The 144,179-nt window shown below is 37.2% G+C and overlaps 1 protein-coding gene across 1 annotated transcript; it reads right to left on the reverse strand.

The window, feature by feature from the left end:
- Nucleotides 1-24,659: 24,659 nt before the first annotated feature.
- NEBL (nebulette) lies at nucleotides 24,660-121,360 on the reverse strand. Its single transcript, XM_026842404.1, has 28 exons — nucleotides 121,315-121,360; nucleotides 120,539-120,611; nucleotides 120,371-120,442; nucleotides 113,236-113,340; nucleotides 111,479-111,589; nucleotides 105,016-105,126; nucleotides 97,235-97,336; nucleotides 95,575-95,676; nucleotides 88,649-88,756; nucleotides 86,995-87,099; nucleotides 84,154-84,258; nucleotides 83,011-83,118; nucleotides 81,933-82,043; nucleotides 78,998-79,108; nucleotides 76,633-76,743; nucleotides 75,872-75,982; nucleotides 75,515-75,625; nucleotides 74,921-75,025; nucleotides 71,700-71,792; nucleotides 66,770-66,862; nucleotides 66,298-66,390; nucleotides 64,284-64,376; nucleotides 62,464-62,568; nucleotides 61,184-61,355; nucleotides 56,922-57,014; nucleotides 55,790-55,918; nucleotides 35,098-35,213; nucleotides 24,660-29,597 (listed from the first exon to the last, which is right to left on the reverse strand). Exons 2-28 carry the CDS (start codon nucleotides 120,602-120,604, stop codon nucleotides 29,421-29,423), a joined length of 2,919 nt encoding a protein of 972 aa, XP_026698205.1. The 5' UTR covers nucleotides 120,605-120,611; nucleotides 121,315-121,360; the 3' UTR covers nucleotides 24,660-29,420.
- Nucleotides 121,361-144,179: the final 22,819 nt, after the last annotated feature.

The raw sequence follows: 144,179 nt of genomic DNA on the forward strand, positions 1-144,179 counted from the left end.
TCAATTCAGCTCTAGCACCAGAAAAGTTTTTCTCTGCCTTTTGATACCTTTCTTGGCTTCAAAGGGAAAAATTAGAAACAGCCATTTAGAAAAGTCTCTTAGCCATATACTCATTAGAGAAGAAAATTTAGCAACTTTTCATTGCCAGCAATCCTACCCTAACATTACCAAAGTACTCATGCAGTTCACACTGGGGTCATTCACAACTGTCTTGCCATTACCAGCACCAGCAGCAGACTACTAAGAATGTAGAGACAGACTCACTGGTGGATGCCAGCTGCTTTGTACCACTCCAGTGATGTGAAGCAGCTGCAAACCAGGTTGAACAGGCCAGTTAAACTAGCTTTATTATTGCCTTCTGTTGCTGACACAGTGCAAAGCTGCCAGAGCAATCCAAGGAATCTGATCTTCTGCGTTCTTTTTGCAACAAAGTGGAAGAGTTAATCCCAACTTTGAATCCTGACAAATTATTTAATAAAGTCCACTGGGAAGATCTTATAACCTTCCAGGCTGTCTGCATCATCATACACGGTCTATTTAAGCAAGAATATGATACATAAAATTATCAATGTGACAACACGGTTTAATTGTTTTTATTACAGAGCAAGAGTTCAGACCTCCTTTCAGACTCATGACGGAGCAACTCCTGCTTTATGAAGCTATGTATAATACAAAGTTAAGAGACCTGAGGCATCAAAGGCAGCTGGATGTGGTGATAGACATACTGGTTTCTGTGTGCTGTCAGCCACAGAAAACTAGCCTTTCTGTAGCTCAGTGGGACACCTTGGCTCAATCAGATGTTCAACTTTCTGAACTCTAAACAAAGGTTTGAAAAGAGTCCTCTCTCCAAAAGATCCTGTTAGAATGGATGAGCTCCAGATTTAAATACTGGTGTGGCATCATTATCATTTATCTACACAATCTTCTAATCCTCTGCTACATAAAATCTTGCCAGACCCCACTAGAGAGCAAAAACTCCTTCTTTCATTGCAAAGTTGCATTTGCATAATTATGATCATTCTCTTTTACCCCTTTCAAGATTCACCCATTCATTTTCAGCTTGATGTAAAAACTACTAAAGCTATAAAGCATTTTTTGTGGAAGAATTAATAGTCCACAATACACCTGTTAAATACATTATTATCAAAAGAAAAAGACACTGTCCTTCTGAATTCAAAATTATATAATTATGCAATGTCACTGAACAAAAATGGCAAAACTGCTCTATAAAGCCCCAATCTAGCAATCCATTAAAAATATATCTTTATAAATTACATATAACATCTACATACAGAACATTAGAATTTCCTATTTCAAGATTAAACTCAGCCACCTCATAAATCCCTAGAAACCTGACATTAAGATTTAAATAATGACAGGCCTAATTTTTTGTATACGGCCTTTCCCACCGTGCCTGGAATAATACAATTTGCACTAGCCACTTAGAACGACATTTTTTGTGTGCAGAGACTAAAATGCCCCAAAGCAAATTTCAAAATAACCTGGAAAACAGCTAAGGAAACAAATTAATGTTAAAAAAAAATCTTATTATTCTTTCTCTTCTTCCATTCTCCTCAACTTGGTCCTGTGAGAAGAAGAAGATCGACATTCATGAAGATACTTGGGTATCTGATTTCTGTCTGGGTGTCCAATTTGCACTGAAACCAGTTGGAAATCAATGGGAATAAGGTATCTAGTATCATTTCTGGATGTGGACTGATGTTTAAGAAAGAACAGAACATTCACATCCTGTGCAAATTTCACTGGGGAGACAGAAAACAAGACATTTTTTTTCCCCTTGCCTGCTGGCAGAAGAGCTACACTGGCAGATTTTGATGGCTCTGATATATATATATGTGTGTATACACAGTAGTTACAATAAAGTTAGGGAAAGAATACGCACCTAACCAGTTGATTAGCGTACCCTTGTGGGGTGGAGGATGCAGCTTGACCTCGAGGTCAGTAATACTGGGATAGGAAGGTATATGAAAGAAGAGAACAATTGTGTTCTATGAGTTGTTCCTTTCTGCCACTGCGGACAAACCATGAGCTGGCTATGTGCAGTGCTACACAAGCAGCTAACAGTGAGCCCAGGCCGGAGAAGCTGTTGAGGAGCAACATTAGGTGGCACAATTAAGGGTGAACCCAGTCGGCACTGAGCACACCAAACCGCATGGATGTCCAGCACAGCTAGGGAAAAGGGCAACAACTCTGGTAATCCTACCTGTCATCAGCCATTCACATAATTATAGTTGATTTTTTTCCTCTTCTCCCTTCTCCAATAAAGTTCTGTCTGTTAGAGACAGTTATTCAATACCTTGCTCGCTGTGCTTCAGAAGCACTCTGGATAGGACATGAGTTAGTATTTTTTAAGTTTTATATAACTGAGTTTGGTCTTTGCTGCTGGCAGAGGAAGGGCTGTACTGTGGGAGGCAGGGGAAATGCTCAGCCAAGATACTCTGGTAGCACCCAGAAAGCACATGAAGTAAAACAACAATTTAGGAGAAGCATTTTGTGCTCACAGTGTGGAAAACAGGATGCATACAATTGCAGGAAGCACGGACTGAGTTCAGGACTGGTAGGGCTTGACTTAGAGGGTCAAGTACACACATTTAGTGCCACATGACATGCTCTAGAATATACGAGATATCCCTGGCAGATATGACAATGCCTGTGGCATACCTGCGTCCTTTCAGTCTGACTGCTGGAGGTATCACCCTCCTAGAAACTCTTGATGAGACTCTTATTAAAAATCAGTCTTCTTAGCCTAAAGTAGCCATACAAAACAAGCTACAATTTGCATATTTTTCTCCACTGGTTGTAAAGAAACTCCAGGGTGAACAGCTTAGGTGTAGCTGTTCACACTGTAGATGCTTAAAGTTAGGTTATATGAATTTCACCTCTGATATCTAACACAGTGTGAGCCACAAATGGCATGTTTTCAAAAAACAAGATAGCCACTACTTTCTCTGTTGCAGGGGGATTACCTTGTGTCTTCAGGTACCAGAGACCTGCAGCCTTTCGCTCAGTAAGGATATAGCAGGGACTATCTTTTCAGCCTGGGTATTTTCTTAAACCATACAGGAAATTATGATTCTTCAGAGCACTCCCCCTTTTTGTTACACTGGATTGTTACCAGTCAACAGACTTACCCAAAAGATTGGAAAGCTATCCAAAGACATACAGTATGTTACTACAACACTTCTTACTCTAGGGACCCACACTAAAGATATTTTAATTAAAAAGTCTGAAAAAATAAGAAATCCATTACAAAACCAGTAAAATAGCAGTTATCATTCTATGGCAGTCTCAAAAAAAAAAATGCTTCCTCTTCAATAAACTGTCTTCTGTTTCATTTTTTTAAGGGAAATCAAGAATTGAGCAGTGAACTGAAGCAGAGCCCATCCTTCTCTGCACTCTAGCAGAAGAGTCAACACCACCAATAATTCACATTTTATGTGCCATACAACACTGACATCCACAAGGAGCTCATCATTTTTTAATGTTGTTTACTTTTGTAATGCTTCTCTCTTTCCTCAGCCTAACCACCCCCCCATGTCAAACAAAAACCTGACAGCACAGAGTACCCTAAAGCATGTTAGCCTGAAACTGAGGACAAGCTGGAAGATTCAAAGGCTGGAGAACCTGAATTTTTTCTCCTCAGTTGGCAGCTGCTCTTTGTAACTTTAGGCTCATCTTTGTTAAACATTACCAAGACAAAATCACTAGCGGCAATCTTTTGCTGACCAGTACATGCATATGAGTTTCTTCAGTAACTCAGAAGTAGTATCTGGTTTCCATACAGCAGACCCAGTGGAAATATCTGCCAGGCAAAACTAATTATCAAGCAGGATATTAAAATCCTGATATCAATGTTGCCAACATTTCAATAACAAGTATGGTTCTGAGAATCATTGTTTCTTGGAATATATCTTTAATCACTTCCAATGTAATAATATTCAGCAAGACCTGTTAATATTGGTTAAGTGAGCAGCCATATTAATCAGTGGTACGGATGGATAAATTCTGACTGAAAACAGCAGCTGAACTGATTATAAGTTCTTGCCAATCTATGCAGGAGAACTACCTCAATTCTGAATTCTGTGCTTAAAAATTGCTCTGGTTCTACAACCAGCAAAAAGGAAACAAAATTTCCTACAGAGCAGCTGAATATACTGTGCCTGGGAAATCTTGTGTCGAGTCTCCTCCTTGTGTATGGGCTTGAGCACAGAAGGGATTTCTGCGGTTTAATTCAGACATAATGCAAAGTGGTGTCCCAAGAAACCAATAACGCAGTGATAGATCAGCTGCCCCAAACTGCTCCAGGCTGCTCAGTGCTCAGTCACACTCAACGAGATTCATATGATTAACAACACATGTCTCCAGTGTAAACATACCAGAGCTAGCCTTCCCAGCCTGCTTCGGACAATGGAGAACGAGTTAACGCTCAACAGACTCCAGGGTGCAATTCTTCTCATCCTAAGGTAGACATTTAAAATAGGTCAGATGAATCTCACCCCATAACTCTGCTCCTTGCATTGACTACAAACAGCCTTATGGTGATCAACTCAGCTGGAGCTGACATCTGCATGGCTGATTCCTAGGGCAGAGTTTATTTATTTAGGGCTACAGATAAGACAGAGGATCTAAATGACACTCATGCCCCACTGCACTGGCAGCTGGAGGCCAGGTGGGAAACTCCAGGGCACGTGAGCTGTGTGTAAGCACCCAAATCAAGTCCTAAACTGAAGCAGAATGAACCTTATTCCCTTCTCTCCTTCTGAGAAAGGATAGAGACCAGAGCTCCATGTCCAACTTCCCACCACAGACAGTTTTGCATCAATTCATGGAATAGAATCATCACATTGCTGAGGCAAGCAGCTTCAGTGCTGGCATGATCCACAGTGCAGCACTCCAGCTCCGTGCGCAGGGGGGTTTCCTGAACCAGAAAACCTCAGGGGGAGCCAAGAGAGCCACTGCCAGCCCACGGCAACAGCAGCTGATGGGACCTGGCCAGGCCAAGCCTTTCCCCCACATATAAAATAAGCCCTTAGGGAGCACCAGTGACCCGGAGCATGGCCAACACTGCGGCCAAAGGGGCCTGGCACATCTGCAAGCGGGTGGCACGGCAGCTCGCACGCAGGGTGTGCGTCAGGGCTGCAGGAAGGGTGCTGAAGCCCTGCCAGCCAGCTCGACCAGGCAGCGACAGTACCCACTTGGCAGGAACCCACGGCCTCCCCAAGCTCCGCACCCGCCCCGACTGAGGCAGCTGCCCCGGCAGGGCTCCGGGGACAACACGCTGGCACCCCGGTGCCAGGCCACAGGCTGTGCCCTGCCCTTACGCCAGGGCGGGCCGGCGGCAGTGAGCATGGCTGTGGGAGGCGCGCCCAGGGAGAGGAGCCCCTCTGCACAGGGACGGAGCTGAGGGTGTGAGGCTCTGCAAGTGGAACTAAACAATAACAATAACAACGGTACATCTAGCTTGGAGGCGTCACCGAGGTTAAACCAGCCTATGCCTTGCGTCAAAACTGCTTCCATAAAGACTGCTGGGCCTGTTGTTTGTGAACACAGAAGGACTTGTGGGTGATGTGATGGTTGGAGGACACCTTGGGCATAGCGATCACAAAGTGATAGTTTTTGATTCTCAAAGAAGTAAGGAGGGGGGTCAGCAGAACTGCTACCTCAGACTTCCAGGGGGCAGACTTGCCTGTTTAGGAGACTGGCTGACAAAGTCCCTTGGGAGGCAGTCCTGAAGGGCAAAGGAGTCCAGGAGGGCTGGACATTCTTCAAGAAGAAAATCTTAAAGGCACAGGAGCAGCCTGTCCCCATGTGCCAAAAGATGAGCCAGCAGGGAGAAGACAGCAGGCTAAACAGAGAGCTTTGGCTGGAACGAAGGAAAAAAGGGGAGAGTTTATGACCTTTGGAAGAAGGGGCAGAACTACAAGAATGTTGTGAGGTTATGCAGGGAGAAAATCAGAAGGGACAAAGCCCAACTAAAACTTAATCTGGCTACTGCCATAACAGACAGTAAAAAATGTTTCTATAAATACATTAGTAACAAAAGGAGGGCTAAGGAGAATTGGGGTTGTTTAGGCTGGAGAGACTGACAGGGAAGCAGTTGATTCACCATCCCTGGAGGTATTTAAAAGACGGTGGTGCTTAGGGACATGGTTTAGTGGTGAACTTCGCAGTGTCAGGTTAATGGTTGGACTCAATGTTCTTAAAGGTCTTTTCCAACCTAAATGATAGAATCATAAAATCATAGAATCATTTAATATATATTATTCAGCCAGCTGTTGACCAACACCTCTGGGTCCTTTTCCAGGCAGCTTTCCAGCCACTCTTCCCCAAACCTCTGGCCTTGCATGTGGTTGTTGTGACCCAAGTGTAGGACCCAGCACTCAGCCTTTTTGAACCTGACACAGTGGACCTGAGCCCATCAATCCAGCCTGTCCACATACCTCTGTAGAGCCTTCCTACTCTCTGATGTCATCTGCAAACATACTGAGGATGTATCCCATCCCCTTGTCCACATCATTGGTAAAGATATTAAACAGAACTGGTCCCAAAACTGAGCCCTGGTGACCAGCTGCCACCTGGATTTAACTCCATTCACCACAACTCTCTGGGCCCGGCCATCCAGCCAGTTTTTTACCCAGCAAAGTGTACACCCATCCAAGACACGAACAGCCAGGTTCTCCAGGAGAATGCTGTGGGAAAGGCTTTACTAGAGTGCAGGTAGACAAAATCCACAGCCTTTCCCTCATTCATTAAGCAGTTCACCTTGTTATAGAAGGAGATCAGGTTAGTCAAGCAGGACCTGCCTTTCATAAAGCCAAGCTGACTGGGCTTGATTGTCCTGGTTGTCCTGTATGTGCCGCGTGATGGCACTCAAGATGATCTGCTCCATAACCTTCCCTGGCACCAAGGTCAGACTGACAGGCCTGTAGTTTCCTGGATCCTCCTTCCAGCCCTTCTTGTAGATTAGCCAAGTTAGCCAGGACTGCTGATAAATGATTGAAAGTGGATTGGCAGGCACTTACACCAGCTCGATCAGTATCCTTCGGTGGATCCCATCCAGCTCCATAGACTTGTGTATGGAATAGTAACAACAGAAGAGTAGCAATATAACTTCCCTAAATCTCAAGGAATGCCCCATACAAGTTTTGCATGCAAGACCAAGATGTTTACCTCCCCCGTTTCTGTCATCACAAGGACTTATGGGATCTTGGTGCAAGATAACAGGACTGCTGCTTCCAAGGGAAGTTGGAATAACTGTTGCTGTTTGTGGCTTTTGTAATATACAGGTGCCAAGACATGTGCATGCCCTCTGTGTGCAGAAAAACAGTTAAAGTGACATTTTCAAAGTTCTCTGACTCAAGTATTTTCAGTGTGGGGAAAGTAAGGGTATGTTTTCACTACAGATCATAACAGCGTACAGCAGGAGTGGGCAAACCAGCACAACTAGGAAGGCATTTATGCATCAACTTCTATTTCCTGTCTAGTAAGGTGCTCTGAATTCAACAGACGCTCAAAGCACAGACAAGTTGTTTCTCCACCAGGAGCCCCTTTGAAAAACACTACCTCCCTCTTCCTTTAAGTTTCAATTTAAGAAAGCAAAACATAATCTGACCCAAAAGGTCAAGATCTCTCCTGTCCAAGGAAGATTCCTGAATTAGCTGTCAATGAGTTAATTCAACTACTAGAAACATTTTAGACAAAACACATTGGCATTCTGTGGGGCTAATCTGCAAAAAATGTATTGATTTAATTAAATTATTATATTAAGATACCTTATAACAAATGGATATTTTGCTCACATGACTTTTGTCTTTTCCTTCATTTACAGTCAGTTATGCTTTATTCGACCAAGATAAAAATGTATATCAATACAGCACCCTACAGGAGCAGATCGGCTGGATCATCGAAAAGTTCTCAGGACATTCACCAAGTTATATGTGTATCACTGATTATCCATCAAGTACTCTGTTTTGTTATCATCTCTATCGTCTTGTCACTAAAATGCAGAGGATGAAGAAGTCGCAAACCCCACTAAACATTTCAGAAGTATGCTTTGATCTTGTAAATAAAAATACATATTTAACATCTCAAATACATTTCATAAGGCAGCAGACAAAAAGTCACCATGCAGATTAGGTAATCTGAAGGTCCTTGCTGCATTTTTTTACTTACATGTCTACTTTGGTTCATGATCTAGATTCTATTTCTTCTATATCTGTTTTGTTTTACATTGAGCTGGCATAGTAATGTAGTCTAGAGAGCAGCTTTTTAAAAATATTCAAATAAAACACATACAGTTCCACTGAAGATATTCTGCTCCTAAAAAAATATGTGCAGTTCATCTCTCTATCAACAGGGAACTTCACATTCCTCTTAGTTTATTGGCCATCTATGCAGAAAAACTATCACCAATGAAGCAGCATGTTCATAAATTCCTCACAGCTTTAATCCCAATTCTTCAACTCTCTCATTGCATGGCCTTGGGCAGTCATTTGCCTTTCGACTCATTTTATCTCTCATAAGAGTACAACAGTCTACCCATCTACCTCATAAGGATATTGTACTGACTAATTGATAGATAGGAAGCACTAAGATTGTATAAAAATGCAAAGTGTTATTATTAGAGTGCCCAATTTTACATAACAGAACCAAAGTCCACTGTATTTGTTTAATATACTTGTCAGGTGAATGTAATTAGTATTATCATTAAAAATTGTAATGTTGATATCAGAGTTGAACTTGATTTTTTTCAGCACAGACTAGTAATTATGGCACCTCATCACATCCTGTTTCCAATAGCTTTGTCCCCTCAAAATGTCACCCTACTGTGACCACAGGTTAAACCTAGCTTGAAAAGAACAAGAAAAAGAACAGTAATAGTAATACTACTAACTTACTTTATAATGTACACTCAGTTATATTCAAGTCCTGTGAGAAAAGAAACCTTTGCTTCTCTGCTGCCTGAGAGATCAGAGTGACAACATAAACCAGATCTTTGCTTATTAGTGCACGCTGATCAAGCAGAAAATCGGAGTCAAAGAGTTGTAACATTGAGGTGACATCCTCAGTGTGATTTTACTTTCCAGGAGCTGATACAGTAATTTTTGTCTGTTTTCATTATAATGCTGTTGGTCCTTTTGTACTTCACAGCACATTGTGAAACCTGATACCTGACCATCATGCAGTACTGCTTAAACTATCCAACTGCCTGAAAATAAATTGATTATTATTATTTCATCATGTTTAAGCTAATGTGGCAATTATCACACTTTCAAAAGCCATCTCCATTTACTATCAAAAGAGGATGCAATGAGGCAGAAACTATGCAAACAGCTGTCCAGAAAAGGTCTCCTCTTCTGTTCCTGGAATATTAATGTTTTAGCCATAAATTGAAAGTGCTGGCTAGCAGAATAAATATTTTAAAAAACAGTAACAGAATTTGGAGGTTTTTCTTTTTTAATGCTCTCTACATTAGATTGTACCTCGTTTTGAAGCTGTTGGAACTTAAGTAAATTCTGTTTCCCTGAAGTCAGATGCAGCAACAAATCTCAGATTGTTACGGTATCTCCTGTCCTTGTTTACTCTACAGACTCTATTACCTACTGCTGTCTCTAAAAATGCATTGTTATTATAATAGTTCCAATATCTTACTAAAGCATGCTGCCCTTCTAGAGCTGTTGAAAATTATTTTGACTTCACAACATTTAAATTTAGGCCACTATTTCCCCCTGCTGCCTAAAACATCTCTCAAAAGCTGCATTCTGCTGCAAAAGGGGTCAGAGGTTTTTGTGATTCATATACTATGCCTATTGTCAGCATTCCAAACTGCACAGGACTCAAGGCTGGACTTTCAGAGTGGTCTGTTAACTTTACACTGCCCCTAATAGCTGTTCGAACACCCAGCTCCACGGCCTGCAAAGAGTTATGTTGAATGGACTTTATCCAATACAACACAAAATGCTGCAACTGATAGCTGGACAAGAGATGCTAACTTTGGCCAGACTCCCCTTATATATATAAGGTGAATATCAGAGTGATGAATTGGAGGAATTACTATGATGTTTTGAGTTTGCAAAGGCACAGGATGTTCATTCTCTTTTCTCCATTTGAGAAAGACTGTCTGACAGAATTAAGGCTTCGAAGCTCATTCAGCTGCTTTTTAGTTGTCTGCTTCTCACCAAACCTTTAAAAGAAAAGAATGCATCCAATTAAGTGATGTTTACAAATAATTTCTCACTATCTGCCCAGCTTTAATGATGATATACAGTTGTTCTGGGGATACACAGTAAGTTTGAAACTTTACATTTCAGACATAAAATCTATTATGGAGTCTTGGTGCTTTTATTAAGCTGCGATCTCTCTCAGAGCCTCACTCAGTCCCTCTCAAGGGACTTTGCTTATGTTCTGTTAATTTTAAAATTCTTTAAATATATTTAAATGTATGTATTTCCAAGCTCTTGTGGCCATATCTTAACTGGAAAGAAAAAAAATCATACATAAATGATTCATGAGTACATGGCACTTACTTGCAGGGATGATGGAGGGGTGAGAAGAATCCAATGTTTTTTAAAAGTCTTGCCCTCCTGGATCCCAGGACACAGGATGTGTGATAGACAAAGCCTGATTTACACCACATTGAGTATGTCAGGTTTAAAATTAAGACAACGGAGCCTTCATCATTGTGAAAAACATTTTGGTTATGTGTCCATTTGCTGAGCAGAAGGGGGACGGGAGCACCTAACAGGTTGCAGTGATGGGAAAGTTGGGACTTCTACTGCACCAACTGCCCAAGCACATACAATGGGTGAAGAACTGACGAATTCATACAGCTAATTTGCCAGCTGAACAACTGCTCAGTGGGTTGCTCGGATATACTAGGACTGTATGAAATTAGGAAATGTTGTTACTTCGTGCAGACTTGAATAGAAAGAAGCTTCCTGACACAGAAAACACGTAAGTAAACAAACTTTGTAATAGGACTTATAGTGGATTTACAGGAGTGAAAAGACCTACGGAATACACAACACACAAAAGCATAATTTAACATGTAAAGTGTCTGTCTCTTGATGAATAGGTTAGAAATTCAACAGTAAAAAAAAAAAATGCAAAAGGCCATAAGATTTTTTAAGCAATAAAGACTGAAAGCAGTCTGTCTTTTTTCATTCTAATAGGGTTACCATCATAGTTTTCCCATAAAGTCAAAGCTCTTTTATTGCTAATTGTGCTTGCCTGCAGAAATCTTAGGCATTCAAACATGGTTTCCTTTCCTTTTATAACGTCTTGCTCTATAAAGTAGTTGCTCTCATTCTTTGATGAAGAAAATATATTTAGATTCCTGTTGAGGAAAATAAAATACTGAAGTTAACAACTCAATTATTGCTAATGAGTTTATACCCACAGGTTAGGAACAAGGAAGGGAAAGAACTGTCATCAGACAGAAAGGAAACTCCCTACCTGTTTGTCAATACCTATAACAAGAGCTGGCTCTGTAATTTCCATTATTTCAGATTTCCATGGGAAATTAGGACACATGCAACCCAACATTAGTAATTTTCTTGTGTTCTTATCTCTGCTGGCCCAAGTAGAAGAGGTTTACATACTTCTTTCTAAATATAGACCTTGGAAGTCATGAATAGTAACATGAAACGATACATTACTTATTTTCAAAGCTATCTCTAATGTTATCCTATTAATATTGTAGGGATTATATAAAACAAGATGCAAATATTGTTGGTACAGAACACTTTTCTGCTGCAAGGCCCCACATATAGAATAAACATGTAATGACAGATCTTAATAAAACATACATTTGTTTCCTCTAACAGCCTGACAAGTTGGCTCAAGATATAGCTGAAGAGTGTCAAGTGAAAGAGCACTGATTTTCCAGGTAGCCCAGGACATTTCTCCCTTTTAAGAAAGCAAAGCGAACTTTTTTTTCACAAAATCTTCAGTCATCTTCTCCTAAGAACCCAGGACAACATCTCTGCCCAGCAAATCAACAGCAGAAATTAATGTTACTCAGTGAGCTTTATAGTGTCTGAATTTTGCTCTCAAGTGTTCGGCATTGATATAGCGCAAGTAAAATCAAACCCCAGACTACCTTGCTTTTTTGGGTTTATTGGATCTTTGTTTCTATTTTTCCCCTTGGACATAATCAAGGGAAAGACCTAAGCACCCACAGTCTTGTCTTTGGCTATCACACTGTCATCTCAAATTGCAACATTTTCCCTAAGCCCCATGAATCCCATTAAGTTTTGCTGATGCCAGAACCTGAATTGTTGTTTATCTTCTAATGAGTACTTTGTGTTACAGTTTCCCTCATATTTGCTGGTAGTACACAATGGGCTTGTCTGCTGGAGTTCCTGCGGTTCAGGTAAACATGTCGAAGTTAGCCTTGATGTAGCTAAATCAGTATTGACAGCTATGGTAGCATTAGAGTTCAGCATAGCAAAGCACTGGAGCTCTCGCCTAGCTCCTTGATCAGGTTTTGCTTTTCACACCATGGGTTCGCAGCTGGCAAGATCCAGGCTAGCTATCTTAACATACCTCAAATACATTTATCCAAGCTGCACAGCAAAACATCCCATATTTAGCTTAAGAATCTTAGCAAACTTTCTGCAAATAGCAGCCTGCTTGCCTTCTAGAGTAGGAACAAGCTCAAAGCATTGTCAGAAGAATTTAAATTCTAATGTTTCTAGTTTCACACAAAATTTGACTTTAAAATTCTTACTTATACTGGACTATGTGAATCAGCTGCTATGCTTTGCCTCAAACCTCATCTACATTGGACAAATGTACCATGACAGCAACATGACAATCTCCAGTGAAACACCACACCACATCAGAGCTTCCTGTATGTGTAGATCTGATGAATTTAAACCGGTGTTAGCAAGGTAGGATATATAGTTTTTACTATTCCTGTTTCTACTGCAGTTCTTTACCAAGACTGAAATTTCATTTCTCTTTATTGTAAATACCCTAAGAGATGGGAAACAACATTTTACCAAAAACAAACAAACAAAAAATTTACACAAATCTAACTAGATTATTTTTAGAAAAGAAAGGCATCCTACACTCGGGGAAACAGCAGTGAAAATAATGCTATAATGTCACTGAAGAAAGATTCTCTACCCAGAAATTCATCTTCTACTAATAAGCTCTGACAGGTTTTTTGCTCTTTTCTGGCTGACCTCTACTAGTGCATAGCAGCTTGCACTCATCAGCTATGCCAGGACCTGAGATGAGGAACTGATCAAGGTTAAAACTAACTTCTTTTGTTTGTGGGTTACCTGTAGTCGTGCTCAGTTGCTGGATTTGGTTCACTGTATGGCTGTACAGAGACTTCTACTGGCGTAATAATGAGGAGGGTACAGGGCGGAACAAACGGCTGGCTGAGCAAGGCTGGTTCCTTTTCTCACTAACACAGATCACGTCAGGTAAAACAACCCACAGAACTGCAATTGTCCCTGCTTTCTGCTCTGTCTTACACAACCAAAATTAAATTCTAAACAGTGAAGTCCCAGTTAGCTTTTCATTTATCTGTTATAATGGAGAGAGATAGGTATACACACACACACACACACACACACACACACATATATATATCGGAATACACTTCAAAAAAAGCTGAAGTGAGAGCTTCTAAGTAGCAACTAAAGCAGCATCTTTACTACAAGACCTGTTTATAAGTGAAAATACTGAGAGCCATCCTCCACTAGTTTATACAAAAGTAAGGAACTTGCTCAATTTGTATACTAATTCTTGATAGGAACAAGAACCTAAGGAAAGTAAAAGGGTCAAAACTTCACCCCATTACATTTTTCCAACAGAATCATGTAATAAATACTTGATAATTTTAAATGAGAACTAAAAGACATTAGTCACTGAGGAATTTGCAACCATGACATGTAATGCCAAGAATAGCTACTCAGTCACCAATAAGCCATTGATAAATTTTGATTATTTTCCCAATTCTCACTATTTCTTCCAAGAGAGAGTTAACATAAAACGTTTCTAAGACATAATAAGACACTCCTGATCTTTTATCTAAACACTTTCTGGCATTGCCTTTTACTTTCTGGCATTACTTTAAGTTTCATTTTGGACAGCATAGATCACCTTCTTTGTTATATGTAAGACAGAAACTGAGGATTCACGAACCTCAGCATACACAATGGATTCTCTTTTTGTGCCACCGTAGATACTGTATTTAACATCTGATGCATAGTGTTACTAACAAGATCTCAGTCAGAATGTAGAGATGTATATCTATGATTCATTTCGCAACAAATTCACTCCAAGAGCAAAAGGAAGCACTGAATATTTGGAATCAAGAACTGGAAGAGAGATCTATGGGACATAATATTCTTTTCAGGCCTGGGCCTGAAAACTAGTTACCACCTCTGATAGCTGTTTGGCAGTGACGAAGTTTTCAGACAGGGAAGCAAGAGGTGAACCATGAGCTCTGTGGTGCAACTTCAAAACACCTGTCACATCCTCACTGAATTCTGCTGCACAGAGTCAACAAGGGTTACGGAATGAATTCCTCTAAATTATTTGACAGGTGATGTTTGAAGATCTGGCAAAAAAGGAAAAAAACATCACAAGCACTTCTCAACTGTGTAAGACAGATACATGTTCTATTGTCCTGTTTTCTCTCCTTTCTTCCACCTGTCACTTTTCTCACAGTTTAAAGCTGGGGCTGACTGAGCAGATCACCTGTCTGGTTGCTCAGGAAGAGCTTTTCAAAGCACAGATATAAAACCAGCAGAAATAATCACTAAAATCTTCCGAAAACAAATGCCCAAGTTTTCATTGGGAAATCCAGTATTGTTTCATCCAGACTTATTTTCTACTCATTGCATATATAAGCTTCTCATAGCATGACTTCTAAATCACAGCATCAGTGGAGAACTATTTAAGCAAAAGTAATAAAAAATTCTCTATGAATTACTTGTTGCCTACAAAACATACCAACACACCATCTCTGGAACCAGCAGAAATTCTAGTGTAATAAGGAACTCTACAGCCCAACTCTGTACCAGAAGGAGGTGACCTATGCAGCAGCTTGGTCCCTATCTAGTATACCCAAATGGTATACCAAAAAAACCCAGTGTCTTATCCACTGAAATCAATAAATTATTACAAAAACAGAAAATAATTAGAATAATGAAAACAGAATATAATGATGCAAACACAAACTGGGTCACAACACAGGGAATAGTACTTATCCTGTTCTAAAATGTACTTTAAGAGCATGTGCACAACTTGAACGACTTTATTTTATGCATGGCAGGGTATTGCTCTACAGCACTCTGTGTGAGGACCTTTGAACAAACCAGTCACAGAAGGTAGTCCTTTATGAGTCACCATACAGAGCTCCTACAGCATGGAGAGGCAATGGAGAAATATTCTTAATTTGAGGAATGACACCATGTCTGTAAAACTGCCGGGTTTAAAAGCTTCACCCAGGCTTTCTGGGGTACAACTTGGTTTTTTGTCTTGAGAGGATAAACAGCTATTACATTTAGACCAGCTTGTATTCATTAGCTAATGTCCAGCTGTGAGATGTGCTGAACTTCACTATTAAACTGTCATTAGCTGCATGTAATTTGGTGCTTTACAAACACACAGTAAATACAGTAATGCTCATCACAAATCTTCCACTAAAACTTAGGAAATACTGTTTTCCATGTTTTTAGAGGACTGAGGTCGGAAACAGCATGTTAAATATGCCAGGACAAAAATGATCGACCTACAAGATGGATTAGTTAAAACTAGCTGTCATTTCAAATGTAGGTTAATAAACACCAACAACTAAAACTTGAGAGGAAAAAAAAAAGCAAACTAGAGTTGAAAGATGAAGCAAGGGAATTGTTTCAGTGATGGATATTTCCTCTTCACAGACCAAAAATTAAATCTTCATCAAAGTAGTTGGAAATGGTCTTGATCATATTGTGTAAATAATGTACAAAGTTCAAACTTACTTTTATAATGTGAGACTGGATCACACTGCAATGAAGCCACTTTTAGCCCAGGTTTACACAGCAGGTAACTGGAATTTAAAAGATTATGAAGTGCTAAATAGCTTCATTTTAGTACCCAGTCTTCCCAGGTTCAGTAATGTATTTTTTTATCTTAATCAAAGTGTCTCTGTAACATCTTGGCAATGACCCAGCTTTAAACAAAATTAAAGATCTGGAATTAAACTCTCATATCTTCTGCTCTGTTCTTTATTACATTCACAAAACACAGTGGAGGAATGCAGCAATTCTATAGTCAGAATTAATTAATTAAACTCTTGTCTGTAGGGGAAAAAACATAACAAAAATACAAGCTAAAAGCAGCTTTGGAACTCTTACTAGTAAAATTATGTAGTAATAGATAGTTATGACTGGAAAAGAGAATGTGTAGAAAAATATTTTAAAATGCATCCCAGTGATATCCAAGCTAAGGATCTAGGGACATAACTAAGGAATTCAATGAATCACAGGTGATTACTTTTGAAAAGTAGAGGCCATGGAGATTCCTTAAAAGTAACCGCAGTGTCTAGACTCAAAGCTTGGAAAAGGGCAATCATAGCAACTAACCACTTAGCAGCTACTTTACTACCTTTATATTTATTTATTAAATAAAGGAGAGGAGCCTGTATGGTGCCACATAGAAAGCCAGGAGGAGGAGACCTTCAGTGCATAGTTTCCCAGAGGCCCATTCCCAGGGGCTGGAGCTAGTCTTCAGTTCTACTCAGAGATGTGAAGCCACACAGCCACATCTAGACATCCACAGTGGCCTGAGTTTGAACTCACTTTCATCCCAAATGCTCTCATCATCAACATTATTTTTATATTGCCATGTTAGCCAATTCTAGCTTGGAGAACATCAACTGGATCTCCAAGACCAGGATACCCAAGTATAGGGAGAAGCCACAGAGGACCCAGGCACATGCACCCAAGGTGGAAGAAAGCAGTAAAGGAGATGTAATTTTGCTAATAAATTTGAGGAAACAAGTGGAGCTATAAAAGCAGGAGATTTGCTACAGAAACCCAAGGGGAGCAGAAGCCAAGTCTTAGCAGTGTCTGATGGAGGAGATGCTGCCCAGGGTTCTCTCGCCATCACAGTCATGGACCTCAGCTAGGCCCTACATAACAGGCTTCAGTTCTTAAAGCAAGGTAAAAGTCCTTCTTTCTGTACTTCTGCTGAAGCTTTCTTAATCCTTGCACTCATTTTAGGCAATAAGAGAAACAAGGAGAAAATGGAAGAAATTCAGAGAACTGAAACTATTTGCAACTGGCATATAAAGACATTTTTCAGAAAATAATACATTTGGCAACTGTGGAAGAGAGATTAAAGCTATGTTCATGTAGAAAGCATCTATATCAAGAAAAGGCAAAGGGACTGCTTTATCCTGTCAGTAATACAGGTCAGTAGGTAAAATGAAGAAATCAAATATTTAGGGAACGTCAGTTAGAGATGACTCTGACATTCAGGTATCAACAATTTGGAGAAGAACATCCTCATTTTTGACCTGGAACAATCCAAGTGAGGCTCAGAAACGTGCTTGGAAACGTGAAAGGCAGCAGGGAAGCATCATCTACTCACCTCTGCATTGTCTCCTGCTGAACAGAGCCCCCACTGCTTTGAGGCAAATTTTAATCATCTGCTGGCACAATGGTATTATAACAATAAAACACTGAGATTTTAAACAGTCTTGAGCGCCTTTTCCTTCCACAGAAAAATAAAGTCTCCCAAATTAATACTGAATTGCAGGCTCCCCCTGTGTGTGTGTGTATATATATATATATATATATATATGTAAATAGCTTATTCTCTTGTATTAATTCCATTCATTTCAACTCTGTCACAGTGAAGTTGTCATGAAATATCTGTGTTCTTGAAAAGTTTCATCTCTGTGTCTTGCATATTGAAGTATTTCTGGTGAATCTAAATAGGAGACAGTTTTGAAGTTGGTGTTGCTTGAGCAAAAAAGTGCTATGTTAAGTCCAAGTCCAGCCAGCAACAAAAGTTCATTTTTAATGGAATCAGATGATATAAAATTAATGCTTTTATCTCTAGCACTTGAGTATTGTGTTGTAAATTTTTTTAAAAGTATCAAAAATTTTAATTTGCTTTGTATGAAATGTAGAACAGATCAGGTAATGAAGATGCAGAGTACATCACAGCAAAAGAGGTTTGGGGAGGAAAACCATCACTGCATGAGTAGTTGTCTCTATATCAGATTAACTTGTCTTAATAGCATAATGAAACTTCTACTGCTGTAGCACCTCTTACTGACGCTTTTCCTCAACCATGCCTCCTGCACTGGCTTTTTTCATTTCGTACACACGTTTAACTCTATAAACTCCTAAGACACCACCATAGGCACCACCACAGGTTTCTCATTATGACTGTTCAGGGAGCACCTCCAGATTTTTAAGTACTAGGATACCTTTAAGCACCATAACAATATGGTGCCAATATGTTTACATTTTAAGTGTTGAATTACGATAGTTGAATGGCTCGTCTCATCTGATCCAGTAAAAAAGATTAATTAAACATATTTTTATTCCCTAGTTATCTCTGCTATTGATCTGCCCTGAAAATCAAATTTTGTAATCAGTTTATGTTGCTAAACTCTGATTTTATGTAGAAATGTGTTTTCATTATAATTATACAGTACAATTTTACTTAAAATGCAATTAATGTTTAAGCACATAACAAGACAGTTACCAGACTATGTCCTGCAGCTAATTCTGGTCATTCATAAAGACAATTTCAATCATAAAACATGAAGATTTTTTAATGGTGCACATCTGCCCCCTTGTGCCAGTTTTACATGACTGCCTTTTCTTATTGCTAAGGAAACTAATGGACTATGGCTCACCCAGTGCTGTAAGGCTGTTTTAAAAGCTCACATGCAGGTATTTCACTCTTCAGTTTCCCTTTCGGTGTACAATAGAAAAGAGGAAAAGCGATATTGATGTACATCTCCATCTCAGCATCTCAGCTCCTGGACATTTTTTCTAAAAACACAGATTTAGAAAAATGTGGATAGTACATAACTACCAGTGTATGCACATCCGTAGGATTACAGCAAATGACTGTGGCCAGTGACAGTTTCTGAATGTCTTCACCAGGTGAAGAGACCTTTGCTCCCATCACAGCAGGAAATGCCCAAATAAAATAAACAAGAACAAGCTTGGTCTGTACTTCAAAAATAAAGAAAATAAGAAACTATAAAGGCTGTTTTTCATGGTAAAACCTACCATGCTTGGAAAACAGTAGGCCAAGGGAGGCATCAAGTGCTTTCAAGGATAATTCCATTTGAAGAAAAAAAAATAGGTTTTACTCCAGGAATGCTCCTTGTGTTCCTCCAGGTTTTGTAGTTAGACTGGAAACTGTGAAAAATAATCGTCACAAATGCCCACATATCCACTTAGGAGAAAAGGCGTTTGAACATCCATCACCCTTTCCTGCCCTTCATGAACAGGGCAAGTGGCAGGGCCCAGTTCCCAGCAGACTTGGTCTATTGCAGCCCACTGGGGTACCTCCAGTTCTGCAACTCCTCTTGCCTCCCCCAGGTTTGTATCATCTCCTGGCACGCCAGCTCCACCACCTCCATAGCTGCACTCCCACCTTCAGATAACACATCCCCACATCCCTTCTGCCACAGCTAATGCTCTGCTGCCCAAGATAAAAATATGCAACAAAGTAAAAAGAGCAACTTAAAAAAAAAAAAAAAAAAAGGTTCAGAAATCTGCTGATACTGAGCCAATGCTGAAATGACAGGGCTGAGCTGCAGGTTTTGAGGAAGGTGCCTGCAAGGCCACCCACTCGGAGTGACTTGCCCCAAGGAGGTTTGCACCCAAGGACCTGCTGCCACCAGCAGAGGCAAGACCCACGACATGTGTCCAGCCACACAGGACATATGAGTGAGAGCTACATGCTATATATTGCCCCTTCAGAGTTTCCAGACATCAGGTAGGAAATGCTGAGAACAAAATCACCTTCAAGCTGAACTTCACCTGGATGGCACAGGCACTTATCCATCCCTACTCACATTTCAGAGCCCTGAACACTTTGCTGAGGCTGTATCTCGGCGAACTTGCAGCTTTACTGATCCCACAGAGCGCTGGTACCATAGTGATGGCTACTATTTTCAAAGGAGTGATGAGCTGAGAAAGATCTCACAGGAGTCTTTGCTAGGTGCTTGCTCTAATGTCAAGATTGTAGCTGTTGTCGTATCACATCTCCTTCTTTCGTAATAATCACAGCTGTGCAACAGAGCATCATGGCCAGTGGCATTTGAACAGGGAAGATGTTACTTGCTTTGATATGTTGCTTGAGGGTGAAATAAAAAGCCTTAGAATGGAGGCTATTTCACAGGTGTTACTTAGCATAGCAATAAAAAATTGTAGGAAGATAAAGTTATTTGAACTACTCCAATGTTTCTGATATTTCTCTCCCTTCTCATAAAGGTAACTGCCACAAGGAATGCAATGTTGAAAGCAGAGCAGAGCAAAATAAATTTTGTGGGTTTTGAGGGCCGAAAGAAAATGCAAAGGACTAAAGTAAAAGTTAAGTAACTTTAAGATTTGAAAGCACAACTGTAAAATGCTGTCTTCCAAGACCTTACATCTGCCCTTGAATCTATTCTTCCATTAAAGATTAATTTCTCTAACAATGCACTAAGTCATGCTGCAAGGAGCAGAGCTTTCCCATTACTTTTTTTAAAGTGTTAGAAGGAGGAAAGATAAAGGTTGGAAGTGCAAGCATGCTGAATGTAACCCAAATGTCTAGGCTGACCCTCAACTTGCTTGTTTGCTCCATCTTGCACGTGGTTTGCCAAAACTATCCGATTCACTTTCTCCACTTCCATGTTGTTAGAGGAATTGTTTAATTAGCACAGTTAATTAGTTTAATAAAGACTTGTAATCTAATTCTTGTTTTGAACTGCTGAGGTAGAAATTAAAATGACAGTCCCTTGAATAGCTGGGTCACTCAAATAAATATTATACATGAACTCAGTTCTTAGTTGAACCACTTGCCAGCAAGACCTGATATGCCATTTATTCCGTCTAACTTGAGATATCCACACTATATAATAGCTGCAGTCATCAAGGTCTGCCTAAACAGTTCCTTAGAGCCTAATTCATCTAACTCATTTTAGACATATGCTTCCTAAGGTCAGTAAAAGCTACGAAATAGCAAGATGTCAATGTCATCTTGAGTCAGAGGAAATAGAATTTGGGAAAAAGTGTTTATTTTATAGTGACTGATTATTTATAGAAAGGCTGTATTTTGGTACAGATAATTGTGTTTTGCAGAGTTCCTATGTGACTAATTCAGAATAAGCAGTGCTAGGAACTGAAAGGTTCCAGGAAGCAGGGTAGTGCCTATCAACACAGCTTCCACAGTGAGCAACACACTACATCTACATGGCATGAGACCTTCATTCTAACACTGATGGAAAGGAAGTGACTCCTGAATCAAGAGTTCATCCCCAAATCAGGGATAACATAATGAAGATGCTAATTCTCTGAAGAAGAGAATGAACAAGAATTGATTTGAGTATTGACGAGACAGCAAAAAATGTGATCTTGCTCTTTTCTGAAATCAGCAGCTGAGCTCAGAAGCCAAAAGCAGCCAGAGGCAAGGAGGGACAGTGAAAGCACTGTCAAGAGGACTCTTCACAAAGAACTGATCAGAACTGAGCCAAGAGAAATGTAACAACCTTTGAAGTAAATGGGCATGTGTTAATATTCTTTGAGTTCTGCTCAAAGGTCTTGACAGTAGAACAGGTAGGTGAGGCACCCTTAAGTTCCAATCCTTCAGGCAGGAACTACAGAGGGCAGAAAATGGTGTGAAGGCCTGACTGGAGAGGCCCCAAGCCCACTGGGTTCGGTGACAGAGATGTCAGAGGCTGGCTGAAAGGAGGCAAAAGGCCAAGACGTAGAGTGAAGCCAGTGTACAACTGCTGGGAGAGGGAAAGCTTAATGGGAAGATAACACTGGCATTTTTCAAGCAATTTAATTTCTTCTCAATGCCTTGAGAAACCTCTTAAAAGTATCTCATGTTGGTTCTGGAAAAGCTGCTGTCCAATGCAACACATTCCCAGAGGCTGTAAGCATGTCAAGAGAGGAAAGATGGAGGAGAAGGAAAAATTATGGCTTGAATAGAAGAACAATCACAAAAGCTTCCAGCCAGTTTGTGAAATCATTGAAAATTGGTATTTATATGCCAGTAATATTTTAAGAGCCAGATGTTAATACCAGGAGATCTCTCTCTGTAGACACAAGTGGTCAAAGCCACAAGCCAGTAGTCTTCTGCATGAGAATGGGCCTCTCCATATGCAGATTTTATCAACAGCAGGCACATAGGAAAGAAACCAAAGTTAAAATATATAAAATCAAGGATTGCTTAGACTCTGCTTAGGACATAGTGCATAAATATGAATCTCCAGTTTCTGCTGTCATTGTGCCCAGCACGCAGTCCATCATGCACTATCAAATTTGTGGAGCAGGTGAGCTCGGTGGCACATCATCTCATCCTGGTACTTACACAGTTCAGTTAGGAACGTGCTGCAGTGCCATGGGGCTCAGTCTTCTGACTGTACACAAGGGATTTCCTTACTGCAGGGAACAAGAAGATGCAGTCTAAACCAACTGACAATTTGTTCCCTCTGTAGTCTCATTTTCCAGAAGGATAAATTTGCCCTTACAAATGCCATACACCAGTGTATGGCCTGATGTTGGGATTCAGACTAATTGCTCAAAAGCTGGACTAGGTATCTGCTCACTACTCCATGGTCACTTCTGACACTACAGCACAGACATAAGCACAGAGACAGGCCAAGCACACCTACACAGTATTGCTCAGCTAACAGCTGAGCACTCTCAGACATATGGTTTGCTTTACTAACCTCTGCAGCAAAACCTAGTAAGAAATCTGTGGCTTTTCACTTTGGCCATGCCTTCCCACCTATATCACACTACCTCTTTCCTTATGCTGATAGTACTGGTTTTGAGGTTGAACAATAAACTAGATAACTAAAAAAACAAGATAAAAGGAATCATTTGGAAGAAATAAACAAACCTGGATCATTTCTGATACCATTTCAGTGTAGCTTCGGGAAGCTTCATGGAAAGAAGAGAGAGGTACACTGCAGGACAGGATTGGAGACATGGTTTGGCTTGGTGGTTTGAGCGAGAGGAGGGAGGCATGCAGTACTTGTCACAGCCAGCACTGGGCAACTATTCCCTCAGCACAGAGAACTATGTAAAATTATCTTACTCTTGCTAATTAACACAATAAAGAAAATCAAAAGCCCAGTTCTGCGACAAAGCAGAAATGAGAGCACCCTAAAAGCAGTGGCAGCTAGAAACTCTGAACCTATCCAATATACAGTGTGAAGGGTCTCCACAGGACTTTCAAGTACCAATACACAGATCCGTTTGATAATGATATTCTATGGGGTCAGTAGAGACAGGAAACCCTTCTTCATTTCAGCCATTTGTTAGATTTGACACTGCTATTGAATAAAGACACAATCCTTCAGATGCCATACACACAACTCCCACCAACTTCACATCAGTGTCTCTCAGGAGGAGAGCCTTCACCTGAAATATATATATAGAAACAGAAAATCAAGTACTCTGATTACTCTAGCAGATTATGGAAGGATTTACAAATAAAAGACATTTCAAGTGCTTGACGTCCATTTTAGCAGCTCTTAAATCTTTTTTCTGATTGAAAACTGCTGTTTGCTACAGTATATAAAAAGATTGAATTCTGCTATACTGGCAGCATTTCGATACATAAAACCACCACAGAACATAGAATCAGAGCTCTAATAACACAGGAAATGCTAACATGTATTTCTTAAGGAGAAGATTAGTGTGGTAGCAACTGTATATCACTTACATGGAATGAACTAACCAGCTCCATTTGTAGCTGCCATTTGTCCTCATTCATTGTTAACAGCCTTCTTCAAACTAACACTTGATAAAAATTAAAAGATTCTAATGCAATCCATTGGACTGTACACTTAAATAAATAAAACATGTCCCTAACCACAATAATCTCTTCAACTACAGTCAGAGCATTCCCAAAATTCTTCTGGATTTTATTTTAACTTAAACTTTCTTACAAAGTTATAAAAATAATTTACTTGTGTAAATGAATAAAGATAACTCAGGAACCACGTTTGTATATGAAATTGTCTTAAAGAGGCCAGTAATCAAATTTGGTTTCATTAGTGTTGCAGCGAAAGCACACCTAACCAAATGGCCATTCAAAGACCAGCAAACCACTATCAGTCAAATCAGTGGATCTCCTTCACTTACTACCTTTGCTTATTCAAACGAACCAAGGGACGTGGAATGTAATTCACTGTTCTATTGAAGGGTTACAAATACACACTTCAAAAGCAAATTAACCCTCTGAGGAGATGGCCCTTCTGCAATAAAATGATGTTTTAGGAAACTATCGAGCTTGAAGGTAAGTGCTAAATACTCTACTTAAGTTTGAAAACTCAAAGCTTCCTTAATTAAAACAATATACATCTTTTATATTATAGCTTGTATTAATGGGTATGGTAGCTTTTCAGAGTATTGTTTATGAATATAATACATACATAGTGCTGGGTTTAATATTTTATTTGAATGACGTTTAATGTTATGCAAAATAAATTGTTATGTTACATCCACTGTGACATCAACTAAAATGTGAACTAGTTTGCATAGGTTAGTACTTTGGGCAGCATGATGTTGCTCTAGTCCACCAAGGCTTAAATATTCACAGTGTAGAGGAAGAAAAAGGAGTTAAAGCATTTCTACTAAAATATATTTTAATAGCTGGTGTTAACTTTCTGCATAACAAAAGCCAAATTAAGATGATACATCATATAATCCAAGAGTAAGTATATCTGTCCTTTGAAAAACAGTGTTACCTTCATAGCTGTATACTCCCAAATACAGTACAGTTTTGCAAAATAACTAAAACTTTACACACTTTAAAGCAAACATAAGCCAAACTGCACAGCGGTTCATTTTTGCTTTTTATATCACACTGCAAAAACCAACAGCTGAGAGAGTTTCCACATCATGCTAATCAATGTCAATACAGTCATTGCTGTCTTCCAATGGTCTAGCAATTTCTAATAGTAATATTAAATACACATGATTGAAATGCTACAGTATAGCTTATTTTCCCCCCTAAAATAATAATAATTAAACAAATGTCAACAACAACTGGATTACAACTTAAGTACAATATGCAAATTCTATTTATCAGACACAAGAAGCATATGAAATTCCTTTGAATATACTGTTGTAGTGCAGGCAGTTTAGGAAATATAGCTTTCGGGTTTTCTTTCAAAAGGAGAGATGGGGTTCCTATGGCATAAAGCTGGAGAAAATCACTAAAGCATTGCAAAATGGTTTATTCTTCTACAGCTCACCAGTACTTTGCATTTGCCAGCACATCAGTTTGGAGATCTTCTTTCAACAGCATCTTTTGTCTGTTTCAGTATATCATTTAAACATTTACTAACTAAAGCATATTCTGTATTTTAAATGGAGTATTAATCAACATAATTAAAATCTAACATTTTATAACCTGTACCACTTTCTGCCAAAGACTTCTGTATTTGTCATTTCTTTTTCATTGTACAAGATGACATGCAGTCATTGTACAATAAAAACTGGAATTACTACCTTTCCCAAGTATTGGAGAACTTCCATATCCCCAAGGAACACTCAGTAGGGACACATTTGTCAAAAATATAATCCATGGGAGGTGATTCTCTGTCAAATCCCAATCTGCTGAAGTGGTTTATGGTATGTCAAATGTAATCAAGAAAACCCTGTTTCATCAAGATTAAATGCTAATGTTCCATAATGAAAAATTACAACTGCAGTATCTGTAAGTAGCTTTGTTTAGAAAATGAAGATTAGCCAGGCAAGAAAGAGTAATGAAAAGCAAGGCACCCATTTGTTCTATATATGTATGAATATGGTCTATGCTGTTTTCTACATTTATACTTGTGTTAGCAAGAATTACAGCACATTGTATCTTCTTTTTTTCTAAAATGCTTAAAATGGGTATGTGTGAACCTCCAACCTGAACTTTGAAACATCTTGGGAAATTCGGCTCCTTAAAAGCCTTTTCCTTTCCCCAGAAAGATGTTGTCTGCATGAAAAAAGTACAGTGAGGGGAACATGCTGTGTTAAAAAGGAATTTATACTTTAAAGGTGACAGAACAGTATATAACATCTGTTCATCCCTACGTCCCGCTGCATGTAACAGGCTCCAACATATGCCTTGTAAAACCTGTGCTGGCACAACTTAGTTGTTGACTTACTTTCCCTACCTTACAAATTTTAGATCTTAAAAAACATTTTAATAATTGCACTCTGATAATTTTGGGCCTTTGATAGCATTGCTTAGAACAAAGCTGCATAATGACACTAAAGTTTGTTCTATATCAAAAAGCAGGAACCATTCCATATGAACACGAATTACTAAGCATATACAACATAAAAACCTGACTACGTGAACTTAACTTAAAACAGATCTTAATAATTCTGCTGACATACCATTCTCAAGAGAAATACAATTCACATACTGTTTTTTCTTGATCTTTTTTATTTTGCAAATTGCTTTAGCTGCTTTGCCAGGCTAATGAATATTCAAAACTCATAAAGAAAATTTTATTTCCATTGTTTAGCATAACATAGTCCTCTAACGTTATCAAACGTTAATTTTCTGATTTACTTTTCACTATACATATAGTGTTCAACACGGTAAGCCATCTCCTCACTTAGGAAGAATGCTAGTGAATTTATAGATGGAGACTTTTATAAGTCACTAAAAATTGCAACTTGATGCAATATATCTATTCCCTATATTTCTTTTTATTCATATCTGGTTAACAAACTGACAACTTGTTTTTATTGCTGTCAGCATTACACAGCTAATAAAGCAGCACAGCAGCAAATGATAGTCAACTCTGCCTCAGGCATCAATCAGAAAAATTTGCCAGCCATCACAAGATGGGATTCCTCTCCTTGCTGGTGATGGCTGCTGATGAAAACCAACACAGAAGCAGACTGTGTATTTCAGAGCTTCTAGCTCAGCTTATCACATCAGCCTTTTGAAAAAGCCATTTGAATTACAAAGCTTGCTAATTTAATGTGAAAGTTACCAGTAATGCACAAGGGTTTGTTGCAGCAAAACTTTCAAGAATTTTAAATGACTGCAGCGTCACCCATACAGACTCTGTATCTACAGTACTGCATCCCTGGTTTTAAACCACATTTATTGTAGTTAGATGCTTCTGGTCAGCTTTAGCCTTGAAATGCTGACTAGAAAGCACAGGCAATTCCAGAGTCGTGGAGATTTTTAAATTTTTTTTTTTTTAATGCTGTCATTTCACCCTCTTTGGCAGCTGGGATCAGCCCCGTATTAGCAAGACCTAAAATAAAAAATTGCAGAAGCTTTCCAATTCCTAATTGTATGGAAAAATAGAACTAACAGGTATTTGCACTGGCAATTTTCAGTTGACATAACAATTCCTTACAGCCTGCCTTCTTTATTCTGTAGATATTGGAGGCTTGCCTACTTTGTGAAATGAGAAATACAAAATTGTCTATAAACTCTGTATTTCATTCTACTTCAAAAATTTCAGAAATGGAAGAAAGCCAGCAAGGGCTCAACATACTGAGAGCTACTCCAAAATTAAAATTCTCTATCACATGGTTGAATGCCACAAATTATACTATCAGCAAAAACATTTTCTTCCTTACACATGTATGCATCCTGGAGTAAGTTCCCACGTGAATCTTTAACTCTTTTGCCCTTCCTTAAAGAGTTTCTCCCTGGGAGGGAACACGGCACCCTTCTGGCACCCAGTTAAAGCAAAAGCAACTTCCCTGTGACCCAAGCCTGATGTCACAGATCCTCTCACAGGTCCATTATGTCACCAGTTACCTGATCCTCTCCTCAGCCTCACAGACTGAGACCTGGATCTCTCAGTTCTGATCATAAGTTAATAGACACCAAATAGTGTATGTGAAGGTTTGTCAGCAAAATATTTTTACTGTTTTCTATGGATGGCTAAACTGAAGCATGATGGCATAGAGTATGTTGGACTTCTGTTTGGTTAGTTTTCCCTTCAGTGTCACTTATGAGAAAGATTAGATCAGTAAAAGAAAACATAGTATTTCTCCATCATTTATCATTTGGCAAGCGTACAACCCACTGTTGGATCACCAAAATTTCTGGAGGAAATTGAAGCAATAGGCCATTGAGCTGAAATGCACTACAATAACCAGAGCTCTCCTCCACCCTTCAATGGAGGTGCAAGTATTTCTGCAGCAGGGGTAGGTACATTAGCTCATCAGCAAAGCAGCCATTAAGCAAGTTACCTGTGGTAGGAAGGAAGGATGTGACTGCAGGCTTTGTGTGACTGCACAGCACTGGGGCCTCACACAAGGTATTTATTTACAGCAGTACAGGTGAAGGTAAAGGAACTAACATGAAGTATTGGTTGTACATTGCCCTAATGGAAGTTTCTATTTAAATGCTAAGTATTATTAGAAGGAAACAGAAGAGTTGACAGGTTTTATAGTCTAGATAGTCTTTGCAAGGAAATTTCTGTGGAAAAGATACCGAAGAACCAGGCATGGATCTAACTGATGGACTGGGATGCAAGCAAAGCTGATAGAAGAGGTCAGTGTTGGAAATCAGAGAAGATGGGTAATCCAGGAATAAATGTGGGTATGTGAGAATCAGGAAATTTTTGCTGTCAAAACAGACCTGTTTACTGTAAGGCTGCTGGGCAGTAGCATTTTGTATTTCTTTTTTTTTTTTACTAGCATATCACTTGTCATTATTTCAAATGACTGAATTATCTACTCAACATTTTTATTTTTATTAGGATGCTAACTGCTCAAACATTAAACACCTCCCTAATAATTTGAAGATGTGTTCAAACTCAGTGTGTTAACTGAGTATGACTTCAGAGTGCCATAAGAAGTGAATCGATTTTATGGTTGCTATTATAAAGAGAAATAATGTCTTTGAGGTATAGGGAAAAGGTATTTCCCCTTCACAGCTAATTGACTGAAATATTTATAGGATTGGCAGCACCAGGCTTCCATATATGTTTTTCATTTTGAGGGAGCACTATTATAAGCAATGCTGTTTTCAAAGCTCTGAGCTTCTTGTTGATAATTTATCTTTACTTTAAAGGACTCTAAATTGGATTCTGAGTGAGAATGCAGACTCTTATAGCAGTGATAAAGTAATGAACATGTACTCTTAAAAGATTCTTCTGACTTTTTTTAAAAGGTTAGATTTTGAGTAAATCATAATAAAGCTCAAAGGACTAGAGACAAAAATTAGTTAACAAACTCAATATAATTTGCTGGAAGCATTCCTGTTTTCCCAGTTCTCTGAACAGTACCATACATCCAGCCATCATCAATTGGTTGAACATTGATGATATAATCACCATCCCTGAAGGAAACTTCATCTTCATCTTGAGCACTGTAGTCATACATAGCTCTGTATGTTCTCTGTTGAAGGAAAGAAAACAAGGCTGTAAAGTCTCAGGCCTAAACAGAGATAGATTCTTTCTGCACTTTGCACAAAGAAAATTAAAAGAGCAGAAAAAAAGAACAGAGGGAGCAAGGCAGAGAGAGAAATCACAAGTTACGTGTTGAAAAGAAATGGTATACCCTCCACCCTGCCAAATTTACAGTGAGTATAGCCCCGAAATGATTATATTTGTGAACCTACATTGCCCAAAGTCCTCATACAAACAGATTTTAAGCCATTCACTGCCTCTTGAAATATTCCAACTGTTCTTTCATATATTCACTCGTAACAGTTCATTGCACCCAGCCATGGCTAGCTGTGCTTCTGCTCCCTATCTCCATGATTCCCAAACAGCTTCTCCTGTCTCTTCACTACAGAAAAGAAACACAGTCTTCATCCAGGTCATTAACTTTGGCATCTCACTGAATGTCCTTTACTTCATTACGATTTTACCCTAAATTAAGAATTAGGAATAGATTATCTAATTAAATTTTAAAAAAAAAAAAAAAAAGACAAGATTTAAAAATGTCTGCAAAAATATTTTTTATGAATACTTGTTTTGCACATTCACATAAAAGGTTGATCTAAACAGAACACAAAGTCCTATCATTAGCTAAGCCAAATTTCTCTACAACTCTGTCCACTGTAAGGCAAGATTTCCATTTTCTTTCTTAATAGAGTATTTATTTCCACTCATAACCAATACAATTCTATAATTTACTGGAATTCAGTGTGGACTCTCAAAATCAAAGGGAACAGTCTCCCCTTGCATCTTAACAGCAGAACAAAACTAGCTCGGTTTAAAATTCCCAGGAGTACTTTCTTTTCCCTATACTATCTCTTGACAGAAGAGCCGTTCAAGCATCACTGATAATATTCAATTTCTCTACCAGTAATTTTTGATACGTCACCATATCTAGCTGAATTTAAAGAGAATGATTTAAAGAGAAAAAAGATAAAAACAGTCAATATTTGAGTTAATGCGTAGTACTATTGTCTGAACCTTTTAAGAGAAGCAAACTTTGTTCTACTTCCCAGCTGAGGAAAACAACTCTGGATTGGTTTTATTCCATCTCATATATGATTTTTGTGGGTTTTTAATGAAATTATTTTCAGAAAATATGGAGATTCTGTCACACACAGTAAGACATTTGTCACCTGTTGGAAATGTGGGATGATCTAATCTAAGCACTATAAGGTAACTCATTATTATTGTTCCCATGCTAGAAATACACTTTTTGTCTTGATTTTGCCTTTATCATTGGTAGTCCAGATTAAACACTACAGAGGAATCAACTCCTGGTTAAACACTGGGGATCACTACCTTTCCTGACAAACCTCTCTGAAGTGTATTTGAGTCTTGCTCTGTATAACTGTTCTCTGCCATGCCTTGTAATGTTGTTGCCCTACAGCCTGTGACCAAGAGCAATTTCCAACCAGATGTATATGGTTTCTTGGTGGTTCCTTATGTCTTCCAAGTGTTCATGAAAGGTGATGAAAAAAGCATCATTGTTTATGCACTACATTGAAGCAACTAATTGGGAGGGTGATGTCATCACCAAAAATTCCTTAGACTCACAAACTAGAAAACTAGCAGTTGGACGATCCTAACGAATGGTCTATGCCTTTGAGAATCTTTCTTTTTTTCCAAGTATTTCAATGATCTCTCTACTGAGCCTCGAAACTAACTCCAGAAAAACAGTAAAAAATATGCTATTACATCAAGTTCAGCAGCAGTTAGTCCTTTTAACAATTTATTTCAAAAAAAGGTCCATTTAAGAGAAATGGTAGTAAGTCTGTATCTGTCATAAGGCAGAGAATGGATTTTTCTCTGAGCCATGCTTATATGTCTCCCTTCAGTGGGCAAAGACTGGAGGAAGAGATTAAATGTTTTATTAAACTAATATAAAATTGAAAAAAAAAAGAGAAGTTTTTCCTCACTCAGAAGGATGCTCACTCATCCTTTGAGCATCATGGCATAGGACATACTACTGCTGTCTCCTTTAAGGCAGCTTGACTACATCACTGTGGTGGCACAGTTGTGAAGACAAGCTGGTAATTTCAAACTTTAAAACAATTTATTAGGGCCCTAAATGCTGCTGAGAAACCTAAATTTATGGCCTTAACACCTAATTAGGTGCTAAATGGCTGTCAGGAGAAATCTCCATAATAATCCTGTTAGCATTTAATGCCTAATTATCACTTCAGAGTGAAGTCTGGGCTACATAATTGAGAATTACAATGCTTAAAGGACTCAAAGCAGGGATTTTTAAAATGCATTTTAGTGAATTATTCCTCTGTCAGTAGCGAGTCTAGCAAGTACTAAGAGTATATAAGAAAAGGCTGGGGTTTTGCAAAACAGTGAAATACTCACTTATCTCCCACCTCCTCAGAGGTCTAACTTGCAGCTACTGCTTAGACAAAACAGTACATCTTGTGCATATGAAGAGCTGAAGCTCAGCTGTCATACTCCCAGCTCTCCAGCCAGATGTGAGCTGACAGATGCATATTTCCACTTCATCCACCAGTTTATACTTATTCTATGCATCGCTCCTTGCAAGGAGCAGTACCTGTTTCAGTGTCCTTCACATACAGCAGCTATCAAGGAAAGCCAACTTGTAACCTAGGTTTTGGTTTCCTACAGCTTTTAGTTATCTAAAGGCGTGAGAACACGCTCTGTTATTTTCTGAAGAGCCAAACAGCCTTCAGGGGTCTGTCTGTACTCTGAGCAACAATTTCATTCAATGCATTATGCAGAACTGCTTGGAAAAAGTGTGCAAAAGTTAAGAATCAGAAAATAACGTAATTTAACTCAGGGGGTGGAAATCTACCAGGACTGTGTTAGGGTAATGCCTGATACAAAACACAGCTCAAAATTAAATAAACCAAAATTGGAAAATTTCCATTTCCCAATATAGGAAATTGGTGGACATGATTATAAAATTTACTTCTGTCTTTTTGGGACCCTGATTTGATAATAATGCCACAAATCACTGAAAGGTGTAGGCTTTACTAAAGCAGCTAACTCTCCAATCATCTCCACCCTGATATAACCCATGGGATCTTAATGTCTCTCGCCCTAGACATGTCCTGGCCAAATTTAGGCACTGATGTGTAACTTGGTCACCTTCATTGCTTTTAGTTAAGTCTCTAACACCACTTGTGCTTTAAGATCATTATTCAGGCTAGGATTTCTTTCTGCCAGTCTCCTCCCTCTCTTACTTTCTTTTATTTCTTTCCTCTGCCCTGGCTTAGCCAGAAGACACTGCAGCTCTGGCAGTATTGCTCCAAGATGAGAACTGAATGGGCCGCAATGAACCTAACATTGTGTAAATTTGTCAGATCCCTATGGCATGTCCACTCCACTTTTTTAAAAGCCCTCCAAGACTGCTATCAATCTTCAGTCTGTGCAAATCACTACATTTAAACACATTCACAACCAGGGGTTTCCTCCATCACACACTGAGACTCCTCTTGTATCATCCCAATATCTGGGTGTAACATGCCCAGCACACCTGGATAAACTGCACAGGGTAAAGAAAAGATAGTATTTTGATGTGAAGGAGAAAGACAAGGGAGCATGCCAGGTTTCTAGCTGCATCCGAGATGCCTCTTCTGGAGCAGCAGCATCACCCCTGGGGTGATAAGACCATGCTTTGTCTTCCTCACTAGACCAGCAAGTTAGCAGTCAGCACCAGACCATCAGTTCTTGATTATGTTTGGTGTTTACTGTCTTCAAGGAAACCGCTGGGTTTTTAAGAGCAACAAGATCTGTTCAAACCATGATGTTTGCTATTTCATTTTTCCCCACTATAAACAGCTATTATCACTTTAAAGAAAGTCAAATGAAAACAGCTTCACAAAAGGGATAAGAAATCCCATTAAAGAAGACACTCAGTCAATTCTTTATTTTTAAACTGCTTTAATGTCACTCCCTTCCTTTTCTTATTACCTTCCCATTCCCAATTCAGGAAGGAGAGGCAAATGGTGATTCTCAAGACGACTGAAATGATATTTTTCAGCAGGCAGCCCACCAGGTAAGTCACTGGGAGATTAGGGAAATAGTAGCCATCTACCTGCCGATATAGCTGTGAAGGCTACTAAGTGCATTTTGGGATTTCCAGGCATCTCCATTCTCTAGCTGCTGGATTTGAAGGCTGTTTGCTTTGCTCCCCATTGACTAGAAAATTTGCTGACAAAGCCGAGGCTTCCAGGTCTCCCACTTTTTGGACTCTGGCCCTTTTGGAAAGCAGCCAGCTCCCCAAGTGCCTTGCAATATCCTTGGAAATTAATGGCTGATTCTAGTATCAGCTGCCTCACAGCTGTCCAAAGACTTTCTCAGGTTATTGGCTCACCCAAAGATGCAGGTATCTGGATCTCAGACTTCCCAGCAAGTTAGCCTCTCAGCCCAAAGCAAATAAGAAACTGGCAAGCCTGGAAGCACCCAAACCTCACAGAACCTCATGATCTTTACAATATAAAATGCCATAGAATTTCAGTCTGGAAGAACACTAGTTTCATCTAATCAAGCTGTAAGTTTGGTTCATAACTAAATACTTCATCTCTACAAAAGGTGACAGAGGTAGTATACACATCTATTCAAAGTAGTTTAGAATTCAAAATTACCAGTCAATATTTTTAAGGTAAAATGTGACTGAATCTGAACTACGAAATCTCTAGGCAGTGATGTGGTATTTTAAAATATCATAAGCATTACAACTGAACTATATATACAGAGAGCTCAAAAAGAAAAAGGAAGCTCATTTTCCTAAAAAACCCAGCTGAACACCTATTCAGCTCTCCTTTCATGACCAGCTACTTCTAAAATTAAATATTCACTCTAGCTTTACATTCTCATCCACCATAATTAAGAACTTCATGACTGTGGCTATGGTTTCATGATAAAGCTGATTCTCAGTTGCCCAGCAGTATAACTTGATCTGGTTCAGGCACGAGTGGGTACATGACTGTTCTGCTGAATTAAAAAGGGCACACCAATATGGAGTCTGAGCTAGCTTTACACAAGCGGAGATGAATAATATGGATAGGCACAAAGCCTGCTAGTACAAAATCAGCAAGTCAGAAAATCTGAAACAAATTTAAACCAACAGGGTGATCTTAAGAGATCAGCGGTTTTCATTCAGCGCTAGACGCCTGAATTCATCAGAGCATAACATCAGGGCTCAGCCTGTGAAATATTGTCCAAGCGTCTACTATTTATTTTAAGCAGGTAGAAGATTCAGTTATTTCTCTGCATTCTGGAGATCATAAATGATTTTTTTAATGTATTCTTGTCACTGCCCTCAGTCACTTAATCTTTTTTATACAGGAGGACTTAGCACTTACATTTAGGACTAAGACAGTCAAACAGTCCAACTATAAATCTCAAGCGGACCAATTCACTCATATTTAAGAGATTTTGCAATAGCTGATGATGTTGCTTACCAAATAAAATAATTCTTTAAATCCAATACTCACCAGACCTGCTGAATGAGGTTGTGAATGCATGGACCTCATGGATGACATACTTGTCTGGTGCATGTATCCATATCCTTGGGACTGGCTTTGCTGATACGCCCCAGGGAGAACAGGGGCTGTGTGTTAAAGAAATACAGACACATAATTAAGTTTAAAAAAATGTCCTTATCTAGAATTTTGTAGAAACTGTAGATTATTTTCATTGTAAGTAACAGTTCCTCAGTATGAAACAGTTCAGAATGACTTCCATATACAACATAAGGCTTTTCATTTGTTGAATTACATATAAATGGAGCCAAAGCTATTGCAATATATCCACAAACACTATCAAGGTTAGTTGGAAGGAAAAGCTTAATGTACCTTAAGAAGTTGGACCACAAAAAGGCGTACAAAAGCTTGAGACATCACTAATTCAACTTTGATACTGCCATAGATGACACATTACATATCATATGCCATAAAGTGCTATTTTTAAAGGAAAGATTGATGAAAAAAACTATGTAGTAATACAGTTTTGAAATGCTTCAGTAGAAATTCTCTGCAATTAATTCTTAACTCACTGCAAACTAACTCTTATTTATTGGGCTATGAACAAAGAAGGGCTGTGATTCACAGGAAGAGACAAAAATGTAAAAAAGAGAGCTCACAGTTGGGTTTCTTAGTTTATTCTGATTCCATCAACATTCTTAACCAAACACAGAGAGATTAATGGTTACCTAAATATTCTCAAGTCTACCTTTTTCAGCATCTTCATCTTACCACACAATTGTTCCACCTCAACACGCATTATATTCACATTATTTTAACAATTATATTAACAACTACATTATTTTAACAATTCTATACACTAATCATTACTATGCTGACTTCTATTTACCAAGAGCTGCTGAAAGAGTTAATGCAAACAACAAGGACTCCCTACCTCTATTGCTTAGATACTATGAAAGCATTCATAAACCTTCCATATCTGCTCAAACACCTTACTTCAGCAACAGACCAAAACAGGATGCATTAAAAACACGATCAAAAATTTGAGAAAAATAAACGGCATAAGTGACTACTCACTGTTTTCCTAGCAAGACCAATAAGAATTTTAAAAGCAAAATTAAGAGACTGCAGTTGATTTCAAAATCTAAAGATTACAAGTTTAGTCACCGCATATTTGTGCATGTTTTGCAAGACTCTCATGCACTGTGAGAATAAAGATTTCTGGTTTGTGTGGAGGTTAATAGCCCATCTCCACTGTTACAAGAATTTTACTAGTTCAACTGGAAATTCATTTAGCTACATCAGAAAGAAAATGTATTTCTGCTGATACTTCTTCAAGTGGTCGATTTAGCTGCTATTCTGCCTAAATCTTCTGATAAAAGCCGTCTTCTCCTTACAGGAGATGGAGCCCATGCAGTTCATGAGTCAAAAATCTTCAAACATGGAGTCATTCAGCAGTCCGATACTTTCTGAGATACATCTCTTGAGCATGCTGGGAAGTAAGAATCACTTCTGGAGCAGCCATCACACACATATTCAAAATGAACAAATGTAGTATTTAATGGGGTTCACAATGTATGGAAGGACCCAGGACTTCTAAAATGAAAAAATATGGAGCAGCAGGAAACCTCCATAAAAAATAAAAAAAGTATTTGTATTTGCAGTAATAATACTCTGTCCTTCCCTGCTGCTTGACTGATCAGGACAATAAACATGTGTGAAAAAGAACTACCGAGAAAATGTTTGCTGAACTATTTCAGAAAGAAAAATCAATCCTGTGCTTTCAGAAAGGTGTTTTACCTATCCCGCTTCCCCAGCTAACAAAATCATTGATTTCAACAAAGGTTCTTCTTAAAACATCCATTTAGCTTTAGTTAGCATATTCAAATGCACTAGGTATGTAATTACAATTTGAGATGTTACTTTTTGCTCTACTATACTTGTAAATATAATACTGTAATTTAACTAGGGTTTTTCTGATTTAGAAAACATGTTTCAAACTATTGTAATGAATAGATTGCTTTGCTAAGTGAATGAAATTAAAGTGATACGCAGTCAGATGCAACACTGGAACATGATGAATAATGGATGTTTCAGAAGTGCCAAGTTCATTCTAATGACATATGAGTACAAAGACATTTTAAAGCAGCTTAATCATCAGAGAATTGCTGCTCATTAACATTTTCACAGGATTATCATGCATTAAGTGAATCGTCCTAAATAGTTCATCAAATAATTTGTTTCAGTGTTGTTACAATCTATTTCTACATGACCAGATGTAGCCCTTCGTAAGAAAATAGAGAAAAACATAATTTAATCAAGGTTCTGTGAACAAGATGGAATGAATATATATTTTGCCTAATTCACTACCACCAGTAGGTAAATTCATAGAAGCCAACGAAGTGTCACATCTGCAATACCAGCAGTGACCTGGTTTTGTGCAGTGAAAACTGAGCACAGCTTGAACTTTTTAACTTAATAGGAAGTAGTATCTTAAGCCAACACTGGCTGCTGATCACTCAGCACCCTGCTCGCTCCACAGTGACAAAGGGCTGGTAGCTTCTTCCTGGTCTCTGGCAGGGGCAAGTCACCCCGAGCGAGAGTCCCTTTCTTCTTCCTAAGAGAAGACGCTGAGAGAAACCTTTTACTCCTGATTCCTTCTCCCCAAAACAGATCTCTCTCAATTCCTACCAATCATTCCTTGTCAGCATAAGGTAGCGAACCTACTGACGGTCAGTGTCATTATAGCCTCCAAATTGACAGGCTAATTTTGGGGAAGATAACCCATGCCTTCTGCCTCTGTGACAACTGTCAGCAGCAGATCTGAGACATGCTTTCCTTTTTTGCAATCAGCTTCTTGCAAGCTGAGAGAATTCTGTCAAACTGTCTCAGTGAACCTGTTTGCTAATATACCTGCAACAATGGAAACCGTAAGCCCAGGGAAATAAAGCATTTCTTTCAAAGTAAGAGAAATTTTGGGAAGCATTTAGAAGCTGACGTATTAGAAAAAGATTCTATACAAACAAAAAGAAGGAAATTTCCAACTTCAGCTTTGCTAATTACTTTCCAGTCCTTTATTTAGGTGTCATATATATGACCATATATATCAGCCAATATCAGTGTTGAAGACACTTGATCAAATAATTCCATCCTTTTTTTTTCATTAAAAGAATACTGTAGTAGGGCTGCAAATAACAATTAATAGTTTTTAACATTTTTCTAGAAAAGCTACTAAAGATGGTTGTTTATTTGGAATCTTAAATCACAGATTAGTGAAGAGACAACAGATCTGAGCTGTGTTTCTGGTGACATACAGATAGTTCAAGGTAAGATTAAATGATGCAGAAAAAGAGTTTGATGTTTCTTCATCATCATCTCCAACAGTTAACTGCAATCTTTTGGCTCAGACCAAAGTATAAAGTTCTATAACATCACTGACTGCAGCAGCAGCAAAAGCAATGGTTTTAGTTAACCTAAGGGAAAAATAAAACACAGTAGTGGAACATGAAATTCATTTAGCTGAAGCCAGATTTATTGGAGAGGGAGTTGAGGGCTGACCATTGCTCCCAGAAGTAGAGGTGGATGTTTCTTCTTGTTGCATTAAGACTTTACCAGATGCATTCTGAGGTATCAAAACTTACTTTTTTTCTTGTCCCACTTGCCAAGCAAGCCACATATTCATTTTAAATTATCTACTTGAAGAAATTTATCATATATATCTTACTATATCTTTACAGGCTTCCCCAGAGAAAAGAGAGAAAATGAATGAACAAGATAAAAGGCAGAGAGGAAGCCCCCAAGAAAAAGAAGCTGAAAGAATGATTGCAAGGACCAACTTGCTCCTGCAAACAATGGTGTCTGCGGAGTGTGTACTGATCAGGACATGCTTTGAGAAGAACTGAGAAAGAAAAAGGTCAGACCATGAAAACAGGAAAGGAACAATTAAGAGGGCATTGCATAATTACAAGATTTAAAAAAAAGTTTATGCTAAAAAGAAAAATCATTTAAAAGGTAGGTTCCAAGGTATATTTTATCAAAACATGCTTAAACTCTTGTTCATTCTTTTGTACGGCAGAACCTTGAAAACCCATGGTACCCTACTACTAACTTCTTCCATTTACTGAAACACATGCTCTTTACTGGACCAGATGTAAAATAGCAATCACTTCATTTACTCTTACAGACATCATGCAGTTTTAAGCATATACTTCTCTTCATATTTTGATGCTATCTCAATTCATGATTTCACTACTAAGTCTTCAGAGAACTCACAAAGAATATTGCAACATTTTATACCACCACCACCATGAGAGAGCAGGAAGTAAAAAGACAATGATTATTATGTGCTTAATTCTAGTGTCTGTAAGACACTAGAAATGGATTTTCTGAGAAGCACAGAAGTTGCAATAGAGCCAGAATACAGCATCATCATACATTTCTGTGTTACTGACATTATCACTAACTCCCCCGAAACAGATGAAGCTGGTTATGGGAATCACATTGTTCCACATATACTGAAGTCCTTCGCCTGTTTTGCCTTGCTTATGCTTTATTTTTCAGAGGTTGCTGTCTAGAGCAGCCCTCACGGTCTTACTTTAAAAAGCCTCTCCCATTACTTTCAGTTCCTTCTTTCTTTTGCCCTTCCCTTAGAAATTACACAACTATGTCCTGCGCAGCAGAAAACACTGTCAAAGTAGTGGGGAAGCGTAGGTCTAGAATACATGTCTGGGTTACTATGGTACACACCTCATGTTGTTCATGTGGATGGGCCACTGCCTGAACTGCACAAGCCCCTTGACCACTTCCCAGTTGAAGTTTCAAGAATACATAGCTAAGAAGACACAGCCTTAGGGTAAATTGTCATTGCTGCATTGAAGCTTGTAGATAATAACAACCGATACCTTTGTAAAGACTTCTCCAGAAAGTGTCATGGAGGTAACTTCAGTTACAAACTCTGGGTAGGTACTTTATATTTTGTTTTTTACCACTTCCTCCAGATGTTGGCTGCTGTTCCCCATCATTAAAGTATTTAAAGTGTTTTGGGTTAAAATTTGTATTACCAGTCACATCCTTGAACAAAGTGGTACATTATCATCACTTACCATGACTGGCATATTTGCATAGTATGAACAGTTTTCAACTCTCACCTGAATCTAACTGAATTCAGTGTTTCTAACAACAAAATTACTTTCACGGTAATGCACCTGACATCACTCAGGGTCTGATTCAGCTACTCCATCCAGGAGTTGTCCATCAAAATCTGCAGCAAGACTTTTGATGAAAAGGTACTAATCAACCTGAGTAAAGGACAGGAAAAATGAATACCAAACAGATCTGGAGGGGAAAAAAAAGCAAACTGTATGAATCATAGAATAATAGAATCATTTAGACTAGAAAGGCCCTTTAAGATTATAGAGTCCAACTGTAAACCTAACACTGCCAAGTCCACCACTAAACCACGTCAAGTGCCACATCTACATGTCTTTTAAATATCTCCAGGGATGGTGAGTCCCCCACTTCCCTGAGTAGCCTGTTTCAATGCTTGACAAAAGAACATTTATTTATATATGTATTGAAATTTATAATTTAAATATATTTACATATAAAATATGTAAAAGTACTATATGTAAGTAACAAAGTTTCAAAAAGCTTGCTTCCTTTCTTTGAATTCAAAGTGAAAAACAAGAGACAATAGAATACAAGAGAACACACAATTTAAAAAAAAAAAAAAAAAAAAAAAGTTGGAAGAGACCTCTAGAGGTAATATAGCTTGTCTCCCTTTTAAAATCAGGGCCAAATTTGCAGTTAGGTTAGGTTGTTTAAGGCCTCGTCTAGTCAATTTTCAGTTCAGGACGGAGATTTCAGTATACCTCTTTGAACAACCACACCCCCTCTAATTCCTCCTGTTTATTTCCCCTGCTGTGTATATTCCTGTATAAGCTTTTGAGATGAACACAGCACAGCATTGTGTTAACCATACAAGTATCATAAGAAACAATTCTAAGGAGAGATTTAAAGAAGCTGACGCATTAATTCTGCAGCAGTTTACATCCTGCCCAAGCATGAACAGCAGGATAAATGGAACACAACTGTGGTCAACCAAGAATTTGTTGAGTTCTAAAGAAGGCCCATATCACAGGTTAATCATAAACAAGAATCTTGATGCTTTGATAGCAAGTAAGGTAGGATAGGTATGATAAGGATAGTCTGTGAAAGGCATGAAAAGAGAAGAAATGTAGTTAGACTGCTTTTAAAGATGACGTGCTAAATATAATTCTCTGCTAAATTTAAGTGTTGGAAGAACTCAGCAGGAGTCATAAGGTGATATGTCTCAAAGAGGCTATAGGCAGCCCATCCCAGATTCCCACTGCATATCTGAGGTTGATGCTCCATGAGCTGGCTGAGGCAATCTAACACTCCTACCACCCTTCCTCTTCCTCTCAGCTGGGTTGTTTTTCTGATGGCTTGGTGAGCTAAGTCAGACCAACAACAGATGCAGTGCGAGGAAGGAGGGAGGACTAGGCATACAAGGCCACAGGCAGCAGGAGGCAGCAAACTGCTGGATCAGCTCAGCTGTCACAAAGTGTGCCGTCCCAAGCACCTCACTTCTATGCAAGCTCCCTCTGAGTCCAAACCACAGAAGACCTGAGCCTCTCACAGATGCTTCCCTCCAGATGTCCCAGCATTCAGTTCCAAACATTGCATCCCATATAATGCAAAATGCTCCTGTGTGCTAGCATGTGGCATGTGCTGCTCAACTACTTGTATCCTACGCCTCCACAGTATTTGAAAAAATTAATAGTGAAAGTTTAGAGAAGATTAAGCCTCATGCAGCAAGCAAGACAACTGAAAGACTTTAATGAGTGTGGAAGTACTGCCCAAACACATTAAGATGGCGAAGAGGTTGAGATGAGGTAGCATCCCCCTGGTACAAGGGGATAGTCTCTAAAGAACATGATAGTCACAGCACAGGAGTGACAGGAGTATAGTGGAGAAACAGAAGAGTACAGATATGTTAGATACTGATAACATTAGGAAAACATCAGTTATAATTTTCCAGTGCAGAACTGATTGCCAAGAATGCTCATATCCCAAACTGGGATGAAAAAAAATACATCTCAAAGGTTCATGCAAAAAGAAATTTTAAAAATCAGGTAAAGAAACATTTTTATGACAATCATTTCAAAATATCTAAGTTTAATTTTGATGATTATCAATGTTCATTATAATTTATGTGACTCCCAAATTAAACATATTTCAACGTAAGGATGTATTGTTTGTTTCAAAAATATCAAGCTATATATAACTGTAACAATCTCAAAACTTAATAAAATTAGGGGGGTTGGCACTGAGACATCAATCGCAAGTGATGCATTCCTATGAAGAAGTTTGGCATTAAACTGCTATCTTCTGATGAACAATATTGAAAAATTCCTAGCCAACTCTAAAGTTAAATTGCTCAGCATTAACTTTTCAAACAAGCTTGAAAATGGAAACACATACTTTAAACTGATTATAACTCTTATCTATTACAGAGTTTTACTATTTTCTAGTCAGAAAGAGTAGCACAGCACAGTCAAATTTACTGGGAACAGGTCAGACTGCATAAGCATATAAAAAGCACTAACCTGAAGATTGCAGATGGTGAGACCTGATACAGAACAGTGCTGTTTTTAGAACAGTAGAGAACAACATGGTAAAGCATCTTGGCATTTTTTCTTGTAACAGTAACTTTCCCTTCATTTCTTTTCTTTTTGCTTGGTTGTTTGGGGTTTTTTTTCCTTTCTTCTCTTTTCTTGCCCTTTACTCCTTAGTTAGGCTGTTTTCATGGATGTCTGAGCTACCAGGCTTGTTGCTCTCAGTGGTGCTGTCAGAAGCAGCAGTTTGTCCGCACACTATCCATTACAGGAGTCAGTATCAGTTAGTAAATTGGAATATCAAACCCAGATATAATTAGGTTGTTGAAATAACAACCTGAAAGTATGGCCTAATTCACATGAGGTGCTAAAAAATATCTGCCATGCTCAATGACCTCATTAGAATTGAAGCTCTGAACTACTTGGAGTCAATGGCAAATTCAGAACATTACTAGCTTAGGAAATTTCCATAACCTAAATTATAAAGATACAAGAAACAAACCATACAATCTTCAAATCCTTGAAAAAAAACTGAGGCAAGGGGGGATCAACAAAATTATTTATTTTGTATTAAAATAACAATTATTCATGATAAAAAATATCAAAAGGTTGCTACTCACAAGATTACTTACAATGGATAAAACAAAATATTTTAAACTAAACTTCATTAGTGTCTAAATATATGTACCCACCACGCAAACTGAAGTAGATTACTGTGGGAAATGCAGAATTATAACTCTTAACAGTAGTTTCACTATAGAAATTAAAATGTAATATTTAATGAAATTACAACAGAAGATCACACAGAGCTGTTTAGCATATATCAAAGAAAACAAAGAAAATCTGTAAGGAATGACAAAAAGAACATCTAATATGTTCATGCCACATGAAATCCTGTATTTTATTCATAATTTGCTTTCCTTATAGAGGGAGACTATCTCATATTTCAGTTATTCCAAAGAGAAAACACAAACAGAAAAATTTCACCTGTTACAAAATTCCTTATTTGTATGAACAGCCAATAATATTAATACTGGTTACACTAGTATTTGTTGCATAAATCCATCATACATCTAATAGCAGATGGAGTGGGAATTTGGGAAGTACTGGCTAGTCCAGTGGAAGAACAGTTGGCAAACTGCCTCTCTAGTACATCATAGTCTATGTGTCTGGTCATTCAGGCCTTCTCCTTAACTCTCCATATTTGGAGAAACTGTGGAACACTCACTTCCATCATATTCTTTTTCAGGGCCGTATTTTTCTTGAGGTCCATTCCAGCCTCTCTAAAGGGTCTAAAACTTTTTAATGAAAAAAAAAAAAAAAAAAAAAATGGACATTCTTCCTTTAAATAAAAGTAGTATGGCCTTCATTCCCCTTGAGATGAACTGCACAAAAGGGCTATATATATTCAGGGAAAGCCCAGGCTAGCACAGTCTCCAGAAGTCATATCTGCAAGCAGGTATTAAATATCAGTCTAATAAAAAACCGAAGGGTGTCCTGTGTTCTAGTGTCAATGTTAAAAAGAAGAGGATGTTGTCACCAAAAGAGAGTAATACAGGGAAGATTTCTGCCAAGATGTGCTTGTGGGTATTCCTTAGAACATAATTTCTACTGAGAAACAAGGGGTGGAGGATACTGAGTCACAGCTCAAAAGACTTTTCAATCATTGTGATGGTTTGACTCTGGCTAAATGCCAGGTATCCACCAAGTCGCTCTATCACTTCCCCCCCCGCCCTTTCCCCTTGTTTTCTCAATAGGGTAAAGAGGGGAAAGAAGATAAACTAACCCTTGTGGGTGAAACAAAAGCAGTTTTAATATAAGCAAGGCAAAGCAAAAGTCCGCGCGCGGAAGCAAAAGCAAACAGATTTAGTCTCTACTTCCCACGGACAGGCGATGTTGGGCCTTCTCAGGAAGCAGGGCTCCAATACGCGGAGTGGTTGCCTCGGAGGACCAAGGGTGACCCCACCCCCTTCCTCCTTTCTCCCAGCCTTATACTGAGCAAACGTCATATGGTATGGAATATCCCTTTGGTCGGTTTGGGTCAGCTGTCCTGGCTGTGTCCCCTCCCAAGATCTTGCCCACCCCATCCCACTGGGGGAAATATCAGAGCGAGCCTTGGTGCTGTGTAAGCACTGCTCAGCAGTAGCCACAACACCAGGGTGCTACCAACACCCTGCCAGCTCCCGACATAAAACACAGCACAGTGAGGGCTGCTGTAGGGGAAAACCAATTCCAGTTCAGCCAGACCCAGTACAATCATTAACACATTATTGTAGTTGTAAAGCATCACAGGGTTGTGAAGTATTAAATACATGTAATAATGTGCTCTGCCAACAGGAGAGGAGAAGCCATCAGATCCAAAAAACTCAGAGTCCCTGCCTGTGACTGTGCCTGACTGTGGAGCAGTGAGGTGGTGAGTGGCATCTTCACAGCCTGAAAGAGCCCAAGCTAGTCCTCTCCTGGCAGCACAGACAATCTTAATGAACAGAAAATGCCACCAGCTTCCTGACACTGCCTTTGGAACGGCCATTTAGGACTGTAAGACCATAAACACTCAGAACAGATTTCATAAATGTAATTTCATAGCAGCACCTTAAAACATTAGCTTTTTCACACAAAAGCTAAGGTATTTGTTATAAAATAGGGTGGTAAATGATCTCCCAGAAAATTCAGTAAGTAAAATGCTTCAAAAGGTTACCAGCCTTTAAAAATATAGGAAGAGGCTGTTTGTAGTATTCACTCACACTTACATGTTTTTGTGGGTTTTGCTAAAAAACAGGTTAAAATGGAAGTGAACACAACACAAAATTACAATTTAGAATGAATGACAACAATTATTGTCTTTATACAACTTCTACAAAGAATTGTATTGGGGATATTAAAAACTATGAATTCTATATCTGACATTTAGAATTTTATGGGCAGTTACAACAATCTACTTCACTTACAATTTCATTCACTTAAAATACAAACCATTTATCCCCCTTCCATATCCCACTGACTAATTCTTACCACCGCACTGTAAAACTACCTCAACTACTTGCCTTTTAACCCTAGAAGTGGAGTCCTATTTGTCCCCCGTTTTGAATCCTAAAACATCACTTCAGGGTTATGATGATGAATATAGAATATTCTAAACTAGTTAAATGTAGGTCAACTGACAAAAAATTACATTTTGAATATTCAGCTACAAAATCTTTCATAGATGTTTAGTTCACTCATTTTCCTCAGAAAAGCAGATTTAATACATTAAATACACTATTACAAACTAAGGACAAAAGAATTACTAACCAGGACTAGAGAAGAACAGATTGTGTATTTGGACCATAATTTATACAGATGCTATGGGAGTGGGAATGGGCTTGGCTGGTTGTTTTTGCTTTGGCAGAACCACTGACCTATCTGGATTGCAAAAATGATTTTTTTTTTACCATTGTTTCTAAAAGACAAGGTCTTCAACTCATCTCTACAATATCTAATGCATAAATTTCCACACGTATGTTCTACATTATATTATGTCTTAGGATCTGATACAGCAGTTCAAATATAAAAGGAGCACCACTGTTCGTTTTATATGGATTATAGCAGAAACCGCTATGAATATTATTTTGGAAGTAGTCTTCAATGGTAGCTGTACAATCCAAAGAATTAAGCCTATGTATCTATTAAATGTAACTGGCGTATCATAATACTTACACGTATCCCCAGTTCTCCTACTGGTATTGTAATGGATTTAATCAAATCACAGGGCATCCTGCTCTGGAGTTCTGAATACAAATTGCAGTCAGGATGTGGTGTCACTGACGAACAAACCTTAATGCCAGCTGACTTTTTTGGCTGACATTCCACCTAAGCTGCAGCATGTCTCAGCTGAGAAAACAGAGCACAATATGCCTTTCCTTCCCTTGCACACTGCATCACATTCTTTTATTTATAAAGGCATAAAATGTATGAAAGCCAGCCTGAGGCATCCTTGGTCCTGGTGGGGCCACAGTGTACCACAGGAAGCTACAATTCCTTCTTAAATTGTGAATAGGCAGGTTTTTGCTCTAGGCTTCATCACAAATGGAAAGAGTTAGTAAAATGAAGGTTATGTTAACATGTTACACTACCCACACACCTTCAATTACAACTTCAACTCATTTACTGAGCATCAACTGCTGCCTGTTTGCATTAAAGAGTGAAGCCTTCAAGTTCTTCTTAGGGAAGCTGTGCTTTGACTTCTGTGCAGCTACTTATGTGCATAGTGGGTACAGTCAATCTGAGCAATGGTGGAAGGGTAGCATCAACCAGGATCAAGTACATGACTGCACATAATTTTACTAATTATATTTATTGTCTGCTGCATATAAAAACCTCTGAAGTGTATCAAAAGCTGCTCTAGGGGACTACACTGAATAACTGAAAGAACTGCTCGCCATGGGAGCCATTAACACTTCCAACTGTTGAGTCACTTGAAAATTTCCCTTCCACTTTCTGCTCACTGTTTAAAGGAAAAAGGAACATCAAACTCAGCCAGCTGGTGGGGTGAACAGAAGGATCCTCTGAACTGCTGCCACACTACAGAAATCGAAAATGGGATGTCTTCTGGATTCTCCTCCACCTGGATGTGTGAGAATTGCCTTTTGGTGCTGCCAGATGTCAAGAGTGCAAGAGAGAAGCATGGGAATCAAAGATATGCAGAGGGAACCTAAGAAGAAATATTTTGGAAGTGTGAAATGTAAAGCTCTCCCCGGAACATTAACTCATCCTCAGTGAACATAAACTGAATGAAAATGTGCTTTCAGATGAATCACAATTTATATCTTAATGTATTACAACCAATGTGGGATATTTAGTTTTATTCCCAGAGCCCTAAATCAAACCTTAATCCAAACTTAACTTAGCCCTCACTTGGAGTGTTTTATGAAGTTTCAAGTTTTACATTAAAAAAATCAGATTTTATAGATACTTCATACCTCTTTGTAATGAAAGAGAATGAAATCTAATCTTCTGGACTAATTTCTCTCATGTTCTGCATTAACAAAGCACTCAGCAGAGGACACTAAAAGTCCAATAGTGCAGACTAGGACAGATAGATTTGATAATGCTCAAGCTAGTGCATAAATGTGGTCCCACTGCCATTCTGGATTCTTAGACTTACATGGTTTAGGAGGCTGAAATGGATTATTCAGAGGAGACCAGATTACATATTAAACAGTCGGAAATCTTTTCATGGAAACTTATACAGAACTTAGCACATGTGCAAGGAACACACCCACTCTGCTTCTCACTGAAATCTGAGCTCTCACACCTTGCATCTAATTTTCCTTCTTACCTCAAACCTAGAGGTTAAAAGGTATCACCTTTCTAACATCAGGAAACCTCCTGTTTTCAAAAATTCCTTTATCTGTAATGTCATTATTTTTAATCAGGAAAAAAAAAATGCCCTTCTGAGCAACAGGAATCACTGAAAACAGGAGGCAGAACCTGAAAAAGCAAGACACATCTCCAAATGAAATTTACAGTTTTCGGAAGGGAGAAAGCTCTGTCTTGCTGTCTGAACAAGTCCTTTTGGGGTACAGTGTGGTTACAGCAAACCTTTACAAAGGAAACTATATCATTTTGGCAAAAATCTCTTTGAGGAGACCAGGAGTCACTAGTTTTGAAGGAGTGTAAGCTCTCTAACAAGAAAAACTGTTCATGCTAAATAATTTGTGGTATCAGATAGGTTCAAACATATGCATGCACTTGTGCTCATATTACATAGAGAGGTATTTAGCCAAGTTCAAAAATACTACAAGAGGTTTATGGGTGTTGTATTCATTATTTGGCTGTAAGCATTTGTACCACATTATACACTTAAGAACAGAAACTCATCTGATTACCAAGATGGGAAAGCACAGTTTTAACATGATGCTGTTGAGTGGAAGAAGACATTTTTTTTCCCACACATTAGCCTTCAGTGTGGCATATCTGCTGGGGACTTGCATATAAAAGAAGCAAAACCAAAGCACCATCTAGTTTAAAAAAAAAAAAAAAAAGAACTCAGAAACAGATGTAAGAGTCTGGTGGATAAGGGAAGTGTGGACGTGACCCTCAACAAGAGGAAGTACCCAGAGCATTGTTTTGATGTGTTCAGCCTTCTGTGGCAGTACAGCCTGCTGATACACTTGAAAGGGGACAAGAAATCCACAAAAGCTTACAGTTCTTCCTGTGAAATCTACAGTTCCTCTCCCTCCAAATGCCATATTTGATTACTGGACTCTAGGGAACAACGTCATGGAAACAGAGTTCAGCTACCTAGCATAAAAAAACCATTCTTCCTTGGCTGCCAGAGAAGAAAATACAACTGCTGTGTCATTCTGCTTGACCTCCTTAAAACGACAGAGCTTATCAAGTGAATATGAAGAGGGGTGAACAATTTCTGCCATGTATTCCTGCCAGCTGCACCTGGAGATGGGAGACAGATCTCTATATTACAATATAAAAACCAATCAGGTATTATTCCCTCTTTTTTTCTTTGACTTTTCCTTTACTGATGGTGATTTTTCCCATCCTCAAAACCAGAAGGTTTTTTATAAAAAATTAAGGGAAGAATAGAGCAAGGAAGGGAACCAATCCGGTTTCCTTTCCTCTTCTTCTTCCATCTACTGGCAGAAGAGATTACTACCACTGTCCCAACACAAGTAGACTCCTTGGCCCACATACCAGGGAGCATCTCTGCAATTCCAGCCTATGAAATGAGGAGTTGTTTTCGCCATTTCATTTGACTTTTGATCAGACTAACCAGGAGCAGAAGCAGCAGCACAGCTCCTTGTTCTAGGATTTTCTTGGCATATATGGGTGGATGTCAAAGCATCAGGGAAAATCCTACAAATAAATATTTTAGATACAGAGCCATAGATATTGGTGCATGTTAGGGGCAGAGAAGGAAACATCCCTGAAATCAATAATTAAAATATCAGTGCCAGGCTGAGGAACAAAAGCCCTCTCCATGAGCTGGTACACAGTGTGAGGCTGTTGCCAGTCATATACAATAATACATAAAGTCTACATTTGCTCTTTGCAGGGCTGTGTTCACACTGTGGTTCAAACAAAAGTACTTCTAATGGCCTACAATACGTTCCTGCCTTAGTGAGAAAGGAGAAAGATAATGCCTGGAGTTTGGAAAAAGGGAGGGGAGCAGGCTCAGCTACTTTGGAGCCTTTATTCTTCAGAAGGCTCGTATCACGCAAGGAGGACATGCCACTAGGGAAAGATATGAAAGAACTTACTGTTTCTCATTGACTTAACTTCCACTCCAAGCTATATAAAGACTTCAAAATTTAAGTACCTATATCCCACGGGAAGATACTGCAGTAGGATGTGTTCTGCAGTCTTCATAGGCTTTGGAGTCAAATTGCCAGCATGCCCATATTTATTCCTTAAAGGTTGTCTGCGTTAATTTTTTCTGGACCTGACCAGTTGGTATGTAGTATCAATGAAGAATCTAATACAAATTTTAATTTTTCTCATCGAAACCTACATCTTACTTTCATGATGGATAATAAAGATTGACTATTCATGATTTGTTGAAATTTGTGTATCTGGATCGCCAGTGTGAGTAAAAAAAGGCAGATTTCCAGGCAAAGGCAAGAGACCTGAATGTTAGCAGCAGACCCTTTTCATCAGAATAAAGAAAGGAAGACCTTAAACCTCAGATCAAGGCCTCTTTATGTTAATTCTCACTACTTATCTGGTGGCAGCAAGTGAACTGAATCTGAAGAACTTATGCTGAAAGAGACAAGCATAAATGTGAACATGCAGCAAATCAGTAACACATTGCCTCCTCCAAATACATGACATTTTAGCACTCATTTTTAAAATGCAACAAAAGACACTTGAAAATTCTGTCCTAATATCCACTAAGGTCTCCTACATAACATGAGCTTTTGGGAATACAGTGAACCTGATTTTGGTCTCCTACAGACTGCTTTTAGGATATATATAGCTTTTAGGATAGTACAGTGATGACTTGGTAAATAACAAAGAAAACAAGTTTTTTCCCAGCAGAATAACAATATATCCATGACTGAAAGGCACTAATACTCATCTCTGACTTTCCTCCAACTACAGCCTATACATAATTTAAAGAATAAAAGGGCACTGAAAAAACATATATATATATATCATGTCTATATGCTGATACACACCAATTAAAACAGAAATTAAGAGGAAATAGATTTAAAAAATGGAAGGTCAGAACCAAAAAGGGGAAAAAAACAACCTAAAAGGTGTCAATTAACAATAAAAAAGGAGTGTATCAGGGATAAAAAAAAAGTTAAATTCATCTATTGCAGAATCATTTTAAAGTAGAAACCTTCAGACAGAAAGCTGAAAGCAAAACTTGGTAATATTAAATAAAATGCTGCTGACTTAATTTAAGACAGGAGAGTGCTAAACAGAAAGCCCCACAGAGATACAATAAATTGAAAGATAATTAAAGTAAAAACTGAGAGAAGGAAGAATATTAGAAAGTTAAATGAAAACATTCTGCAGTTGAAACAGAATTGAAAGAAAGCAGTATAAAAGGTCTTTGATAACTAAAACAAAAGGAGGACCCCTAAGGAAAACACTTTCACTGAAGTATAATGAAAACAAAATGGGCACACAAATTGTTGCACAACGGAAGACACAGAGAATGAATAAATAACAGTGAAATTAAAATAACAGTGATATTCTTTAGTGCAGATGAGTCTTCTCATTCCAAACACACTAAAAGGAATTCTTCACCTCAAAATGAGTCAAAGACTGATGCAAAACAGAAGTGACAAAAATGGTATCCCTAGTAGCACTGCCATGGCTCATCTGCTCTCATCTGGCCAGTCATCACGACACTCTGCTCTAGTAGCACACAGATGTGCATAGTCACTTCCCTGCCATCATGGCAAAGCTTGAAATTTGTTCCAGTAGTAGCTGAGTGACCCCTGAAGACACTAGGCCAACTCCCTTAAGGACAAACCTGTGCACGCTCAAAGACTTAAATTGTTTGACATTTTAATCCTAAACCAGAATTTCCTCTAGTTGTAATATTTTGTTTCTTTGCTTACTACAAATAACGGGCCTGAAGAAAAATATTAATTAACCTTAAAGGTTTACTTGCAGCCTTCACTTTAACTTGCCACTCTTTGTCTGTAGCTGCACACACAGAACTTTGAGCAACTGAGTTTGGCTTCTGTGATTGGCACTGGATCATACACCACATATTAATTTCTGTATCTTACACTGCACCATGTATCAACACTCTAGTGTTAAAAAGTCCTTTCCCCGTCTCACTCTCCAGAAATGGAGCTACTGAGAAGAGTATATATAGAAAGTGTTATAACAAGCCTTTTAAAAAAAAGTCTCAAACATTGTGAACTTGTGCTACTTTCACTTTTTGGGGAATGAACTAAACAAAACACTCTGGAGCCATGAGGACGTGATCTAAATGTCCTTTTCACTTAACTGAAGTTACTAGCAAAAAACAGTAGATATAATTTTATATGGAGATCTTAAAATAGGAGAAGATACTTTTATAGAAATACGTGCTTTAGCACAACTTCTGAGAAACACCATAGAGACCGTGAATACAAGAAGTCCAGTTAGGTGATACCTGTTTTCCTTTCTGTCATCAGACACCAAAAACTCCATAATTATATGTAAATGGATGTTACATGGAAAAGCAATTCATCTCATTCATACAGTAGAATGTTGAAATACAGCTGTCCAAATTAATGCAAGACTGGAATACATGTTGAGCCATATGAACCAGTGCATCCTCTCCTGGTGCCTGAATCCAAACTAAAGGATGGGATCTCACTTGTAGGGGAGGAAGAGATGCAAGAGAGTGAGCATGAAAAGAACTGGGAGAAAAACAGTGTATAAGACTGCACAGCAAATTCTGACAGACATAAAAGAATTTATAAAGAAACCTCAAAAAAAAAACAGCTGAGAAATCTCTTGGACACAATGCTGTCTACAAAGACCTGAATTGAAAGCAAAGAAACTGCCTCTTGTTGCTCTTTTTAATATATACAGTGTTCTGTGAAGAAGGAACTGTCTGGTCTGTCTTTATAAACAAAAATAAATCTGACATCCATATAACTCAACTTCTCTTTCTGACAAAAATAACCTGAAAAACCCTCCCAAAAAATGAATTAACATCTCCGTGTCTGCAAAGTTGCAAAACCAGTGTTAAAGGCAGGATTGAAAGAGAGAAATTGTTAGCTTCTATTACTCTTTAGCCAAGATGAAAATAAATAACTATCTGAAAAACAGTGGAGAATTTTGCAAGACCTACTGTGGCATCCAACTGTTTCTGAGAAGAGCTACAGAATGGCTTGCAGGTAAAAAGGAAATCTTTGTTAGGGCAGTAATTAATTACAAAGCATTTAGGCAGACTGAGAAGCTCTAGTGCAACACCTTCTGTCCAGTATGGCAAAAAAAAAAATCAATGATACCATGAAGTAATAAAGTCAATCTTGAAAAACACTAACAGAGAGAAGCTGCAAAAAGGACAGACAAAGCTGAAAAGTAATTTTTAAAAGAAGATAAAAATGAAAGTTCATCACCTGCATGAGGCCTTCTGGAAAGTGTTAACAACTGTTTCCTATCCAGTTTTACATGCAGTAGTCTAAAAGGGAAAACAGGCATTTTCCTGAACTTACATCATGCAAAAATCTACTTATTTTTAGGGAAAGAGCCCTGGGAAGCACACGGCTCAGCTCAACCTCATCATCTAAAATAATAGTCAGGGAATCAAACAGGAAGAAGTAATTCAAGTGAATAACATTAGTAGCCCCCCAGTGATGATGTTACTGAAATTCCCCAAAGAGGAGAGTTATCTAGATCTGAATAAGCCTATAACATCATGAAGCAAGAGACCCAACTAAGGGCTGGGAGAGGTGATTAAGGAACACTTCCACCAGCAACACTTGAATTGTGGGTCAAATATCAGTAAAGGTATCTAGAATAAATTAGCAATTGAACAACACAGAAATATCTGAAAGATGATGAGACAGGGCCAAAGACACTTAGAAGCTGTAAAATTGGGCTCAGATCTCCAACTGTCTTTCATGTTGGCACGCAGATTGAACGATTGCCAGTGAGAAACACTGCTAGATCTAAAAGTACAAAATCCAGGAGAAACAGCCATGAAATCTCAGCAAAATGGACTTGGTTCTCATTTACTGTGGTATGCCATAAGAAATACTGTATAAAGATCACGGGCAAATTCACCTTGTGGCTATGTGCTAAATGGCATTTTGGATGGGATGCTGGCATGAAAAAGATTGGTATTTTTGACCAAAAATGCTATTTTCTGCTGTCTTTTTCTGAGTGTATTCACAGAAATGGCATTTTCTTGTAAATCATTAGGATTATGTCAAATTATTTAGCTCTGGCATTTATTTCTCCCCTGCAATGGGAACTTTCTGCAAGTGCTGAAACCCTGGCTAGCCAGCTGGGTCAAAAGCGCAAACAGTATCTTGCTAAAATATGTTGATCTTGGCAAGGAGCTATCCAACACATCACCACAACAATAGATTTAAATAGAGACACAAAAAGCAAGCTTGCTAGTGCCAAAACAACCAGGAAAATAAAACCCATTTCCTATTCTCAATATGGCAAGTAATAAAAAATATCTGTTAACAATCAAATCAAGCTGACAAAGCAATGTTAAAATGTCTTGGAATAGAGACAAAAAAGATCAGAACAGATACAGAGAAACAATATGCAGTGGACTGTGAAACCCACTTTGCATCATCACAGGAAGAGACATAAAAAACAGCGTGATGTGCGTTACTGATATCATCTATTAAAAGAGTTGGGAATATAGTTAAAATATCAAATAAATATGGACAGGCGTAATATAATGGATTATAGTTCTGTCAAAGACGTGTGTTTCTTTCTTTGTTTAGAGTTAGTTCTTCAGTCTGAAAACTTTCCTCCTCACCTGTTCTTAATCAGAGCTGCTTGTATGTATTCATATGGCACCTAACACAATGCAGACTCCCTAAACACTAGCCACTATAATAACATATTACTCTGGTGAGTGGGAGAATATAAACAGGCACAGTCTACAGTTAAGATGCCTTAAAATCTTCTAAAAGCATCAGTAATTCAAGGATGCCAGGCAACTAAATGGTAGTAATATCTTTACTCTAACACCTTCTTTAAAAAAAAAAAAAAAAGTAACCCTTTGGATAACCTTTTCAATGCACCTTCTTTCACAACTGAGAAGTAGAAATCCCTATTTTTTAAATACATATTTAAAACGCAAAGTTTCTGAATAATTACAATTCACCAGTCAAGTCTAGTACACACTGTAATGCCATGATGATGACTAGACCCTCAATCACTTTTATAAATTTTGTTCTAATCTATGGCATCAAACTGATGCAAGATGTGGTTTTGTACCTGGAAGTGCAGGTTCATCAAAGTATTTGAATATTAATCCATGTTAAACAACAACAGACAATATAAGTTTCTCAGCTGAATATTAACCCTGGTTCCCAAAATGCCGAGAGTGTAAGAAAACCTTCATTTGTAAAAAGTTACCAGTTGATACACTTTTTTTTTTCTTTTTAGAATGAAAACAGAGCCACAAGCACCTGAATAGTTTAATTTGGAAAGAAGTACTTCAGTCAGTGAAATACTATTATATGCTTGATTTGCCCACCAAAAAGCACAAGGTAAATTTATTTTTTCAGTTTAGAGGTGTATTTTATTTTCAGTTACAATGTGTCTTTCAAGAGAAAAAAAAAAAAACATATATGTTTTGCAAAAACACATCTTTCTCTTAAGCACTGTAAATGTGAGTCAGCAGGGCTTTCAGACTGACAGTGTTACCAAAATGGAGAAAGGGAATACACTCTAAACCAATACAGCATGCAAGAAACTGTGCAATCTTGAGATTTTGCTTTGCTTCCTTAATCAATCAGGCAATAGCTTATATAGTTTTTAATGATTTGTGGCTATACAAGTATATGGAGTTAATACAGGCCTGTGAGGTCTCAACACACTGTGATAGTGTCATTAGTGAAAAAAGTGGGAATAAGGGATACCTCCTTCGTCAGATTGCCTTGTTATCTCACTGCAGTAAGAAAAGGTAGGGTTCGTGTCAGAGCCATCTGATTTATAATCTCCCAAACTGGTAGAATGTAAATACTGCTTACTGTAACGGCTTGCTCTTTCTACAAAGGTTGAAAGAAAGAATATCACAATAAATAGATAACAAAAGTGCAAAGATGAGCACAACAAAAATCCCAACCCCACCAACACTGATGGCATTAAAATTAGAAAAAAAGTGACTTGTTCACAATTTTGTATCCATCTGAAACACTGTTAGTTCAAAAGGTTCTTCAAAATCAGATACAACTAAGCCTGTTCTCTGCTTTAAAAGAACAGCAGAAATGGAAGGTAGGATTGAGATACTGGGGGGAAAAAAAAAAAAAAAAAAAAATTACGATCAAGTGTATGAAAATTTCCAGTGGAAAATCAAAACGATCCTTTATCCAAGCATGCATACAAGTGCATGTGGAAGTACTGCTATATGACATTCAAAAGACTATTTAAAGTTCCACTATTAGTAGCAAAGAAAATACATGTGCAAAACTAAACATTCAAAACAAACACTTCTGGGGGGAAAAAGTCTAAAAACTTGTAAACCAAAAGCACTGCTGCCTGTTATTACATTACCTTCTCTACTTTTCCATCTACGCTTAAATTATGAATACCTTGGAGTTTCAAACAATAGCACAAAGCGTAATATTATGTGCCATATAAGCAAAATGCACATAGAAAATAAATCAATTTCATAAATAGGCCTCCTTCTGTATCTCTGAAATGTTAGTAAGGTCCAACTATTTAAATATTCTACTTATGGTGAGGACAAACTAGGTCAATGCTTTTTAAGTGACTACTTGTAAGCTGTATGGATAACTGTTCAGGATAATATTTCTTTTGTTATTCCTTATCTGCACATGTCACTATAGTTGAAATTACTTTAAAACACTGCTTTTAAAATACAGAATAGATAGATAGATAGATAGATAGATAGATAGATAGATAGATAGATAGATAGATGGATGAAAACATACTTATATGGCTGGCACATTGACCTGAAAATTTACTGTATCAACCTAGTTTCATAAATATAAAAAGCTGATTTGGGAAAAGTCAGGATATAAGCAATACCAGAAAGCATATGCAGACTCCTAGACTGAATATTGTCCTCCAGAGGATCAATGTCGAAGATGGAGCCAGGATCTGTGCGCCAAACTTTAAGATCTTTTCCCAAAGCACAGAAATTAGAAGAGACAGACAAACAACAAAGGAAGTAAAAGCACAGGAGGGATGAGTTTTAACAATCATAAAACAATTTCCTTCATCTAGAAATTAACTAAAAGATCTAGATATTCACCTGAAAGTATTAATTTCCTGCTGAAAAGAATTTAAGAGCATTCATTTTAAGCACTGACATTATTTTAAGGTGTCTTTTTCTCGCAATTTTTGTTTTCCTTTTCTAAATATGACCACAGTATTTTCTTAAGTCTAAATGGAAGGAAACAAGTTAAATATCACATACCAGAGCTCCTTTCCACTAGCAGAACCAAAATCATCAGAGCTACAAGATTACGTCCCCAGTCTACCAATAGCATTGTTACTCCATGGAGGAGCATAGTTCATCTTATCCGAAATAAATTTCTACAAGTTGCTCAGTTCATATAAACTCAAAAGTATTAATCTTTCTTAATGTAACAAGTAGACTAGAGTGACAAATTCAGCTGTAGAAATCTACACTGTAGACATCTACAGTTTGGTAAAATGAACCCCACTCTTTATCTTAACTAGCAATTCCCTGTGTCTTCCACATATCTAAGTTTCCTGGGACACAGACTTACTGTTGATCCACTACCTCACTAATGAAAAACATTTTTGAAATTCAATACATGGATTCAATAACAGTAGCAATCTTAAGATCTTCAGCTTTAATTCATACAAGTTAGTAATATCTCTTGAATTCACATGTCTAATCTGGATATTAAAAGAAAAAAGAGTCCATAAGAAATAATTAATTTCATATCTGAATTTAAGTTATAATCACAGCAGGAAAGTGAATACAGATTCAACCATGGTTTTAATAAACTATCGACAAATAATTACAATGTTGCACCAGTTAAGAAGCAGCTTATAACAAATGCAGAAGCAGCTACAGCGTAAATTCTTGATCTACTCACATCAATCTAATATATACAATTCATATCTAGTATGTCTAAAAATGCAATAGTCATTTAATCTCTCCAAACCAGTTTAAAATAAAAACTTGATGTAAAGTACAACCAGTTCAAGCACAAATCTACCAGATCACACGTTTTTACTAGTGGTTTGTTTCTTGGGCAGACCTGTCTAGATTTACTCAATGCACTGGAAGTGGGGAAAAATAACTGTCTTCCCAAGTCGGTCCTTTTGCTGGTTTGAGTGGTACCAAGCTAAATAATGGGTTGGTAGGTAAAGTAGGACTGTGGGGACACCAAATATGTCATGTTTCAAATGATTAATAGTCTAGAGGCAATGGAAAGAACAGAGCTAATAAAATAAATCCCATGGCTTTAGAACACATTAAATGTATGTACATTATGTGTTATCTACTGCAACTCTCATAAGGTGAAGCATAGTGCTAATTCCCTCTTGACAAGATGAATAAAAGCCAATGCAAAATATTTTGATAAACTATGTGTTAGCCCTAATGGTGATAAATTATGCAACTATATAACGCACTGACAGGCAGGAGAGAGGTGGAGGAACTATAAATGCCCAACTTTTCCTGTTTGATCATGCCTTAGTAAGTAAAAACATAATAAGGTCTGTGGATCAAAAGTTGGACATGAACCAGCAATGTGCGCTGCCAGGCCAGAAAACCAGCTGTATCTAGGGCTCATAAAAAGAATGGTGGCCAGCAGGTTAAGGGAGGTGATTCTCCCCTTCTACTCCACTCTGGTGAAGCCACACCTGGAGTAGTGCACACAGCTCTGGGGCCCCCAGCACAAGAAAGATACAGATCTGTTGGAGTGAGTCCAGAAGAGGGCCACAAAAATGATCAGAGGGATGAAACACCTCTCCTGTGAAGAAAGGCTGAGAGAGTTGGGGTTGTTCAGCCTGGAGAAGAGAAGGCTCCAGTGAGACCTTATAGTGACCTTTCAATACTTAAAGGGGGCTACAGAAAAGATGGGGAGGGACTCTATCAGGGAGTGTAGTGATAGGATGAGGGGTAACTGTTTTAAACTGAAAGAGTGTAGATTTAGATTAGATAGAAAGAAGACATTTTTTACAGTGGGGGTGATGAAACACTGGAACAGGTTGCCCAGTGAGGTGGTAGATGCCCCCATCCCTGGAAACATTCAAAGTCAGTTTGGATGGGGCTCTGAGCAACCTGATCTAGTTGAAGATGTTCCTGCTCGTGGCAGAGGGGGTTGGACTAGATGACCTTTAAAGGTCCCTTCCAACCCAAACTGCTCTATGATTCTAGGTATGGCTTCAAAGCAGCATCAATGCAGCAACCATTGACTTGTATTGATTGTATCCATCTCTATCATATAATCTGAAATATCATACACAGAATCAGAATCTTGGCAATTTATAGCACCAATCGATTTTAACTTCCTGGTAAATTTTACCAGTTATCCTTATTCTCATGTAAGAATCATGGAGCCTCTTTAGTCACAGATCCAAAGCTCAGTTAGATTCATTTATCTTGATGGGTTTAGAATGGCTTTAGCACGGTTAAAACTAGTGCCTGGTTTCCAAAGCAGAGGCATTAATTTTAGCAATCAGGCATTTGAAAAAGTTGCTACAGCTTCACCAGTAATACTTTAAAAACCAACCAGAATGACTCTAACACAGAGGTACTTTTCCTAACTGGCTGAACAATCATCAGCTAAGAAAAAACTCAAGAGAGTCATAGCTGTTTTTTTCAGTCTGTGATTTATTTTTCTAGCTGCCAAGGACACTCCATGAGCAGGGAGCTCACTGCTTCTTTCTAAACAAACAGATATTATAATTGCAGTTCACTCTGAAAAAGCATTAGCTGAAATACCACCGAATATTAGGCTCACAGGTTTGTCATGGCCTATTTCCTTTAAATAGTTGCACTATTTTTGCTGTTTGGCAGGCATGGGGAGTTAAGAATTCCTGTGTGTTTTGATACTGGAGCAGTTTATGGTGATAAATGGTATTAATATATTTCAGTTACTTAAAGCTCAAGAATTTATCTCAAGGATGTTCTTAATCCTAATCTGTTTGTGCTAGCAAGCCTTCAGTTACTGAACACAGGATTGCATTCATGATTCTTAGAGAGGGCTACAGCACATGTGCAATGCAGTATGGAGTAGGAGGTTTGATGTGCATGATAAATGGCATATTGCAAACTGTATATTAAACTGCAATTTTGCAGGAGCTTTTCCCTCTCTCTTTGGCTGCACCATATCTAGCTATGGAAGTGAGTTCAAGTGCTTGGGTCTCTACAGACAATGAATTTCTGAACAAGTTTTTGCCCTAGATCCAGAACATATGACCCTCTAAGACTTGCATGGTCTTAAAAGTATCTGTACCTTCACCAGGCAGAGCTCTAAACCTCACTTTTGAGAAATCCCTTCTGACATAAGGCTGTAGCTACAGACATGTTAAAAGGTGGCTATACAAAGAAGTGTATTTCTTTCCTTTTATGTGGTAGAGACTCATTCGGCTACTTCAAGGAAAAGACTGAAGAAAAATCTGCCAGGAATGATACAGATATAGTTAACCTTGCTTTAGGCAGGAGCCTGGACTGTATGACCCACCAATTAGTCCATCTGACCTGCAATTTCTCTGTTGAGAGGTAAACTTAAAGTCAACCCTTGCTATTACTACTATGTATGAAGGATTTTAGGGTGCTATCTCAGCATGTTTTTCCATATGTAGACTCCCTGGGGTCTGCACTGTTATAAAGCACAGAAAAACAGAAAAAGGACACACCAAAAGAAGAAAGGAGGAAAAAAAAAATATGACAGGTTACCATTTCCTTTCAGACTTGCTAACTTCAAAGATATTTCAAATATTTGTTTTGATTTTGAAATAGTGTTTATTATGAATGCCCCAAATGACATCATGCAATACTCTTTCTCTACACATAAAACTAATCTGTATCCTATCCCCTGAATACTTTATCTTGGGCCACATTTTACACCATGACTTCTGAACACTGGTGTTTGTCTTACCAGAGATCTAATGAGTTATGGATAAACTACAGCTTGAGATATTTTGAAATCTGTGTGAAGTTCTAAAACACGAGGTAATTGGAGCATGTGCAGCTCTGGAGAAATCCGGGAGTACTTTTACTTGGTTATAATGGAGAACACAAAGCAGAGGCTTTAATTTTCCCCACAGTGTTTTTCCAATAGCAACAATATTTTAAAACTTACCAACAATTATTCCAGGTCTTCTATCCATTTCAACAATATGTGGATGCACACCTTTATATGCTGCATCACTCACGATTTGGGTGTTTTTCCGCACCCGCTCTGTTACAGGATCATCTACCACTGGGGTGAAGCCTCTGCCCTTTGTCTTCTCAAAATCTTCATGGTATTTTACCTAGGAAAACAAGAAGAATTAAATTTTTCCCCAAGCTGCAATTGACAGCAAAGTAGTTATTCAATGCAAGAATGCATATGTTTGGTTTATGAGACACATATTCTTTGGGTTTTGCACCATAATAGAATTGTTACACATATGAGATAGGCTGGATAGCCATCCAAGTCTTTTCTATCTCCCTTATTTGATTTCATGATATTTTATTATCATTTTTGCATTTGTTTTCCATTGCCACTGAATTAGGCATTAAGTCAAGCAGCAAAGCATCATCTTACAGTCACACAGGACAGGAAAAGCCACTCAGGAGGTCATCTGGTCCTTTCCCTTCTTCTCTGAGATAGGCTAGCTCTCTACTGATGTAGACAACTACATCAGCCAGTAAAAAATGTTCCAGCAATAACAGTACTAAAGAACTCAAGTATTTTCATTCACAGAGAATTTTGGTTACACAGTTTCATAAAAAACTCTTTTGCTCTTTTGTTTTATCATATGCCAGCTGGCTTTAAACATAGGTCTTTAGAAAGAATTGCAATTATTCTAAGCAGCCTGCTTTCAAAAAAAAAAGAAAAAAAATGAAATTAAAAGCAAGGATATTAGGGAAGAAAGTGTTACATAACCAAGTGTTGGAACAAAAACAGTATTAGTAAGAGTTATGAGGTAGTACTCCTGATTATGCATATTTATTTTTAAATCATCTTAATCATCAAAGAATTAAATTGACAAACATTCTCACACAAGCAAATGCACACAAAACAACTCATTCCAAAAACAAAAGTCACGCAGAAACCAAGAACGTGCACAGGCACAAGGTGAAGTGTGTCACCTAATCCAGTCAAACTGTGTGATGCTCAAATGAGGTGTGTGCTTTTTTAAAGAAAAAAAAATAGCAGACATTTAACTGTTAGAAAACTGTTTATTAGTATTTTGAAAATGTTCATTACAGTCATATGCAGTTAGCAAACACTCCCTCAACAGGCATAAGAAGAAAATATTCCTTCTGTACTTGAGCAGAGTTTCATCAGTTACCTATATTAATGGAAGGCAAAATCCAGTGGAAATCAAGTGCCATTCCTTACTATACTCTAGATATAGGAAGAAAGTACCCTACCATTGAGATGTTGTTTTGTGTTTCTTTGACATGCCTTAGCTCAGGTGTGTCTAGAAGCACACTACGTCTACCTTTCATCTGCCTCTGATCACTGCTGTACTTGACCTGCAAAAAAGCAACAACAGCACACATGAAGTTTCTGTTTACTGGTAAAGGTAAGAATCACACCATGCAATGCTATCCTTTCCAAATCACAACATCCAACGTTTTTCTTGTTTATTTCATTACACCCATTTTCTAGCGACTTATTTCAGAGGGAGGATACAGATGAGTTAGTATATTGGTAAGACCAAAGGACACATTTATTTCATCAATCACTTAAAAAAAAAAAAAAAAAAAAAAAACTGTTTAAATGACATAAATGAAATAATGCATCACTGTGACTTGAACATCTTTAAAACATATTTGCATGGCTGATGATAAGCTACTTTCTTATTACCTAGATAGACCTAGATTCTGTCCTCAATCTGCTTCCAGATTGAAATTAGCATGAGAACCCATGGGTTCCCAGGGAATTCAACTCTTACGAGCAGATTAGTCCCGTGGCAGCCTTCTTAGTCCTGTTTGGTAGCTAGTCCTTGCTAGCAGCACAAAAGTAACACATCTGGGACAAATCTGAATATGCTATTTTCAAAGAGAACATCTGGGTTCCATGTTTTGTGTTCTGTAAGTACAGAACCTTCCATGTCACATTTCTCCTAATTAGTGTCTTTTGTGGCATTTTACAGACTTGTAAAGATGCAAGGTTAATGATCTGGTTAAAAAAAAAAAAGGGGGGGGGGCGGGGGGGCCCCCCCCCCCTCAAAATTCTAAACCACTAACAGTAGTTGGTCCTACTTGTTGGTTCTAGAGTACTCTTACAGTTTCTTCTGACTGATTGAATTTTTCTACTAATGGACTTTTAGCTCCTACACTGCATTGTAACCTATATACTGAATGTTAGTAAATATTTTAGATTTACCTAAACATTCACACTCAAAGTTATTACCTCTCAAATCAGTTCTGCAAATCTATTTCAACATGCATTTGTGATGACAGAAACCAAGTACTGGAATTGTCTAATCATCCTTAAAATTACATATTATCTAAGCACAACATACGTATGAAAATAAGAGTCTTGGTGTCTACATTTCATAGATAAATTTGAAGTAATGTACAGAGAAACAGAAATATACAGTACTGCATATTCTTCAAACCCTTCTTAATTAAACAAAAATTTTCTTAGCAAATATATTCTGCTACATATGCTTTTGCATACAAGGCATTTTCTGGACAAAATAAGTACAGCAAACATAGTTTGGTTTTCATCTACTGCTCATTAAGAGAGAGGAGTATTTATCCTTGTAAATCTTGAGAAACAAGTGTAGGAGTCACTTAGGAAAAAAGCTAATTTACAGAAATAAAATAATTATTTGAGATCTAGAACCATTGGGGAGTTTTCCTCGTATTTTTAACTAATTGGTAAATATGCATGAGCATTTTAAGAACATACTTAGGACCTATGTAGTTACAAGGTTGGATTCTGTTCCTTTGTCCTTAGACAAATACTTTGACAAATCCAACCTGCTTTACTTTTCCTCTCTACACTCAGTTCTAAAGTGTTCACTACTATTACACAGAATCACAGAATCAGGCAAGTCTGAATATTTTTGTTGCCCTTATGTGCGGTGCATGTACTCAAAGGATTAAAAAAAAAATCCATTCAATGGATAATACAGTTAGATTCATTTGACACATCAAATCTAAATGGAAAAGTATATCTTTGTTATATTCCTACAATGACTGAAAATCTAAATGACAAAAAGATTCAAACAACTTGCCGAGCTGATATTGTCTTGATTCTTCTTGACTCTCTCTATCTCAGGAGTGACACTCACAGCAGTAGCTTTTCCAGGCTGCTCTCTGTAGTGAACCTATTATTTAACAGAATAAAACGATACATACTGTTTCACCTAAAGCAGTATCACACTGTATTACATTAAAATGTATGATTTAAAAGGTCATCCAGGAAACAACTGAAAAGCTAAAATGCATTTGAAGTTTATTAACACTTATAAAACTTGATTTTTGAAACATAACCCTGAATTCCTTCTGTACAGTTTTCTTACTAATGCACTTCTGTGGATATATACACACATATGAACACATCTTGACATTTACCAACTGGTCTTTGGCTGTATAGAGAAATATCTTTTCTTTGAAATGAGGTAAGCCATAAATAATGCTGTAAAGTCAAGCAGAACAAATGAAAAAATTTAATTTTAGCAGTGCCCACTGTAAATGTAATTTGTCCAGACATAGAGATTCCATAAGGATACCATCCATGTTTTAACTTTTACACTCTATATATTGAAAGGTGATTAAACACAGGGGGTGCAACACATCAGACAACTGCCAATTAAATCCAACTGAATAAATTTCACCATGTGTTTACTTAAATGTACTGCAGGAATATCCCCTCTATCACTTTTTAACAAAATACACTTGTAGCAATGCTGCATTAACCAAATGCACACTCAAGGCACAATCTGTATCTAAAGAGGATAAAGGATTGGATGTGACACTGACACATCAATCAGTCTAATGTTAACCCTGGCCCCAAATACTGGGAAGTTAGATATGATATACATTTAGGAAATAATTAGAGATTCTTGCATGATTTATGCCAATCCATATAGTTTTATGTAAAATAAATGTTTCCATACAAACTTGGGTTTTTTTAAATAAGCCCTTGGGTTTGCATGGCAAGGATAACTGTGCTGATACTTTATACTCTTAATTCTGCAGTGCACTGTGGCATTAATATACATATCGTTCAAGCAATTGTCTTACCACACAACACAGTTTTGGTCTGTACACATCAATATATTCCAACTGAAAAACCAACACCTTATAAAACTGATGGTAAACTATCAAATGGATTAAATTTGCAAACTGACATTTGTAGATAAAATGATTGTTCAAGACTTAATGCTTCTAGAAATGACTGAAGTTAAAGCATCTTCACCTAAAGCTATTCCAGTGACCTGAAAGAGAATTTAATCTTTCCAATGAAATCTGCACCACACAAAAATTGGTGAAAGGTAAACAACGATGTGAGAGCAACTACACAGACTTGCTTGAATCACTTGGGAAAACAGGTTTGTTTAAACAGCGTGCATTTTAGAAGAGCTAGATGTATCAACATAAATCCAGGCATAAATAGCATACACTTAAGTTACAGTGACAGTATTCTTGAAAACTGGAACTCTGTATTAATTTGGGGAACATGGCAGAAAACACTCCAGGGAAACACTGTAGAGCTATTTGTAGGCCCATGAAATACAGCTGCTGATGGCAGTTTCCAGTGAGAAGAATGGCTGGTCTCTCAAAGACTTATTAACAAAGTACAACTTAAGCAATGCAGGAAGGCAGCAGTATGCTCCAAAGCCCTTATGTTCTTTCCCATGCCCCTGCAAACAGTATGATCTTTTTAATGGTTATGTCAGCCATTAAATACTAAACTCTGATAGGAATGCTACTGGGGTACCAGAAAGAAACAGGTAAGAGAGCTGGAGTTTGAGTACAACTGTAGCCATTTTTTTACAAAGCAAAGAAAAAAGCTGGAAAAGGATATTCTGGTTTTAAAAAAAAAAAAAAAAAAAAAATATTCTGCAAATATCCAAGACAGAGAATAACATTTCAAAATACTGCAGCCATTTCTTTAATCAAATAAGTAATTCCGTTACCGAGCCTGCACCTAACTAAAGAAAAGACAGAGCTTCTGGAGGCAGAATTTTGTACTCATCCTCTGCACCCAAAAATTATACAAAGGATTAAATGAGAGCAACTTCCCATGCTGACATTCTCTTGATTCCTCTTGACTCTTTCAATCTCAGGGGTGACACTCACAGGCGTAGCTTTGCAGAGTTGTTCTTTATACTGAACCTAGCAAACATGGCAGAAGATATTACACAGAGCCAAGTAAAAGAAATACAACAGTGTGTTAGACATCATTAAAAGAGCATACTGCATTTGGATGCAAAGTACCGTTCCTTAATAAACACCCATAACTTTCAACACGATACTTAGTACTTACCCTCTTGCAGTTCTTCTATTTCAGACACAGATAATTCATATTTCAACAGGAATACTTCACTCTCATTGATGTTAATCAAAGTGCAAGGCTAAGGAGTTATCACTGATTAAATTAGTCTTTGTGGACAAACAGGAACAAGCACAAACACCACAGACATATTCACTGAGGCACAAACACATTTAATACAGCGAGAGAGAAAAGTGTCCAAGCAATGAAAATGGGGCACACATTGCTAATATTCTTCTGGTTTTCCTTAACTCTCCTTAATTCGGGTGGATCAGAAATAGTTGTGGCATGCTGAATTTCTTCCTTGTATTTAATCTGCACAACAAATATTACAAAGTATTAGCAATTTAAAGAAGATACAGACAAGCACTGAAACACAAGAAACATTTTGTAATCTCTCCCTTACACATACTGCACAGCTAGGTCACACTTATCAACACTATTGGCTTAAAAAAGAACAGTTATATTTAATTTCTGAAACAGGCTGCTAGGGTCTCCAATGCATCTTGTTTGATATAATGCAGCAGAGAGTGCATACAACAAGCCTAGCATCCTGAAACTCTCAGAGTGGGAATATATATCACATGGGCTTGTGGCTCTCTTCATCATATCTGAGTGGGATTCTGGCTTTCTTCATCATAACTGGAATGCTGCATATACTACTTGGTGATCTGAATCACTCTGACTGTGACTCGTCTAGCTGTTATCTTGCTATGGAGTCTACCAGTCCATTTCAGAAACCAAACATTTCACAGATGTGTTCTGAAAAGGGTGGATGACTTCAAAAGTCTCATCCAAGTTCTCTAAAAACACACACAGACGCATCAAGGGAAAATGCAGCTGTTTGGATGGATGATGACTTTGAAGATGCTGTCAGGTATTTACTGTTGCTTTTGCCACATTTAATCTCTTCTAAACAGCAGTATGTTTGGATATGGTAGACTGTATAATTCTAAAGATGCGCAGAACTATAATTTCTTCAATTATACACTGTATGTACCAAAACCAGGATTCAACTTAATGAGAAAGAACTGTAAGGTTAAATGGATGTGGTACTAAAAAGAAAAGCATCATATTTTCTGTTTTTTCATATGCTGTCCAAAAGGGTCATCTTGGACAAATCTGTGCATTGTCTTTGTCCTGCTGTCTGTTATTAAATACCTGTCCAGTATTCAGCACCTTCAATTTCAAATCTCTTATGCAGCTGTAAAGCAAATACTTGTAGACCATTCTATCCATAACAGTGACATGGCATGCCTTCTTTTTCTTTACAATGGTAACAGAACAGCAAAATTAACAAAAGCATTCAAAATTGTGTGTATGGTGATACATAATAGTTGGAAACATCTTTCATTAGCAAGACTTAATGAAGGAAGAGTAGTTTTAAGAACCAGGGAATAGCACAATGAATCAATCTGTACAGCTTCATGTTAATGTGCCATAGAAAACTTCTATTAAATACATTTTAACCCTGCAAAATTGAGGACTCAGAAATCAGAAACAACAAAATTAAATGTAACCTTAGTTTTGTCCCTTGTACAAGTATGCTCCATGTGCAGCTTTTAATATATTTTATAGTACTTCATTCTTTTTCTCTTTGTTTTATAATCTTTATTTATTACCAAAAGCTGTTTTTTTCAAGAGAATTCTGCCTCATCTATTACACGTAATCAATGATCTTTACTTAGCAAGTAGTTTGCATGATGACCATGACTAGTATTTTTTTTCTTTAAGAATCCTGCTTTGATGACTGAATTACTGATTTCTTCAGGAATTTTCCTGTGTTGCTACTCGCTAAAGCATCTCAGTTTTTCACACACGTTAATTCACTAATTTTGCTGTGAAATGAGGAAAAAGGGAATTGTGACAAGGAAAAGTACTGTTTTTACTAGAGAGCACAGACAAGTAACAGCTAATCTGGCTACATCATTTTAGAAAACACAGAATTATACAGCACCTGCATTCAGATGAGAATTCCCACTGAACTGTATTTTGCAAAATAGAAAACCAGAGCAGGTTTGCCTCCGTGGCAAAGTATAAAATCATATACTTTGGCAATGGATCATCAGGTCTAGACACAGGGACTTGAACTTGGGTTCTTGCTTTTGAGTACTGACTTAGTGATCTTAATAATACTCCCTAAGGGTACCTCTTGGGAGAGCTATTTCTTATGATTTAAGACAACGTACCTTTGTGTGCCTTCATCTTAAGCCCCTTGTGGTTTGTTTAGAAGTGCATAAACCCATGAGATCATAGTTTGTTACCTCCGTGAGCACCATCATTAAAGAAAACAAAATATCTGACCAAGGGTATCTCAGATACATGCTGACAACGAGGGAGTGATGAGTCTAAATGACCTTGGGTTCTGTTTCAGCTCTTCTGGAAGGAAGCACCTAAGCACAGGAGCACGTTACTCTGCCAATCTTTCCCCACACCTGGCCTATCCACTTTGACCAAGCCTTTCTACACTTTCAGTTCCTCACCCCTGGCCTCTTTTTTCCCAAAATCCACCGTACCAAATGTCACTTAGTAGATAATTGTCAACTCCCTTCTCTAAGACATAGTACTTCTGGAGATTGCCAAATTTTTTAACGCAGACAAAACAAACTTGTTTTTCTCTAAGCTCATACTTGGAAGCTGCTTTGGCTGAAATTTATAAATAAATAAATAAATAGAACAAAAAAAAGCCCGAAGCACAGACCAGGAATGGAAAATTTCAGTTCAGACAGTTTAGGACTGGCAGAAGTACTAAACCACCAGAAAAAGGGGTCTTTTAATAGAGACTATTAGGTAAGCTTAAGAATTGGCAATGCTACTAGTCCTTAAAGTGCTTCAAAATGTCCATTTACTGAGTTTTAATCAGACTCCAGCTTTGTGGTGTTGACTGTCATATCGCAGAGGTTTCCTCATGGATTTCACACTAACAAAAATAAAACTGTAATATTCCCCCAAAAGTCTTCTTCCCAGTGTTGTGTCCAGCCCTGCTTGTCCCTCAATATAAACAAGGGGGTTTTTTAAATTCTTAGTTATTTGTAGCTTCTCGGTTCAGATTCTGTTACAGTCCATGGGTCTGATCTTTGCTTTTAAAGTTCTGTAATATCTTCACTTCAACTGTTTGTGAGACTGCTTCTTCCAAACCAATCATCACAACAGGTGAGATGACCTCAACCCCCTTGGCTGTCACCACTTTGGTTTTTAGGATTTGAAAACAGACTGTTCTGATCTTTGTCTCCAATATATGTCATCTGCAAGAATATGATCACTTTCAGAACATGATGCAATGGACTTTTTTTGCATGGTTTGGTTGCACAATGAGTGTTATTTTGTTTTGGGTGTTCTGGCTATTTTTTCACTGCGGATGTGCTTAACATTCCATAGTTTCATTTAACTCAGCAAATATATAGTTTTAAAGCTGTCCTAAGTTCTTCTGGCTAAATTCAAAGATAAGTGTAAAATGTTTAATGGAGTCAAAATTGATGTAATTTACCCCTCCTGTGGGACTCCTGTAAATTATACAATATAATTTCCCTCTTACTGACATATAATTTAAAACTTTATTGCACATTGCCTTGAAATTTGGCATTCTACACTTCTAAAAATTATTACACAAGATTTAAGTAATCTCGAGTACACTACATGTAATAAAATATTTTTTGTAAAATTTTAACTCTGTTCACAGACTAGCAGTGTAAAGGCCATGCTAGTTACATCATAAAACTAAACCACTAATGCATTTTGTGTTTCTCTTGATAAGCTTTTGTTCAAGCGTGTTTACTAGCGCACTGATTCACATTTCATTTTCCCCTCTTCACCACTGTTTAGGATTTCTAAAACAGCAAGAGCAACGTACGCTATCTTTTCATTTCACTTTGAAAGGTATTGAGAAAAAACAGTAGACTAAGACTTCTAATAAGTGCATGCACATGTGTGTGACCACTCTGAAAAAAAATGTCCATGGTAACTGGAAATCATATAGGTAACAGAAGACTAGGTTTTGTTTCTAGAACACCAGTACAAAAAAAAACCAACAACAAAAAACCCCAAAACAATTAAAAAAACCCACCCTCGAATCAAGAAAACTACAGCTTCCCAGCCAGAAACAGTTTTTCGGGATTTTAGGACACATGATAGCCTGCACTGAATCTTCAAATTCAACTGTGACTCAAAATGACAACATGAAAAGTGATGGATGAAACCAGAGAAAAATTCCAAGGAAAATAGATTTCCAAAATTTTGTGGAAATTCCCTACCTGACCTTACTTTGGTGGGAAATGTAGTGTTTAACACTACTCAGTAAACAAGGACATTCTAGTAGAATAGGTGTCGAGAGTCCCTAATTTGGATTTCAACTAGTATTTAAACACAATCTAGTATCACATCTACACATTATTTTCAAACTTTATTTTTTAAAAAAGCATCTAATCATCAGAAAAGTCATATCACAAACATAAAAATGGCCCCAAACAACTCCACAAAAAAAATTCCAAATGAGTGAACAATGAAGCTACAAGTGTTTTCTTGTTTGGCAGTCACTTTCGTTTCTTTCCAAGTTTTGCCATGTATTTATCAGAAGATCATATTCTACTTGTAGTAAACTCTCATTATGATATTTTATTTTTAGTTGCTCATTAAAGTCCAAAGTCATTGGGCATCAATTCAGAACCAGTCTCATCAGATCCACAGATCAACTTGTCACCAGCATGTAAAGAGGCACAAACTTTCCACCTTTTCACATAGCTCGAGTTGGGAAATAATTTTACTCTTCTTGAAGTGCAAACTATACCAACCCCTATGTAATACATGCAGACTCTTCAGGAACTTTACGGATTTTCTTTTTCGTGTTATGATATTTTTCTAAATTGCAAATGACAGACTTAACAGAAGTTGTAATATCAGGAAATACATTTCATGTTTCTCAATTTTAAAAGAAAAAACTCTTTCCTCAAATATTTAAAGTTCTTCCTATCTTTCATGATGCTTCAATTTACTAGACTAGAGTGGATCTCTAACTCTTCTAGAATGGAGTTCTATATACAAAATCCAGTGGAGTAGTATTTGTGATATGAAAATGTAGACTGTCTAGTAAACAAGAGGGAAAAATATTTCACCGCCATTTACTCACATAAGAATAATTAATGTTAATGACACTTACCGAACTAATATTCTGTTGATTTTTTTTTACTCTTTCAATCTCTGGAGTCTCTTTTACAGCTGTGCCAGCTCCTACTTCATTCTTATAAAACACCTTCATTTCCCCAAAAGAAAAAGTAATTATGAGATTGTTAGCAATGCAAGTACAAGTTCTCATAAAAGGGCTGGGCAAATTTCCAAGTTCTAAATTGGTCTGACTATAAATCTTGCTAAGAAAGCAAATACTTTAATTTTTCATAAATCAGAGCAATTATCAATAACTATAATAACATTCTGTTTGTTTTCAACTGTAATTCAGATAATCTATTATCATCCTTTAGACTGATCTCAAACATTTGTAAGTATTTGTAATGATAGTTTTAATTTTGGAAATATCTTTAAAATTTAATCATAATCTATAAATGTTTACAAACACAACTTTATGTTTAAGTAACCTTATTCATTTCAATGTAATTGAACATGCACGTACATGCAAGATTTGAATTGGTGTTTTAATCTTCAGCTCTTAAAATACTCTGAGAACTGAACAGATATTATTTGTAATTTAGCAAACTGGAAAATTGACATATTCATGACAAATAACCAGAACAGCCAGAACTACAATCCAAGTCACACATTTTTTTTACTTCTGGGTTCAAGCCAGAAAGCTGAGGACTGCATTTAAAAACAAGCTCACTTCTGAAAAGACACACATGCTGTTTATATAATTCTCTTCTCTATTTCAATTGCTTCAGTAAAGGATAAAACACAAAGTGCATCAGTAGAATCAATCATTCAAAGTTACTGGAAGAGACAGTAGATAACTGCTCCACAAATTCCAAATGTGGCTATAATTTAAATAACCATGGAGCACCAGTTCACTCTGCAAAACTCCCAAAGCAGTTTTATTTGAATTTCAGTATTTGGTGTCACAGCTGTTGCCATTCCAGTTAAGTATTTCCAGGTTGACAGTGTGAAAACAAGCCTCATCTTGGAGTTTGTAAAATAAATCTTTAACATTTAGTATTTCTGTCTTTCTTAAACCATTATTTTTTTCCTATCAATAAACTTTAAACATAAAACATCATTCTTGATGCATTTCTCCTACTTCCTTGAAGTCCTCTGTAACCTCGGGTGACTAGTACTGTCAAATATTCTGGAGAAGAGTGAATTATTTATGTCCACAACTCATTTTTTAAATATCCAGAAAAGCTTTAACAATTTAGAACTTTATTTTACCATGTGAGAACTTGAGTAAGAACTTGAAAATTCTTCTGCACCAACATGTCAGTACAAGATAGAAAGATTTACATAGTGGACTGAACTAAAATATACCTTTCTCCTCTACCAAGGTCAATGTGGTAAAAAATGTGGGAGCTAGGAATTTTTCTATGAAAGAGATGACTGTGCAGTAAATCTCCTATTGTAAATCATCTGCCAAATGAGCTAGTGAGCTAAAAGCAGCACTGCTCTTATCTGCAGAGCTAGTCACTTTTTTTTTTCCTTAAGGCAGGAAAATATTTGAGACAAAATCTAAAAATCAGAAGCCTATTAGGGGTCATTAATTTTTTTTTTTACATTGGGGCTGATCCTAGCTATATCTTAACTTAGTAAAAAGAAACTTACTTTTATAATCTAAATTGCACAGAATGCTGAAAGATTAAAACATAGAGAAAGAATAAAAATGATAATTCAATTGCAGCTATAAACTGCTTTCCTACATTTGGAGGATCCAGTTCAGAAACAGAAAAAGCATGATCACAAAATAAAACAAATACAAACCACCTCAAAGACAAAATATTTTTATTTCATATTATCTATCACACTAACAAAGAGGGTAATTGTCAGCCTCAGCACTGAAATCTCAGACTGGCCTAAAGGGCTGCAGGAGATTGAGATGCGCCAGAGGCTTGTCAGGGTTTAATTAAGTAGTGAAAGGTTATTATATGCCTGGTATCTAACTGTTAGTGAGTCCGCACTGCCAGACCCACTGGCCTATTTGAGGACTTCATCAAAAGCTATCAGAGAATGGAGCAGGGAAGAAAGCAGATCAGTAGAGGCTAGCTTCGATCCCCTCTGTTACACGGAGTTTCAGCATAGTATGTTAGGATGTCAGTGACATGAGATACGGTGCTAGTCGCTGTCACACCACGCAGCAGTGCACCACTCAAAACCAAGAGACAACAGACTACAAGAAATAAAATTTGAGCCAGTGGGCTCATCAATATCTCCTATTAGAAAGATGTTGCTTTCAGCTGCTCTCATCTGAAGGAAGAAAAGGAGCAGGTAATGGCTGGAAGACGTTACAAGAGAGACCGCTGTCTAGAGCGGCCTCAGGGACTTCTCCCCGCAGGCTCTTACTCAACTAGGAAAGCTGCAGAGATATGGGATAGCTGCAAGTAAACGCCTCTGAGAGAAACTAATTGATCTTATACTTGCACAGAGTTGGAGAAGCTGAGAATATCTCTAAGTTAAAGAGCATCTGCAACAGGTAATACTGAAATATTTAGCATATTTCTTTCTCACAAATCATTGGCTTTATTAGTATTACTTAGTCTGCCATAAAAAGCAGAGCTAACTTTGGTTCTAGAGGTTATATTTATTTACTCCTCTTCTCTCTTCTCTGTTATAATACAAGCAAAGACAGAATTACAAACAGCAGAATGGGCCCCAAACCAAAATGGAACTGAATGCATCTCAAACTGGGCAGTTTTAGAAATCTAAGCTCATAAGTTCTATTTAGGGATAAACTGAAACATAAATCTAGCGTAAAATTTAAAAATATATCTAGTATAACATAAAATCATTAGACATATACACTTATGAAACCTGATCTATTCTAATTTTATACCCAAATCTTGATGTTCTGTACATATGATAGGAAGCAGATGGAAAATCTATGCACAGTAACAAGCCTTAGATTTTTTTGTCCTTTTAAATAAAGTACTTCCTGGGGCTTGATGGAAAAAAAAAAAAAAAATCTTAATTTAAAAATAACTGTGGCTTGGCAAGGTGGTATAAGTGGTTTAGCAATTCAAAATAACAGTGTCACACCTAGAAAAACTGGGTATTTTTTTTTATTGAAAGAAATGGGTGATAGAGATTTTGCCAGGAAAATTATGCGAATGGTTCAAAGGACATTTACTCATAAGTTCCCTATTTCATGCTGCAGCACAAGAGAGCCTATTTAAACTGAAAAATATCTGAAAAATTGCAAGCAAAGAGAGAAGCACTATTACTCACTGAACTGATGTTTTTCTGAGTGCTTTTTATCCTCTCCATCTCTGGAGTGTCTGGGACAGCAGAATAGTTACAGAGCATCTTCTCTGCTTCATCTTTGTACATTTTCTGAAAAATAATTTTCAAATGTCTATTTCTGACTTTCTTGGGCTCAGAATATCCAAACTGCAACAAAATATGCTTATTGCTGATGAGTCTTAACATCCTTGCACAATATTTATTTCAACCTCTCTCCTCCATGACATTGTTCTCATTGTCTGTGTGAGACACCTGAACACTGTTCCACACTAAATATATACAATATATTCTCATCTATATTATGTATTTTCCCTTCGCTGTCAGGATATACAAAACCTTCTCATTAGGTAATGTAAAAAGACCTTCAAGTAGATGTAAACAATTAAATTCAATTTACATGGCATGACAGGCCTAAATACAAGTAAGAATCAGGCAGTAACACTTTTTGCTACATGTAAATTAATTTAACATGGGTATCCAAGTCTCTACAGACTTAGAGAAGAAGTCTTTTGAGCAATGTGTGTCAAGCACTCATTGTTAGACAGAACTAAAACATCCAGCCCTTGAATGCATACCTACCTGGCTTGCTATTTCTGAAGCCCTTTTGACCCGTTGTATTTCAGGAGTATATGGGCCAACTTGCATTCCTTTTCCTATAATTTCAGTCTCCAGATGCTTTTTATATTCTTTCTGAAGAAAAAAGAAGGAAAAAATACCGTAACTAATTCTACAGTTATTTGTACATGCTACCTTTAAGGCTATTCTGATAGAACTGGTCAAACTTTAAAACAAATTCTTTAATTTCTTTAATTTAATGTTTTGATTGTGCACTGCTTATTCCTTTTAGCCCAAGTATGTTCAAGCAGATTTTATGCTTTTAAAATCTCATTATGTTTTACTTCCATAGTAATCTTAAGAGATTCATTCTATACTCACCTGGCTTACAATTTCAGAAGCCTTTTTGGCTCGTTGTATATCAGGTGTATCTGTGCCCACTTCCATTCCCTTTCCTTTAATTTCATTCTCCAAGTCTTTCTTGTATTCTTTCTGAAAAGGATAACATTGAAAATACTCACATGTCTGACAGCCAAATTATTAAATTGTTCCTACTTTGCGTGATTCCATTGATCATTCTTAAAACACCTAATAACGTTTGATCCAACAGCATTAGCTTTGTACTATCTATCTATGAGATAACTACGCTACAGCTGCTGAACAGTTAAAAATCTGCTTACTTAAAATCTGATGCAGCCTTTCACATCTACCTGCCTTTGCAGCTTTGGCAGACACGTGTAAACAGGACTTTCTCCCTCAGCTGTGCTTTGCAAGACTGGGGTCATAAGGCTTTAGCATCTCTCTAACTCTGTTTATCATTTTTCCCTAACTAAACAAGCAGCTATTTAGATCTAAAAGCAGTAGGGCCCACAGGTACTGAACACAGCCCAGGCCAGGCATGGTTCATGAGGAACAAGCACAACCTGCAAAAGATGACAGAAACATCAAAGTTCTGGGAAGTCTTAACACTCCCCCATATGCTGATTTTGCACCTTTTATACTCTATGCATCTCAACGGATTAAGTATCTGGTGAAAGTTGTGGTATTGCTACTGCCTAAATTGGTCATGACCTGGAATTCTCACTGACAATAATTTTTTGCGTTCTGTCAAATGGAAAGCTTGTATCAGGTACCATACTGACCGTGCTTGCAATTTCAGAAGCTTTCTTGGCTCGTCTTATCTCAGGAGTATCTGGACCAACTTGCATGCCCTTTCCTTTAATTTCCGTTTCCAGGTCTTTTTTGTATTGTTTCTGTGAAGATGAAACTTCATATATTATAGTCACAATAGCCGGAGAGTTACAGGTAGATTTTTGCACAAGAGATCCAGTCTTAAAGAGATCTAATTTTTAAAATTTAGAGTCAATCAAAAATCTCAGGAGTCACAACTCTCAAGACCTGGGGCAATCTTTTGCCAGGAAAACACACAACAAATGACAGGAGAAAAACTTCAGGAGATAGTCACTGAATGTACAAAACTCTACCACTGAATTTTTAATTTGGCAGAGGGTGAGGGGAAATCAGTCCAGACAGCTTGTTACAATTATCCTCTAAAGTAAAGGGGAAATTTAGCTCTGCAGAACATAGTGTAATAAGCTGGTACTTGGTGCCAGCGCCAGCCTAAGTGAAACACATTTTACTTTTAAGAAGATATTTTATTTATGAAAAGACTACATGTTAGAAATTTAATACCACATAGAATTGTTTCCAGTGAACTTGCAGAGCAGGAAGTTGTAATTTATTCATTTAATAGGTCTTTCCTGAACCACAGCCATCAGGCAAGTGGCAGTACTCATCCGTGATTGCTGCTTTTTTCTCGCAGCATAAATTATAAATAACCAATAACCAGAAAACAAAATGAATATTTCATCTTCAGCTTTTCCAAGCAAGGATATATTTCTTGTTCATCAGCAAATTATATTAAAATGTAATACTGAAATACTGTATACAATAGTTGTACTTTTTTCTATTTAATAAAAAATTAAAAGATTCTCAGCCAGTGCTCTTTCTGCTACTATAGTAGTAATCACTCTTTTTCTATTCTAGTTTATCTCTGCCTGTGGAAAACAGGTGTGGGGTTTTTTCCAAATACGTGCATATAATTTTAAAAATTCTTACTTCTCTTGTTAATTATTTCTTAGGTTGAACATTAGTTAGAACGAAGAACAAAAATATCCTTCTGATCACTTACAAGAACAAGAGCAAAATGTCTTTCAGTCTTCCATCTCTGTCTCACTGATGCAGAAATAAATGTGATAAAACAACTCCCTTCTTAACAAACCACAGGTTTTTGCACAAAGTGTAAGTTAACCTGTGAGAAGACATCATCCCTCACTTCCTCTCTGCTAAAGGTGGAATGGCAGACGTCTCCTCCCAGCTTCATATTGTGTAAAACACCAAAGAGAAGAATCCTGGGAGTTACAGCTATATATTTCTGCACTTGTTTACAGTGGTCAGATTGGCCCTATGCATGGCATTCCCTCTGGTTCTTATGGCTATGATGTGTGCAAATAAACATAAATACATATATATATATATATATACACACACACACATTAAATGAATATAAAATATATAAAATAAATATATTAGTCTGAAAGAATGACTCCCGAAGGCATTAAGTGTAGCATCAGCTTTGCCTTCCCTCCTCCTTCCCCACACCATCCAGCCCCACTGCTGCTTCCCAGGCAGCCTGTGCAAGCTCATCCACAGGAGCTGCAGCTGTGCCAGCATCGCAGCTTGCAGCTCTGCTAAGCACACAGGTTTGCCAAGCACACGAGTTCCACAGGTGGGTCTTGAAGAAAAAGTACACAGATCAAGGAGTCTTACAGTTCTGCTCCCAGCCCTTAAATGAGAGTAGGTTGCACACTTATGTGATCCCACATAACCTTCAGAGCAACTTGGACTGACACAGGTAACACCAAAGCTCAGTTCTAAAAATATACTCTGGAAGGAGCCTCCACCTGTCTGTTTGCATTGGATAAACCACAAGCTCAAAAAAAAACATTTCTTCAGGAGCAACTCTACTTTTGGAAAAAGGTTTTCACAAGTAGAATAGTTTGTCTGGATAAAAGATCTTCCCAAGATGCTTTGCAGTCGTTACCAACATTTATTTTTAGATAGCAAGTATGTGATTCAAAAGAGTTCCGAATTATTAAATTGACTTTTCTTTACAAGTCCAGTAACATTTAACTCTTTCCATTACAGTATTAATTACACTAGCTGAACAAATATGGAAAAATGAATCCAGTTTTAAGTTCTGTACCTAATGACCCCACTTAACAATTTCCACTGACCTTTTAATTCCCTGAAAATCTGAAATATTTGTTGTAAGTTGGGTTTTTTTCAGAGCTTTTCTATATTCTTAAAGCAAAACAGAAATAGCCTTAGTTTCAATACTAACATATTCCACTGTAGATTATGTTTTAAAAAAAACAGAGTATTTTCAGTCAAGTATAACAGAGTGAACTTTCTGTGACATCAACAACCTTGACTAGAATAACATACCTCATTTAATATCTGAGCTGCATTTTTCACTCTAATCAAATCTGGTGTATCTTCAAACACTGTCATTCCTTTTCCTTTCATCCATTCTTCCAAATCTTTTCTATACTCTTTCTAAGGATTAAAAAAGAGAGATTTCTCCACTTAATATTGTATGCAAGATCCTGAAAAGAAATGCCACTTATTAAATGTCTGAAGGGTCTCTTTGAAATTTCTACGAAATATGAATTAGCTGAAGTAGAGGTTTCAGAGTTAAAATAGAATTAGAAATTATCAAAAGGTACAATGTTGAAAAAGTTAAAAGGTTTTAATGTAGTAATGTATTTTCCTGTTGTGCTCTACAGCGCTAGCACACTGTTTAGGGGCCTCAGCTGCCTCTCTACAGATATTTTAACTGCAGTAGCATTTGCTTTTACAGACCAATATATGCTGTGCTGCAGTTTTTACCTCTGTTCATCACTAATGGCATCACAATCAGGATGGATGTCCTGAACACTATACTAAGATCTGTTAAAATGACTGGTTGATAAATTAGAATGTAGAAGCAATATTCCTACCATATCACTTCTGTGCCCTTGATGCTGCACTGATATGATATGATATATCAACATTTAGCAACTGCAGCCTCCAGAGTACTCAAATGTTTGGTATAAAATTAAAAGCATGCCCATGGACATTTGGCTCTTTTTCATCTTCCCAATTCATAGAGTGCTGATGTAAGCCTACTGAAGTTCAAGATACTTTAAGTTTTGTAAGGATTTTTAATTGCTCTTCCCATCTTCAGGTGTGGTTTAGCCTTTTTTAAGCAAAGAAACTAGAACAAAATTAAGAAATTATTTTTAGAAGGATTTATGCAGACATGAATTAATACTCCTAATTACATATTAATTTCATAAGTGGCAGTGAGCACCTTTGTCTCTGTATAAGCTCATTATTTAAACAAAAGGAAACCACGTATTTTTAAAGACACTTCATCATGAGCAGCATGTCCTACAACAAGCAAGAAGCAACTTCTATTAATTAATTTAGAAATATTAAATTCAGCTATATTGTGAATGTGGTTCCAGAGAAGAAAGTTAATCTTACTGTTACGCGAAATATTTGCAGAATTCTCTACAGTGGGAAAGCAACAGAATAAGCTGGAACACAGCTGACACCAATTAATTCTTTTGGTAATAACTCCAGGTTCTCCTTGTTTCATGCAGTATCTATCTAAAGTTTATTATGAACCTTCAGGCAAAAATACTGAGCTACATCCTTGACTGTGAAAAAATATATCGCTTTGCTAAATCTTGAAAGATAATGATTAATTTGACCTATGTAGCCTTTGGTTTTGGAATCTGTTCCTTGAATGTGGATATAAAAATCACATGAAATTCATGCAGTTATGCATTAAAATACCATTTCCATTGTCTCATATTCTTCCCCTCTGGCTTACAAGCATGGTTTACTCCTTAACTAATGAGTCATAGAACTTGAGGAGGTAAGAATTAGGGAATATTTTAACATATGTAGTACTATACAGGGAAGTTACACCAAAATTTTCGAAGATTAACATTTACAGCACACCGGCAACTAGGCATGCACTAACCACTTCTGTGGATATCCAGAGTGCAGAAAGATTAACTCAATGAAATGCAAGCATTTGCATTTTTCCCCAGTCAGTAGGCATACATGGGACATGCACACACAGAATGCTACTGCACAAACTAGACCTAGCTTCAGACTTTTCTACCTGACAGACAGGCTTATTGGAAAAAAATATTAATTAGAGGATGAATAATAAAGAAATATCCAAAAAGAAAATATTTTCTTTACCCATATGAGATCTAGCATAAACTGGGGTAAGTTGTTTAAGAACAAGGAAAGAAACAAGGCTCAAGGGTTTTTAATTCTAGCAACCTCAATTCATTCATCTGGGCCACAGCAAAAACATCAATTCTTAATACAATAAATATAAACAAGGTACTGTTGATTCCCAAATTCAAATAGAGGATATCAAGCAGCACTGATATTTCCAACTGTGAATTTTGCTGACACATTTACTTCTAAATTTGGACAAACAGTAAGCCTAACCTACAGACCCAACCAGTATTCAAAACCTAACATAAAATCAGTTTTGAGTAACAATATAAAAAGACTAAAGATAGAAGGATTCTCATTTATGAAAAAAAAGTTATTTAAATTATAATGCCACATACAAGTGAAGAACATTGGACAAATCTTAAAGAAACAATGGGAATACAGAAAACTTGCACATTCTAACAAAATTTGCTTAGTCTATGAATATCACAGCTATATTATGGAATTTCGTTCTTCTTTATTTTCATCAATAACATGTATGACAGATTATTATTTCAACTGTATTAGTTAAAAGTGAATATACACAGCTCAAGGCAACCATATAATCACAACAGACTATCATAAACCTGAAATTATCACTCAAAAGGAAGTACTGCCATCTGGACACCAACAGAAATCCTCCTTTCCACCCCTTCATCTATCTGAAAAGAAAACTCTAGCCCCTCTCCAAAACCCTATCAAACAGATGTCTTTTGCAGCAAGTCTGGAACGTCACCAAATTTAGGCTATTTGAGCCCAAGGGAGGATCAAATTCCAGAACTGAGGCCCTCAGATGGAATGTCCTGCCAACACACCATTTTCTAAGGAGTCATCTGATTTGTTCATTTAACTCCTTTTTTTCTGGTTCAGGAGTGCTGAGCTATCATTTCCTTATGTTCATAAGGAAACTTCAAAAAGTATCTATTCTTACTACAGGACTATCCAAAATATAAAATGACATGCAGCAATTTTTACTCATGAAGTCACTTTTGTATTTAGCTACCAAGTTAATGGTAAATTGTTCACAACTCAATAGCTTGTAGTGATACTGCTTATTGTTCATTTACAACTCTAAAAAAAAAAAAAAATCCTCTACCTCTTTCAGAAGGTTAGTGACTTGTTTTATATGCAAAAACTCTGGGGTCTTGTCTAAATCCATTGTTGGTCTTCCCTTGATCCCTTCTTCAAAATCTTTGCGATATATTTTCTACTGAAGCAAAAACAACAATTAGTGGTACATGCATGTGCATTTCCAATCATATTTCAGAAAGAACATTATGAACAGAGCCAGAAGTGAGCTATGCCATAAATCAGTCATCACATTAATAAGCAACTTTATTACTCATTTAATTACCTGGATTATCTGTACAAGACACACACCATTTAGACAAAAATACATATGTATGATATTTCAAAGAGAATGTTTAACCTGACCTACGAAAGAAACAGTTTGCTTGGTAGAGAAAAGAGAAAACAAATGGCACACAAGGTAACGATTTTAAAGACAAGGAAGCTTCTACCAAGAGGATTAAATCATCTGGTTTTCATGACACAGCAAAAATAATAGAATCAAACTGTAGCAAGGGAGACACAGGGAAATACTCTCTCTTGGGATGGATGGTGAAGTACTGAACTAGACTGCCTGGGAGGTCACGAAATCACCACCACTGGAAGTTTTTAATAAAAAGTTACAAAAATATGGGCTGAGATAGGACAGCTAGTGCTGTTCTGGAGCCTGGGAGCAGTCCTTCCCCCTTATTAAGCTCCCCAAGCTGAATGGGCAAGAGCACACTTCAGTTAACTCACAGTGAAGCTTTGCAGCTTCACTCGCTTCCACCTGAGAACCCTCCCTCATTAAAGATGGAATTAAAGGCAAAAGGTAAAAAAGTTAGTAATCTCCAATTTAGATGATTTCTTGACCTTCTTCTCAATTAAATGACATTACATACAATCTCTGTCTAGTGTTAGCACCAATGTCCTTATGAGAAAAACAAAGTTGAAGAACTGAGCTACAGAATAGCAAAGAGAACTACTCAGTACTAATTCTACCACATCCTCAACTCATAAAACCTTTATGATCTGCTTCATATGTTTTCTTAACCTGAGCACAAGATGCCCGTTAGCTTCTCTGTTGATAATAAATTTTACTAGTTCAAGCACACATTTTTACTAACCTCACTTTGCATCTTTTGAGCCTCCTTTGAAACTTGATACATTGGTGTATCCACAAACTCCAGCATTGATCTGCCTTTAGATTTTTCATAATTCTCTTTGTACTTGACCTAGGAAAATGAAAATAAAGGCTGTTAACAGCTGAGAGATCTGGTTGCTTGCCACAGCAACAGACATACGCTATCTTAGCCATACTCCTTAGAGGTTTTGACTTGGAAGACTCCTCCCAAATTTAACCCATTGGAGCAATAGGGCAGGTAGACAAGGAAACTGTCTTTATTCCTTTGCTTCAAACTGTCAGACCTAAAAATGGTGGACTTTGAAGACATCAGGAGTGAGGCACATCAATCACAATTCTTAAACTAATTGCATGATTTTGGCTGAATAACCTATGTCTGAACAGTTGGCAGCTTTACAATAGGATCCCCTGTCATGTTTCCATTAAACAACACAGTTACTGTAACAACAAAATCTGTTTCACAGCCAGGCCCCACAGGTCTCTCTCCTTCAGGCTCAGGAGCACCATGGTGAAATGCACTCTTGTTTGTATCTGTAGGAGGGAAAAGGGAAGAAAAACTATGGCCTCAGTAGGGTGTGGTCTTGCACCAACATTCCTCTCACAGCTACAGACCTTAAAGCTATCAGCAAAATCACAGTGAAGGACAGAGGGTTAAGACACCAAAGCATAACTTTATGCTAATTTAAAAAGCAAATATGCTTGCTTTGAAACCCAGACAAGCCTTCTGAACTCACTCATTCACACTCTTTTGATTAAGATGGGCAAACACATTACTTATCTCAATCAGTGTGGGGTATGATGAATATTCTATACAAGCCATAAAGGAAAGCAAATAGCTACAAATCAAAGTATGATATTGAGAACGAGTAATGTCATTTTAATTTATTTGTCTCCTCAAAAATAGTGATATCTCTATTTGAGAAAAGTGTTACAAATCTCTTTCCTTGTCAGGCTTCTGCACTAGGTTTGGGTCCTGCAAGAATACTCTCCTTCTCCTCATGGGGTGCTTCTGATTGAATATGCACTGCACATCACTGTAATCTGTCATGCAGTTTTGTGCTTGATTTAATCACTGTTAGAATGCTTCATTTTACTCTTTGCAAAATGTATTTATGATTGCGTATACCCGACTTTGAAGCACTGCATTTTCTTTGTGATGGATTTGTTCAGCTGTATCCAGGGTGAAATGATAGAAGCCCTTGCTTTGCTTAAATGACTTCTTATATTCATACTGAAACAAAAAATATCCAAGAATGTTTTAACAAACAAAATCCAGAAGGTTCTGCAATTTAAATACAATTTAAAATAAATATGGGAGAAAGCATAAAAGAAACTGCATTTTGGGCCTCGAAACTCGGAAGTTCTACTGTCAAATTTGAAATTAAAATATTGTGATGAAATGAAAAAAAGGACATGATAAAAAATAGCGTTTGTATATTCCTCAAGAAAATGCTTGTCCTGCTCATCCAATAGTCAAATGTTTATGTTCACTAGAAAATAAACATTATTGTTTGTAGTTGAAGTGCAAACGAACACATATGATGGTCTGACTTTGCCTCCTAGTGGAAATCATTATAAATGTCACATAGCAAAATCACTTCTGTAGTGAAAACAAATGAAAACTATCTACAGATACTGATTTCATACTTTTAGTCCATTCCTCAACTAATAGAACTACATTTTAAAAATAATCTTATAAAATCAAACGAGCTAAATCTCATAGCCTTTTAGTACACTAACTACAGGCACCAAATTGAGTCTCTTAAATCCTATTTATTCACCCTGTTCCATAAAATGAAACACATCTAAGTTCCCTTTTTTTTAGCCTGTAGTTCATTAGCATCTCAAAGTCTCTACAATAGGAGCAGATTTACAATGCACAAAACAAAAAACTAGCTGCTGTACAAATATCAAAGTTTGAAATTTTTTGTCTCCATAGTTCATGAGAGACTTACATGTATAACATATGAAGGGAAAGTTCCACCTTGTGAACTCTCTCCTTCATAAAATTAATGAAAATAGGACGAGTTCAACCTGTCAAAATCAATCTGTTTGTGTCCAAACATGCCCATCAAGGTTTCATCTTAACTGTTGCAATTTATTCCCATGGAAGCTGACTTGTATCACAGCTTTGCATTAATATTATAGTATTTTTTTTTCATAAAGTTGCACACACTTTAACATGCTAGGTCAATCAGCAAAACAATTCAATCAACCATATTAGTTTATGAGTTTAATTAACCATACAGGTTCCAATATGCCACAACAGGTCAGGTATAGCTATCTTATGCAAAAGATGAAGAGAAACATAAAGTTCAAGAGAGAAAGGTATACTGCAGGGAAACAGCAAAGCTGGGCAATCAGCAAGAAGTTCAGTGTTTCAGAGGGGAAAAAAAACAGACCATACGATCAGTCTCTGTAAATCAGTTAACAGTACAGTGAGGAAGACTTTCATACAGTGGAAGCAGACTTCAAGAAAGATTTGGTATGAGCTGTGGAGAGAGGAGGAGAACACAAAGAAGAGAAATGACAGGGGGAGTTCAAATCTGAGATGGATTTTGAAAATGGGATTCCTGTAGAAGACAAATAGCTAGTGGAGACCTCGGGGACTGGCAAAGCATTCTTCTTGCTGCTCACAGCAAGAAAAAATATCCACCAGCATCTAGACAATACAAAAATCAACGACAGTATTTACAGAGTCTTCAGAAGAGGGCATAGACAATATGAATCAACACTTCCTGGGCAACAGAAAGAAATTAATTTTGCAAGAAGTGAGCTGCCTTAAGGGACAGTCCAGGTTTCTATCTCATTACAGATAAAATGATGAACTGATGAAGTTCATTTTGAAGGTTTTCATTTAATCAGAAAAAAAGAATGCTAATCTTACCTTACACTGAAGGAAATAAGAATTAGGCCAAAATGCACATGAAGAATGAAGTAAGTAAAAGCTATCAACTCCTTTATTACCCATACAACAGGGGATAGTCAGTGTTAGCTTCACAAATTTGAATGAGACAGATCAAAACCAAGTTTCAATTCACCAAACAACACAAAAATCAAGTCAAGATGGAAAGGCTGGATTATTTATTTTAGACATAAGCTTCCATAAGCAAGCACTGACTCAGAAGATGACCCAGTTGTTAGGGCCAACCCTTTGTGTTAAACTGCTCACCTCCTGCCAACCATTAACAACCTTCTTTTCCAATACCACCCACTCATGCCTTTCCACAGCACTTGTGCAGCCCTTCTGTGGTTTCTGGAGTGAAGATGACAAATGCAGCTAACCAGCCTACAAGCACTGCGCAGGTAGCATAGGTGCTCTTCAACTGGGAAGGAAGAAGCTCCAGCAGTACAGAAGCCAGGGGTTTCCTACTTCTTCCTCCCTGTTTCAAACCCCATCACTATCCTATGTCAGACTACCAGCCCCATCAAGGGGCATGTCTTGTTATTTGGCAGAATGGAGTATGGGTCCATTACTTGATTCAAAGTAGGAAGCCTCAGGCATTTAGGAAAGGGGAAAAAAAGGTTTAGACAGAGAAGCTCTAAGGGAAGCTAGCACTCAAGAGGCTGTTTACGGCAGAAGTTCAAATATTAATCTAGCATAATGGTCACTTCTGTGAGACTTGCAGATGAAAGCAAAAAGTAAGATCTTAGGCAAAAAGAGATTTGCGAGGAAAGAAGTATCTTAGATCAACAAAGGAAAAAACAGGCAAGGTTTCAGACACATAAGAAGAAATGGTTCAAGTACCAGAAGTCTGTGATTCTTACCCGGTATATTAGTTGTTCTAATAACCAAAAGATCTCTCCCTAAAAGCCCCTCTTTTTTTTTTTTTCACTACATCCCCCAACTACTATGGCTATAACACCACAGTCTACTATATATGAAACCATGCATTCTACAGTGACTATACGTACTACATTCCTTACAACATATATTTTTCAGATCATTCTTATAAAGGCAACTTACATTGCTATGCATTTTGCTGATATTTAAAGCATGGTTTAAATACAGCAGGTTTGGTAGGTCAGAGGCTGGATCATGTAGGCTTTCCAAATCTTTCTTGTAATTCACCTAGAAAGAGAATTCAGGTTATGTAAAATAAAGATTAACGAAATAATTCACAACTTCATATTACAGTGGGGCCGTCCAGAAACAGAAAGCATTAAGTGCTTGCCTGAACAATCTCTACCAGCCACTAGATGGTGGTCATTTACTATTATTTGGAGGAAAATGAAACAAGGATTCATTCTACTGATACATTCTACAAGTATTTGGGAACTACTCAAACTTCTCAAAAAGGACACATAACAAAATCACACCTTGTATGACTTTTCAGACTAGAAAGGAATCATTATTACTTCTTTTATTTCCTTTTCTTTTTCCTTCCCACCCTCAAAAATCTTAAATCAAGAGCATCTTCCTCAATACTTTGAGTTTACTCATTTTAAACACTCTTGATTCTTGCTCTTTTTCTCTTGATTCAGGAATTACACTAACTGTCCAAATAAAAAAGTTGTATATAAAACAGTTAAAGGGAAGTGCTCCTGGGTTTATTTAATACAGATAACTTTCAGCAAAGATAAGTAATACAGTCACCTAAGGCAAAAGATTAATAACTTAATGCAGTAGTAAAACATAAGTTCCTATCAGACTGTAGTAGCATTTTCCATACAACTTATTGCTGGATGCCCATCTTTACAGGAAGAAAACCAGCCACCTTACCTGTCTTGGATGACAAATCTTTTAAACCAATACCTTCAATCACCTCCACATATGTATCATGTTCTTCACTGATTTAGGTGGACTTCAAATCAACAATGCAATACTCAATTTGCATATCTCTTAAAATAATAATTACTTCAATGAATTTTTACTAAACATTTAAGATTTTGAAAACAATTACATATTCTGTTGGACCCTTCCCAGAGCCGGCCTCTCCTGTTTCACATTTTGGAAACACGGGTACTACAGAATACAGGCTTGTCTCTTGGCTATCTGGGATCACAGCCTAAAGAAGAGCTCACATTTTTAGCATCAGACACACTGTTAAATATATCATCCCAACAGTATTATCACTTGATATAGATGTTTTTATCCAATCTGGCTCCAGCAGCAGGCACCCATTGCTGAATCTAGTGACTGCTGTACTTTGTGAAAACATTCAGAAGATCAGCTGGCAGAAGTCTAAAAACAGACATCTACATCTGAGCTGCTAATGCAACCTCCTTCTACAACCACTGGAAAGATGCCAGCACTCTGCTCCTCTAAAGACAGGCATCTACAACAGGTCTGAAGAATTGCCCTCTAGACAAGTTTGTTTCTTTCCTGAATACAAAGGGACCGAGTACCAAGTGATTATCTAAGAGGAAGCAGTCACACCTTTTGACACACAAAGTTAAGCAAGATAAATTATGAAAAACTCTACAGGCCCTTGGAGAAGGGCTTTATCAGAGCAAAGGAATAAATGGACAACATGCTGTACCTGCTATACAGACACACTGTATAGCAGAGACTGCTACTCAGAGTAATTTGTAAGATGGAAAAAGAAATTCTGCTTGAGAACAAATGTTAGGTTTTTCAGAATGTAAATGCATATAAAATACAAAGCAAATTCACTTACATCACTTGCCAAGGTGGATGCAATCTGTGCTTGCTTGAAGGAAGCAGTGTCAAGAGGATTGTACTGGTGGCTCTTCATTTCCTTACTGAACTGCTCTTTGTATTTCACCTTCCACCAGAACAAACATTTCTAATATTAACATGTAGCACTTACAGAAGGCACAGAGAATTCAGACTACAAAGGAGCTTATTAAAGGCAATTGTCTTATCCGTAAATCTTTAAACAATTAAGATGTTTAAAGAAGCTCAGTTTAGCCACACCTGTGACTGTCTTTTGCTCGTTTCAAAGTAATTTTTATGTATCTGAATTTTACTAAAATAAAAAAACATTTTTAAGATTGTCACATGCAATTACTGATGCTGAAGGATTTATAAAAAGGAAACAGAAACAAAACCATATGACTCACCTGAGTAATCAAATAAACCAGAAGTTTGACTACTAATAATAATCTACTCACAGAGAATCATTCAATTCATAATTGAGATTAAAAATGCATTTTAATAAAAACATATTTATAAAATGAATAAATTGTAAAACTTATAAAATTAATCACTTGTGAATTTTTCAACCACTTGTAAGTGGGAAGTCAGAATCAAACTTCCCACTTGGCCATCTTACCACCACCAGTTCCATGCGTCACACTCACTGTGCTAGGCTGCTACCAGAGCCCCCAGGGCTATTTTTAATTCTGCCAATAATGTCCCATGAGACCCCAAGGAATCTCTCTGTAGTACAGTCCCTTCTGGAGGACAATGCCCACCTCATTACAGTGTTAGAAAGCATAATTAAATGACTGTCTGCCATCACTTTCACTCTCTTTTCTTCTTGTTCAAAAGAAAAAGGAGGAATGACAAAACATGTAAGATGAAATAAGCAATATATAAATGTTGAGGCAATGGCATTAAAAGTAGATAAATCACAAAAATTCCATAGAACATGCTAAAGAACTGAATTCAGAATCTGAAAAGATGAAATCAAAAAAACAGTAAATCTCCCTCCTTTTCCCCCTTTGGTGTGCATGATCATCAAACATCTGGAGACTGCACACATGCCTTGCTTCTTTCTAACAGCTGGGCATAATGGAGGAGAATAAAGTTCACTCTGAATTATGCTGCTTTCATGACTGTTAGTCAGACACCTGATATCTGAGCCTATGCAACATCCATTATAATTTACCACGCTCTGCATTAAATAAATACACGGCTTTTTCCTTTATTCCTTTTTTCTCTGTTCCCCCATGAATGTCTAATAAAGTGGTTAAACCACCTCAAACAATATCCTTCAAATTTTTTTTTCTCAGCTTTAGTTGTGGGAAGAATTTTCTTTTTCTTTTTTAGTTCCTCCTTGCCTCAAAAGACTCTCAACATGGTTTAGCTTATACAACCTTGTTATGTTTAGCCACGATGCCCGCTATCTCATTGATCAGGATAACAAGAAACCAAAACTAAGCCACCCAAACAGAAACTAACCATATATGCTCAAGAACTACATTATGATTCCAGAACTTATGTTAACTTTTCAAAGGAAGGGAATTCTAAAACATTGTTACTTTTAAAGAGAAACTTTATCTGAACACATGATGAACTTCATATCTTTCACACTAACTCTAGAAAAAAGTATCTACTGCCTTCTGGTAGATTCATCTGGTTCATATTGTTTGATATTTGCCTTGGCTGTGCATCAAGTGCAAAAGCATGTATCTGAATACAAAGACACTGCCTTTATCAAAGGCAAATCCACATTCTGTACAAGCAGTGAAGGAATAAATCAGAGGGCTTTTCTCTTTTAAAAGGTGAATCCACAACTTGCCTTCTAATAAAAATCAGGCAGTGCTGGAATACATGATTCACAAAGCCTCCAAAACCAGGGATCAAGTCAGCATGGTGAACAAAATTGTCTTTTACTCCTTGGGCATCAACTCACATCATACCAACATCGTGCACAAGACTTTTAAGTATCCTACTACTGCAGACTGTCTTCTGCCCAGCCAATAAATGGCCACAAACTGTGCATGCAGATGGAATGCACACCATGGTCCCTGATATTCTTGTTAAGTGTGAAAGCGTCAGTGCCAAAGGGACCTCGCCTCACAACTGGCCTGCCATCTTCCAGCTGCAGTCATTTCATGCCTTTTTTTAAAAGAATTTTTTTAGCAATACGATTCAATCTAGAGATTCCAGTAATAAATCCTCTTTAGTGTCACTTCAGATCACATCACTGCTACTGAAGGAAAGAGGGGAAGCCAGAGAACCCAGTTTTCACAGGGCTGCGTCCTAATGCCAGTGTGCATGAAAGTCCCACCAATCTGACTGCAAACATTCCTGCTGCAGTGAGGGATGTCTTGATACCTCTAGGCCCTGCCTCGTCTGGCTGCTCTGCCTATTGCCTTTGCTCTCCTCCCCAACACCACTGCACATGTCGCTCTGGGGCAAAATTGAGGCCTCACAATAATATCAGATGACCCTGGCAGTATCTCAAGAGCACTTCCAGCAGTAATTTAACTCTGACTTGTCATAGGGGATTGGTCCCATTGAAAGCTACACATGCATTCACTTTCTCTTTTATCAGTATTTTCCTGTTTCTTTCTCCCTTTTGAAGGAGAGCGTGGGGTGGGAGAGGGAGAAGAGAGACAAGCAAACCCATGGATGAGTCACTGTGAAGTAACACACACTGTATTTATCCTGCTTTTGAACAGGAGAAAGTTATGAATGCAGTTTAAAGAGGAAAAATACGCCTGAGAGAAAGGGTTCTGATTAAAAACAAGGCAGAAAAATACTTCATCAGTGATTTCTAAAACATCTGAAGGGGGGAAGTCTGAGCAATGCTGTAACATGGTGGAAGAGCAAACAAAAAGTGGGAGTAGAAATGACAGTTGTTAGTAGAAGCTTATCTACAGATTTCATCATTAGTTTAAAAGGATGGCTACTTATTTACCACCTTAATTAAAGTCTTAAGGCTGTTTATTTTTTTAGAGAGTATGTAGTAGGGGTTAATTTAAAAGAAATGTGTGAAGGCTGCTCTCTAATTGTTGCTGAAGAAAGATCAGACTTTGTAGGCTTTTAACACAACAACATCCCTGAAAAAAACCAAACTGGAATTAAATAAGGCCTGGATAAACAAACTTCTTATTGGCCTTGCACAAAACCTATAAAAGTCAGAATTGCAGCTGGACAGAGCAGTGTCTTTTGAAGCTTTGCAGCAACATTCCTAAATCAAATCTGTAGTTCAAAGCTGTTCACACAGGGAGTGTTCAGTTTCAGAAGTGGATGACATCACCCCACTGTTCAGATTTACAAAGAAACTACAAAAATTGAATCATTCAACCACTGGGATCCCAGGATGAAGCAGACACTTGCAGCTAAAGCATTTCCTCCTAGCCATACGAAAACATATTTTTTAAAAAATGAAAAACCTGTGAGAGCACACAGTTATTGAAGGAAATGCAACATAAACAAATAGCTAAATTATTATATTGGTTGCTGAAAGCACTAGGAGAGTTTAAAGCAAAGAAAGACTGAGAAAATGCTAGACTCTTTGTGTTGTTACTGACAATGTCAGAGAAGGTACGTTTTGAAAAACATTCAACATCTAACAATTTTATGCCTGAAACAATAAGCACCAGATCCAGCATTAAACTGAACATCCAAAATTATTCATCATAAAACCAATTACTGAACACTATAAGGGGAATACTTTGTATCAGCAGCTCTTTGAAAAAAGCGAACAAAGTGCATTAGAAAACACAAAGAAGACATAAACAAGAGCTTGTTTTTTACAAAAAATATAAAAAGTAACCCAAATTATACAAGGTACATTCAGCAAATTGACAAGCTTCGTGTTTTCACAAGGGCTAACATAGGTTCTGTTTTAAATTTGGTTTAAAATCAACAAAAAGGGGTTACCACGTGCTGTGGGTAAATACACTAGTCCTGGAAGCTATTATTTTTGCTGCTGCTGTTGTCAAAAGCTTTGTTAAATTTAAAAAAAAAAAAAAAAGGAGAAAAAAAGAAAAAGCGAGAGGGGGTACACGGATTTTGTAGATCCTTGAGTGCCAGTCAAACATTAACACTATTTTCTCCACTTTGTTTGCCTTCCTGCTTGCCTTGATTGCTTTCTCCCTTCGTTACACCCACACTGCCTGACCTCTTCTTGCTCCTGTTCTCTATACTCCCTAAATTACCTACCCATATGCACCACATTAAAACATGTTATCATCTTCTCTTCCCATCACATCCATCAGAATTGTCAACTTTGCAAATTTACTGTGAGGGTCAAATAACTAATAATTCTCTGTATGTCACAGCTTATAGATTCATGCTATTAAGGGAGATTATCAACTTTCAGCACAGAAAGTTTAAAATGCTCCCATTTGCTCAGTAACAAATGGAAACCCTAAAAGACAGAAAGTCTGGAGACAATAAAAGGATCGTTAACTTTATTATTTTTTTTAAAATCTTGCAATTGTTACAAGCCTGCTTCATGATCCTTGCATGAAGAGGACTGACATGACTGACCCATATTTAGGGCTCTTCCTCTCCTACAGCACAGGTGCATTCCTCATCCTGCCCCACCACCCTGCTCTTTGCACACAGGGGTCATCTTCATTTTTCTGTGCTCTTGATTTATGATCAGTGTGTCTAAGTGTTATAATGATTCAAATAATATATAAAAACATTAGACAACTCATGGCCAGTGCCTTCCCTTCAGAGGATGTATGGAATCGCTGAGTGCACCACCCCACTACTGAAAGCAGCCTGGTATTTACAGCCTTCATGCTGCTGCATGCAGATGGCTGACAGCAGAGTGTCAGACTGAAGCGATGCCTCCCTTTCTGAAAGTACGTGATCCATCACACACACTGGAAGCAGCCACAATAGTGTAGACTGAGGAGAAGACAAGAGAAGGAAGGATCCCAAAACTTGGATCCAGGCCGAGTGGTTGCAGAGTTAGGACCACCAAGGTTTAGTAAGAATCTTCTTTACAAATAAACTGTAAGCAAGCCACGTCTTGTCAACTGCTCCTCTCTTTCTGCCACACTTTCTGCACTATTTGGACTCTCTAAAGAAGTTAAAATTGCACACGAAATGCTTTCTTCTGTAGAAGGATCTCAAGTAGAACTGCTGCCATCCCAGTCCCTGGCAGTGAAGAGACTCTATTATAAAGCTTTTGCAGATGCAGCATACATTGTCCAAGAGGAAAAGAACATCTAATAAAAATGAGATAAAAAGTGCATTGATAGAGCCTATGATGCAGCTGGCTCAGCATCAGCCTGCAGGACCCCATGATCCAGCTGGTAGTTTTTGATTGTTGAGATTGTTGGCCACCACCTCAAGGGTACCAGGCTTAGTGAGATGGAGAGGGCCATTGGAAAGTGATCTGCTTTGGTCCCATTTGTGAGGACAAGCAGCTGCAAGCCTAATAGATTCTGAAATAGGCTGCAAGGAAAGAAGTGTGTAGACAGCTAGAGTAGAAATAGAGAATAGTACACACTAAATTTGGATATGAACCCTTTCAAAAACCACTGAAGGTGTTTGCTGAATGACAGACAGCTCCCTTTCCTATAAGTGACACCCAGGTCTTATTAGAAAATACATGTTGACTGCCAAGCCTCCAGGATGCTAAACACAAAAGAATGTCTTAGCAAACTTGCTCATCAGCAAAGCAATGAGCACACGATCCATTACACAATGGAAGAAAGAAATCTATTTGGAAAACACAAACTAACTTTGATTCTGAACACATTTTTAACAAAGCAATAAAAAAATCCATGTATTTTCCTCTTTTTCCCTTTGTGCAGTTTTAACGCTTCAAAGTTATGATGGTCCAGTGTGCAACAGGAAATCATGTAGCAGATATCCAAGGACAACAGCAAAAGGAGCTCAACCTCTTGCAAACAGACACTGGATTGTTTTGCAGCTTGTTCTCTACAACACATTATTCCATTCTATCCTAGTTCTATGAAAGATGTTTGTTATCTAGCCAAATCACAAGTATTTGTTACACAACACTGGTTTTCAGACTTTTCTAGTATATACACTACTAGAGTTGGGAGTTTTATCTAGTTCTGGAAAGGGTGACATGGCCTTCTCCTATCAAAGGGTGTTATTCTCCTCCTACAGCAGGGCAGAATTTGTTCCTGGGTTTACAAAAGCTCTAAGTGTAGCCTGACAGGATTACTAGTTAGGATTATGCAAGGCACTGATAAAGAACTACTCCAGAAAAAAGAAACAAAGAAAAAAACCAACAGGTCAGCAGTCAAAAATCCCTTTTCACGATGTCAGGCTGATCTGTAGTAGAGTCTTATGCACAGATCTTATGAGTAGAAGATCATAAGAGGAAAAGAGGGAATATTTGTGTTTTCAGCTTTCTTTTAGTTATGGACTAAAGTAATCCCTCCATTTTTCTTCTCTTTTTTTCTCCTTTTTTTTTCTTTTTTAGGTTAATATGTAACAGAAAGAAGGACATAAAAGGTTCGGTTTCAGGGGGAGGGAAGGCGGGTGGTTTACATGTCAGGCTAAATTCAGATCCCATTACTCACATTAGCAAGCAGTTACACAAAAGACCCTAGTTACTTCAGTGGGATTAATCACAGGGTAAGGTTCCACTCAAACTGAATGAGTAGCAAAATTTGCCTCTAAATGACATACAGTTAATATTTTAGAAATCCTAGATAATCTGTATAAATATACACCATCTCCACTAAAGACGAGCTGTAACAGTCAAAGTTCATTGTATTTTTGCATTAAAATGTATATTCTGTTTCCTAAAAATCTTAAATTTACCAGTCACTGCAATACTATATGAAAAGTTTGAGAACATAATCTTCATGCAATTAGAGATAATCATCTAAAAATCTAAATATTTTCTTGCATTACTGGGAATGAGATATCTGAATGAAGTCATTGTAAAATGACAGAGAATCTTACTTGGCTTAACAGTTTTGAAACTCCTTTAGCATGTTCAAAATCTGGTCTTCCAAGTACAGCAGGCTCCTTATTCATCTCTCTCCTTCCTCTCTTGTACTCAGCCTTTAAAAAAAAAAAAAAAAAAATCACTATTAAATTGTTTGCTTTTGTTTTATGAAGAGAAATGTAAGCATTAAAACTAGTGGAAAAAGTCTCATTTAGTGATCTGCATTGACACTACTGTTCTAATCATCTCTGAAGAAAGCCCTTCTCAGGCTTCAGGTCCTTAACAACATAGTATTTATTTATTGTAAAACACAATGCACAGCATTCACAAAATTCAACTTTAACCAAATGCATAGCTTAAGCCGGAGAAATACTGTTCTCCCAATCAAGGCAGAATGAGTTACAGTAGCTCAGCATTTTACTACAGGGTCTGCATCTTACACAAGATTATTTGTAGCAGCTGAAAACAGTCTTGAAACAAAACTAGACTGAGGAGCAGATTTTTCGAAATGTAAGGTCAAATTCCACTTTCACTGCAATCTTGCTCAATGTCAGTGAGGTTGCATTGGTGTAACAGAGTGGAATTAGTCCCGCAATGTTGATGTTACATGATCTTTCCAGCTGAACTGCCTCCCATGCAAATTCCTACAATTTTTTTCCACAATGCATTAGAAAACAGCACAGATGAATCAACAATAGTGCTTTGCGGTATCACAAACTAAATTACCAATTGCCTAAAATAGGTTTCTTGCATTACTCAGGCACTGTGAATCAGAAAGGACACAGTGTAACAACAGACTGATTGACAGAAATAAAATTCCCAAAGCCTCTCTAACTCAAAGAGGGCTTGAACAGCAGTTAGCAAATTTGGGTGTTGGACGTGAGACTTGCTAGAAGTTCTTGGTTTTCAGAAAACTCTGAATAGTCAAAAGGTGAATCTCGAGTCTCTTAAAACTGTCTCTCCATAAGTGCCTAGTCAGTCTCACACTAAACTATTAGCAGTTACTTCAAATCGTGGCTCAGGACTTATATATGTTGTTTGACTTGTCTCCAATAAAGTATTAAATTGCATCACACACTACTGCTTCTCAACTGCTCCTTGACCTATCCATTAGCAGATGTCATGGTGGGAGGGCAAAGAATTTGAGAGGGGTGTTCGGGAAGGAGAGCCCCCATGCAAGAAGCAGTGTGTTTGCACAGCTCTCAGAAGGACAGTGGGGAACTGCATTTCCCTGTCACTGCCGGCTGAGACAGGAGGAGGAAGGGGAGTCCTAGGATGCAAGTTTCTCTTGTACCGAGGTGGAAAAAGGCTTGGTATGTCTTCTGAAGCACAGTATAATATACGAACAAATTACTTATTTTGAGACTGGTTATCATGAATAAAGCTGAAACAAAATCAACTTTAGTAAGGCTTATGTTGTCTTTAGATCAATGACCAATAGTTGCAAAGGTCACACTGTCAACATCAAAACAGAAGAAACCTGTAACTTTTTAACATACCTGGCAAGGAGTTGTTTGGGGTTTTTTAATCAAATCCCCTTAATGGATTTGGGGTTGCAGGTTTTCTGCTTAAGACATTTGAGAATTTCAGCAGCATTCTAAACAATCTGAGTGAAATTGGAATAAATAAAATAACTTGTCTAAAAAATACAAGTCGAGTAATATAAGAACATACATCACTTATTATTTTTGTTATCTCAGTTGCTATTTTTATGTCTGGCCTGTTCAGCACTTCAGTGTATCTATGAGTATCTTGCACATCCTTCTTATAGGATACCTGTCAAATAGAAAACAGTTTTGTTTAAAATAAGTAAACAAAAATGTTTGAAGCTTTGAATGAGCTAACAACTCAGCTATCAAATTCAATAGAACTCTAACTTATTCCAACATAGTCCTGCTTGACAGGGATTATTTAGTAAAACACACACACACAGGTTAACAGGATAAGGAAGAAATTCAGAAGCACAAAATACAATATTAAAATAAAAGATGGTTTTGCTTAGAAGCGTAATAGAAAATGAAAGCACTGCAAAGACCCAAATATGAGGTTTTATCATTAAATTTCAGATGACTTCTGAGTACAGCATTTTTTCCATGCTGTACCCTTTTTAATATAAACTAACCCCCCTACAAAACTGAGTACCACAGCCTAGCAGATTGCAGCTACACTGAACAGAAACTGTAATTCTACCACAGTGAATGTCTTTCTCAGTAATAGGCAGCCATGTAGCTGGTATGTAATTCAATGACACAACTCCACCACAGCAACCCCCGCTCCCAACAACTCCACTTATCTGCTCCTTTACACAATCATGGGAACAAGAAGGCTGAGTGTTCCAGCATGTTTGAGTACAAGACTGAATCTTTCTGTTTGTGCAAAAGCCACGACTTAATGAATGGGCTCAGAAAACTTTGGCCAGAAGGCTAAACCACAGGTAGGAAAGTCCAAACATTCTCCATTTAGCAAAGCAATCAGAGGAACAGCACAGACCTCAGGGACATTACAGAGCTCTGAGACCACAAGTTATCCTTCTTTTCCTTCTTCAGGGTCTGCAGACTTTCTCCTCTCCCTTGCTGTAGTACATGTGCCAATCTAAACTAATTTCCAAGAGCTGTCTTACTGAATTATTCTGAATGATTACAAAAATCGTCCCTGGTATTCAAAAGTCACTGACAAATTGAAGTCTCAGGCAAAAGTTAGAGAACATAAAATAAAAGTCTACAGGAAATAGAAAGTATCAGAATAATTCCTGCTTTACTGGAGAGTCTGTTAGATTTCTTCTGCTGTTTAACAAAGTTAATCAATCTCTAAAGATAGTATTTCACAATCAAGAAAGTTCTCAGCTTGAAGCTTCACTTATAAGCTCCACATCTAGCTCCTATTTTCAATGCAAAGTTCACGCCGGGTACAATGCAACAAACTCATAAACTGCAGCACTCAACGACAAACATAATTTGTAGAAATGTTATTGTAAAAAGAAAAGAAAAAAAAATTTTACTTTTTGGCCAATATTTTACAGGCAACAGGCAAGTAATTTTGCATCCATATGGCTTCAGCTAAGTAGACAAGCTAAATAGGCTTCACTGTTGGCTGCTTGCCCAAAAATAGATCTTATAATTTTTAACCTACAATGAGTGACACACAAGTGTAATCACTGATAAAATAAATAAATAAATAAAGAGTTTGGATGAATACAGACCAAAGTATCACCTACCAAGAAAACAGAAACTGATTCTTACACTTTGTTTAAATCACTAGAAGTTTTGTTTTGGTTAGGTTTAGATTTCCTCCATTTTTTTAAGAAACTAGATGTACAGACAAGCATTTGCAATTCAGGGCTTTACATGAATTTAGTTAATTATATGCTGTTCATCCTAATGACCACATGAGGTGAGGTGAAAACCACAAAGGCAGCAAGAAACAGGTTTCTGAATAGCACCCTATCATCCATGTAAATTGCAAATTAAAGGCCAGCATATGTGCTCAAAATAGAAATTAGGAATGGAGTGAATTTAACAACAGAGAATCAAGAATAGTGGTGATAAAGTTGAGGAAATGTGGTCACTTATTGCTCCCAAATGACATGATCATATAGTACATGAAATAATGGATTGTGGTTAATTTCAGGGGGAAAGGGGGGGGAAATAAGACAGTGACAGTCCTTTATATTTCACCATTTCCAATTATATTAGATGCAAGGCCAATTGCTATAGCTTTCCCTGAGTGAATTATTATTCTTCCTGCACCTAAACCAGTATACCTATTACTTATGTCTGAGGGAAAGTCATCTAGCATTTTACAAATGTCTGCAATATATATTTGCTCCATTCTGCAGCTTGTCATACTCCGGTGAGAATAAAAATGTTATGCAGCAGAACAGTAGTTTGTCAGAGGTAGGCCAAAGAAAGAAAAAATATGTTTCCCATTTCCTGAATAACCTCAATCCCTGGATGCTGACCCTTTCCCATTGGGACACTGTGCTGGCCTCTATTACACAGCTGCTATTTTGTTCCATCTAGTGATTTTTTATTTTTTTTTTAATAGTGCTACGTTAGAACAGTAAAACCAGAGCTATTCCAAGAGAGCAGGGGAACAGATGAAGACAGGGCAAAGCAACCAGCTTGGTGTGTGCACCCATGGGCACCAAGAAGACGGAAAGTAGAGAAGCCTGAGAGAGAAGGAAGAGAAAACAAAGCCTGGCCAAGCAACAAAAGAAAGGAATCAGCAGAAGCACCCCAGGAAGGGGCCAACTTTTCTCCTGAGTTGGTTTGGCTCCTTACCAAGAGGCTGAAACCCTTACTGGAACCTCCAGGCATCACCCTTACTCAAACTTCACTTCAAAGTGTTGCTCAGAGTCTACCAAAAAACATCACCAAAGGCTCAAGAATTGCTCCTTCTTATGAGGACCATGGGTGTATGAAATATCTCCTCAAACTGGCCTTTTTGCATAGGAAAAAAGTAACTGAAATACTGACAACTTAAGAGCAGCTGAAAGACCTAAATAGAGAGTTACAATGGACCAGTGGGAAATGCAAATGAGAAAGAAGCAGGGGCAAAAACGGAAAAAAACCTGTACCATCTCTGGGTTTTAAGCTGCAAATAGTAAATTACCAACTAAAGTGTTTTTCTACCCCTGTTTGAAATTTCAATTAAAAGTGGTTACATTGTTGAGTATTTTTTAAAAAAATATATTCTGAACAAAAGCCATTTCTTGTCTTTAATCCCAAATGTGATGATGTACTCTGAATTGCCACTAGTTTTTGCAAAGCATGGAAAATATTCAGGGCTTGTTCATGATTAGTATATTAATTTTAAGAGAGGCAAACCTCCAGCTCTTATAAAAACACATAAGGTCCAATGAGGATAAACACATCAGTCTATTTACTCCAGCTGAGGGTCCTGAAGATGCTTCACTTTTCATGATGGTACCAGTGCATTGGAATGCACTACAATGCTGCAAAGTAAAGAGATTTCTAAAAACATTGCAAAACATCTCAGATTGTCAATCAGCAAATGGAAAGTTCTGCTACGTGGTGACACAAGCACACCTAGTTTTAAAAGACTCAGACCTTTCCCGCAATCTTTTGTCTTCTTCCCTGTTCCAATTCCAAAACTATTCCAAGCTATAGGTAATAAATTATTAAAATATGCACAAGCAGCTATGAACATATTTTGCCCTCTTGAGACGCACACACAGAAATCAGAAAGGAGCTGGGCACACCTATCTGCAAGAGCTTTTGTCTCTTACTGTTTGTCCTGGCCTAGTATTTTCTAAGAGGGGCAAGTCCACTAATGGCCTGTCAGCTGTGTCTCTACCCTCTTTTCTCTCATCTGCACTTTGGGGTACATCAACACTAAGAAAATGACTATCTGGTGACAATCATCATTGGCAACAGCTTTTCTGATCCCCACTCAAATGGTGCTGAAAACTGTTTCCCGACTCATGTAGAAGAGACAAACACATTTCTGACCCATTACAGATTGATGCAGTCATCCTTTCCAGTAATGGGCTTGAAAATTGATTGGTCCCAATTACATCAGGAGTAAACACATCATTTTCAGCACCAGTTGGAAGTGGTCTAGGGGGACATGCTGTTGACAACCACTGTCAGCAGAAAGTTAGTCAGTGAAAGGTGATTTTTCTAATGCAGATGCTGAACAGAGAGCCAGGAGAAGCTTGACTTTAACATGATCTGCATCAAAACAAACACGGACATTTTAGTATGTTATTGATGGTGTTTAAGCACATCAACTTTAAGATCAGCTGATTTGGTCTTATCCGAAAGATTGTAAACTTTTTTTGTGTGGATTGTGAGTGCACAATATCCTGAATATGAAAAAGCAGCTTACTCTTAAGACAACATAGACTTCTTAAATATTCAGATTTAGATGGTGAGTGATACATTATGAATTACATCATATGGACTGCAAAGAGCATACATATGCATCAAAATTTTGATCAACTGTCAACTAATATTTTAAAAGCAGGACTGTTTCATACATAGGCGTTAGAGAAAAGGCACCAAGGCTCCATCCTCAGATCTGCAAACTGCTTTTTAAATGTTCATAGATTAATCTATTGCAGTTTTCTTACTTGTAAATTCAAAACACTACTTCCTTATTTCATACAATATAATGCTATGACAAGAATCAGTAATTTTAACCAAGTGGAACATAAAAATTGCTGTACAAATACTTAACGTTGTTTTGCTATTCATAATGCCCAGTGACAGACCAGATCATGAAACAGACAAAACTGTGATCCACAGCTTTGAGTATCTTCATCAAATGCCATGTGCAGCTTCTACCCAGGTACAATGCAGAAAGTGTTTTCTTTGCTTCAGAAACTTAATTGTCATGTCATTTCACTGTTCAAATACTTTCTTCTACCCATGTGATTCTCAGCTACACATAAGGTGAACCAATATTTTCTGACCTGACAGTTTTCTAAGGGCTCCCACCTAGTTTTGGTCCTGAGTTTGCAAACTTCCAGATGAGCTCAATTACATCAACCAAGCGCAGACTTAAAGTAGGCTGATGATCCCTGCTTCACTCTTCCCCAAATGCCTTTGTGTGCCAAAGTCACATCATTAACATTCACTTCACAAAACAGAAATGCAATTTATAGAGAAAAGTAGTCTGGATAAACATGCTTTCATTCAAGTATTATGTAGTATTTAAATTATTTTTCAAGTAAATTCCCTATCATTAAAAAAGACACTTTTCTTCTTTTGAGAGCAATCTTCTTCAGTCTAAGTATGAAGAAGAGAAAAATGTTCTTCTCATACATGATCACATTGTTCAGGAGATTTTACAGTATTTCCCTATTACGCAGCTTCAGCCCACACTTACAGAGCATGTTAATGATATTCAAAGTGGTGTGAAGGCCTGCAGCACATGACAGTTTCAAAATGTCAACACAAATGCATTGTAAGTTGAATACAGTCTTAATTTTTGAAGGAAATTGCACATTTCACAGAGTTGAGTATAAATGTCAGCCTTATTTTAAGGCTGAGTAAATAGTCTTGAACACATCCTAATCCTATTAGATGCAAACCCTGCATGTAAAGGTTGAATTGAGTTGGCAGAGCATTGTAGGTAAACACGCGTTCTGCTCCCATAGGTATACTGTACTGAGTGGTGGATAAAAGAGCTTTGTCCTTCTATTCCCCCAGCAGTTTCCCTCTTCTTTTCCCTACACTTTCAAAGCTGTGATTCTACAAATAGCCTGAAATAGTTTGGAAAGACAAATGCTCAACATTTGGGATGCTCGCCATTCCACGCTCTGACTCAAAGATGAAAACTCACGCAGCCCTTAATTAAACCTCTACTTACAAAACAAGAAATCTGCAGCTATTCACCATGGTGCCCAAACAATTACCACAGGAGCTGTGTAACTCCACTGAACAATAACTTGACTTACACAACTTTCTCCTTTATGTTTGATAAAAGATATATCCCCATTGCACTGCAGCTCCCCATGAGTAGCCAGAAAGGATCTGTTCTTAAACAGATGAAACTAACTGTTTATAGACTTTTATGCTGGATACAGAGGGTTTGTTTGATATTTTTGAAGTTTGCTCAGGATGAAAATAATTTCCTTCATATTTTTTCATTATTTTTAACATGCTGTTAAAAGTGCTTTTATCAAAACATCCTTCCCTCCTTGCCTTCATCTCATTTTTTTTCCTTGCTTTAAGGGTGAAAGAAGATGAAACAACTAAATTTCATTTACTCTCACATCTGTACTCTGCTCTCCTTAATTCTCTTAGCTGGTGATGTACAAATGTAGAAGGGGAATGGGTTTTGAGCTAGCATACTAAACCTCAGATTGAATTTAATTCAAAAATTCATCTCATATTCCTCATGGTCCCACCACTTTCTCTGAGAGGGATTTCCATCTCCTTCTCCAGTAGTCCACCATCATTCCTACTGCTAGGTAAAAAAACCTCTTGCTTATGGGGAGAGTTCACATTCCCAGCTCCTACCCTCTGTCAATCTGATATCCTGATGCTTCCAACAGCAGAGATGGACAGAGTTTGACAGGAAGAGGGAATTCTGTAATCAAGGCAGGTTGCAAATTACTGCTGGGAGTTCCAACGCAGGTATTTCCCAGCAGAAGAAAAAGTTATTCTTCAAACATAATGCTTCCCTGAAGTCTTCTAGCAGCCTTTTAATCAGCAGCCAGCTGTCAAGATTCTGCACACACGGACATACATCTAACACTGACATTTAGTTTTCAGCCTACATAACCTAAGAGTGTTTGTTACACTGTCAGCAGAGAAGATAGGGTAAATTCAAGATAATTCAAAATGAACACCCGAGCTTTGTTTTCTACACTGTTAGCAGTAAACAAATATCCCGTTTATCTAAGAAACAAGATCACATACCTCCCTGACTTGACTTGGTTACCTAAGAAGAGAAATTAATCATAACTTTAAAGGCATTTACATTAGCTGTTCTTACTGGTTTTGTGCACCCTTTAAAATGACCTATTTTAGCCAATCTTCTCCTAAAATTTACTCTTCTCAAAAGTAAGTTTTTACCAAACCTAAAACTAACATACATTTTTCTTCAAAGTTGTGTTTGTATCATTCAAGACACTAATCTTGGTAGCATTTCTGCCCCCAGCAATGGTGCACTGAGCTAGTGTAAACTAGCCATAAAATCAAACCTGACTTGATACTAACAAAAAATGTAAATACTATTATTTGGCTTTTATATTGTGAAAACCTAAAGAACTTAAAGAAGTTAACAAGCAGCTGGGGGATTAAAAAAAAAAAAAAAAAAAAAAAAAAGCAACCAACTTTAAAAATATTGCTAAATACTCTAAATTATTTGTAAATTTTCTAAGGAAAGCTATAGAACAAATACTTTGGTCAATGGTATAAACTAGTACCAGGCATCAAACTGAACTCTATGGCTCAGATTCTGTCAAGTAAGTCATAAATTGTTTTTTGAAACTCATTTGATATGTATTCATGAGATAGGAATAAAGTTATTCATGTGCATAAAAGTGTGCAAAAGCAGAGCAGAAACAGCTGCCTTCTCTCCTCTACACAGAAACCTTGAAGAACTATCCAAGTGTTGACAGGGTAAGACACTGAAACCATGATGGTGTTCATGTAAATAAAGAGTTTTATACACTTTTAAAGTACAGGTAGGTACACATGCATTCAGAGAACCTGCATTTATAATTCTATTTCAAACTGATAGCACTTAGTTAATACTAATAAACAGTAACTGTTTTCCACTGCAATTTATAATAAAAGTCACATATCATTACCTGTAGCATATTTTATACACACATCATATCCCAAATTATTTCAGAGCAAATAATGTAAAAAAATACCAACTACTGAAATATGAAAATATTCCATGCCCAATTCATTTCAGTTATCTGTAACAGATGTATCTACCCAAACCAAATTCATTTCAGATGGAGGAGTACTTACATCACTCTGGTATTTACTGACTTCCATGGCATGCTTAATATCTGGAGGCTCCATCATATGTGCATAATTGGAAGTTCCTTTCTCAGCATCATGTTTTTGTTTATAGAGAACCTGAAAAGAGCAACATTATACTTTTGTGACCTCAGAAGAGCAGGTATAATAATATGAGCTGGGTTAAACCTAGTGTTGTAGTATGCCTGTATTCAGGAAGAAACATAATAAATAATTAAGCTCTCTAATGGAATGTGAACCCTGAAATGACAGCAACTTCCAACCAAAACAGAGACACATGAGGCACAGTTGGAGGAGAGACTTCTCTTCACCTGTTATTGCAACGGAGGTATGAGTAGACAGGGGGAAGAAAAAGAAATACACAGAAAATTAACCTTAAGGTGAGAAGACAGCCCAGGAAAAAACATAAGTGAAAGGGGTTTTTGCTCAAAACACACTTGAATCTATCAGCTAAATAACTATTCCAGGTTTCCTTTTATTTTTTTCTGTTTTCAGGAGGAAAAAAAATATTTTGTGCATTCCTCATAAATAACATGAAACACTCATAGCCCATTTCTTCCACTGTTAGGAAATTACTATCACCATACACATTTTGACTAGCCCCCAGGTTCACAAAGAAAAATAATATTTATATTAAATTGTCATCATGGTAAAGTAAAAAAGGAAATGGATTGTGAGTTTATAAACAATTTATTTTTTTTAAGAGAAGCTGAGCTCAATTTTGGGCATTCATCCAGCTTTCTCCGTACTGTGTTATATTTACATATACACACACTCACATACTAAAAAAGCCTGAAAAACTGATCTTGCCCTTATCTTTGTCAGAAGCTTTTATGCTTACATTAAGAAAATTCACCAGGTTTTGATGTCTGAAGAAGCAGCAAGCAGAAAGAAAATTCATTTTCTAATAGCTCTCGGGAGTAATCATTAAAATAATCCCCAAGAAAACAGCAAATACTAAATAAGATTGAAAGCTGATCAGGAGGAGAAGGTTTTGAAACTAAAACCCCTGATAGCAATAAAAGAATACTGTGTACATCTTGAGATGGGAACTCCTGACTACGGTGATTCAGACTCTTTTAGGACACTAGAACTGTGAGAAAATGTTGTATCTGTTCGTGTTTAAGGCAGCAAGATTGCATCTGAGTCACAGATCAGGGTGCCCAAGGCAATATTTTAGTATCTGCCCTGACTATCTCAGATTACAAAATGATATACAGGCTGAGAGATTAAGACAAAAAGGGGTGGGTTTTTTGCACTGCTACTATATGAATGCAAATATCAAACTAGGAAACTTAAAATCTGCCATCTCCTTATACGGTGTAAATCCAGTATGATCAGGCCTCTGGAGAGATAAACACAAACTGAAACAAAAAAAATGTCTATAACCTCCCTATACTGATTACATCTCGCAACTGGAAAAGCAAATTAATCTTTAACAACACTGAAGCATCACTAACAAATGAACCCCCGCAAAAGTGTAATTACTATATACACATATGCCACAAAAACTCTTTTGCTACTTTGCTGCTTCACATTGTCACTTTTAAGATGTTCCCCACTTAATACCATCCTGAAAAGCAGTCCTGTGCAGCTACTTCCAAAATCTACTAATTTACAGATACCTGATTACATTGCCACTTTCCTGATTCAACATCTAGACTTTTCTGTTGGCAAATAGGATGTGTAACCAAGACATCAGAAAACAAAAGCACATCAACTTCAAACATGAGAAAACTAACAGAAATTATAACTGAGTGTCCACTATCCTGGGGGAAGATGACTGGTTTTTTAGTTTAATACAGGATTATTTGACTTGCTGTTTGACAGCTGTGTTCTTCCTATCTTTTCACATTATTCTTATTAACTGACTTAAGTAACCTTGAAGCAGTCAGAGGCTAGGATGAGTTCAATAGCTGTCTAGTTTAGTTTTGGACAGGTTAGTGCAGAGCTATTCCCATATCTGTAAATCAGTTACAAAGAAGCATGAAAAAATGTTTATGAGGATTACTTCATCAATATTCTTAGAACCTTTATTTTACATGTTAGCATCTGTACATTTATTTCTCATTTCATGTTAATTTTGAAGGTTTAGCTAAACTGAATTATATTTATCAGATCTACATATGAAACTACTCTACAGAAAGATCAAGTATTATAGGCCACTGACACAATCTCTTTAGTGGCACCATTTATTAACTCGGGAAAAAAAAAAAAAAAAAGTCAATTATTTAAGTAGGTATGACTTCAGATTGAACTAATTTGTAAGTACTCGTTTTTTATTTTTCTTACCTCTGTTGTATACCAGTGCATCAACAGGAAGCTGCATTAAGGAAGGCTTTGTGCTCTTTTAACTTAACTCTGACTGACTCTCTGTTTTGGAATACTTTAAATATCATTAAATTGTTACTTTTATATTACTCTTTATAGCAAGTGAGCTGAGCTCTGAACTTAAAATCCACAATCTAAGATTTTGTAGGAGGAAATGTCCAAGAACACAGAAAACACCATTTTACCTCTAGATAGAGATAACATTATCTGATGTGTTTGTGTAAAACAAAACCAGAGAAGTCCAGAAGACTAATACCTGCTACCATAAAAAAGAGGAAATCTTGACCATGACATTTGATACCATAAAAAAACTAGGAAGAATTACATAAAACAGTTTGATAATGTGTAATATGATTTTAAATGATGCCATAAGGCACCAGAAAAATACCTTTATCATAGTAAAAAAAACAAATCTGTGTAAAAGGAGGATTCTGCCTACAAGAAAAAACTCTGAAACTTTCTCTAGAAGTTGAAAATATTGCTTAAGATTCACACTTGGCTCATCATCTTTAAAAACAAACAGAAAATATCATTGAGCATTGACATATAGTTACTATTTGAGATATTGCCCTGTGCAAAGGAGAAAATTAAACTGCCTTCAGTTTGCTTTAGATTATTCCTTTCAGATAAGAAGAAAAACAGTGCAATCTCTTCTTATGGCAGAAATAAAGTGATGAAAAAAGTGATGAAACACCTAATTTTTTTTCAACATTGTTTCCCCCTCAAGCGATTTTAAATACCTTTATCATTGTTTGTGACACCTTATTAAAAAAATTGTTCCGTGTAAGGAAGAATTCAGTACACTGGTCTTTAGACAAGGAAAAGACTTGGCAGAAAGCTAGCAATGATCAGAAATTTTCCTTCAGAAATATTTGCCACAGAAAAATTGCAATCTTTCCCAAAAATGTCCATTTCCTCTCAGGAAAATCAAAATGACGGCTCCCTGACTAGAGTGCTGTCGTCAATTTTATTTTCTCATTGCAGAGTATGAGGAAATTGGTGAGAGCTTTTGTAGGCTGGCAAGGAGGGCAAAGTTACATGGTGGGGACAGGGACTTCTGCTCTCTCTAGCTTACCTGGGGACAGCTATGACAAAAGAGAAAGAGGAAGGAAAATCTGGTTGCTCAGCCTCAAGAAAGCTATTTAGAAGGCAACAGTCAAATCTTCTGCATAGAGGAAAAAAATGAAATTGTTAAAAGCCACTCAAGTATGTGAGTCTATGAAACTTAAGTTTTCATTCTCCTGAAACACTTTTTTTCCCATAAACAGTGTCATGATTTTTTTGTCAAAATTTTGGGTGGATTTCCTCCTCTATAGGTATTTATTTACATCTTCATGCTAGTTTTACGTAAAACACAAAAGAGCAAACATGGGTTTTATGCAAAAGCCAGCAGAGGTGGTCTTGTTTTAGTCTTCCTTCTGTATTTTGAAGAAGGTATTGAGCATTAATCAATACAGCCAATATGAGGAGAAAGCTCCACAGGAGGAGAACCACAATTGGCAGGGTTTTGTACTCTCCATTACAGTAAGATCCCGTCAGTGCTGACATTGTATGGCTGGACAGAACGAGGTTCTGGCTCAGCTGAAGTCAATGACAATTGAGGTATCAGTTAAAGCATGCAAAAGAGATAGATGGTCCTATGGCAGTCTGTTTGCTCTGGAGAGGACAGTGGGGGGCAGCTATAGATGGGGAATAATTTTTTGTGAGAAAAAGGGAATTTCCCCTAGTTGCCTCCAAGTTCCTAAATCATGAGTATGATCTGAAACAGTGTATAAAACTGGGCTACATCTAAGTAGGCTGAAAACAGAGCTGCTGGGCAACAGCAATGCACAGGATCAAACATCAAATCATGGGAGAGACCATTCACCAAGGACACACCTGCGTAAGGAGATCACACAGCAGAGGCATAGCAGTCCTGTGCCAGCAGGCAGTAGCAGAGAGTCAGTAGCTCTCTTTCTTCCACACTAGGAAGTCCTGACACACCTGCTTGGCAGACAAGGATACAGATCCTGCCAAAAACATGGCATCCCAGAGCGAGAGAGCACCTGCTTGATCTGGCTACAAAAGCATTCGAGCTCAGTCTTGCATCCGAGAAGCATGTAAAGGGAGCCAGAGGTGTAAATTTGTTCTAATGTGGATGGGAAGGAGGACACATACTCATATTTTCCACAACTCAGGAAATTGGCACCTATTTAAAATCAACTTGCTGTAGTTGAGAAACAGACTACAGTTCTGTGCTTCCAACAGCCTTTTTGCAGGAGGGTTGGCACAATGGCCAACCAGTGCTTTCTCTTTCCTTCCTATGGCATACCTATGGTCTCCTTTGCTGAAAACATGACCTGTAAATTTACAATCCCAGTGAGATAGATGCAGCATATCCAGACCCAGTTGAAATCTGAAATTCTTGTATTAGCTACTCAGGTACTGCAGCGATGGGCACAATATGGATTAGATTTGAATACTGTAGAGAAGATTTTCCACTAGAAAATCCCCTAGGATCTCTCTCAAAGTAGCATTAAATTCAGGTCCACTGCAACAGTAACCACAAGCTGGAAAAATGTGTCAGCATATCTTTAAGTTTTATGGTAGATTATGATTTATAATGCATCTATTCCTAAGGGGGTGATATGAATTTTACAGGAAAAGTTTCTGCTTAAATATAACTCATCTTATATGCATATTTGTTTCTCTATGACTGTTGGATGATTGAAGAAAACCTTCAAAAAATATCAGATGAAAACGACTTTTCCTTAAAAGGGTTTTTCTGATGAATCAAATGGTTTCATTTTTAGTCTTGGTTATTTATCTTTCTGCCACATCACTTATGTTAATTAACCTCATTTGCGTAAACTAATGTAGAATGTACTCATTTGGAATGAATCCAGGAGTGAATCTGTGGCAAACTAGTTAACTAATGTTTTATAAATCAAGTTAACAGTTTAAAAATGTTATACAAGTTTAATCCTCAATTTATTTCTACTGTAATTCTTCTAATCATTCACTTTACAAAAAAAGTCACATGAATGTCATTTGAGCTACTGTGCTGCTTTAACTTGAGTGGGTATATGTTCCATTTCAAATTATGAAAACTTAAATATAATTTAAGTTACAATATTTGCTTAATATAGCCTTGAATAACACATTGTTTTAAATGAAAACATTTCTCCACAAGCTGTCCTGAGATTTCGGTGCTTACTTCTGTTATGAATACTTTTCTTTCTTTGAAAAAAAAAAATCAGTGCATTAGAAGAATGCATATTGAGATACAATCAATAATATGGATTTAGGAGTGTTTTCACGGACTGGCTGTATTAAAATATAAGTAGTTAATATCATTAAGAGAGGAGAAAGGCAAAACAAGAAAAAAGTGGAAATGCTTGGTGGACAGAAAGCCATGACCATCTATCAGCTGTAATTCTCATGAGTAACAATGAAAATCTGTAACTTTATTCACATTACACATACTTAACATTCACAATTCTACTGAGATCAATGGAAGCGAAGGGTCACCTGCCTACATTAAGGGTATTATATTTTTAAGTCCCTGAAGGCAACTGAACTGGAAATCTACTATTTTACTGGTTGTTTGCTTATGTTACACTATGTTCAATATACTTGAGTTCATAGTTTTAATTCTATAAAATTTCTTGTGAGTGGTAGTATGTAGGCCATCAGAAATACATTCACTTCTACCAGTAAGTGCCTTTAAAAGTCATTTAAGTTGGGGTTTTATTTTTTAGCTTAAGCATGAGACATTTTATAAAGCTAACACACCTAAACTGAAATGGTGGTTATATAAGATTTTTCCATTCTATAGACACAGTGCAATGTCACTGAATTCAACAATTCCTTATTGCATTCATGGATTTCATTGGATTGATGAATCCAAACTGCACCAGCAGTTTTTAAATCTGTATTTAATAACGTAACAAGTAGGATTATGAACATTTTAAAAGTGAGTAGTTCGTGAAGTTAAGAAGTTATGGTGATAAACCGCATGATAAACTCACCCAAATAAATCAAGCAGGCAATCAAGTATCTGTTCAGATATATTGTTCAAATTGGTTATGTTATGTCACACAATTAATCTAAAAATCATTTTGTGTTTCTAAAATTGTACCTTGCTTTGAAGTTGTGTTAATTCTTTTGCAAATACACTGTCAATTGTGGCTGGCATCTGCTGATAAATAGAGTTGGAAAGGTCTTTCTTAGCAGCTCCTTTATACTTCACCTAGGAGGGAGAAAAAGGTGACATATAATGCAAAAATTAACATAGAGTAATCATACTACCTATTTTTTTTTATTTTTCTATCCTTTTTTTAAATTATTTCCAAAAACCAAAATTATTTTTTTTCTTTCCATCTTCCCAGGTTTTGCATAACAGGAGCAATGAGAGGCCCATAAAAAATACTTTATCAATTAATAAGTAGTAGCAATTAAATGTAACTGGAAAGGACAGGAATGTATTTATTATATATACATATGTATTCTATATATTTATTATATGTGCGTATGTATTATATGTATCAATATATCAATATATATATTATATCACTAATTTGCTGCAGCATCTGTTGCTGAGTCCCAAAACAGAAGGGTTCTTCTTCACTGCAGTAGACATGCTGTTAGGAATTTCAGTGTTCAAGTTTCACAAAAATAGGTTATGAGACACTAGAGGTCAGTAATTTACAAGATAAACCATCCATCACATCACTGGTCTCAGGTAACGCTGCAATAAGCAAGCAGAGTGTTCAACAGTGTGATAACATGAAAAATACAGGGTTTAAAATTTTGAAATATCTTTGAATCTCTAAATCTTTGGCTAATAATTAGCAGCTTTTCTTTGAAATCAGAAAACGGATTTAATAAATCATCTCTCTATATCATGCTTTTGTTGACAAGAGCCTGTCTCTTAGAAAGTATAATTTCATCACATTCATGTCCCCCGGGACATGCCACTCTTTCTCAGAAAATATGAAGATAAATATAACAAAAATGTTCATCGGATGCATTTACATTGAATGTAACCACACAGCAAACTGATGTGTATCAGAAACACAACAGAGAATGTATATAAATTACATATTGGGATGTTGTTTATCATAAAGGTAGCACAAAAAATGAGGCACCAAAAATTTAAGTCTTCCAAGGGTCACAGTGACAGAAAAAACACTCAGAACCAGCAGTTCCTTAACCAAAGCAACTCTGTCAGGGAGAATTCCTGCTTTTGTTCTCACCTGTGGAAAACAATCAGAGATGCAGTCCTATGATGCCTTGTACCTGAGACATGAAGAGCTGGCAGTAAACTCTGCCCTGGCATTTTGGAAGCTTCTATTCTTTCTTTGCCACTACAGTTGTGTGTATGGGTGTGCTTGTATGCGAAGATGTAAACACTCTGGCATGGGTACGCAAGTGCAAGTGCTCAGGCGACCTGCAGATGACATTGACCCAATGTCTGCCCCAGTCCCCTTGCTGAAGGAGGTCAGGGGTGATAACATGGTAAAAATTTCCTTGTCTCCTTCTCCTTGTTATCAGGCTGTGAATTCTTCACAGCATAGAAACTATGCACAAGTTTAATTTGCAAAGCTCATCCCTGAGGGATAAGGAAAAATAAATCATTTTCCTATTCCTCATTTTATCCATCCATAAAATGGGATAGCTAGGACTGCCTCAGAACTATTAATAAAACATCTTGGAAAAACAAAAGTTCTGCATAATTCCAAATCATAATATTACAGCAATTTAAGTAACTTGAGCTTTAAACACAATTGTTATTTGAAATAAGCCACCCTTCTGCTAAAAACAAACATATTAATTTTAGAGGATTTTTAGGAAGGATAAGCAGCAAAGAGGATTCTTCAAACTTTTAGGTCTTACCTCAGAAATAAAAGCACCAAGACTTTTCACATGTTTTAGCTGCGGGGTGTCAGGTACAAATATGCACTTGCCTTTAGATTTTTTAAACTCTTCTTTATAGTGTATCTACAATGAGGAGAAAAAAAAAGTTTAATTGTTCTTTAAAAAGAGCATAAACAATGGCTATTCTTATTTTTTTATTTTATTCATGGATACTATGCTGGGTGGCTTGCAAATACCTGAGTCTGGATCAAAATAAGCCATAAACACCTAGTTCTCATGCACAGTCCCAGGGCTATGTAAAAGCCACAGAACTCTTTAATAATAAAGATGAAAAAGATACGATTTTTCTCTGCATCTACAGCACATTTTCACCACTGTTGTATATGTTCTAGTATCTCTAAAGAAAGGAGAATCGAATAATTGATCTCCTTGATCTGAAAGATAAAATTGTTAAACTAACTTCTAAGAGAGACCTTGCAAGCATAGAATCTGTATAACACAATCAAGAGTCTCTTTATAAATCCAAGACTCACATGAATAAATGCATAAGGCCCTTGCCACATCATTGCCTAAAAAGCACCCCAACAGTCATGACATATAATTAATAACAGAATTTCTTTAAGACCAAATTTTAAATTAAGCCATTTTTTTAAATTATACGTATGCACAAAGGAAACCAGTTTTGAAGCAAAACACCAGAATATTTTTTTTGGAGGGGAAAAAAAAAAAAAAAGTTGTGGTTTTGTTTTGGGTTTTTTTGGTTTTTTTTTTTACAACCAACCTTTTTCTTACCATGGGGCAAACAATACAGGCAGGTATAATAACCATATGACAGCTGATGAAGTCAGAGTTAATGTTTGTATTAGTAAGACTGTAAGGATACGGTCTATGGATATGGTGAATGTGTAGGGACCTTTATTACATTACCAGCAATAGCGTGGCCAGCAGGGACAGGGAAGGGATCTTACCCCTGTACTTGGCACTGGTGAGGCCGCACCTCAATTCCTGTGTTCAGTTTTGGGCCCCTCACTACAAAAAGGACATTGAATGACTCGAGCGTGTCCAGAGAAGGGCAACAAAGCTGGTGCAGGGTCTGGAGCACAGGTCGTACGGGGAGCGGCTGAGGGAACTGGGGGTGTTTAGTCTGGAGAAGAGGAGGCTGAGAGGAGACCTCATCGCCCTCTACAGCTCCCTGAAAGGAGGGTGCAGAGAGCTGGGGATGAGTCTCTTGAACCAAGTAATAAGAGAACAAGAGGGAATGGCCTTAAGTTGCACCAGGGAAGGTTTAGACTGGACATTAGGAAGCATTTCTTTACAGAACAGGTTGTTAGGCATTGGAATGGGCTGCCCAGGGAGGTGGTGGAGTCCCCATCCCTGGATGTGTTTAAGAGTCAGGTTGACACAGCGCTGAGGGATATGGTGTAGTTGGGAACTGTCAGTGTTAGGTCAATGGTTGGACTGGATCATCTTCAAGGTCCCTTCCAACCTAGATGATTCTGTGATATGTAAAAACTGTGTGAAGAAAGACGGTGAATTATGATGAGATGGACTAAAGTTTTAAAGATAGACACTTTACATGGACACTTTACATGGTTTTAGTAACATTTCTTTCTTTGTACATGAATAGTTTAGTTCAATGCAAATTGAATTATTTAGTATTAAGCTTTCATGATTATTATCTGCTATCATTTCTCTAACCTCATTTTCACATTCTGCACAATAGCAGCTTGCATTTATGCACTCTAGACTTGCTGACAAGCACTGACAGAAGCAATATGATCTGCATCTGAGCATTACAGAAATACGCAGTCTTAATTTCCTCTTTCTCTGAATCCTTAATGGATATCACAAGTTCTAGTGTACGCTCCTCTACAGGGACCTGGAAAATTCATGAGAAGGATAGCAAAGTACATGGAATCAGCTCCTGTACTTTCTGATGCAAACTTTTTGTCCACCACAAAATGGTTTAGATTATGCCAAACATCTCAAAGTGATGACTAAAAAATCCTCACACAGGAAATAATTTTGGTTACTGTTGAGCTCATCCACATTTTGACTACTGAAGGAATCTACATCTCATTACCAAATCATATTGTCTGCCTTTGTGGATTACAGTCTATTCTAAACAAATCTGTTTGGTGAACAATGGGTGTAAAACTACTGTGTGTCATGATTTTATTCAGGGAGCCATGAATCCAATGGTTTATGCAACCTGTATGTGACACTACTCCTAGGTAAGCATAGAGCAATACATAAAAAAGGGCAGATTTATGATAAACATGAGTACACACTTACTGTTCAACCTGCACACCTGCACACCTTGCAAGTGTGTGAATGTATGTGCATATGCACAGCTTGAAAAAAAGGCTTCGCAGAATTATGTTCATTCACAATGATAACGGCTGAGAAGGGACATGGGAAATCTACAGAGCTGACTGTCTATTGGTTAAGTTTGATATCATTCCCAGTAGAAATTCCTGTAAAGCTGAGACTCTGGTAGAGGAGATGGAGAGTCTTGCTGCTCACAACCCAGATATCTGAGTTGACTGTAATTATATCCATTTTAATTACAGAGCAATAATTAAATTCAAAAAATCAAACATGAAAGCTTCCTAAGGTATCTCTGAATTGCAGGGAGATGTCACGACTAGAAGAAACAATCAAAGCTATTCTGATGTAGAAGTCATGCTTTCAAAATAATCGAAAGCAGTAAAGGACTAATGCCACCTCCTTACTCCTTTATTATTCACGTTTATTACAGTAATCCAGAGAGGCCACAAAATGCAGGCTCAAACAAGCAATTTAGAGAGGACATATAACAAAATGTGTTGTCAAACGTTGAACCAACACACTCCATTCTGCTACAGAAGCATCTGCATCACTTGGAATCAGAAAGCTGGAAGATGAAATTGGACAAGTATAATGAAGTCATGACATCTGCTCTTAAAAAGCATATTTATTGTAAATGACGTAAGCAAGATGCTTAAGAAGTTGATTATGACTGAACATAACCAATGGCTGGAAGGAATAGGCAGAGAAGCTAACATTCCTCTTCAAAGTTTGGGGTTAGAAACTCAAATGTCTGAAATACTGAACAGGAAATTCTGCCTGCGAGTGAGTTACCCTTCACCACAAAGTACACTGTTTAGGCTGAGTAGATCTGGTAAGTCTTGTGAAAAAAAAAAAAAAAAATAGGAAAAATTTGCAAATGATGGCCTGGAGCCACCACTGCTCTTTTGATAAACTTTTGAAGTCCAATAGCTCACTAAAGGCCTAATTTTTAATAGCTCTCTCCTGATCCCTTTTTCTTCTCCCTGACTCATCATAAAACTACTGTGACCAGCAGCACAGCTATCCTGTAAAAGTGGATTAAAATTCCTAGACAACCACCAAAACAGTAAGCTTCAAATTGCATTTTTTTCTTAATGGATGTTATATGGCAAGATTAACTTCATAAAGCAAAGGCATCCAACATTTAGGCTGAAGCTTGCTGGCTCACCAAGAAAATTTATCTCGACCATGGCCTGCGCCATCAGCCTTTCTCACAGAGGAAACACAGGAGACTGTGGGCTAAAGGAAAGACTCTGATGGTAACAGCTTAATCCAAGCAGCCACCTTTCCTTTGTATTCAGGGGCGCATATTAATCTAACTTTAATATGAATATACTTGATAAACTCTTCTTAGTATCTTAACATCAATGACGTAACCATGTTAACAGTCATCATGCCAAGATCCATTATAGAACTGTCATCTCTCAAAGGCCCATTTAAGCTTAAACAAGCCACAAAAAGGTCTGAACCTTCTTATCTAACTCTTATGCAAGACCAAGTGTGAACTTTTTTCCACTAAAGATTCTTTTTCCAACTCTACATTTCTTAATTTATATTCTTTCATATGACTAAGAGCTGTGTAAAACCACAGATCCATCTAATACAAAATCCCCTCTCTGTAGCCACAGGAACCTAGGAAAAAAGCATGAGAACAGGGCAAGTATATAGTATTATTGACCCACAGCATTTTAGAGCAGTTTGGACCTCAAAGTCTTTCTGAGTTAGAGGCTGTGACTAGTAATGGTGAGTCCAGAGGAACAAGGCCACACTGAATTATGTAGTCACAACCCTATTGGTATGAGTGGTAAGGCACTCTTTTTTTGCACTTGACTCAGTCTCTTTGGCCCTTGCTTTATAACAGAGACATGCGAAAACAAAGTTGGACTGTATACAAGGACAGTTAAATGGCAAGTAGTACTACTTTTTTCTATAGGGGAAAAGAAGCACTGATACCATACATTACCAAAATTCAGCAGAATCTTCAGAAGGCAGAATGTTTGCCTCTACCAAAATGGATTATGATAGTTTGGTCAATGATCATTTTACTCATATAAATTCCCCTCTCTGCTTATAACAGTACTCACAACATCACACCATACAATCAAAACAAAGAAGAGATGAAAATATACCAAAATGTAAGTAATACAAGCAAATGGACAGGCTCAGCTTCAATATGGAAAATAAAAGGCTTGGAAAGGAAGGTAATTCGTATAAATCAAACACACATGACAGTTCTGAAAACATCTGTGGAATAACGGAGATTAAATGAAATGGCTTTAGGGAGAAACAATCCAGGGGGTATCACAGCCACAGAACAAACATCTGCCAACCTCAAACGAAAATGGGGATTTCCTCAAGAACCGGAGCATATAAACACTTCACAACTTCCCCTACATGCAGTTCAAGGCTGACAGTTACGCATGCACTAAGGGCTGCCATCGTAACACTTTTTTAAAACTATATTGCCAAATTAAAGTCAGCCTGCAAAGAATGCAGGGCAAGCATAACACAACCCTAGTATCTGTCCTGAGCACTCCTGGAGCTGCCTTCTGATGGAGGATCTGTGCTGACAGCTCCACTGGCAGAAAAGTACAATCACCCAGTCTCATGGTCACCAAGGGCACAGGCTGCTGTCCCAAGGTCATCTTAGGCCCAAACTGCAAGCCCCGTAAAACCACTGTGCACATTAAATGTACAGATGCACACTGATACATCCACACAAACAGCAGTTTCTGCAAAGATTCATGCTAAAAGGGATAAAGAATATATAAAAAGTTCTGAACGTTAATGAGTCAAAAATCAAAGGCAAGAATGAAAATTCCTTGCAGTTTATTGGCCTCCACAATGAAGTGTGCAGGGTGAGGAACTTACCCCCCAGCACAAAGGACTTCAGTGGTCATAAGAAATTCTAATTATAGCAAAAATTTTGTGAAACAAAATTCATCCCTTTATGCATATTCCACTCAAGCCAATGAAGAAAAACCTACTGATTTCAGCAGAGGTTGAATAAGGCCCCAAAACTGGATGCCACGTTTAAACACAGTCTCTTCTTTGAAATTAAATTGGTCTGGACCGTTACACATTACTACTGCTTTGAAAGCATTAATGACACTTTGCCATTATGCTTTACTTATCTCAAGGAAAATCTAACACTCTTGCAGGCTAAATGAATCACAAGTTTTCAGTAAAAGCCCGTATTCCTGAACCATTACAGGCTTCAGAAACCTGACTTGACTTAGTTATCCACCTTATCTCCCAAATCCTTGCAGAAAATCAGAGAAAATACAGCCAATCCATTTAACAGTTAACTAACAGCCACAGACAACATTACTCCTAATGGGTACATAACACAGCAGTAATTCCTTTTCAATTAAAGAAATTCAGCATTTTTCAATAAGTTTTTGCCTTTAAGAACAGCAACCATGTTTAGAAACAAGTTGCATGGAAGCAATAAACGTTATTTTGGGTCAGATAAGTGTTCCAGGTCCATTTCCATTTTGGCCTTTACATGAGTTGACAGGCACTTATTGTACCATATGCCATTCTTTTCCCAAAGCAAGCACTGTAGACAACCATCAGCAAAAATATTACAAACTCTACTACTTCCTGAAGTAGCTTGAGATTACACTGGAGCCATCTTGGTAGGTTTTCCTAAGAATCTATGCAGTTTTCAGCACAATTTCTGTGAAAATTGAAGTATTACCAGACAGTATATGGACAAGGAGGAAACTCTGACCTTGTCAAGTCACACTTTCAAGCCAGCACTAACACCTACACATCCCAGATACTGTTTATCTCAGTTACCTATTCTTTCCTGACATGTAACCCCTAATAATTTACACCTTAAGTGCAGAATCTGTGTGTTCTGTTCTCATGAAATGAACATACTCATTCACCTTGAACAATAACATCCCAAAGCTAAGTATCAGATTACAACACAACATATGCCAGACTTAATTTTTCAGTTTCTTTATAAGAATGTTTGTTAAAGCAAGTCACTCTCTTCTCAGTAATGTCTCCTCTGCTGTCAACCACCACCCTCACAGGAGAAATATCACTCTTTACTCCCACTTACATGAAGGGACAAAGTTACTCTTCAGACACACTTTCCAGAGGGAAACAGAAATTAAACTGCCATCAAGGTAAATCTGATGTTACATTTAAGCAGGTGGATCTACTCAAATTTAAAATGTCTTGGATCCAATCTGTGATGTTTATATAATGTCTATATATGATCGACAGTTTTAAAAAATATATAGTAAGTAAATTAAGAACTTGCTAATTAAATAATTATTAAAGATATTCTATCATTTCAGTGGATTATTCCGTTAAAGGGAAGTCAATAATAATATGCTAAGTAGTTTTGAGCATCTATCACCACAGACCAACACTTAAAATTCATCTGTTCTATTTTTATCCTCCCTCCTTACAGCTATGTATATTGGCACCCAGTTCTGTTCTAGCCAATCAAACTTCATTGGATTAGGCTAGAACTAGAAAAAAGACTGCCTCTTCCTGATGAAATTGGCCAAGGTGTTCTCATGGGAGACACCCTCCACGAGACCCACTTTTTGGAACATTCTTCTGCCTAGGGCTTATGCTTCATGCTGTCCAAGTGCTCGGAAAAGCTCATCCTTCTGCAGCTGATAATTTAAGGTACCAGACTAGTCTATGCTTTTCTATGATTTTGTGCTCTTTTATATTTGAGGTTTGGATGGCTACATGCGGCACAGTACATATCTGAAAAAAAAATCTATCATTAATATAAACCCAATTGAAAAAAGAAATGCAAATGTAAGGATGCAAAGTCACCATCACTTACATCACTTATTATTTCACTGCATTTTCGGGCCAGTTCCATATTTCTGTCCTCAATAACAGGCTTGAGGAAGACCTGTAAGAGAAAGGGCATCATTCCAGGTTTATTGTCCTAAAAGGGTAACAATAGAAGGAAATAAATACTCTTCAAATCTACTGGAATGTAACTCACCTTTTCTTCTTCTTCCCCGTCCTCATTTTCATCTTCCCTGAGATCCTGAATGATGGACACTCGCATTTTAATACTTCGCAGAAAACAACAATGAAAACTCTAAAAACGTTCAGCACTGTAGGAAATGGCTCAGATCCTACAGCATGCCTGGGAATCAATGTTTTATTTGTGCCCTCCACTGCACTTAACTCTACCAGGGCTCCTTCCTTATTTAGGCAGCACTTGACAGTCCTTATCTGAGTAATTCAGTGTGAGTGAACTGAAAGGCATTGCAGATGGCCTTGCTTAGCTATCAGTTGCAGCAGAGCTAATGCTTTCTAACAGATAAAATATAATTAAATGACCTATCCCAGTCAACTATTTTTAAAACTACTATGAACAAAATTAAAATGCTGTGATACAGTTAATTCATAACATAAGTAATTTAGTAAAATTAACAGACTTAAAAGACAAGGGTTATGGGAAAACTGCCCAGTTCTAAGATTCAAGACATCATCAACTCCAAAACCAGTTATCACAGAAATTTAGTGTGTTGGTCCAATAATAGAGATTTTTGATTTAAAAAATTGATTTAAAAAAGCACACTATTCCTTTTCCAGAGACCATATATAATTCCCTAAATGCTTTGAATATTATAACAGCTGAAGCTTAAACCTGTGCATACATAGATACAAACACATCTGTATACTTACAAGTATATATGACTATGAATTTTCACAAACATAAATGTTCCTTCACTGTTAAAAAACATCATGGTCTGTAGTCTCAAAACCAACCTTTTTCAGGATGAAGTCATTGACTCCAGCTGCAATGAAACTCAAAGATATCCTTATGCCGATGGATATAGTGTCACAGCGTTTGCTTCTGTAAAACAAGCAAGGAGGTATTACAGGACCAGTTGGAGAAACCAAGAAACCAGCATTTTAACATTATTTTTGTTTCCAAACTGTACCTTATATACTTGTCATTTTATAGAGGTCATGATTTTGAACTTTATTTAGCAAGTGATTCACCACTATACAGCTTTGTAATAAGAAAAAGATATAAGGAATGTGTGCTCTTAAAAAACCTCCAAAGAATTTTAAATACTTGCGCCAAGCACAGATCCTTAGAGCTTATTTAAAAACACACATTTCCTTACAAAAAGAAACATTTCAAAGAAGAGAAAATATACAGCATTTGACTTAGTCTGAAAGTTTGAAAAAAAATATTAAGAATAAAGGTACAAACTGCTTCCAGTCTATAATAATCACAAGACAGAATCCTTTATAAGGTAAAATTACAGTAAGCTTCAAGATTTTCCATTCCTCTATTTCAAATATAAACTCCTGAAATTCAGATTGGGATTGGGATTGCTGAAGTTCAGGTTGAAACTAGAAGTCTGGTTTGTATAGGTGAAAGTTACCTGTAATTTATGCTGACTACTTTTGGAGCTCAATATGTTTCATCCTTGTGGAAACAAATGGTTTAGTCTTACAAGATGGGTACTCACAGTAAGAGGTCATTTTTGAGAATTATGGCCACAGCAAATATATTCTTAAACAGACTCATGCATAATTTCAAGGACCACATGTTAAGGAGACAGAGTACCTACAAAAGTGCCAGACAGAAATGCAGTGCCAAGGCTTCGTTTGGGCATTTTTGTGATAATATTGCAAATACTGTATTCTTCCAGTGCAGTTAATTTCCCTTTCCTTCCTGAATTTAATAATTTTTTTAAGAGGAGACCTTGAGAAACATTTAAGAGGGCAAAGAAGAGCTATTAGTAGCTGCAAAGCTTGCTAAATATGGGAAAATATTTGCTATTTTTTGCACCGAAAAGCAAATATGGTCAAAATTATAAAGTCAAAACTGTTCAGGTTTGGGGGGAGAGGAGGAGTCTGTTCAGCTTTTTAACATGCTTACATTATATCTGCTGGGTTTTCAGCAGCTGGACATACCAAAATTTATATATTAGTTGTGGCTTTCCTGTAATGGTTTCTGCGTAATAAAGATCTTCTTTCTCTTTAGTATGATCTTCAACTGATTTGGTAGAATTCATTTTTTCCCATTTTTACACCATCTGCATCAGGCATAACTGAGCATACAAATATCCTATGTCCCATGTAAACTTCCCTAATACAGGGATTGCAAGACAGCTGCTATAACATCATATTAAAGAAAAATATAATACTATGCGCACAAAGGGAGCAAGGGAAGAAAGTATCATAGTATCAACTAACCAAACACAAGTTATTCAAAATGGCACTCCACATAACAGATGCAGCAAGAGACTATATGACACAGAAACATTCTTCACTTTTTTTCATCCTCCTCAAAACACTGGATACTGTCAGATTGCATTTACTGTGCAATGACGCAAGCTTGAAAATTAAATATATTCAGATATGATTCAGAGAATAATTTCTTATGATCATTTAAGAGTTGCACAGTTTAGCAGTGCATTATGATTCTACTAGCAGCCTGCAGGTCAAGGACAAGCTTAGGTTACTTCCATAAGAGGCAATAAATAAACTAGGATCAGCAGGCATGTTTGGCATAGCAAATGTTTGTGTATGGTTACAGGTATTTTAAAAACTACTCTAAAAATACTAAATCTACTCTGAATAGAGACCTAGTTAAAATGCTGTGCTTTACATGCCCAAAGCGATTACAAAGGATGTTATATTAAAGATGACTTTTCACATGCAAAACCTCCAATCTGACACTTCTGAACCATTTTCTACCGTATATAATGGAATGTAGTAGTAATTTATTCTGGCTCCAAACAGCACCCATTAAAAAAAATCCAACTGTTCAGAATTTTAAGAAAACACTGTAATGGACTGCTAAGCTATGTATACACAATATTTGTATGCATACAGGGCAAAAAAATAAATTTTATTATTGCATTATAGATATCTTAAAATGCACACAATGGGAAGAAATGGATATTTCAGGGAAGTACCCAATATGAACTCATTCAAATTTTGTAAAGGGATGCTGCACAGCTCCACATTGCCACTTCCAGACACCCTGCATGGATGTTTCAAATCTCATTGTAAATTTAGCTTTAAGAATGAGGTTATTTTATTGAAGAAGTGGCAATAAAATCAAAATTACTGTATGTTGCCTAGATTGTTTACAGAAGCACAACATTTGCAGTACACAATCTTCACTGTGTATCAACTTTTCACAGATAAGACAAGCCTTCTAGAAGCAAACTATATGCCTTTATCCTATGAAAGGAGACAGCTGAACCTCCCAACACTTACAGCAATCTTTTGATTGTGTCAATACACTATTTTTTGACACAGAACATTACTCAAGTACTTGGTCTAAATGCCTATCTGCTGAGGAGGCAGAAGGGGAAGAAACACGGGGTATAAAGGAGCCCAAGTCCCCATGAGTACAAGTTGGCCCAGCATGCAAATGGTTCAGGCGCACAGTTGTGCAGCTTTCCTGCTTTGATCCCACACAGCTGTGTCCACATCTGGCCAAAGCCCCGCCATCTCCTTGTCCCTTTATCAATCTTTTAAGATACACATTTGGGAGATGTTAGCCCAGAAAGTTAAAAGGCTTCATCTCCTTTTGGCCCTGATACACATAACAATTTAACAGTTGTGCTCAGTTCTGTCACTGAACAAACAATACCACCACTGGACTTCTTTGGCACAATCCCAAAAGCCTTCTGAGATCTGCAATATCCACATGTACTGTTGAGCTAAAAGAACTTTACTACTTCACAGAAGAGCAGAAACTGTGCTTGTCCTTGAAAAGGTACTAGAAATGTCACAATCTCAAACTTATTCAGCAGGCTTCCTCATGGGGTACCTGAACATAGGTTTCAAGTTATAGGCCAAGGCTGGAAAATCTGCACAGCATTATAGTGAGACACATACACGTTATGAATACACTCCTTTCAATTCTGGACCTAAACCCTAGTAAGAACAGAGGTAGAGTTTTAGTGTTTTAACTATCCTGCTTCCAATGAGTTAAAAATCAACCCACCGCCATCCCTGAAATGAAAATGTTATTTTCTGTTCTTACTGGACAGACACACACGTCACTGAAATAAGTCCAATTAATTCATCACAACGCAGCTGGTAGTCTCTTTTCAAAAAACACAGAAGACATTTGTAAGCGCTGAGATTCAATTACTTCTCATTTCTAGAAATACCCATCTATTAGACTGAAAGTTACTAGCAGCCCTGCACAAGGAAGTTCATAGTTAGGCTATCAGCACCACAATCACAAACAGAAAGGAAGCGAGGGTTCCCAGCCTGCCAATTTTAACCTCCCCTGAACATGAAATACCAATTAACATTAACCAAAAAATTCAAGAGATAGTTCTATTTGGAAGAAAAGCTTACCCATAAGCTTGTATCTGTCAGATCATTAACAGTGCATTTATCAACAACACTTCAAACCCTTCAAATATCTCATGGTTCTAAACTAAAATTTTCATTCAATTAAAGGTATTTTATTTAGGATTTTGGTAAAGCAGAGACAGACAATGGTATTTTTAAAGATGAATACAAACAAGATGTAAGATTACAGATTTGTGAATCCCAGAAAACCAGGAAACACACAAATACAGTTTTTGCAAACACTCAAGAGATTCTGTCTAGCCCAACTGGATCTTGATAACAGAGAATTTAAGATGTCTATACGGTACAACTAGTTACACATAATAATATCCAATCTAATCTAGTTACCAGAACCAGTGTAGCTATGCTAGAATGACATTGCCTGTGTTAACAAACTCCTTCCCACACAGCTAATTATCCTGAGAAATTAACCCATTCAGAAGCAGAAGTATTTATCAGGGCACATGACTATGTCATGTGGATGTAACCTTAGCTGTGATCACCAACAATACACTGAAATAAACCAGCATAAAGCTTTTCCAGATATTAATGCATTTTAAATAAACACAAAACCTCAGCTTCATTTTTTGACAATATTCATAATTGCCTACCATATTTGCACAACAGTTTTTAACCCTCAAAGATGGTATTTCCTAAATAGAATATATAGTTTCACCTGTTTTTTTTTTCTAATTTTTCATTTGTCAAGAAATTAAATCCTCAACAACAGGGGAATTTTGTCTTTCCACACCCCCACACCCACCCCCAGTATTTTCCATTTAACCAGAAGCCTGAAAAATCTAACAGTCTTAGAGCTCTCTTCACAAGTTGATGCATCAGGAGCTGAGACCAGAATCAGCCATGTCTGGCTGCATTGCAACTGTTTAATCCAGTCTTTCTGACATAGCTGTGGCATTTCCCTTTCTTGCCAAGTATCATAAAACCCCTCTCCCCTTACTCAAGTGTCCAACTAGGTATGGGAGTCCACTGGAGATTAACAGCTCTGGAGTGTTATCTGGGCAGCTGAGGCTCTTCAGCACTCCCCACCTCTTAACAGTACCATTACAACAATGAATAGTCAAGACATTTATTCCTATTACCTACAAAACTGGAGCCCTGATGCTAGTTCTGTACGCTAGTAGTTGAGCGACCTGCACACTAGTCCCCTGTAGCCAGTGGAGAGTAGTACACATCCAAGCTATCCCTCTACCTTGCAACTTGTGGCTCAGATTTCACAACGGTTTTTCTACAGAAGATAGCTAGAAAATGAAATTATCAGCTGCCTGGTTTACTGTGTGAGGTATCCATAAAAGCAAAATCCCATTCAGCAGAAGAGAGATTCAACAGATAAGTTACAGATTTTCTCTCAGGACTTTTCAAATGGAGAAAAGTTTAGATAACAGATCAAAGTTTTCTGTTCACAAAATTTTAATTTTATCCAAACCTAAATCTTAAGGAAAAAAGAGGTAGGACTATATAATAAGAATTTGGAAATTTTAACTTGCTATAAATCACATCTAAAATTACCAATGATTGTAGGTAAAAGGTATGAAGCCAGTAATGATCAAGTTCTACTTTGCCTCAATAATTCCAAAAAAGCTAAAGACAGTCCCTTTCTCCTTTCAGTGGCTATATATTCATATACATCTTACTGTAATCTGACATAACAGAAAGATATATTTCGCTTATATATAGACTCCTGCATACATATTCTTAGCCATAGAGACTGAGCATGGCTACTTACCAGGAATTTTTCTTGTGCCATTACTTTGAATTCAACTGCCTGAACTGACAGGATCTCCCAGAGCCAGAAAAGAAAATTGGGCCTTTCCTAAAATACAAGTTCAGTTGTAATTACATTCACCAGCCTGTAACCTTCACTTACTTAATGAATGCATTTTTCTAGAAACTAAACCCACAGTGGTTTATTTTACTTGTATTTAATTGAGTTTTTTACTCTCCACATTTTTGCACTTCTTGTGTTTTGATAGACTTAATAGCCTAACTTCGCTTATACTCTCTTCTGAAGAGAGCAACACCATAAGTAACACACAACTTTAAAAAACCCTTTATAACTTTACTGTTCTGGAACATTTCATGTTACTATGATGCTCAAGTAAGTTAAATTTGCAGCAAATTGCTACAGACAGCTAACACTATAACAAAAGCTAAAGTCTTCACTGACATTTATTTAAAATCATAGCTTTTAAATTTCAGAACAGTCTTCAGAAAACTCCCAAAAACAGAAAAGATTAAACCAAACAGGCCAGGACAAAAATAGAAATATAATGAACATATCTGAAGTAACAAAAGTCACTTGTTCAGTGATGAAAAATTTATTCAAGTAACCACTTTTTTGATCAAGACAAATAATTTTAAGTCATAAATAATTGATGGAGAAGGTGCATTTTGAAATATCTTCAGATCCCAAAAGACAAAAATAGAACTGTAATTATGTAAAACATACAATGCCCTTATTGTGCTTAAAATTACTGACTCTGAAATAGTTCTCATTTAGAGAAAGTAGTTTACCTTTTCTTCTACTTTGTGAACTGTTCCCATTGTAAGATTTAAACAAGAAAACAAGTTGCACATGGTTTGTGTCCAAAAAGGTTTAAATCTGGATTGTCATAGTCAAGCTTCCCTCTTAACCCATCATGCATTGAACAGCAGGCTAAGACAACTACACCCAAGAGCTGTACAATTAATTTAGCAGTGTATTCAAAGACAAAGCACTTAGTATATTAAATGCACATTCAGAAAACATTCATAATTTTCAAGAGAGAGAGTTTATAATGACTGATGGATAGCTCATTCTTTCCAAAAAGCTGCTGTAGCAAAATAGTCTGATTGAACAGAGTAAATATTATTTTTTAAGTACTTATAATAAGCTACAATGGATTTGGGAATACAACTATTATTGTATCCCTGTACTGAAAAGAGTCTTACAGTAAAAAGCCCTACACTAAGGGCTATCTGGACAGCCTAATGCTGTAATTGAGTTCATGGTTGTAATTCAGGAGAGCAACTTAGAAGTTCTTAAGCATTAACTACAGCACTGAAGAAAATACACTAAAAATACAATAGCTAGCAATAATAAGTCGCAGGAGTGTTAGATCCTTACATACACTCTGTTTAACAATGAAACACATAAGTTTCCATGACAACAGTGACAAGATGATAAAAACATCTGCTTCCATCATCCAATGAAAAATACATTTCTGCTTATATCACTGATGAAGTGGCAAGCACTTAATTTAGAAATGTCAACTTGCATTTAGTAACGTATTTTATATTCAGAGAAATATGCATCATATTTTTAAAGGGTTCAACTGAATATCTGAAGCAGATTAAAATGATTCATGATCTGATTTTTTTAGTCTTTTAAATCAAGTTACATAAAAATTTACTTTTTACTTTAGTCATTGTCTGTAACTGAGCTGCAAATTTCAGCTTACAAATTTTTTTTACCCCATGGAAATCTCTTTTGCATAGAACAAATAAATGCTGATATAGCATTTCCCAAAGAATCAGTGAGGATTTCAGCAGAATAATGCCTTATTTTTAAATTGGCTTCATTTTGCTCCATCATTCATAAGAAATGATGACAAGGCAGTTCTGCTTTATCAGTTACATAACTTGCTTTCACATTAGAGCATCATCTTAGTTCTAGTTTGAATTGTTTTCTCGAAGTAGTAGTGGACACAAAACTGGCATTTCTTGCTCCAGCTACTTTATAGTCATTTCTGGGACCTGGTTAACCCTGAAAACAAGGAATTCCAATGACAACAGTGGAATTAAAACTATTTCACAGTTACTTCTAGGTCAGCATGCCTCTCAATCTATAAAGTACCATCATAATACATACTAAAATGCCAGTTCTCACAAATTACTGTAGGAAAAAAATAGTTCCTATAAGTTAATAATAAAATTTAGCCCTACAGTGCTCTTCATATAACACAGTACATCTAAATTACCACATTAAAAGCACACTGAATTACAGTTCTTCAAATCAAGGAAGGCTAATGCCTGCACCACATGAAATAATGCAGTAAGTACCTTCTGAGAGGAGGAAGGCAAAAGAAATAATATGGCAATGTTTTGTACACTACAGATTATCCAGAAATACCACCTTTGGGCATGATTGCTTGTTGTAGTTAATAACATTAAAGAACAAGAACTACTTTATAGTCATACAGCTTCTTGTGGATAAGATTTTAAAGAATTTTATAAATACAGGGCTAGAGTCTTTGATGGAGGATACTGACACAGAGCAAGCCAAGTCCTCTCCCTGTGCCCAGACATTTGATGACTAGGCTGGAGCCAGGCTGAAGTACGACCAGCCACTGGTAGGTCTAATCTAGCTCAACCAAAAAACCTCCTCCAGATCATATTGCTGACTCACTGCTACTTGAAAATCACAGTACAGCCAGAGGTTTGGGAGGTGCAGCAGACAATTCAGGGAACAAGCTGTCTTAAGTTTCCTTCAAACATCTGGAATTTTGTATAGAAATCAGGCCAGGATAAATAACTACTCTACAGAATTGCTTCTCACTATATACTTGAAGATATACGATCATCCTGTAATTCTGTTTTACAAGGTGGAGAACAAGGGGCTATGAAGTAAAGCAGCATCTCCACAGTAAGAAAGGCAGCCTGCGATGAATCAAGATTTCTTGACTCCCAGCCCTACAGTTTTAATGCTGATATCATAGAGCTGCTCAGCAGGATTTTTCCTGGCTCTTTTTCAGTGATATTTCTGTTCACTCATTTCCAGCATAAACTAACTCTTAGCTTATGTACTCTACTTACAGCACTGAAGGTGGCTTTTATCCTAGAACATTTTGCTATCTGTTAAACAAATTTTAGTGTTAATATAACTTTAAAAATTAGAAAGGAAAAAGTGGGAGGAGAACAGAACACTGAGCAGTCTTTCATTTAGGATGTTATAGTAAATTATGATTAGTATGTGACTGGGTTAACGTGCAGCACAGAGTTAACAGTGTAGTTACTTGTAATGCAAATTAATTTTCATGTCTATGGAGTTATGGGTAGTACCTATTTGGCAAGAAACAAGCAAGATAACCTCTCTGAAACCTGGCATATAGAAAGAGAGCAAATACCATGTTCCTTCCTTGACTTCTGAAATCTTAAATTTAAATTAAGAACTTCTTAAAAGTTATATTAAGATGTTTTAATGTTGAATTCAAAAGAATGGATGATATTAAAAAGTTAACTTCAAGTCTAATTGGGTAAGGTTCTATTTAAATTGCATTTCTGTAAATATTTATTAATTTTTTACATGCATAAACCATCACAAGAGAATTAATTTATGTTAGCGCCTAAGGCCTAGCTTTGAAGAGCTTTTAGACTTTTTATCTCTCTGATGATGTCATGGGAAGTCTGAGCCTGCCTTTCAGCAAAAAAACCTCCAAAGCCTGAGGCTGACTCTGGAAGAATTATAGTTCCCTTTAGGTCTGTGGTAAACGTATTTTGGCAGCTTTACACTAAAGTGAAAGAAATTTCTCAATCTCATCAGGAAAGTGTACGCAATAATGATAATCTGTAATACAAAACTGCAAACCCTGGGGGTGGGAAGTGCCTAATCTTGCATACACGGATGCTATTCTAAAGCCCCAGAAGTAACTACACATTTAACTTCCTTTTAATAATTTTAGATCATCTCTTTGCAAGATAAAGATGCAGCTATAATATGCTCTGTGTAAACATTCAAAATATGTCAGACTCAGCTTCCCCAAGCTTATATTTAAATCCTAGGTTATTAACACCCAGGACAGCATAGTACTTAACTAATGCTACCCGCAGGGGGCTTTTAAGATGTTAGAACTTTCTGCAGCTAAAAATCAAACTGAGGTAAAAATGAACACTGGAACACAAGTCATGTTAATCTCATGTTGGCTGTAAGGCTAATAATGAGTTTAATCTTACTGCTTCACCATCATTAAACATACAAAGAGCCTTTGGAGCCGCAGCCAGAACCCAGCCACCCTGTTCCTACTGTGTGATAACCACAGGACTCAGCCAGAGAGCCCTGTTTCCCCCAAAACCCTTCACCGGCCTGTGAACATTCTGTTCTTGGCTATGCCATGGTGCAGCTTCAGCAAAATGACTGTCAGGAGCCCCATCACAGTCTGGATTAGGCCACTCAACTGTGGGCTGAAACACCTGTTGGGCTGGAAGCAGTATCTATCACTTCCTAGAAGAATGCCATCACACCTGAACTAACAGAAGAATGGTCATAAGCCTTCCCCTCTCTAAACACCCAGGCACGTTTCTGAGCAAGCATGTTTGCGACACATACACTGCAGCTGCAGAGTGGCAGGCAGGCTCCAAATTCAACCTGAAGACTTCAGATGGGATATAAGCAATGGGCAGAAAAAGGACCATTTGGAGGGAGGATGCAGAATACCAGAATGATGCTGTAACATCTGCAGACTCTGCTCTCTGATCATACGTGTTCAATGTATGATCAATATAGGTACTGCAGAGTCTAAAAATGGGTTTGGTTTTTTTTGAGCTGGGGAGAATTTGGAAAAAAGGCTTGAGTTAGCTAAATTTTAAAATCAAATAGGTATAAATAAAGATGAAATCAGTAAGCAAATCTCAGTTTACAACTAAAACCCAGGTTTCCTTCTTTTACAGGATGTGTTATCCACAGTATCATTTAGTTTATTGCACTATGAATTGCAGATTATACCCTGCCAAAAACAGTAAATGTACTCGCTGGTATGGAAAAAGTCTATTCATATATTCTCCATCCATGGGAAAAATAATTTGGAATGGAACAAGGTTCCTCTATAACCTGTTATATACTGAAATATGCATTTGTCTTGATTCAAATCTAAACAGAAAAAGACTAAAGGTTTTCACATCATTGCTCATTATTGAAGAGAATATATGGGTTTTGAGCCAAATTATGCCAAATATTGTCTGCCAGTATTTAAGATTCATAATGATGCAGAAATCTCTTCTTCTACATCACTCATTTGAAGAATGAAAGGGAGTGTATATCCTGGTTTTAACTGGACAGCCCTGTGCTTTTCCACATGGTTCCTCAATTTCCCATCACTTCCTTTCAGGACACCTAGGTGTCCTAATCTTTCATTTAATAATTTAAAAAAAAATGCTTTATATTTTTAAATAACTAAGAAGTGTTTGTTCAAAACATACCGGCATGAAAAATTTGTTCTGCATTTACCCTGGGCAGTCCAGTGGAATGAGTGTTCAGAATGATGGACGGTGTTTGGAATAAAGAGAAAAATGGAGTGAGGGTTGACATGAGTAAAGCTCTTCTTTTGTTCCGAGTGAATATTAATGACTCCTGCTCAGTCTTTCATCAAAAATTCATTCAGAATGCTATGTTCTTGGAAAAAATGCTCCACTCGGAGAGACGTACTCATGTCATTGCTGAATCAGAAGCTCACAACAGCTACAACAATACGCATTTTTAAAGCATATCTTTGTCTTCTGAATAAGTCTTTCACACGGTAAGTTTAAACAACCTGTCTTCCATGCCCCAGCTTGTGATTTTGAAAATGTCTCTTTGAACCTCTACTCTTGAAACTCAACTGAAAAAATACAAAATAAAGACAGTTTAAGACAAGGATGATTGTGGATGGCAAAAAAAATATTACATAAAGAAGAAGAAAAAAATAAAAGAAAGAACAAATACACAGATACAAAAACTAGAAAATAAAGTATTTCATAACCAGGGACTGTCCTCAAGCTCAGCCATACCCCATTTACAATTTTGTTTCAGTAAGTTTATGTATTCTTTCTCCTTTTACCTTCCACACATTACTGTAAAAATTTTTTAGACTATACGCAATATTGTAAGAAATTTAATTTAAATTTAATTTTCAACCATATTGTTATATTCCCTTCCATGGACTTGTTTTAATTCCCAAATTCATCTGTAATGACAGATTTTTCCTCTCAGGTGAAACGGTTTCCTAAACACTGTATTTACATGAAGCAATGTCTTTTGTGTATAGATGTTAATTCGTTTCAGTATTCTATCTGTCTGAGCTCCATATTTTTTCCAGATACAAAAACATTTTTGTGGGGAAGTGGTAAAAAGGATGTTTATTTTTCCTACAGATAGCTGCAGCCACATGATTTCCTCCATACCATTGTGGCTTCTCATTCTTTTTTCCAACATCCATTCACCAGCAGTGTTTGGCTGAACAAAGTCCCCACTATCATTTCAGATTTATGGAAGAAACAAACAGAAGAAAAAGCTGGCAGCACAGAACATCCATTCTTCTTCCAAAATCTAAAGCTGAAAACATTTGTGAAAATATGGCACCATTTGATACTTTCAATAACATGTTCTTGCATTTGTATGGTGCAGTTAAAAATGTTTTTTACTTAAAGCCTACAGCCAGATCTTATTTACGGAAGACTGCTGCCACATACTCAACTTTGCACAGGACGTGGTATTAAAGCAATCCAAGATGTCAGAGCGACTGTTACACTTCCTCTGCCTCCGCCCTCTCATCCCGTCTCCCATCTCCGGATACTCTAAACAACGCTAAGTTCCTCCTGGCCAGACTGAATGAATATCAAGAATCACCAACTTCATGCTTCCCTTCCCCAATTCTGTTTAGTCTGAACATAACTCACAGGTTATGCCGTACTAGCCTATTCCCAGATGAAGTTACCACAGTTCCATACACCAGTTCTGAGGTAATTTTGGTGAGACCACCTATACAGAAAACATTAACTGCATATCCCACCATACTGTGAAAATCAGACCTAGTCTAACACATCAACATGGTAATATCATGAGTGTGCTGTCTGCCCTAACACACGGTTTCTTCATGACAAGGAGCTGAAGAGGGTGAAGGGGAAGAAAGGTCTGCTCTCACAAAACTGTCAAGCTTAAGACAGCCACAATGAAAACTACAAACTAGTTTTCCAGTGCTCCCACAGGCTAACCTCTCATCTGTTCCTGCATCATCCCCATTGCTCTCCTGCTATCCTCCTTCCACAGGTGCCACATGCAAGTCTTCTTACGTCTGAGCTGGATCACGCTACCTCTAGGCACATGAGAATTTGAAGACTACAAGCTTTAAAATTGCTTTATATACCAAATATGCTCCATTGCAAAGTCAACCAGGGTAGCTTAATTCCACTGTTTTCTGGTTACTGACCTTTTTTAGACTGGCCTAACAAGCAGATGCTGGCATACAATAAGACAACTACTCCTACAAAGAATGTATGACCATGACCAGAGTAGGCTGTCTTATGAAAAACACTCCATGGAGCTCAACTGAGTTCATACTTTTCTATCTCACAAAACAGAGTCAACACCACCAAGAAAGACATGAAGCAGTAAGCATTCATTTTCAAATTAAATCACCAGATGATTGTGAGTACACAAAAAGCAGATGTGTTCGATCTCAAAATGTCAGTTTTACATTGTCATTCCTCAGATGAGAGCTTTACTTTTAGCACCATAAAAAAAAAAAAACAAAAAACAAAAAAACCTTAACAAAAGGAGTGTGAAAAGAAAACATACTTCTCCACGAAATTTATACATCGTGAAGAATTTTAAAAGGTCTAGGTCAACTTTTAATCAGTTTGTCTGAAATTACACAAAATCAATATTAAGAATTAAGAAAAAACAGTCTTCCAGGTAAGGAGTCACAGGAACAATAACAGTTCAAGAGCAGTAAGTTTATGGCAGATACACTTGATGTGCCAAGATGAGCCAAGATGTGTTAGAAACTGGAATGAACTTCATGTTTCACTTTTATAATTGAAGGTCAGCCTTAGACGCATAATCATGGGGAGGAACGAGAAGTGTTTGACAATGAAAATATAGCAAACATAGTATTTAGATGATTAAAAACATTAAAGTATTATACACAAAAGTATTGATTTATGTAATTTAGGATTGTATCACCATACATATGGTCTTTACTGAGGATGCCAAGACAAACTGAAATTTGGCATTTCCTACCTAACCTTTCGAGTGTTTGACAATGCGTTCACAGTAAGATTTTCTGCAGTATTTTGTATGTAGTTTTCTAGGTTATTTCTCAAAAACTAAGAAAGCAGGAATTCTATTAGATAGCACTGCACTGACATACATGCAGTCTACAGATCGCTGCCACCTGAGCTGACAAACTAAGAACAGACTGTCATGTCCTTTGCCACATGTTTCAGTGTGCCAGTCCTGCCAGGCTCAAAATAGCTCCCTGTCAAAGTTCACATTTCTGCTATATCTTTCCCCAAACATTAATAGTTCTTTCCAACATGATAGTCCAAATTTCCTCATCCAGATTGTCCTACTTTCTTCCATTTCCATTGAACAATAGGTAGTCCCAATTCCAATGCTCTTCCCTTTCAGCTTTCTTCAATACTCTTCAATACATCTTCCCACAAGTTTGTTTTCTGTCTCCTTTACACAGGAATCACTTGCAGCCAGTAGACTGATGAGGCACTGATGGTACAGGAGGGAGAAATTCCCTATTCCTGTTTCAGATATTTGAGCATTATCCAATATGTAGCAGTCCAACATCCAGAGGCAATCCTGAGTAGCTGTTAGATAGCCAATTCTAGCTATGCTATATTCCCAAACCAAATTAGACAGAGATCAACAAACACTCATCCATCATATAAATCCTCCTCCTCGCCTGCTTTTTTTTTTTTTGACAATAACAGCAAATACAGCAGAAAAAAAAAAAAAAAAAAAAAAAAAAAAAAATTTTAAAAACATAAGTAATAATATATTTTCCTTAGCCTTTGGAAGAGCTGTTCCAGGATGATAACTGACATGGAAGTTTTCAGTTCCAAGTGCAAAGTTAGACAAAAGCAAGCATTTAGAATAGAAAGAATTGGACAAACTATGCAACAAGACAACTCCATCAGGTCTAATAGCAAAACCTATCTATGCCTCAGAGTTCACCTTTGAACTCCCTGAGAAATACTGCTGAAAAGCTACTGTACTTAGTAAAGAAATTTTCTACACGATGAAAGAAGGGAGCATTACCAAGAACACAAACAGGTAACTGTAGCAAAACTAGACTAAAGATGAGAAATTAGAGACTACCAATAACTTTTGACATGGAAAAGGTATGAAGCCACCATTATTGAAGAGTTACACTGTTTTCATCTGTATTGTTGGCTTTAGAAGAGAACTAGCTTACCATTGTTTTGAACAAATGTACTGCTTAACAAATTACATCCAGTAAAACAAACCAACAAATAAAATTAGTATTTGTCTTCAATTCTCACTGAGCTATAGACACGATGACTATAGTCGACTCCTATCCAGACCAGTATATCCAACAGTAACCCATGTTTTGGCGACCATCATTACTTCCAATGAAAATGAAATATTGGCATATGCAGTGACTTCATTCAAGGTCTTTAGTAAACCACAAGAAATCCTGGAAAGCATAAAAGTAAATCCTGTCATCACTGGGTTATTAAAATATAATAAGACTGACACTGTGATTTAAGGGTATTTCATTTATCACACTGTACTCTTTAAGAGCCCCAGAAGGTACCTTCTCTTGTTAACCACATGCTTGTTCTCAATATAAACAAAGAAAATCGGGATTGTACTTCTGGTCACATTTAGTGTTTCCTAGGTACATAATATTACAATGCACAAATGCAGCATTAGGACAGGAAGAGACCAGAGTCACATTAATCTAATTCTAACCCAACAACTTTTATCTTCCTCCAGCTCTCTCTCCCTGCTTCCTCTCTGAATCTTCCATTAACTGCTCTCCTTTTTCTTTTTGTCCATTAAGAAAACATAAGCAAGTCTGAAAGCTATGACTCAAGAACGCTTCAATGTCACTGGATCACACAGTATCTCTGGATATGGTTAATTCTCCTACTTTGGCACCCCCATTTATATAATTATGTTTATATTCTTCTTAATTGGTATCATACTATCTGGTTGAACTGCAAACTGTGCTTTCAGATTTTATTGAGGCATTGCTGAGTGGTCCTGATCTGCAATTAGGTCTCCACTACTCTAGATCCTAAGAGCTGCCAAAACTTCCTTCCCCTCGAACAGCTAACATTCTAAATACAAGTTGATGTCAGCCTTTATCAAATCCTGAACTCCACCACTGTTTATCTTATGTACTCTGTAACTGTACTGAACAATTTGGGTCCTGCTAAGAATAAACATGAAAGCATAATAATTAATTTACACTTCTATAGCATTCCTCGTCACAGGATGCCAGCTCCTCTTAGATGTGATCAGCAACTCAGATGGGGTTTTTTTCCTCATCTAGGAAGATTGTGAGTTGTCCAGGGTCACAGAAAAGTTCACAGAAGAACAGCAAACTTATCTGAGTCCTTGAACATGGGACTGCGCTTCCTCTTTCCTAGTGTATTCTTTCTGGTCAACAGTATATGAAATTCAAAGTTACAGCTGTATTCAAAACATCCCAGAGCAGAAAGCCGTCTGTATGCATCCCATTATCTACCAGTTTGGGATCTTTTTCTAATTTATTGTCCTAACTCTGCTTTGTATTTGAAAGAAATTTCCCCCACTTTCCTTTTACACGTCTAAACTTCTATAATGTCTATGGAAAGGAAAAAAAAAAAAAAGGAACAAAATGACTGTGAGCTCTCTGCCTTCTCAGCATTTTACTGGCATCCTTGAAAAAAACAAGGCAAAAAGAAGATACTCTTAATGTACTATGTCAAAATAAATCTCATGTCTCTGCTGACTAGGTTCCATTTTTGAAACATTTTTCCATACAAGCAGTGGCATATGAAACCAATTCCTTCTTTTATAATTCCATATAACACTACATTTTTCTCCCATGAAGTATATACATAAAAAAAAACATCTCCGAACTCAAACAGAGAAATGTCACAAAAGTTAAATTCAAAATGAAGATCTGTAAACTATAGGTCTCAAAAGTGCTGTTTAATTTCAGAAACTATCATATCAGCAGTTTTAGAACACCCAAGAAGGAGGTGCAGGTTTATTAATATTCCACAGAATCGGTTACACATAAATAACACATATAGCCCAAAAAGCAGTCTAGTCCTTCCCCTTAGTAACAGGACCCATTTCAAGCTTTCTCCAAGAAAAACAAATTTGGACCATATATAATATTCACTACTGCACACTGATACTAGTACTCTGTGTTGATCACTGTAATTTCTTTAAGTTGTAATGCAGGCTTACTTTCCCCTCTAACCATCTTTCTAAGGGAAGAGAGCCACAGGTAAAGACATCTTCTAAATAAATGCCAACTGATGCCAAAATGACACTTAGTAAGTGACCACAGACTACCAAACTCAACTGAAAGGTCAATAAAGTCACTAAATACTGAAAAAAGACGTGTTCGATTTCATTTGTAATTCAAAAGATTAGAAAAGCATTAACATTAATGCTACTTTAATTTTTGCATTGGTTTAAATGCTCCTTGAAGTAATTGCTTTTCTTTCACTGTGCTGTTAAACAAAGAAGTTTTGAAAGCCTCTACAAGAGCAATAGAAAAGAAACTGCCTTAAACCCGTGCTCAGGTAACAGATACTGTAACATGCATTAATAAAATTCTTATGTTGGGGCTGTTCTACTGACTACTGAAACTTCAGATGGTAATGGAAACAACATTACTAGATTCTCTCAGTCCCTTGTCAATGTGCCTAACTGGAGAGGAGAATAGTAGAACTCCTTAAAAGTGAAGAAAACATAGTACTGAAAACCTCAGGTTCTCAGGCAGAGCTGTATTAAACTGGAGTTATGACTGAAAGTTTGTGTCAGTAACTTAGGAGTTAACTGATTTTTTTTTTTTCTTCACCATTTTTTTTTTTTTTCACCAGACCCAGAAAAGATTAAGATCTGATTTCTCACTGACTTTTGTTCTTCAGATATGCAATCCCTGCTATCTGCGATGTCAGTTCTCCAGAGACCTCCACACCATCCCTGCACCTCTGGACCTATCCCAACATTTCCCGTATCCCATCCAACAAACAGCCAGGGCTGTGCCTGGTCCACATTTCTCGGGGAGATTAGGCAAAAAACCCCAACAATTAATAGGGGGTTTATTCGTTATTAATGGGTTCTAATTATCCTAAAATAAAATATAAACATAGAATATTCAGAGTTACAGTTAAAAGAAACTAAACCTGAAATCATGGATTTTCAACCAAGAGAACTCTATGATATGTATTCTTGACGTCTGGCCTATAAAAACTCATAAAGTATCATATAGTAATTCCTGCATCACAGTATATAGCATAAATACACAAATGCACTTTTCTGTAATTACATCTAAAAATAAAAAGCTTTAATCTACCTTTATTTTGTTATCATTTAATAAATTTTGACCTAGCAGTGACAGGGGCCATGGCATTGCTAGACAGAGTACTAGGGTTGAGGAATTTATATTCATTCTGTCCATTTTGATTACTACAGAGTTTTTCCTTGAGGAAAGAACATGAGAAATTTACTTCTTGTGGCACAGTATTCATATTTTCCAGCAATCTCAATCTATCTCCATTCATTTTCCAGTATTTTCATTGAAAAAAACCATATTTCATAAAGAGGAAACTAAACTTATAGCTCTAATTCTGCCTAGAATTCTATATAACAGCTTTTCACATCCCTAGGGATTTTCATCACTGTCAGTAGAGTACAGTATAAGTATATATTCTTATACAGAAGTGTATGCATCAGCAAAGATCAAATTACCCTTTAATTACAGGAATTTCTACTTAACCTTAATTATATCAACAAGTATGCAGGAACAGAATACAGCCTTTAAAGTACATGTATTTAGATGTATTTAGAATACATCTTTAGAGTAACTTAGAGCATGTAACCACTTTATCTTTAGAAGATGGCAAAATATGATTTTCTCATATGAATTATACAAGACTTCTGTTTTCATACCTTCCAGGTTTTTTAATGTAGTCTTTACAGCTATAGTCCTGCAATGAGCTCCACACACATAAAGATCTGCCTTTATCCAAAGTACTAAAGACTTCACAGTACAAGCAAAATCATGCACCCATATGAATTTCCTCATAAGAGCAGTGCTTAACCCTGTATTCAAAACTGTATGCAATAGGAAACGATAAATGAAAATTACCTATCTAATCTGAAGGAAAAAATACATGCCTATAATTGGTATTTACTTGTCTCTATAGCTTTGAATAATCCAGAGGTTGGTCCATGCATACAAACAGACCTGGTTGCAGCCTCTCTAGAAGTATAAGACTCATATTCTACTTATTTAAACTACTAGCAGGTTATACATGATTCACAAAATAGTGACTTGCATTTTGCAACAGTCAGGCATGAAACAGCCAGAGTGCCAAAAAGCAGGGACATAAGAGGCATCCTCTGACTGCGCAGAAAATAAAAGCCTGATGCTCATTTCTGATTCCAGCTCACAAGAAACAAACAACCTCAGCCACTACCATGTGGAATTTACTTAATTTTTATTTATCTTTATGAGAGAATGTTTTAGATTATGGACAAAATGCAATGGATGCCTCAATGTTTGCCACTGATTCTATAAAAACACAGTCTTTATTGCTTCTTAAGGGAAAATTTCTATCCCTATGAACAATTAAATTGGTAACAGAGGGTCAACACAAGCATCTATTGTCATTGCAACAGATATACGCACAATGAGCATCTCAGCACACTCTTAAACCACTTCCTCTCTCTTCTTGGAGAACATTTTAATTGCACAAATTCAATACTTATGCATCCATTTATTCTGAATGTTAATCTTTTGGAAATCAGAGCTTGTACTTCAAAAACTGCATTTGGTGGAAAGGTAATTTGCATGAAAAATGCCAAAAGGCATACACAAAGTGGTATTTCATATACCAAAACAAAATTATGAGGTCTCTGCAAAATTAATTTTATCCATTATCTACATAAAACCAGATTATAATAGGACTGTAGTGCAATGCACTGAAATTGCAGCATAACTTTCAATTAAGACGTTTAATACAGTTCCAGTATTAGCTCACATATTGTCTTTGAACTGACCAATTAAACACTAAAACTCTTCTCATTCTTATTCTTTATTGTAACTGACACCAAAAAAAAAGTGCAAGAAGGAACTTTGTAAATACAGTCTTTGGCAATTTTTTTTTTTTAATTTCCATTTTTACCACTTAAAGATATAGAAAAACATTCAGCCTCTGTTATCTTCTATCTCCCTTATTTTCACCATTCATGAAAAGGGGAAAAAAAGAGGGACACTTTTGCCTAAATTTTACCGTTTTCTGCTAACTGTAGTTTTAAAAACTCAGGTAGAAACATTGAAATGTTTTCTGCAAACTGAATGAAAGAAAACAGCAGTGTGCCCAGGTGGCCAAGAAGGCCAATGGCATCCTGGCTTGTGTCAGCAATAGCGTGGCCAGCAGGGACAGGGAAGGGATCTTACCCCTGTACTCGGCACTGGTGAGGCCGCACCTCGATTCCTGTGTTCAGTTTTGGGCCCCTCACTACAAAAAGGACATTGAATGACTCGAGCGTGTCCAGAGAAGGGCAACGGAGCTGGTGCAGGGTCTGGAGCACAGGTCGTACGGGGAGCGGCTGAGGGAACTGGGGGTGTTTAGTCTGGAGAAGAGGAGGCTGAGGGGAGACCTCATCGCCCTCTACAGCTCCCTGAAAGGAGGGTGCAGAGAGATGGGGGTGAGCCTCTTTAACAAAGTAATAAACGATAGGACAAGAGGGAATGGCCTCAAGTTGCACCAGGGAAGGTTTAGACTTTCAGCAGTATGAGAAGTATTTTTGCTACCCACCTCTATTAGCTTCCTAGCTCCTCCTAGCTAACATTAAACACACGAGTGAAGTTTCACAATTCTCTTAAACCAATTCAGAACTTCATTGTCACTTAAAAGAGAAATCCTGTCCTCTCCCAATCTTGCCACACAACTCACAAGTGTTAACTTCGAGCACATATGGACGGGAAAGTACCTGGCACTGTCACAGCAGACAGCAATAGCATCTCTTTGAACAGGAACATAATGTTAGATCAGATCAAAATGACTGTCACACCACAGCCTGATATGCATCCTTCTGGTCAAGCATTAGTCCTGTGTGCACCACCCCTGCAGAACCGTGTCTCACTTCTATAAATCTCTTTCTTTGCCATCCCTAATTCTTGGCAAGTTTAGGCAAACCCTTCTTGAATCTACCTGCTCTGTAACATTTTGATCAGGTTTTTTTCTGTGAATCCCAAAAGCTCTGTAAAATATGATCTTTTTCTCAGAGAAACATAAGCATTACTTAGCCTTAGCAATAACAAATATGAACCTTTTCTGGTAATCCCCATGGTTAATTATCTTTCCTCTTGAAAACATACACTTTAATTTCTAACTTAAATTCATCTTCTAGAGGGTAGAACTTGTTTTCTTCAACACATACACTTTCTTTCACCAATCAAATAACCTCTTTCTTCACAAGATCCTTTAAAATCAAGAAATATTTTCAGTATTTTATTCAACAACAACAAATAAAAAGGACTAGCCTTTCTAAGGACTAAGATCTCACTTTAGATCAATCCTTTAGCATTTCTCCAAACCTTCTCTAGTTTGTTGGGCTTTTCAAGTGTATCCATCGGAACTGAAACTGCTGCTTCTACAGAGGAATATTAATACCAATAGAAAATGAGACAATGATAGGTTTATAGGTTTATACCTACAAAAATTGTGTTAACTCTTCTGGTCCCCATGTAAGCAGCTGTTGCCTATCTTGCATATCATTTCACTCTTTCCTCTACTGAAGTAGCCACATCTGAACTAATATTCAAGCATCATATTGTTAGGTTTTCTATTTGTTTGTTTGTTCCAGGAACTGACTTTGTTGAGGAATATGTTCAGCTCTAATAACTTAGAAGCTGAAATATTTTTAAAGTGTATTAAAAAGTAGAGGTAACAGTGAATGAGAAAAGAAAGTTGTATTTCACGATAATCTGCCTGCTTTGCTTAGGTAAGAAAAAATAATACGACATCTATGTAAGAATACTTCATAGAAATATCAAGCTTATTTGAATCTCTTTATTCACAATTACTTTGCTTTATTAATTTATCTTAGCCAAGATAATGAATACAATATTCACTGACCTAAGGAATCCTATCAGTACCTAATAAGGAAATAATCACAAGACAAAAGCAGATTACCCAGGATCTAAGGAAATAATAATGAACTTCAGGTATTTATATATTCTCAAAGTAGTTCTGCAATATTTAGCACTCCTTGAAGTAGAATATAAATTATAAGCAACATATTTATAATCAACATGCATCCGTTGGAATGCCATGAATACTGATTAATAAAAAAATAACTATTTCTCCATTTGCAAAAAAAAAACATAACCAAATTCCAGCTCAGCTGCTGGTACACTGGTGAGAACACTTACATTACCTGTGAATATGTTACAAGTCAATCATGAAATCAAAAGACAAAGTGATCTAAGGTCAAAAATACAGTTACCAGCCACAGTAAGGCTGAGCACAGCAATTACTTTGAACAGCAGAATCTCAACTTTTGATGCATTTCAGGTTCCACAGTTGCCCTAATTCTGCTGGGTTTCTTGAAGATGACCTAAGAAACTGTACTTCTTGGACATCATGGATGCTGTTCATCTCTGTGCAAGCCCTTCATAACTTGCTGAACTTCTACACCGTTAGCAGAATTTCAGAGGAGGAAGTCAATTATTTATGTGATGAAAGACCCAATAACAGTGTATGTAAGACCTTCTAAATAGGATATATTTCTCCAGTTCTCTCTGGCCTTCCAATCAGCAAAGATTATAAACAAATAAAAGCAAAGTGTAAGTACTGGCAAGAGCAAGCTGGACAGTTTAAAGACAAGATGTTCTAGGGATGCTGGGGATGCTCTCAGAAAACAATTACAATCCTTCCTAATTCAAACAGGAGTGATAGCAAGGAAAGAGGAGCAAGTTTGGCTTTCTATACATTGCAAGTCACAGTGAGCCCATGGAGAAGGCATACATAAAACCTTTGAAAGACACCAAATAAACAACAAATAGCCATAGAAATGTGATGAAATACCAGGCTCTAGCATTCAGCAGTCACGAGCTTCTTTCTCATACAGCTGTATGCTTTGTTTGCAGCTTGCTTACATCTCTCTACATAGGACAAGACTGCATTTTGTACTCTAAAACCCTTCACTGAATTAAAGTATTGGGCCACATTAAAAAATTTCAGTCTGAGGATGGTAAGCAGTTTGGCACAGAATGAGAAGACACAACCATGCTGCAGAAAAAGTGAAAGGCCTCAAGTCCTTTCAA

The sequence above is a fragment of the Athene cunicularia genome, assembly GCF_003259725.1.
Source record: "Athene cunicularia isolate RWA chromosome 2 unlocalized genomic scaffold, athCun1 chr2_part1, whole genome shotgun sequence".
Classification (NCBI taxonomy): domain Eukaryota; kingdom Metazoa; phylum Chordata; class Aves; order Strigiformes; family Strigidae; genus Athene; species Athene cunicularia.

Coding starts and splice junctions, on each gene's coding strand:
- NEBL (XM_026842404.1), bottom strand. CDS start 120,604: ATGCGAGTGTCCATCATTCAGGATCTCAGGGAAGATGAAAATGAGGAC. Junction 111,590..113,235: donor TTGGTGCTTTTATTTCTGAG/GTAAGACCTAAA, acceptor TCTCCCTCCTAG/GTGAAGTATAAAGGAGCTGC. Junction 79,109..81,932: donor TCACTAACCTTCTGAAAGAG/GTAGAGGATTTT, acceptor TTTAATCCTTAG/AAAGAGTATAGAAAAGATTT.